This window comes from Leuciscus leuciscus (assembly GCF_965113295.1).
Source record: "Leuciscus leuciscus genome assembly, chromosome: 17".
In the NCBI taxonomy this organism is placed as follows: Eukaryota; Metazoa; Chordata; class Actinopteri; order Cypriniformes; family Leuciscidae; genus Leuciscus; species Leuciscus leuciscus.
This window is the reverse complement of record NC_138741.1, coordinates 24,169,334-24,313,512: the sequence shown is the minus strand read 5'-3', so window position 1 is coordinate 24,313,512 and position 144,179 is coordinate 24,169,334. Positions and strand designations below refer to the sequence as shown.

The 144,179-nt window shown below is 37.4% G+C and overlaps 5 protein-coding genes across 6 annotated transcripts in view; 2 read left to right on the top strand and 3 right to left on the bottom strand.

The window, feature by feature from the left end:
* Positions 1–52,528: 52,528 nt before the first annotated feature.
* On the top strand, positions 52,529–66,043 carry ccdc175 (coiled-coil domain containing 175). The gene is made up of 19 exons (XM_082142328.1): positions 52,529–52,686; positions 52,864–52,949; positions 53,439–53,550; positions 53,670–53,805; positions 55,979–56,207; positions 56,287–56,409; positions 56,510–56,619; positions 56,704–56,785; positions 60,303–60,439; positions 60,529–60,639; positions 60,728–60,799; positions 61,698–61,833; positions 61,912–62,040; positions 62,169–62,307; positions 62,686–62,765; positions 63,343–63,495; positions 63,586–63,688; positions 63,780–63,823; positions 65,105–66,043. The coding sequence occupies exons 1-19, from the start codon at positions 52,620–52,622 to the stop codon at positions 65,252–65,254; spliced, it is 2,199 nt and encodes a 732-aa protein (XP_081998454.1). The 5' UTR covers positions 52,529–52,619; the 3' UTR covers positions 65,255–66,043.
* On the bottom strand, positions 65,724–70,533 carry jkamp (jnk1/mapk8 associated membrane protein). Its single transcript, XM_082142363.1, has 7 exons — positions 70,400–70,533; positions 70,149–70,228; positions 69,213–69,367; positions 68,856–69,062; positions 67,095–67,276; positions 66,929–67,005; positions 65,724–66,824 (listed from the first exon to the last, which is right to left on the bottom strand). Exons 1-7 carry the CDS (start codon positions 70,401–70,403, stop codon positions 66,606–66,608), a joined length of 924 nt encoding a protein of 307 aa, XP_081998489.1. The 5' UTR covers positions 70,404–70,533; the 3' UTR covers positions 65,724–66,605.
* Positions 70,534–71,580: 1,047 nt separating this feature from the next.
* On the top strand, positions 71,581–76,525 carry gpr135 (G protein-coupled receptor 135). Its single transcript, XM_082142347.1, has one exon. It carries the CDS (start codon positions 72,073–72,075, stop codon positions 73,402–73,404), a length of 1,332 nt encoding a protein of 443 aa, XP_081998473.1. The 5' UTR covers positions 71,581–72,072; the 3' UTR covers positions 73,405–76,525.
* Positions 76,526–77,825: 1,300 nt separating this feature from the next.
* On the bottom strand, positions 77,826–133,410 carry daam1a (dishevelled associated activator of morphogenesis 1a). 2 transcript variants are annotated; one of them, XM_082142311.1, is made up of 25 exons: positions 133,298–133,410; positions 103,715–103,948; positions 100,533–100,622; positions 98,247–98,318; positions 97,818–97,912; positions 95,585–95,918; positions 95,234–95,344; positions 95,044–95,147; positions 94,887–94,953; positions 94,680–94,797; positions 94,185–94,323; positions 93,220–93,278; positions 92,859–93,046; positions 91,824–92,102; positions 91,539–91,646; positions 89,417–89,514; positions 87,321–87,405; positions 86,370–86,476; positions 85,078–85,166; positions 84,566–84,734; positions 84,370–84,477; positions 82,806–82,866; positions 82,349–82,480; positions 80,704–80,874; positions 77,826–79,198 (listed from the first exon to the last, which is right to left on the bottom strand). In XM_082142311.1, the coding sequence occupies exons 2-25, from the start codon at positions 103,898–103,900 to the stop codon at positions 78,989–78,991; spliced, it is 3,180 nt and encodes a 1,059-aa protein (XP_081998437.1). In that variant the 5' UTR covers positions 103,901–103,948; positions 133,298–133,410; the 3' UTR covers positions 77,826–78,988. The 2 variants fall into 2 exon arrangements, with proteins under 2 accessions (XP_081998437.1, XP_081998438.1); XM_082142312.1 differs by lacking the exon at positions 133,298–133,410 and adding an exon at positions 120,808–121,455.
* Positions 133,411–142,075: 8,665 nt separating this feature from the next.
* sdsl (serine dehydratase-like) overlaps positions 142,076–144,179 on the bottom strand; it is a 2,289-nt gene continuing 185 nt past the window's right edge. The window contains exons 2-8 of the mRNA XM_082142355.1: positions 143,826–143,993; positions 143,535–143,577; positions 143,281–143,420; positions 143,072–143,160; positions 142,723–142,950; positions 142,511–142,635; positions 142,076–142,423 (exon numbers count right to left, since the gene is read on the bottom strand). Coding sequence (XP_081998481.1) covers positions 142,233–142,423; positions 142,511–142,635; positions 142,723–142,950; positions 143,072–143,160; positions 143,281–143,420; positions 143,535–143,577; positions 143,826–143,987 — 978 coding nt within the window. The 5' untranslated portion in view covers positions 143,988–143,993 and the 3' untranslated portion in view covers positions 142,076–142,232. The remainder of the gene's footprint in view (positions 142,424–142,510; positions 142,636–142,722; positions 142,951–143,071; positions 143,161–143,280; positions 143,421–143,534; positions 143,578–143,825; positions 143,994–144,179) is intronic.

Genomic DNA, 144,179 nt, shown 5'->3' with positions numbered 1-144,179 from the left:
ACTAATGCAATGTGATGAAAAGGTAAGTTTGATTTCTAACATTATTCTCTCAACGGACATATACATCGATAGTCTAGTGTTATAATTGATTTGCGTTTGGTGCACTGTGGAGTGGGTAAAACGGTTTTTAATGGCTGGCTAACATATACCATTGACTCGCGCTAGCCTAGCATCGGCTAACTATCCAAATATAAGGACTGGATAATTTTTTTATTTTTTTTTATGTCTCCACTGATGAATAACAACCAGGCTGACTTAAAAATGAGGTCCGATGTCAAAAATCCCGAACCACCCCTTTAAGCCAGTAGGTGGCGACAAGTGACTGTCTTTAGGAGTGAACAATTGAACTTTAAACTGATTAGTTTTAAAAAGATTGCACTGGTTTTTGATTGAAATGTAACATCTATGCAAAATAATCCTTGAAAGATTTCTCATTTAAGGCCATTCCCGTTTGGAATATGTGTATTGTCAACAATAAGCAGAAACATTCTGCATTTCCATTTTGTAGTGTGGATCATTCATTGCAACATTTATCCTCATTCTCATTTTTAAGAATCTGTTATCTTGACAAATAATTTATGCTACTGCCCACTGACATGCTTTTAAAGCTATTGTTATCCCAAAAAAATGTGGCCTTTAAACACCTTAAAATGCACATATGTAGGTCAGAGAAATCCAATTTTTATCAGGGGAGCATGCCCCCGAACCCCCCTAACTACCTCACATTTGAATACGCATGACTGTGTGGTAATGTGTGCTGGTGTGGCTAGTACAGTGCCAGGGCTGAATTTTGAGCCAGTTTGCCCCTGCATATATACAATAATACAATATTATCTGTATCAAATCATTATTACCCAGCTCCTGATGTTTCGGGCTCATAACCTGATGTTTTTAAAACCTAGAAACACCCCTGCAAATGCATATACAATATTTGTAACTTAAATAAGTAATAATCAAATAAAGAGACAATATATTAACATTTTAAAAGTCTTACAGTTACAACCGGCCCTTTGAGGGCAGCCATAATGCTCAAGTGGCCCTCAGTGAAAATGAGTTTGACACCCCTGCCCTAAGGGGTGCTTGACCAGCTTACCAAAGGGACCATGCAAGGTGCTAAAAACATCAATGATCAGCACTTCAGGCTACAACCTTCAGTGTTGCCACTCTTCCAAGGGGGAGCCAACATCCTTGCTATTACTCATGAAAGGGAGGAAAACATGAGCAGGACATAGTGCAGTGTGTCCAGAAATGCTCACATTCCAGGTTCTAAATACCCAAAGGCACCACAGGGGTGCTTATGCCCTACTTAAAGACCCCACATGGGGGAGAGTAGCTCAATACTGCCTTGAGAAAAGGGTTCCTGAACAAACATGAAAGCAATAGAGCAAAGAGGAACAAGCCCAAAAAACACTCCAGACTACTCATGATGCTTTATTAACAAAGTTCAGGAAGATCACACTCAGATAATCAAACAAATTAGCACGGGACGAGCACTTTCAGCTCAATTAGCACAACAGGGGGTATATATTTAGGTGACTTACCTCTGTCCCACAACAGTTTTCCAGCATCCCTCCAACACCCCATCTCCTCACTCCTAACTATTCCTATCCCAGTTTGGCATGGGGGAGTATTCTCGGTTTGGGCCAAATTCCGAGCACGGAGCCCTCCCCACGGACAGCACGCCAAATACGCATAACCTTTATTCTATCTGGTTATATGCAAGTGTGAACTTGTGAACCTAAGCTCCGCCTACAATCCCTGCAATCGATCTCGCTCTGCTGCCTCGGCAGATGCAGGACCCAAATCATGAGGTGCAGAGAGATCTTCAAGAGAGAGTCAAGCATGGGTGGAGCTTCCCAAAGAGAATGCATCATAATGAAAACATTCAGCTCCCTTTGAGAGCTGAACGCACTACGTGCAAACGTTATATTCTTATCACTTGAGAGAATCAAGCAATAAAAGAGCCTCCTAACATAAATGCATTCCCATGAGTGCCTCCTATTTCCTCAAGAGTCAAACGTGCTCCGTGCAATGACAGCTTACCGCGAATGCAACACAATGAACACATCCAGCTTTCATATTACATGCGCATACAAACAAGCGGCTCCTGAAGACAAAAAGCTGATGATGTGTATTACAGACACCCTTTAATACTCATGGGCGCTCCGCTTGTGACGTCATGGACTGTTGTCGGCCAGTGAAATCGGCCTGTTTGGTACTCATGCTTCAGACACCGGTCACACTGATGGCGTTCCTTATTCCCTCAACTCAACAAAGTTCCACTTTAAAATGGAAATAAGTATTCTGCTTATCTGAATAAAAATCTTCAGAATGCTAAAGTATTTTTATATACAGCCACTGTATTTAAATGTGTGTACTTTCTGTTCCTGTAATGTCACCAAATGGCATTGCAAAAATAATGACCTGTAACAAGAAAAAATGAAAACACTCCTTAGGTTGAGCCAATGTTGCCATATCAGGCTGATTGGGATGTTTAAATAAACATTTTGGGGGAAATGTATAGTTGTCTCTGCACATTAAATATTTTTGCATAAAAAATACACGCTTTACCTTTGCATCTGAATAAATGCAACAGATCAGAAAATTGCCAGAGATGAGATTCTTACTTAACTGTTAAATAACAAATAGGCTTATCATACAGGCATCTACTGTAACAAATTATTTACTGATATTATAATGTACAACATGACATAGGTAAAAACATTTTGACATTTCTGAAGGAAATACCTCTATTAGTAACACACTCTGTCAGGTAGGACCATAATACACATTTGTGATTCCATTCACGCCCAGTCAAGGTAATATATTCATAGGCAGACAAAGAAAGAATCCCTGACTACACATGAATATGCATCAAGTGAATATCTGAAGGAGGGGCAGAATAATGTTGTACAGTCATGGCAGATATATGGAATATGACATTCCACACATGGCTAACACTTCAGTGCCATTTCTTAGCTCATAAGGGTCTCTTGCTTGCCTTCTTTCATTTTTCAGACATACTTACATGTATGTGTATGCATAATTAGAGCATGCAAGTTCTTAAGGAAAGACACAAAATGGTTAGGTCATACAGAAGAATTTGCTTTGCTTGCATCATACACAATATTTGCCAGTGTTGTTATTTTGGTTGTTAGGTGACTAATGCTTACGATAAATGTGTTAAAGGTTATTAAAAAAATTAATAAAATTGCAATTAAGCAAAAGAAAATAAGTATCGTGTCTTCTGGTCTTGAAAGTGTCGTTATATAAATATACACTGTAAAAAAAATGTTTTGTAGAAAAATCTGTTCATTGATTTACCTTTACAATTTTTATGGTAAAATTACATATAATGCAATGTTTTGCCAATAAAACTGTAAATTATACTGTAATTAATAGTGAAACAGTATAAGGACATTTCCAGAAGACCCTACATAACAAATCCCTGATTACATTTTATATAAATAATTTAGTTTCTTCAAATTTTTGTTACCAGTAATTTACAGATTATTTCAGTGTAATATAATTATTTTACCCTGATGGTCTTTGTGTGACCCTGTGCTCCGTATTGGCCACCTGTATTGGTTATCAGTAGATTCTAAGGTAATAAGCAGGTTTTGGTAGTTCAAGTACATGTCATGTCACCTAATGAAATACTTATTTATAAGTTGTAGAATATACAGGTACCAATATGCCATCCTACAATACCTGAAACATTGTCATTGTACTTTTACAGTGAATTTGTAGCTGCCAGTTTTTTTTTTTAAATGTAATATAACTTTTTTTTTTACAGTGATGTCTTTTGGTGTCAAAATGTTCCTATATTAAAAATCGGGGTGGGTACACATAAGTCGCTTTTCCACCATCAGTCCAAACTGTTCTTGTTGCTGAACCTTTCCATTCCATACCGATCCGGCCCAGCTGGCACCGATATGGTTTCATTTTCCAAAGTGGGGCTGATAACAGAGATCTTTGGAATTTAATACAAATGTGTCGATCATTGCCTTGGTAATGCAAGAGTGTACAGATGTATAAGATGTTATAGCAAACATGTTATGAAGGATGATCAGATAACTCCATCATTAACATGTGTTTACTACAGAGAACTGGCAGCCAGGCAAAAGACAAGTGACCAATCCTGAGTGGCGACATCACTACATGCATTCTACCAGAACAGTTGAATTACAGGCCAAACCAAGCTCAAGTGGAAATTTTACTGTAAACGTTCCTTACCGTTCTTAGAATCGTTTGGCCTAACGTTAGAAAAGCATCTATAAATACAAAGTGATTTATAAACCCCATATTAAAGTAATAAGCCACAAGAGGTTTTACATTACAGTGATTTTACCATGGATAATGTGTTCTCAAGCAGGACACAAAGTGGATACCTCACTTATACATTGTAAAATCACAGTAATGCCTGGCCTCAAGTGACTTTATGCTTTTATAAAGTGCTACCAAAAGCAATACAATAAAAATACAGTTGTAAGACATTTAAAGTTACGTTTGATGATGATTGTGATGATGATTGTGGTTTGCTATTGCTGAGATCTCATGATGTGAGTGACAGGTTGTCTTGTCCTTGCGCCAGTAAACACGTCATCAAAAATGCAAACATTTTACCTTTAGAGATACAACAGCCTCAAAAGGAAAACCTAAAGGGTAGATAAAGTAGAAAGGTTTACATTTAAGAGTAGCTGAAGGTACAACTTTTGCACTTTTTTTTTCTGACAGTGTAAACAAGCCAAGACTTCCAGCAAACGAAGTGAACAGAATCAAGAACCGTTAACGCCCACCATCAAAGCTCAGATGGTTGGTGCGCTGCCTGGATGCATAAAGACATATCTGATCATTTCGAACGTGGGCTTGAGATCGAATGTTCATTTATCACTGCACGGCAGAGACTTCCACTCACAGTGACACTGAATTCTGCCAGTCAGAGTCATCTCTCTCTATTCTGGCTGTTCTCTGAATAACATACGGCTGTAACACTGCTGTTTGATCGCATGGAAACTTTTGACTGAGGAGCATCAAGATGCCAGGTGCTTCTAAGTGATAGATTTTGGAAACTGCAGCAAAACTTCCATGCAGTAGGAAGTTTACTTGTTCTTGCTTTAATGTAAATATAGTCGACATGGCGCTCGGCTAGTTATGTCTTAGCTCACAATATCTTTAGCCTTAACTTGCTGTTGTCAAAGATTCTTGACTTGAACATAGTTATACAACATTATAAACATTTTGAATTCCGAGAGGAATATGCTAATTCGTTGGGTGAAAGCTCTGTGAAGTGCTTTTCAGTAAACATAAAATATTGATGCTGGTCCATAAGAAAGTCATGCAGTGAGGCTTTCACCGTCTGTTTGAAATTCCACACCTTCCTTCACAAAGAGAAATACACATGCATAACCTGCCCTAAAGAAATCCTTAGGGAGGCAATTCATTTTTCTACTTATTTTTGGCCAAACATGCATGGTGAACTGCCAGGGACAACTGTAGAGCTCTTTATTTCCCTGCTTAAAATTGTATGTTTGGTTTAGTCCTGCAGAAAGAAGAAAAGACACAGAAAAAAAACAAAATAGTTCTGTGCCCAGAGGGCTGACATCCTGATGGAAACGAGTTGTCAGTAGCTATGTTTCCATCCATAGTTGCGAATTTAACGTATGTGCAAAATTGCAATGTTGCATAAAACATTTGCAAACAAATCACTTCATGGGATATTATAAATATCTTTAATCTTTAATAAAAATGGAAGTTGTTGTAATCGGGGAAGCCACTGTAGCACTTTTATCCCACATCATTTCTATGTGGGAGTTTAACCAAATAATTTGGCTCAAACATTTCAGAATGATCAAACCAATATTTGATATGCTGTGCAATGAAATTGGTCCACTGGTTATTATCCAATCACTGTTGAGGCAAAGTCGCGTGAGTTTTTTGATGCGCATCGAGGGATTCGTTCGGTAAATGTGTTTCCATCGAAGTTTATGCACATGTCCTCTTATCGGATAAAACTATGCAAATCAATTGTAGGAGACCTGCAAAACAAAATTAGCATAATATGGGCACTTTAAATGAAAATATCGCTGTCAGGAGAACAAATTTAAATGTTATGGTTTACATCTACCTGCATTACATGTTTGGCTTAATGTATTATAGTGTTTTGAATTTCACCTGATAAAATCCTATAAAATTATTCTAATTTAGACTGGACGTTTGAAACTTTTGACTGATAATTATTATTTTAACATAATTATAAAAAAATCTTTGTATTAACAATAAAACCACCTTGTGAAATCTATACTGGCCTCCCATAAGCATATGGTTCTAAAAGCACTTCATAAAATGTTTGGCCCTTTTTAATAAAGTATTTTAAAGGTTGTTGCAACCTATCAAGATGGGTTAACCTAATTGTATGAAATCTTCTAAAAGCTGTGCAATTTAGTCAGGTCTGCAGAGACTGCATAGCCCTATTATTAGGAAACTACACATTCCATTGAGATTTATCCACATCAGTGCCATAGATTTAGAGTAAATAGCACTTCACAGTACTTCAAAAGGTTTGGAAACGGCATACCATATACAAAACGTTTTACAGCTACTGAAAAAAGCTTTCACATGGCCAAGCAGATGCTCCATAAAAGCATGCTTGTTTTACAGCATCTGTTTGTTTTAATGCAACATTTCTAGGACATTATTTTGAGGTCTACTGAGTTGGCACCACTCTCTTATATCTGGCTTGGATAGCAGGCTCACTATAAAAACTCATTTGAATACTGCAGTGTTCTCCCATTCAGAGCTTAATTTATCACCGTGTGCCTGGCCTGCTCAGCATCAAATATTTGCGATCTGACAGTTTTTAAATAACCAAGCGACTTCTATCAAAACAAAACTCTTAGTGTGATGTGTAAATAAGAGACTAAAATCTGCTTATGTGAACCACACATGAATATGTGCAACAATTCCTATTGCTTGTAAAAAAAAATTCTTAGATTTAGTTTTTCATTATTATTATGAGATTTCCTCTAAAGCCTTTTTAACATATTTTTAGCATCCTAAGGGACCCAAAATCATTAAACCTTAATTTGTTAAAACAGGGGTTTTCAAATGCCAAAATTATGTGAGGAAGCTATGTTATTTTCATGCATAAGACCAATTTGCACTCTGTGTGAAAAATAATTGAGCATGTATAAAGAAAACATTCAAACCAAAATTAAATAATTCATTTTGGTTTGTCATTGTACACATTACAAAAGGCAAAACAAATTAAAATATGTCCTGCAAAATACTTATTTTGTATCAGGTAAACAGATAACTTTTTTTCTTCTGCCTGAGATTATGCTAACATTTTAAATAGACCACTGTTAAAACACATTCTGCCATTTTTAAAACTTTGTCTCTCTATTTTTCTGTTCGGTCCCCAGTTTGAAAATCCCTGTGCAAAACAAAACATGATTTACAATCCATATGTATTGCTGAATTCACACACGGTAAAAGAATTAGGCTAATCTTGAATAGCTCATTAATGTTATCCAGAACAGTCATATTCACACTAGTCTGATTTTGCAGTCCACAGTCCCAAAAGATCTTAGGCTACTGATGAGAAGACATACAAAGGAAACCCTTGAGGGAACAAAAGAGAGTTCAAAGTATCTTGAGGTAATTCAAATGTTTTCTTCTGTATCCCCGCTGCCAATTACTGGCTCTCCATTGCTGTGTGTAATTTCTTCAAAGGCATTGTTGGAAAAATCAGAATGAGACCTTTTGAAATTTGCCTTTGTTTATTCGCAGTAGACTCATTTAAAATCCATTATTCCTCCCAGTTTCTCTGCCCTCTACTCTCTGTGTCTTCAATGTCACCAGCAAGTGTGACCAACCGAGAGACAAACATCATTAAAAGACCCAATATCACTGTATATGATAAATATTTCAAACCAAAGCCTTCAGATCAGGGCCAAATACATCAGAGCTTTGACATCAAAAACTGGCACTGAATACTGTGGACAGAAACCTCATGCTGGAGAGCAAATAGTTCTAGATCACAAATACACATTAGCCGCATGCAGAGACTGCTGGCTGTTCCTAATTTTACTAATGGCCAGGGGGTCTTTCTAAAAAGCAAGCAAAACTAATCAGGGCAATATGTTGTCATGTTAATGCAGTCAATTAAAATAAATATATCATTTTGTGAAAAAGAATTTGGCTGTGAAAAAAAGAAGAAAAAAAGAAGCCATTCACTAGGAATTTTCCTTCATATGGAGCAAATAATTCCCTTGTGGTCAATTGACAAAGTTTTTTAATTATTATATATTTTAATTATTTTATATATTATACTTTATAATAATAATTATAATTATAATTTTGTATTTTATTTTTATATTTCATATTTATAATAATTATTTTATATTTTATAATAGGGTTGTCAGTTTGTTTTCATTAGTCGCATGTTTACCTTTGTTCAGTTTTCCCGCCACTCCTTTGTTACCATGGTCACCATCATTATAAGTTTATTTGGTTCAGCTGTGTTTGATTAATCGTCCTCATTTGTGTTTTCTATATAAGTTGGTCCCTCACATCCATCCTCTGTCTGATCACTGTTGTGTTAAGTGTGTGTGGATCAACCTGTTTGCCTGTCTTCTAGATTGTAATTAAAACTTTGTATTTGAAATTATCTTCCTTGTCTGCCTTCCTGCAACCCACCGTGACAGATGATCGGACCGCCCAATATGGACAAATGGACAAATTTATCGTCCTGGCTCAGGAGAGCCATAATTTCTCTTCTTTTTTCAGAGATTTTGTTTGTTTGGCCGTTTGTTTGTTGGATCCCTCCGAGACCCTAAAGAAACTGTTCTGGGGTGAACTTCCACAACACCATCAACCTTCCAGACACCACTGGACTCAGTTGGAGGGAAGCTGTCGTGAGGTGTCTGGAGAGCGTTGCGCCCCGATCCAGAGCACTGCCAGACCCAGAGCCCGTTTCACCACCATCGACTGTGGAGAAGTCACGTGAGCCCCCCGCAGACCGAGCGGCACCACCCGCCGCGACGAGTGAGCCAGAGCCTGAGGATAAGGCTGAGCCTGAGGACAGAGCTTGCCATCGCCCCAGAAGCAGTGCCCCAGCGTGGATCTGACCGGGGTGTGAGCCCGAGACACCAGTGGCTGAGGGAACTGATACGGAGGACTGGTTGATAGACTTTGATTGGGGTGTTGTCAACTCCCACCCGCTATCTGAAACATCTATATTACTCAGTGTTTTTTTTGTTTTTTTTTATCCTGTGTAAACCATGTCATGATTACCTTTGTCATCTCAAGTCTCGTTTCATCACCACCACTACAAAGCTCAGCCAGTTCTCCAGTCCCATTGCTGCTGGATGCTTGCAGCCCTGCGACGTCTCTTGGGAGTCCCTGCATTGACGTTGAGCAACCACCAGCAGCGCCTATTCCGGCCTCGGATCTCTTCGCTCTATCTCGGCCCGTCGACCTGTCTGCTCTGTCTTGGGTGCTCCCACCTTCAGCTCCACCAGAGACCCTCAGTCTAGTGGCTCCTCCGGATTCCCTCATCCCAGCGGCTCCCCCTTGGTCAGTCATCTCACCACTTCCGCCACGGACTTTCGGGCCATCCACTGCGATCCATCCCTTCAGCTGCAGCAGGTTCCTCCTTCCCGTCAGCATTGCCTCTGTCCTCGCTCACACCATCACCGCCCCAGCCCTCAGGTACTCTGGCTCCAAGTACGACGCTCATCGCCGAGACATCGCCTGGGTCTCCTGCACCAGCGACGTCGCTCAGCTCCCTCAACCCTCGGTCTGTGGATCCACCGGCTGTTGGTCATCAGCCTCGTCACCATCTGGACTCCTCCCTCTGTCGACTCCACCGTGGTCTGTCGGCACTGGGGAGCTCTGGGTCTGTGCTTGCAGACCATCTCCACCGTCACCGCCAGGGGATCGTCGTCCTGCCCTTCTCCAGCTCCTTGCCCGCCTCCAAAACCTCCCTCTGTTTGTTCTTACGGCGTGAGGTCGCGCCTACTAGGGGCATTGTCAGTTTGTTTTCATTAGTCACATGTTTTCCTTTGTTCAGTTTTCCCGCCACTCCTGTTACCATGGTCACATCATTAGGAGTTAATTTGGTTTAGCTGTGTTTAATCATCCTCATTTGGTCCCTCATTTTGATCAACCTGTTTGCCTGTCTTCTAGATTGTAATTAAAACTTTGTATTTGATCGTCTTGTCTGCCTTCCTGCAACCCACCGTGACAAGGGTGGCAAATGGCTGATTTAATGCTAATATATAAATAATGCAACTTCAATTGTACCACATAAAAGTACATTAAATTGTATATATAAAACTGCTTGCTTGGACTGGGACAATAAGAAAGCATTTTAATGCCAAAAAGAAAATAGTTACACATCACTTTCAATTAGATGTTCAAGCTTGTCTTCAGCCATCTGAATTATTTTGAGCCATTGGAATAATTACCTGGTTGTGAACAAGAAAGGGAGATTACAGAAACGTATGTATACTACGTACAGCTTGAAATTGTGCAAATGCATCAAAACAGCTCAAAAAAGCACTATTTTTGCTGTGGTTCTTTTTCATTGCATCAATTTCAGTTTTCGTAATGCTCATGGATAATGCAAAGAAGCTAACAAAGATGCAGTGTAAATATTGTTTCATTGCATTTAGAAGAGATAACGTTCTTTAATCTTAATTAGATGTGAAGTGATCTATATCTGATTCATGAATAACCTTTTGCCTTATTTTAGCATATTAGCTCAGACCTGCAGTGAGGAGCAGCAGAAGAATGACCTTAATTTATAAGAAATATCATCCTTGTGAAAAGCACAGCTTGAGGTGTCGTCATGTAGTCTAGTATACAGACACCTCATAATAAATTGTCTGTTCGTCTGCAACATAACTGGATAGTTAATTAGAGAATGTCCTTGCCTGAGTAAGTACGTAGTGTGCTGCTATAAATTGTCCATGGTGCACTTTTCTCATATTAGACTGCAGGAAATGGTGACATTTGAGTCTAACTAAAAGTGCTGGCCTCTAAACCCCGTACTTCCTCCACTGGAGTTTTCAAAATTTGAAAAGAAAAGAAAAAACATGTACACTACCATTCAAAATATATATATATATAAAGAAATCTCTAATGCTCACCAAGGCTGCATTTATTTGATCAAAATACAGTCAAATAATGTAAAACATTAAGACTTTTTAAATAACTTTTCCATATTATTATACTTTAAAATATAAATTATTCCTGTTATGGCAAAGCTGAATTGTCAGCATCATTACTTCAGTCTTCAGTGTCACATGATCTTTCAGAAATCATTCTAATATACTGTTTTGCTGCTCAAGAAAGATTTCTTATTATTATCAATGTTGAAAACTGTTGTGCTGCTTAATGCTTTTGAGGAAACCATTATGTATTCCCATCCCCTCACTCCTGACTTGGGTCATTGTCCACATAAGCCTTATTATTTTAATGACACCATACTCCCCATGCAGATAAATATAATAACCCTGTCTTTGATTTCTAGCTTATGCTGCTGAGCAGCTCTTGCATTGCAGCGGTACAAAGAAAACTCATATCTCAGCCGTTCTGCTCGCAATCGATACACAGTGTTGAGAGGAGACACAGACAGATCAATGCAGCAACTGCGGCTGTCCGTTTTTTTTAAGAGAATCCAGCAGAGCCCGTTCTGATGGATGAAAACTGCAGTTTGGGGGTGTGCCTTCTTCCACTTCAAGAACTCTGTCATTCGTCATGTCGAACCTCCAGGGGTAACGAGGATGGAGATATTTTGCAGTTCATTTAAAAAGCCATCAGAACCCATCTCGGCCAATTAAACTGTAAAGCAATCAAAGAGGATGAAGGACGCCGTGTGTTGCTACCGACAGACCTGCAATGCACATAAATGCGTTATCGCCATGTCGATATTACACTGGCCTTTCTGCTTCTTCGATCGCCGACCTCGATTTTTTTAGCAGTGTGATCCATACGTGCACGAGAATGAAGATGCACTGTCCAAGATGCTGCCCGTGGGTTCTCCAGGGTGCAGTGGCATCTGTGCAGTGCTGGCCGTAGAGGTGAGGCAGCCGGGCTTGGGTTTGTGCTGGCTGAGCAACTTTACGTTACAACATAGAGGCCCCAAAGGAACACAGGAAGCTCATACAAAACAGCACAATGTCCAGTTTTGGCACAGACATCATTACTCATTTGGAAGAACTAGACCTAAAATAGAGCCAGGCTAGTTAAGGGCACTTGCATTTCTCAACAGAGGACATAATCACCTCAGTAACTTTTTACTAATTACACATGTTTTAAATTCTGCGGTATTATAGCCTCATGATGGCTGCATACAGCCAAATTTCATTTTATTGCAACTCAAATCTGTTTTAGATCTGTTTAGTTCCTCTGTAGCCTCAAAGAGTGTGAAAACCCATTTTTACAAACAGTAAAATCTGATTTCTGAAAATGCAAAAGGAAGCATTTAAAGTCATAAACAATGATGCCAATACAGTAAAGCTTATGTCGCTTACCTTATTTCATGCACCTCAGCGTCACAGCTATGTTCAGAACACCATACTACCCTACTATATCTATTCAAGAGTGAGGTATAATTGACTATACAAAAGCAAACATTGAGTAACATATACCCAGAGGTGGAAAGAGTACTGAAAATTTGTACTCAAGTACAAGTACCGTTACATTGCTGAAATAATACTCAATTACAAGTAAAAGTACTGGTGTCAAAAAAGTAATTAAGTAAAAGTACAAATTACTCTTCTCAAAAACTACTCGGAGTACTAGTTACTAATTACTTTTTAGCTGGCGATAGTTAATGCATTACCAATAAAAATATACAACCAAATCATAGATTTATGTAGAAAATAGCTACTTTTAACACATTTTTACCTTATTGTCGAAGGACATTAATTAGTGGATACTGGAATTTCTAACTTCAATATGACACCTTGAAATATGTCAATATTCAGTAGGCCTATAATTTTTAATACCATCGGGAAAACTACTACATACTAAATATTTTAATATCTACATTTTTGTCCATCCATTTTGTCAAGGCAATCATTATTTTCAAGCATTGAAAAGCACAACACTCATTGTAACAGTAATCTATTTGAATGGAAAAGTTTAATTCAAGTCTTCTGAAGAGACACGTCCACTTTATAAGGAGAGATTTTAATTCAGGCTTTTGTTTACATATTTAAACATTGATCAATAACCATTACAATAATCTAATATTTACTCACTCAGTGTATTTGTCTTTACAATAGGGTAACGTGAACTGTTGCAATAGCTCACACACAGCACGAGGAAGCTTGATTTCAATTCAAACTGAATTTAATTTGCAAAAAGACTAGATTTTTCATAACTTTTGACAGCGTTTAATTCAAGAGCATGGAGAGATTGGAGCTGGACGTCATTTGAGTCTGCAGTGAGAACCACTTGGAGAGATTCGCGATTACACATGATATGACACAGTCCGAGAGCGCACACTCAATATCCGAGTCCAGTTCATTCGTAGCCTACATTTGAGAGCTCGCGTCCAGTTTTCTGCGATTACATGAATGTGCCCTCGCGTTATAATATTGTTCGTGACATTTGCCATTAAAATATGCCATAGAAACTTGCAGGTATTAATAAAATTATGCGTAATAGGCCTACCTGCAATCCCGCGCTGAGGGGAGGCGGGTGTGTCAAACTCGCTGTCATTGAGATGAGAGAATGAGAACACGCAGCTGGTATCGTATTGGTGTATAGGCCAAAATGAGTATTGACAGATATTTCAGTATTGATATGTATCAAAATATAGATATTTTGACAGTACTACTATGTAGTTTGTTGTTCCAAACTTTCAGTCCAGCCATTAATCACTCTGAGCTCCTCGCCTCCTTCATGATCAGCTCTTCAAAACCTGCTGCGACTGAATCCAAATATCAGGGGTTTTATTGGTCCGTTTACGATCGAATATTTTTATTGGCTACCGAAATGCCATTCAAAGATTTGAATATCAATTCAAATTGTACTCAGTAACGAAATGTGATTTTACAAGTAGCGAAGTAGATTACTTAGCTTAATATGTACTTGAGTACAAGTAAAATTACAGATTTAAAAATATACTCAAAAAAGTACAAGTACCCAAAAAAACGACTTAATTACAGTAACGTGAGTAGTTGTAATTCGTTACTTCCACCTCTGCATATACCACAATGCAATGCACTCAACTTTACCTTCCATTCAGTCATCAAGCTCAGTAAACTGGTCACAGACCCTATGTCTAACTTTAGTTTCAACAAGCTAAAAAAAAAAACAGTCAACATTTGCCGTTTTAAGTTTGATTTTGGCATGATAAAGCAGTCATATCTAAGTGGGTGAGTTGTTTGTTTACTTTTTAATAGTCTTCCCATTAAAGGAATAGTTCATTTAAAAATGAAAGAAATACTATGGAAGTCAATGGGGTCCATCAACTGTTTGGTTACCGACACTCTTCAAAACTATTCCTTTAACGCCATATGTGGTTCATTCAGAGTGATTCGCAAACGCGTACGATTTTTTTTTTTAGGAGGCACTAAAAAATCCTCGGAGGAAACGATTCCATTGCATCCACGAAAAACGCTATAATGCCATGGCTTTTAGAACTTGCCTGTCCCCAAATTGAGCGTAAGCGTCAGTTCTGGCAGGCCAGGTAGTCAAGACGCTGCTAACGCTATTGGCCAATAACACGGTCTCATCAGCTGAGATGTATCAGCTGTTTTGCATCAGCGCATAAGCTGTTCAACTCCCCTCGCTGCTATTGGCTACGCTAAAACCAGGGCGCCCTTTTTAAGCAGATTCAGTTCGCTCCTAACTGCTTGATGCTAGCTTCTCTGCAGCCCACCACCTCCCCAGCTCCTCCTTGTTGTGTATAACGTGGCATTTGCTTTTCTGTCATCGTTGCTGCTCTGTTCATATGGGGAATAGTTCAGCTCTCCCAGTCCTAAACTGTGTGAGCGTTCCCTAATGCTGCTGCTGTCCTCTGACTCTCTGCTATTTCATGGTGCTCATGAAAGGTCAGAGGGCTCCCTGAACAGAGCCATACCGCCAAATTTAATTCAGAATTATCAAACTTGAATTGCAATTTATTCAATAAAAATTTCCTAAATCATTTTTATTGTCATGTATGTTCTTGACTTAATGGACCTGACAGAAATACAGTTGTCTAGACATCAAACTCACCGCTCACACTATTAAAACCATTAAATCTAGTTCTACAGCTTAAATGTCAAGTATGTCTTTGTGTTCGCCTGCTGTAGTAGTACTGACTACGATGATACTGACTCACAGCAATAACGTCTCACATCACACAATTATCAATCTGAGTGGGACACATTTTACTCTTGACCTAATGGGCCTTAAAAGGTCATTGACATCAGTTTTGGAAACTCGCACCTCTACAGCTTTTCATACCAAAAGATATCCATCAAAAGCCAGGTTGGCTTATCTCTTCCCAACACCATTCATTCCAGAGTGATCCATCTCTTTAGAGTGAGGAAAATCCTCACCATCAGAGGCTTTAAAAGATCCTCCTTCGTTCGCTTTCTTTAAGAAGAGAGAGAGTTTTATCACAGCAATTCATCTTAGTGCTCCCTCTCTGACGGGGACACTGGTACCCTCCAACATATGCAGTAAACACAAGCCATCCAACCCATCAGACTTTCCGCCCTTAAGTCTTTTTATAGAAACACAAAAGCCATTCTTTCAGAATCAGCCTTTGTTTTGTTGCTTTTTACCTTCAACAGAAAGATGCACTTTTCCGCAGCAATAAAGGCATGCATTTTTCAAACCTGTAAACCACTTTCATGAAGAAAAATGGGCCAAGTGCAGTAATGGAGTTGTTTCTCAAAGCATCGCAGTTCCTTTTTCCCCTGCTAAGGGTCCAGGTACTGAATTAATAAGCAATCGAGAGTACTTGTAATTAGAGGTGAGTGAGTGGAAGGCCAATATCAAATGGCACTTTGTCTGTCTATACCTCAAATATTTCAGTAGATTTTGAACTCACAGCCATTCTGTGAGTAAAACACAACTCATCTGTCAGCATGACCAGTATCTACATTTCCACACGCCACAGGGGAGGACCTGAACAAACAGGAATGTGATCAAAAAAAAAAATGGTTGCTGATGGTTGTTTCAAAACACTAGAATTTCTGAATGCAAAGCCTTCAATTCTGTGATATCAATATTCATAATAAAAAATTCCATGAAAAAGAAATTAATAAGTATACTTGCAAACATCTCCTTTAGTTGTTGAGGGGACTGGGGCTAGTTGTCACAAAATTGTGTGTTTACTTTAGCAGTGAATGTATATGTTGGTTTCAATACCTAGCTAGGTAAAACTTTAAAAATATTTAAATATAATTTATCAATTTTGTCCTCCAAACCAGTGTTTTTATTGTTAATTAAAACTATTAAATCTCATTTTCAGTGATTGACATAAAATAAAAAATGAAATAAAATAGAATATTAGATGAAAAACGTAAAAATGTTGTTCAAACAAATCAGAAATTATTATATAAATTTACATTGAAGTACTAAAATTGCTAAAATAAAAATAAAAATAAATTAAAGCTAAATGCAAACATAAAAAATCTAATACAAATGAAAAAAAAAACTACAATTAAAATGGAAATGGAAAATAGAAAAAGGCCATTCTAAATATTAATAAATAGTATAATAGTATATACTATAATAATAATAAAAACATAAATAATAATAATAATAATAAAACACTACTTCAAACTAAAATTTCAATATCATATTGTGTTAACACTTTAGATAGAATAAGGTTACATTTATTCAGTGAACAATGTATTTATAACAACAGGCATTTATAGCTGGACAGAAAAGGTCAGCTTTTATTTTACAAATTACACAGCATTTACAAATTACTTTTTATCTTGAGCAAAAAATGTCACCACGAAAATAAGACTGGAGTTACAGAATATAGGCTTTGGCTTTACAATAACACTTTTGCAGCTTAACAGAAAAATACAACTAGCTTGACTTCTTTGTGCCATATGATTCATCCATGAATGACTGTTCTCTGAATCAAGTCTAAATAAGAGATTTTTATCATGCCCGAGAGCACTTCTGAGAGACATGGCCTTTAGCACTTACATGTCCTCAAACATGGCAGTCTGGACATCAAACTCACCTATCACACTTTAGAGAAGCTATTAAACCTACAACTACAGCTTAAATGTCAAGTATCTTTGTGTTTGCCTGCTAAAGTACAGACCACATCATCTTGACTTACAGCAATGAAGTGATGTCTACCTGACGTCTAGCACTTATTGGATTGGGCACCTAAGTGGACCCCCTACCTCATATGCTTTAGAAAGAAATCTTTGCTAACAAAGTTATATTTACACATTCATTTGCTATAATGCAATATTAATCATTGGGAAATGGTTATCTACACTGAAAGTGATGCATCGACACGCTCCCACCATTAAAAAGAAAACAATCTACACCGTAAGAGCCCAATGTTCGTCATGTACACAGCTTCATTGGCTTTAATGGGAGCAGTTTAGTTTTGTTGCATCATGTCATGCTGCTTACTTGCACTGTCGAGTGGGTGCTCTTGTTCTGGGACCTCATACATTTACAAATTAAACACTGAAACATTGTCTGCTTTGAGCACTAATAAATGTTTGATTTTAGTTCCTGCATAAACGCCAGAGTAACAATCTCTGAAATAGATATAATCAGGAATTGTGGTAAAGATTAAACAGAGACTGTAAAGGCCCTGATAAACTGATAAACTCAAAGAATGAATGTCATGTTGGACAAAATCAGCCCAAAAATGTTCATTTGGAGTACATTTCTGGAGTTCTATATGAACTTATAAATCATCATACGCTTAATAGTAATAACCACAAATAAGTATTATTACTGATGCTACAATTATTCATGAAGATGATACAACAGATTATAAGGTTGTTTATAAGGCATAATGCAGAATACACTTATGATGCATTATAAATGCAGGCTTTGTACTCTCAAAAGTTCTAACCACAAATAGCTAAGTATTATAATTTACTTTACTTTTTACTTTATACTTTATTCGTCCCATTGCTGGGAAATTTGTCTTGGACAACGTGCAAAGTCCATACATACAACAACATACATTAAAAACTAATAAAAATAAGTAAAATTAAATATGTAAAACATAATGACAATCAATACATACAATACAACATACATTAAGATAAATAGCAGGTAAGTGAAGTTAGATACATAGAAGACACAATGGCAATTCATAATATTTTATCTGTTTAACACTTTGATTGCAGTAGGAACAAAAGAATTTTTCAGTCGATTAGACCTGCACATCAAGACCCTATACCTCCTTCCTGATGGTAATCATTTAAAGTTGGCATTCAGGATATGAGTATCGTCTCCAACAATGTTCCTGGCATGGTTTAAAATTGAAGCATCGAACAACTCTTGTGGTGATCGTCTCTCCTCACCCCCTATAATTTTAAAGGCGGTGTGCACCAAACGTCCTAATCTTGATTTTAATTGGACAGAGAGATTACCATACCATGCAGTAATACCATATCTAATCAAGCTCTCGAAAATAGACTGATAAAACAAATACATGATTCTCTGGTTCACTCCAAACACTTTTAACCTGCGTAGAAAGTATAGTCTCTGCTGTAGCCTGGAACAAAGATTATTGACATGAAAAGACCAGCATAGTGAATTATCTATAAAAACTCCCAAGTACTTATATGAAGGGACCTGTGCGATGATATTGCCGTGTATAATGTATTTTACCTGTTGTTATGATTATTTATAAGATGATACAACATATTATAAGGTTGTTAAAGTTAGGTTATAAGTCATTATGCATGTATTATAATGCATTAAAGGCACATTATGCAGTTTTCCGTTTTTGTCAAACAGCGACCCCTAGAGTCGCTGTGGAGTATTTGTATTTAACGTTACTGTCGTAAATACCACTTGCACAGAGCAGTCTCTGCACTCACGGCCTGATCCCCTCCCCCTGTATACCGCTACCTGTTCAGTAGGATGGAAGCTGTAACGAGTGGAAATAACACCCCATGTATGCAGGTTATTTCTGTTTGATGCTCATTCTTATCCTATTTTTGTTTATCAAGTAACGCTGTGGACGGTAAAACGTGTGACAGACAGTTACACGAGTTCGATTGGGGAATAAAGTGCAAGTTGTGAGATGCCAATCGCCTCTGTGAGTCTGACTGGCCTCTGTAATAACTTCATCTGTGAGCTATCCATATTTTTCCTCCTGACCCAACGCGTTGCAAAGCGTCGGACATCGAACAAGCACAGATACATCCATTGCTGCTTTTTAGCTCTCGCACGAGTGAAAGCCTGACCGAGTGAGACTCTTGTCCGGTTCCACATGCGGTCAGTTTCTCGTTTTCTTTTCCTTGACTCTTCCGACTGCGTTTTCTTCATCGACTCTGCCATGGTTCATGTCTGAAATGCGTGCTAGGTGTCTTCCATAGAGGCTGCTTCATATGTTGTTGACATATGTGACGTCGTGCCGTAAAGCAAGTCGTGATTCTCGTAAGATTTGTCGGGCCGCCACCTCTCAAACTTGCATTGCTGGTTTTGCCAGCGGCAAATTACATAATTAGGTGGGTGTGGCTCTGAGGCTCCGCCTTCCTTGATGTGGAAATCTTCTCTGGTTCATTTCTTCTGTTCAGTTCGTCAAGGTCAGATGTCCATGAGTAAACACATGAACACACTGGAGAGCTGCTGTATAGTAGAAACTGACCTCTGACATATTTGTCTTGCATTTATTTAATTATTAAGAAAGTGCGCGACTTCCGGTTATGACGTGTAGCCGATAAGCCGTGCTGTTTTGAGCTGTCGCTAACTTTCTCTCAAAAAGTACCCTGTAAAAGACCAAGGCCTATCCATAGGTATTTAAAGTAAAGGAATGTGATCTACGAGAGACTATGCCACCAAATAATATAAAACCGGTGCTGAAATCGCAATCTCAAAACGACTCTGAACCCACGGATCAAGCTTGCAAACAAGCGGCTAGCGAGCATGGTGAAGCTCATGTGAATATGGCCACAGCTACTATTCTCTTGGCCATTCAATCGCTAAATGGTGATTTGACTAAACAATCCACTGATATGCTGGAAGCCATTAACAGTTTCAAAACGGAGCTGCCATCTCACTCCAAGAGAATTGGAGAAGCAGAGGACAGAATTACTCAAGCGGAAGAAGACATCGCAACACTCCAACAGAAAACTAAGAGGCTAGAGGAGACGGTCGAGACATTAAGGAACAAGATCCAAGACCTGGAAGATCGAGGGTGTCGCTCAAATCTGAGGTTAGTCGGCCTACCTGAAAAAGTAGAAGGCGCAGATATGTGTGCTTTTCTGGAAGACAGGCTCCCCAAAAGTTTTAGCCAACACCTTTTCTGTGGCTGCAATCATTGAGCAGGTGGGCCAAATCAATCTGAACCACCCTTCTGGTCCCAGAACAATTGTTATGAAGTTTCTCATCTGTAAAAGGATGACACAAACCGAGTGTCAAAGAGGTGGCCGGGGCAGGTTTTTTCTTTCCCCTACACCTCTTATGCTAGGGGTGGTATGATTTTCAGTCCAATTTCAGCTGCATAGACAGCATATAGATCCACAGGGTAGATTTATAATCCTTAATGGTTTGATTGCGAATACTCAAATTAATCTAATAAGTTTATTCGCTCCTAATGAAGATGATCACTCTTTCTATCAACATTTATTTTATACATTTCCATCATATCCTGGACAATATAAAATTGGACGTGACTTTAATTGTGTATTAGACATTCAGCTTGATCGCTCCACAGGTATAGATAATACTCACCACCAGTCAAGGAAAGTAATTTAAAAAGATATAAACAATCTAAATTTAACAGAGATTTGGCGACATCTCAATCCTAATAAAATTTAGTACTCATGTTTATCAAATATACCCATAAAACTCATTCAAGGATTGACTACTTCCTAAACTCGAGTAGTCTGATATCCAAAATCGGAAGATGTTGGTATGATAGCATCCTGCTGTCCGATCATGCTCCAATAATGCTTATAGTACAGATAAGTAGTTTAAACCCCGCTCCATTTAGATTTCGATTTCAAGCAAGTTGGCTTCCAAATTCTGATTTGGTAGAATTTTTAGTTAAGAAAATTGATGAGTATATTCATTTTATTACAGGTCAGACAAGTGCTTCAGTGAGGTGGGAAACCTTTAAGGCCTATATAAGAGGTGAGATAATGAGCACAAGATTTAAATCCAAAGAATACTATAAACAGTTGGGAAAACTTGATCAGCAAATTAAAGAAATAGAACAACAACTCTTTACTAGAGATGATCCTGGGAAACAAAGACCACTTATTTTATTAAAAGCTCAGTATAACGAACTGACTATAGTAATAAAATAGCTAAAATTATACAATGATCAAGGTTAAAACCTGGGAAATTATTGGCATGAGGAATAAAAAAGATATGAAAAGAGCAACATACTTTATAACGTTAGATAATGGACAAACTTTGACTGACCAAGTGGAAATTAATAATGCTTTAAAATTAGCCTATACTATGAAAACTTATATAGTTCGGAATGTTTGGATACTTCAGAAGAGCAAAACAATTTTCTAGATGAACTTGAATTCCCCCAATTGACAGAAGATGCTAAATTAAATTTGGTAAATAGTTTAAGTGTTGAGGAATTATTGGACGCTGTACAATGTATGAATAGTGGAAAGGCTCCTGGCCCAGATGGGATACCCGTGGGCTGTGTCAGAATATTCGCCAAAGTATATGAATGCAAAGGGGTAAAACTTTTTACCCCTAAGCAAAGAACAAAAAATACTTTGTTGTAAGTATATGGGGTTTAAGAGTGAGCAACAAAAAAATTTATGTGAATTGATTTGAAATGGTGGAAAAATTCTGAGAGCGAAAAAATCATGCAAAATGAATCAGTATTCTACAGTTTTCTAGACACATATCAAGCATAATAGCATGGCTCTTGTCTTTATTCACATTCAAATCATTCATGTTTTATTTATTCATATTTTACACATCAATGCAGTGAAGTGTTGCAAAAATTTGAGCTCTCTTTTGGTGCACTTGACATTTGGTTGCTACATAACTTTTATAAAGCATTGTCTCAAGAACAAATTTGGTTAAGGTACACATTAGAAAACATTTGAGCTCAAATTAGATTGCCATATGGTTCTAGGGGCTGCTAGTTGGAAGAAGCAGAAAAAAGAAACGCTGGGTGCTTGGGCCCTAATTATCCAATCTCAAATGACTGATATGCTCATAAAGTCTTCACCAATACCCACTCTTACGCTCAGGCAGTTCCTCGTGGCAAGCCAAACATGAACTAGTGCATCAGTTAAACATCAATCTTCTTTTGGAAGCCACCACCTATTTGTTTCTTTCTTTCTCATCTGTCCACGGGAGATTTTTTTTAAAACCTATTCTCCAAAAATACACCACAGAATTTGACACATTTGCCACAACACTTATCTTTCATTACATCCTGCTGCTGGCTGGGTGTAAACACTGGTGTTAAGTGTCAGAAGGCTGATTGTTATTGGAGTTGGCTTTTCTGTTCCATCCTGTTAACAGCTGGGTGATTTAATGATTCTTTCTGTTCTCGCACGGTATTGGTGATCTCAGAGAACCCTCTCTCTCCACTGAAGTTACCTTGATCCCTTCAGCCTTGTGCTCTTCCAGGGGTATGGCTTTCAGATCAAAGATCATGGACCTGTCATTAAAACTTCTATTGCACTAAAACTGAGCTCTTTCCCAACTTCAATGGGAATGCCCATCTGTCCATTGCCAATTTCCGCTTACAACATGAAAAGCATGAAATGTATTTTCTCTTTGCTGATCAAATCCGCGAAACCCTTTTATCTTATAAATGGATATTTCCAATGTAAACCTCTTTTTTTGCAAACTATTGCCCAGGGCCAAAAAATGCTAGAGGCCTTTAACTTGGCCTAGATTTTCTACCACAGTGTTTCCTTGTAGTGCTAAATTTAATAAACATAACACAATTTTGCCTTCGTAAAATAATCACCAGTCAATTCAGTGGCCGTCTAGACTCACTCGGTGCCCTAGGGGAAGATGTGTGATGTTCTGGAATAAGTTTCATTTCTCTCAAGGAGACCCTGGTTCAAATCACAATTTATGCATAACTTCTAAATAAAAAATAAATAAAAAAGGAATTAAAAAAATTGCTCCTAACTCAGTTAATGTTTCTGTGTCAGGATGGTCTGGATACTCAATCAAACAGAACAATGCATGTATTTATACAAGATTTTTTTTCAGGAATCAACCAAGTAATTTGTTACTTTTGTGTATTAAGTTAGGATTTAAGATAGTAGTATAAAAATAAAAATAAATCATTTTTTAAAGTGTCTTTAGGGCCACTGTGCAGCAGAGTTCAGCTCCAACCCCAACTAAACACACCTGAACCAGCTAATTTGCTCCGTGCACAATATGGCGACCGTTGACGTTCGACCTTGAGTGTGTGGGCCAGTACTTCCGGTGAAAACTTCCGGTGATCTGACAACGAGAGCGAGAGACAACAGCGACCGAGTTCCATTGCCAGAGATAATTTTTCACAATGAGTGTTTTTAGGATTCAAGAGAGGCGACTTGCCTTTCAGAGGGTGACAGCCTCAGCACTTCATTGTTGAGTGCCGTTATGTACCGTTTCGTCACGTTACAAACAGAGAAGTCAGCTTTCATGCATTCCCTGTTGACGCTGCGGTACGGGCTGAGTGGATGCAGAAGATCCGGAGGGATGACTTCAACCCGACCAAATTTTTAAATGCATATAATTTTCAGTGTATTTCACCTGTGCGTTTATATGCTTTCTATTACTGCATTTATTTTGTGCAAGTGAGATGAGTAAAGAGCATCTGTTTCATAAATCATTATCTGTCTGGTGTTTATAAGCAGCACATACAGTATTTTACTACGTGTAAAATATACACAAACAGCAGAATTGAGAAAATAGTATTTATGGAGATAAATTGTAGCCTATCACAGGGCAAACTTGTGAATGTGCACGGTGCATTTTATGCAAACAACTCTAATAGTAGTTGTAACTCTATATTTACAGTAGGCATAATTGTCATTGCGTATGCGTATGCAGCATGAGTCAAATACAATCTTCTGTTCGTGAACAGTTGTATTTCATTCATTAATCTGACTATGCATCCGTGCATTTAATTGCCATTGGCTAGTGTGATAGTAATATGGATCTTAGTAGTATTTTAAGTGATATAATTGATTCTATAAACAACTATAAGATATCTTTTTCAGCTTTCTCCGGCTCCCTGCACCGGGCGTAATGCAAAACCGGAAGTGTCTACCCCCACACTCGCTGATCGGAAATGGCGGCCACGTGCAACTAGCCTGTTAAGCTCTTACTGGGTATACTAGAAACTTCCAGGCAGATGTGATGAGGCAAGACGGAGCTAAACTCTGCAGGACAGTGGCCTTCGAGGACTAAACTGTATACTTCAATGTTATAACACTTGTCACTTGCCTGACAAACTGTTTAAAAAAATTTTTTTAAAAATCTGCTAACCATCCTGTGCCAGCACTTATGGGCAGCTCTCCATTAATACATCCCATAATTGTAATAATAAATTTGATTTGTGATTTTGTGAATGCGATTTTTTTTTATCGCTTTTTAGTATCCTCTATTAAATCAAAGGTTGCTAATCTAATTATGAGTCTGTAGCAAGATTTAAGACAATATACATACAGAAGAATTACATTCATACATCTATCTAGTCTAGTGCATAAAAAATACAATTGTGTGGTCCTTTCTCAATAAGAGTAAAATTACCATTTTTGTAGAGTAGATTTTAAAGAAATAGAAAAACTTCTGCAATCGTTTACTAGCAATCATGTCGTTCCAAACCAGTATCACTTTCTTACTTTCGAGAGACACAAAAGGACGTATTCTAAAAGTGTGCTGGTCTCTTTTTTTCCTTTTTCTTTTTTCATGCAATTACAATGAATGGAGACTTCAAGCATCATAACAAAAACAAAATACCATAAAATTATCATAAAATTGTCTGTGCTATATTTCAGTCTTCTGAAGTCTAATACAATAGTATTGTATGAGAAACAGACTGAAATTCACTGAAAATCTTCCCCTCTAGTGAACTGTCAACTGCTTAACAGAGTCATTGAGTCAGTGAGTTCAACTTGAAATTGAAAACAATTTTGTGAACTGGATCAACTGATTAGTTTGAAAGATCTGACTCAAAAGATCAAATTGTTCATTGCGACCAAGGATGTCAAGCTACGTCAGCATTTTGATAACATCTATTTCAATGTCCATCACACAAAGCTATCAAATGACTCAAATTAACTACTTTTTGAAACTTTTGCAACCTTTTTGAGCCTTCCAAAAATATGCAACACAATTAAAATTGGAGGTTTGGGGGGAGCAACAAGCAGGATTTCTTTAAATTTCTCTTTCTGTGATCCAAGGAAGAAGGCTATACAAATCAACATGAGGGTGAATGAATAATGAGAGAATGTACAGTATTTGGATGAATTAGCTATTCCGATGACTAAGCACAAATTGGAGTGTGTATAGAAATGTTACATCTCTATCGGTCATTGTCTTATCATTGCATTCTATATGCAGAGTGCTCAGTTTAGAGGACACCTTGGGCACCAGAGACAGTCCTCTTGATCATATCATAAGTCTGGGTGACATTTCCAAACTCGGACTGGTGATTTCTCTGTCTCAAGGCCCTTCTTTCATTATGTCTTCCTGGCTCCCGGAGTCGAGCTGGTTTTATGAGTTTCATAATTCCCAGGACTAACAGTGGCCTGGGGGTCCATAAATGTCTGTCTCTCCATCAGCTATGCTACGGGACAAGTGCACACCCTTTCAATGAGCCTATCTCGCCATGGCAAAGCTGAAAGAAACCTGATAGGGAGCAAAAATATCAATATAGATGCAACTTTGACATTTTCCTCCCACACTTGCAATCCACACTAGGTGTTCTATCCAACCTGCCAAAATTTGTAGTAATAATGTGCTGGTCCCCCCTGAGAATAGTGTTGAAAGGCAAAGTCGAGAGAGGTCAGTCCATCAGCAATAACCTGAAACAGCTACTTTGGATAAATGACCGATATCTCTAAACACGTTCTGGATTACTCTGAAAACCGGCCTTGTCAGAGCACATTTGCTCGTACATTTTTTTCCTTTTCGCTGTTTCACTCAGCAGGATAAATTGGCATCCACTAAACTAAAGGTCATCCGCAAAATTGTCTCGGTAATATAGGCGCTTTCCATTCCTCCATACCTCCCATAAAAAGCGAAGACAGGTTGTTTATGCCGACACAAATCCTAAATGATGGCTTTACGACAAGCTTCATAAAGAGAACCACGGCCCAAGTTCATCGATTTACGCATTTGCTTATTCATCTTCGACATTATGCGTCCGACCCTCGGCTTCTCACCACCACACACGTCATGCCACTAAAAGCAACCTCTTCTCGAACACAGAGTAAAATAATGCCTTTCTCTGGTATACACAAACAAATGAGTGGCCCTGGCTGTGGTTCCAAAAGACTGGTGACTCTCATATACATTTACAAAGAAAAGAGGCCTGCTCAATGGAAAGAAAAGACTGAGTAAATTTGAAAATATACATTATAAATTGAGTAAATGTAAGTAAAAATAAATAAATAAGTAGGCCTAAATCTAAATATCTCCGTTTGGTACCATGACAAATTAAATTGAATAGAACAAGTTAAAGGGGTCATATAATGCCATTTTTGTACAAGCTAATATGATTCTTTAGGGTCTAAATTAAAAGTTTGTAATATACTTTAATTAAAAATTCTCATTAGTATTGTAAGAAAACACTAATTTTACCTGGTCAAAAACAGCTCTGTTTTCAGCACGCCGTTTAAGTGCATGTGTCTTTAAATGATAATGAGCTTTGCTCACCCCGCCCCTCTGTTCTGTGCATACACTGTTTGTAACACAATAACACAATAACCATAACGCGTCGTTCATTATAAACGTGGGATTATGAATTATATCGAGAACGTCGTACATAGAAAACATGCCGTAATGTACCCTGAGTGTAAACAGCCACATTCATCGTGAAGCGTGCAATGCAAAGATTAATATAAATATGAATATAAAGGTTAATAAAATGTTACACTCACTTCTTTTTCTGGAGGTGCAGCAGGAACACGAATAGTTGGTACCGATCCTTTTTTCAGGAGCAGCTTCTTTAGAAAAAACAGCTTTACTGACCCTCGAGCAGTCTGGTGTGTGAAATGATTCGAGCAAACATGAAAGCATTGACGATCGTTGGGAATATTCCCTTCGAAAACAAACTCAGCCACTGCGTCTTCAGCGGTTCGTCAGAATGACTGCTGTGTTCCTTATTACACCCAAGAACAGGACACCACAATCGCTTAGACGCCATTCTGCTCATAGACAGTGCCAGTATCAACAATGACGCGTGGAGTATGATGACAGACAGGCAGCTCGCTCACGAGCGAGGGCGGGTCTGTGTTGAAACGCTCCTGTCAATCAACAATCGTGGGAGGGGCGTCCGACCGTGTGACGTCACTAGGTCAAACGGCTTGATTTGAGAGGGGGGGGGGACATATAAGGAGATTAAAAAAAACCCACTGAATGGATTTTTATAATTTTATGATGGTTGTGAACAGGCACTGCCAACACACATTTCAGTACAATCAACTTGTAAAAGTGCATGTACCATTATATGACCCCTTTAAGGTAACTCAAATAATTGAGTAAGCAAATAAACAAAGAACTATATTTATGACTAAAGAACATTTGTCATTTGAAAACATTAAAATTAGTAACTAGCTAACAGAGCACATACATGTGTTAATTAACATAAACAGATAATCACTGCAATGGCACACACACACACACAGTTATTTTAATGCAATTTATATAGCATGCAATTTAAGTCATGAAATCAAATTTTCCCTGAACTTTTGACGTATAAGAGGTTTTTGTACCATTAAAACATCCTGCAAGTTTCATAGCTTGCAAAGTCCTCCTCATTATAAACAAAGCTTTTAACCAAAATTGTTTTGTTTGGATATTGTGGGATCTGTGACGTCACACAGCTGCCAACTATTGGATCTGACAGCAGGTACATCGCGAACTGTAAGCAAACAATTTCATAATACTTTGTCTGTAAATTACAATTACAGTTTTTTTTCGATTGCTAAAAGACAGTGAGCACAACTGGAGCTACATGTGCAAATCTCTAACTACAGTCTGCACTACCAACAGTCACCTGAGCTAAACAGTTCACATCACCTGCAAAACTCATTCCAAGCAACACAACTCTTAACACACGGCTCAAAACAGGCTCAGTGCAGCCAAACATGCACAACCCTCACTGAGATAACACACACTGTCACTCAGAACACACTGAGAGGAAAAACACTAGCATCAAACACCAATACAGAAAATACAAACTTTTCATCTTTACAGTTTGAACAATTTCAGTGACTTCATGCAAAGTAATATTTTCTTCAAAGAAAAGAGTGACATTCTTTCACATGATTTATTTAAATTTTTAGAACATAACAATTCTTTAAGGTAAATGAAAATTAGCAGTTTGCTTCAATAGTCTGTAGTAATTTACGGAATTACAGTAATGAGAAAAAAAAGGTAGAAACTACTTTTTCTCGATTGTTTACACACATTTTCTGAAAGCATGCCTCATATTCTCAGAACTCTACACACAAATCCAAAAAAACACACACAATGGGCAAAACCCCTCAATTCTCCTACAAAATGAAACTTTACATTCAAAACAATGTTATTTCTTCTCAAAATGATATTTTGTTTTCAAATGACACACACACTGTAAAAAAAGAAAAGTTGACTTAACTTAAAATTATAAGGCAACTTGCTGCACAGATTTTTTGAGTTGACTCAACCAAAACATATCTATAGCTGAGTTGACTCAACTATAACATCTCCAGTTGAGTAAACTCTATTAGTTGAGTCAACTCAAAAAATCTGTGCAGCAAGTTGCCTTAAGGTTAAGTCAACTTTTCTTTTTTTACAGTGCACAAACCATGATATGAATAGACATTTATAAGAACCAGTTGAACACTGATGTGCTCAATGGAAAACACTATGATGAATGGAAAACACTTCTTCTCCATTCATCATAATGACTTAGGTCTTTTTTTGTTCAGTGTTACACTTACTACAGACAGTACATAAATAAGTGTGTTGTAAAATATTTGAGAATATTGTTTTTATACTCAGAACACACAAATACATGGTAAAAAAATAACATCCCAACCAACACAAAGTTGCACATACAGTGGTCTACATACAAAAAAACAGAAGAATTGACTGTATACAGTTACAGTAAAAAAAAAAAAAATCCAATGTTGGTATCCATTGCACCATTGAAGAGCTGACCTGTTGCCCTTTTATGCAAAAGCTCTGATTGCTAATTGTATCAATCAATCAATCAAAAATGTATTTCTACAGCACATTTACTGTAAAAACAACACGAGTTGACCAAAGTGCTTTGCAGAGTCCACATTACAGTAGCAGTACAGTAATTACAGTAATTACAGTACATTACAGTAATTGTAAAACTGTGTGATGGGTGTTTGCCCATGTGATGAGTCAGTGTGCATATTTGAATGGCAGTGTGTTCCTTGTGAAAACAAGAGATTTTCTGCATGAAAATTGTGCCAAAAGCAGAGAATTGTGTGTAGTGTTTTGAAAAAGGTGTGTTTTAGAACTGCAATTTGAGTGTAAAGCAGGAATTGTGCTTGTAGTTTAGCGGAATTGGTTCAGGGGGTTGGTGAATGAGTTACATGTTGTGGTCATTGTGTCTCAAGTACCAGAATTTGTGTGTAAACAATTGAGAAAAACTGTAAAAGGACATACTGTAATTCGAACAAATAATTGAGGGGCTAATCCTGCCTCTCTCTAGCATCAGGCCACAATCAGCAGTGTTTGAAAGGCACAAGGCTGAAATCTATTCTGTTTTGAATGTGTGGTTCACAGTTTTGACAGCAGTGTGTTAGCATTTGAACAAAGTGCTGTAAATCCACAGTGTTGTGCAGGTTGTGGTTAAAGTCATGGGATAAGTGTGTAGAGTTTTGAAAACTGTGTTCAAGCAATGAAAAACGAACTAGAGTTTGGTCCACATGAACTGCTGCTGCGCAGACTGTAGTTCGAGTTTTGCACATGTGACTCCAGTTGTGCCCACTGTCGTTTAGCAATCGAAAAAAACTGTAATAACTCGTTCAATAAATCTCAGTTGAGTGCTCAAGACCAAAGATGACAATCACATTGTTCACTTATGGAGAATCTATGAAAGCATGAAGTTATGACAGACCTCCTTGGTTCTCCCAGATCTTTTATAGGCCTAGTTACAAACAAAGACTTTTAGCAGTTCCCTGTAAGGGACAATGGTAGCTTCTGTTCTCATCTCAAAATGTGTCTTAGTCATTGTTTACTACAGCCACTTCAGACACTGTTTGGGCAAAGCCTGTGAAAAAACGAGCCGTTTCTTATACTGTCTCCAGCAGCAGTTCCTGCCAGCCAGCACAATTAGATTAGCACCATCGTCATTATAATGTTTGTCCCTCCTACTCATCCTCTATTGTTTGGAGGCTCATGGGAAAATACACCGAGGTGTAAAGCTGCTTTTGCCAACTAGTGCATTGACAGTCTCATAGTAACAGTATAATGTAATCACATTCATAAAGTATATTTTGTGGGGACTGTAGCAGAGGAACATGATCAAATCAATACAGTCACAAACTGAAGTCATGATACATTCTCTATGATGCAGTGTCACATGCCTGTCCTGTCTTGTGCTGCACATGGGTGTTTTGTTATTTTGGGCCATGTGCTCCTGTCTATTGTCAAGCCCCTCCCATCTTGTTATCTGATTATTGGTTTATTTGTCCCACCTGTCTGTCTCGTTACCCTCCTTGTTTGTTCCCCTATTTAGCCTCCCTGTGTTTGTAGTCCTGTGCTGGTTCGTTTGTCTGAGTTTTGAGTTTTGAGTTTTGAGTTTTGTACCTTGTCTGCATGTCACTAATAAATTTCCTCTGCATTTGTATCCTCGTCTCATGTTAACTATTTCGTGACATGCAGAAAGGTAAGACCATAATTAGCAGTGCTGAGCAAAAACAATAATATATATACAGTATTTATTGGATATATCATTGGATTGTCCTAAAATAGGTTATATTACTATATGATTGTTATAAATAAATGAAAATGTTTTAGCTGAATTTCCAATAGTAAACACAAGTATTGTGATACCATTATCATGATATAAAATTACTCATATTTCAATATAATATTTTCACCAGTACACTTAGTCCTTCTACAGAGCATTGTCTTCTTATCTAAACTAAACGAGCAAAACAGCATCAGATTTGTTATCTTCGTGTGTGTGTGCGTGCGTGCGTCCGTGTGTCTTTGCAAACTTTAGGTATGAATGCAGCATGTGGGCGGATCCCAACTGGTGTTAAAACAGTGTGAATCATGAAATGAATCACTCAAAGGATACTATCTTTAACAAGCACACATCTGTGAGTGGCAATGTTAGTCATTCATTTTAAAGAGACAAAAACACATTTAACCTTAATTACACACAATTCTTGATTCACTTTATTAATTAATCCTTGTGCCTTTCATAATCACCAAATGAACATTTAATATTTGATAAAACAAATGGACTTAAGAATTAAAGTGATAGCGCACCCAAAAATTAAATCTCTCTTGTTTTCATTGTAATGAAAGCGAAGGCAACATAAAGATAAAAAAACACTGTAAATATAACATTTAAGGCAGATCTTTTCAAGTATTCAATTGATTCAGTTCGATGAACCAATTCATTCATAAATGAACCATTCAGACTCACCTGATTCTCGAGTTCAACTCACTCACTGATCCCCATTCACTGTAATTGGATGGAAAAAAAACCCAGAGCAACATCATTCAAAATTTCTCCATTTAAGTCCAGCATCAATGAACTACAGAGCTACAGTGTAATACAATGGACTATCCAGGGCCTATGTCATATTCTCAACTCTCCTGAGGATTTTGATGGAGAAAGTCATCCATCAAGAGGCAATAGATAGGGTTCTCAATGGCTGTATGGCAAAGAACTGCTCTGCATTGTTCCTTAGACACAAAGCCAAGGAGTAGGGCTGAGACTCCTGGATCTCTGGAGAGCTCATTATTTTATTATTCCAAGAGGAGGACGCAGTTCATGTCACTCAACACTACTGTGGGCAATTTTTCATTAATAGTTTTACAAATACAAAGGAGTCGGTTATCCTTTGGAGACTATTGTGAGGAGTTTAAGCATTTTGCACTTTAGCAATCAATATGTTGGAATAAATGCACAGGGGTTTCATGTCATATTTGGGAACGGTCACTTCACATGCACATGGTACAGGTTCTACTATAGCCGTGAGACCTTAATGTGTCTTTCTGATGGAGACCTCACTTCTATAAGCATGAAACATCCACATTGTGCACTGCAAAAAAAATAAATTTGCTGTTTAATAACACAAGTGAAAAATTACAGCAATACAAATTATTCACAACCATTAAAAATATTGCTATTTATTCCTGTGATGACAAAGCTGAATATTCAGCATCATTACTCCAGTCTTCAGTGTCACATGATCCTTCAGAAATCATTCTGATATGCTGATTTGGTGCTGATTTGGTGCTCAAGAAACATTTCTTATTATTATCAATGTTGAAAACATTTGCTTTTTGCTCTGCTTAATATTTCCGTGGAAACCATGATGCATCTTTTTCAGGATTCTTTGATGAATACAAAGTTCCAAAGAACAGCATTTATTTAAAATAGAAATCTTTTGTAAAATGATTCATGTCTTTACTGTCATGTTTGATCTATTCATATGTGTTAATTTATTAAAGTAAAGAAAACAAAATCTTACTGACCCCAACCCTTTAAATGGAAGAGAGAGAGAGTGAGAGAGTGTGTGTGTGTGTGTGTGTGTGTGTGTGTGTGTGTGTGTGTGTGTGTGTGTGTGTGTGTGTGTGTGTGTGTGTGTGTGTGTGTGTGTGTGTGTGTGTGTGTGTGTGTGTGTGTGTGTGTGTGTGTGTGTGTGTGTGTGTGTGTGTGTGTGTGTGTGTGTGTGTGTGCGCGCGCGTGCCGGCTCAGTATTACCGGTTACTTTTTGTCCCATGACCCAGATGGGGTGAGCGTAACAGAGGCCAGCTAGAAATAGCAGTGCGAGTAAACCTCACTTTCCTGGCTTTAAGAGGCACGCCAGCAACCAACGCTATAGAGGCTGTGGACTTAAGCATCCTTTTTTGTGATTCTTTATTTATTAAACATGTTATATGTATAACTATTTACAACAAAGCCCAAGATCCACCCACAATAATAAGACTAAATAAAAAATAATAATAAAAAAATAATAATATAAAAAATAAAAAAAATAAAACTGTGACCAAAACAATATATAGAAGGATTTCAAAGTCTCAAAATCTCGAGATTTCAAACTTTTTGATAAAATCTCAATAAGGTCCAACCAAAATTGCATTGTCCTTCTGGTGGCGCCATGCACTTTAGCTGTGGTACACTCCAAAAGCTGTGGTCCATTCCAAAAGGGCAATGTCCAGCAAATAGGACATCCAAATAGACATAGCTGGGGTAATTGGTTCCAACCACAGTTTTAGGATAACCTTTTTAGCAGCAGTAAGTGCAGCGGATGGGATCCTCCTTTGATTGACAGACAGTGACAGCGAGGGATCATCCAGCAAAAGAAAAATCGGAGTCCTCAGAAGATCTGTCAGTAAGTCCTGGACTGAAGACCAGAACGGCTCAGATCGAGAACAGTCCCAGAACATATGCATATACTGTATGTACCTAAACTTGCGCTGCTACTCAGGTGGCAAAAGGATCAGACTTTCTTTTCATTTTATATAGTAAACAGGCAGTGGCATATGCCTTAAAAATTAACGTATAATGAATCCGGTGAGCCGGATTTTTTGAGGTAGCACAACAATTGCCCCAGACAGTTTCCCAATCAGTCATGGTGTTAAGTTGTCTCTCCCAGAAGTCCTAAGTCAGAATGTTTGAGTAGTGTCGTACCACAAGTGATTTAGAAATTATACTCACAATACCTCTAGAAGCCATACTGGAATCTATCCAGTTCATCATAGGATGAGGAGATATTTTAGTCGACCAGGGTACTCCATAAGCTTTAGACTTCAGTATTCTTGTTAGCGCGCCCGCCTCCCATGCTGAGACACTGCTGGTTTGAATCCCGCTCAGAGCGGTGAAAGTAGAACCGGAGGGGTCTCATTTAGTGTCGTGACCCGGATGGGAGTGAGGTTTAGGGGGGTGAGTGTAATGGGGGCAAGCTAGTAAGAGTAAACCTCACTCCCCTGGCCTCAAGAAGCACACTAGAGACTGCAGTATTTAGCGTCCTTGTTAGCGTGCTTGTCTCCCATGCTGGAGAGGCCGGTTCGAATCCCGCTTGAAGCGGGTCGAGTAGAACCGGTTACAAATATATTTATTGATTTAATAAGGTAAAAAAAATTCACATACTATGACCTAATAGGTTTAATAAAATCTCTAAATCTCTTTGTACAAATTTCTTGAATTCACATTTTTTCATCTAGATGTTGAGTCATCCAGAATTATGCCACCCCTCACAGTTATGACACCTGTCAGTTACGTAGTTTTTTAAACTGCAATTACACTCCTCACCACTAGAGGTATTAGTGAGACCTCTATGCCTAGATAAAGAGACAGGTGAGCAGTAGGAGAAATTAGCATGGCTGACCTGCTTGGTCACCTGTCAAACAAAGTCCTGGTTGAGAAACGCTCTGTTTCATGCTCAACTGTAAGTAAAATGTATATGTTCATGTTCATGTTGATGTTTTATTTACTGATGAAAGATTATCTTTGTACTCATTGAATATAGTGAATGGATTGCACATAATTAACAGGAGGCATTTTGTGTCTTGTAGAAGGACTTTTCTGTTTGTACTGAACGAATATTTGTGCCAGTTTTGTGGTCCTGGCTGAGATTTTGCTACACTGAGTCCAACAACAAGGTTTCTGGTTGGATGTAGCTAGATTGGACAGTTGGATTACTGCTATGGACTGACTTTGGTGGGAAATCTGTATGTTTGATGACGGTCAGCAACCGTCGTTCGTTTACCATCAAACGTCCATTTGACTTCCTAAATTAAGACTTGTATCTGACTCTCATAAATCACCTTAACCGTTTACACCAGTGAACGTTATAAAGACTGATTCATATATTGCTGGAAACTTCAACTCTTATACTGCACTATTTATATCTCTTTGTGTACTGGGTGTTTTGGCAATACTATTTGAATGTAGTTTCTTTGTTTTGAATATATTTTGGTGTCTATATATAAAATCACATATTTCATTGCTGTTTTTGTTTGCTCTTTGGTTTAAACATATGTTGATGCTTATGACCCTCCCTATTAACAGACTATTAATTAGCATTTACCCAAAGTAGTAACTGTTGGTTATAATATTTCTCACATGCCAAAAATTATTTTTTTGCAATTATCCAAACAAGTTATTCAAGACACATTCTCTGAAAACAAGTCTAAATTCCTTTGTTGGTAGATGTATCTAGTTTTAAAGATATGTACTATCTTTGTCTTGTTTTTCAGTTTAAATATATGACAATTTGCAGCGTCCACCCACAGACACACCATTCCAACATGAAGTGCTCAAGCAAGCAGTGCAATACTGCACATGAAATACATTTAATACAATCCAAGATGAGTCATTTGTGTATAGCAGTCAGATCTTTTTTATATTAATAGATATTGTGAACCTACATTAAAATTCTTATTCTTATGTTCTAATGTGTGTGCTTCTTTAAAAGAATAATAATTGAGGGCTATTGTTTGCAAGGGATTGTTACTCCAGTACTACTAATGGCTTCCCAACTGTCACATTTACAGATACACTTTTTGAAGTCCGTCCAAAATTTGAGTCATCGACTTAAATGAGAGAACGGAATTAGAACATCCAGCAGCGTAGGATTTAATGAGTCTACCTCTCACTTCCCCCAGACAGATAAATAGATGACTACAGATCATGTGGGCTGCTTTTCCTCATGGGAGGCTTGGCAAATCAAATGGAAGTCACAAACTTTTGCTTTGGATGTGCCAGGCTTTCTGTCTTTTTCTCTAATGCGTCGTACTGCCTGTGGATTTCGATTTTACTGTTTCTGAACCCCGAGAGCTTCAAAGTGATGCTCTTCTTGCATGAGGTATGATTGAAAGGCCACAAACAGGTTTGAATAAACAATTTATGTCCTGACGGATATACATGTCCTCTCACACGAGACCAGTGGCTTCATTTGGCAAACATTTCCACTACTGGTTGTGTATTTACCCTCATTTGTGGCCAAATAACTTCTCGACACCTTTATGCTGTTTCACAAGCTAAGACGTGCACAAGCAAACATCAACAGGAATCCAAATGCAAGAGGGTTGCTATGAGTCAACACAACACTGGATTTACTGATCAAAACAGAGAACAGAAAAGCTCAACTATTAAAAGGAATATGGTATCATAGGCAATAAAACTAGTGTTGAAAAGTCTATAGCTTTAGAAATATGGTTATTGCAGAATCAAACAGACATAATGATACACAAACTTATTGCACTTTAAAACTTTTTTGGACAATGGGATCCAAAAGTTTAAAATTGCTAATTGTAATACAAATTTTATTTCATAAAAAAGCAAAATAGAACAAATAAATTTTTACGTTAAAAATAAGTAAATAAATAAAAACATATAAATAAATAATAAAAAATATACATAAATAAATAAATACAAATTAATTTATTTTAAACAAATATAAACTACGAACCCTATAGGGGGACATGGTGGGTGGATATGAGATAGGAGGGAAAATAATAAGTCAATACGTTTGCGTTCTCTTGCAAATGTTTTGCATTCTCTTTCACAAAACATTGTGTTCGCTCGCAAACATTTATAAGTTCCCTCCCAAAACTTTTGTGTTCATTCTGAACATTTACCTCCCATCTCTTTTTCTTTCTTTTTTCTTCACATGTCCCTTTAGGGACATTAATTAATTAAAAACAAACACATAACATCATTAAAGGGACAATGTGTAGCTTTTTAGGTATTTTATTATCTAAAATCTATATTTTTATTCATAAATATGCCCTCAATGGTGTACAAATACCTATGCCAATGTTCAGACTAATCCTCGTAAACGAAGAATTTATTATCTTTATATACATGGGACGGGTAAGTCCACGGAGGCTTCCATGTAGTTCCGCCATCTTGAAAAACTATAATAGCAGAGAGGGACAAAAAGTACTAGGCCAACGCGTTTCCACAACGCGTTTCGTTCAGAGCCAGCGTCACGTGACTGAAGCCAGCAGAAGCGGAGGAGCAGAGCAGTGAGAGGCGCTTGTCACTGCCGCGGCAAGTTTAAAAGGCTGCACTGCACGGTTATTTATACACCGTTCATTCATACATACATATGAGTCACAGGATAAGGAGTCCTCGTCGTCGAAAAAGTCCAAAATAGATCGTAAAAGGAAACGTGACCGGAGATTACAAAAACAAGGGTTACTGTCAGGATAGCTAATGCAGGAGAAAGCTTTCAAAAGAGACCCTGAAGTTGCCTGCTTTCTTCTCGACAGGTAAGTCAATGTTACGGTCTTAATTACAAGCTTTTTTTTCATTGCTTGGTTGTGTACTTTATTATATAGACAGTAGAACATTTATAGTTAAAAGTTAAACAGGCTCTTTGATGAATAGCAGCTATTGAGTAAAGTAACGTTAGAGAAGGCTCTGATGATGATGATATCTAACAATGCACATACTTCAAAAAATATAACGAGTAAAGAAGGCATTACTACTAATTACCATAGTTAATGTTTTTGACAGTCAGTAGTTCATACTGTAACATTCTTTTTTTCGTTGTTTCAAGTTTCAGTTTGTTTTAAATAACAAACATGTTCACCCGAAGAAAAACTCGAAGTGCTATTATAAGACATTCTGTCATAGCTTTTTGGTACATAACGGCTACCGTAGATGCAACGCGCATTTGAAAAAGTGAGGCGCTGGAGAGCATTATTCGTTTGAATGCAAAATACAATTTCACCACTAGATGGGAGTAATTCCTACACAATGTCCCTTTAAAAAAAACATTCAATAATTTTCATTTTTAGTCATTTCAAACATGAGAAATTAAATTTGAATGTGATGTGAATAAATAAAAACAAATACATACAAGCAAATAATTACAAAACAAATAAATAAAATATTTACAAATTAATTAAGTTCTGTCATTAGTTTTATGTTTTACATTTTTTAAACCAAAAACTGGATTTATTTTTAGGTTTAAATGGGTTACTTAATGTGGTCAGAGACTTTCGGACCCCACTCTATATTATATTATGCTATTTCTTCTATTGGATGATTACAAGCAATGAAAAATTAAGCATTAAGTCAAAAGCAACACTGGAAGGAAACTAAACTTACTATATAGACATGTGACGAGATGGTAAACCATTTGCCACATGTTCAGCCAGCATGAGGTTGGCAGTTATTGTCAAAAGTTTGTGTCCTCCTCACACACAAACACAAATACCCGCTTCTATCCTACAGCCATGGCAGAATAAATCAGAACGGCCATCAGACATCTTTCTCAGAGTGACAAGGTGGCATCACCCAGGCTCAACACAGGTGTTCGGTGACACCGTATTATCTATTCATTATTCAGCACTGGCGGGCCTAGGCTTTTAACCACAGGCCACCGTCAGCACAGCTGGAGGCCGAGATGAAGCTCAGGGACTCAGATGACATGAAAAGTCAGCTACTGGAGTCACCTCAGCATCGGTACAGCAAGAACATCAGCACAGAGCTGCATCAAAGCCATTTAACACAAACCGAAAGACAAAAACTTTCATGAAGATGTAAGATCAGCTAATGCTGGTTATCAGATCATTCAAGCACACTGACAACCTTTACATCCCCGACTCGCACTCTGTAATAGACCCTGACACCTTTCTGCTACCATCATGTCATTCAACCTGATGGATTTCCCTGTCAGCAATTCTTAATGGTACCTCATCATTTTACATACGTGTAAAATGCACACTGTTCGTGACAACAGGGCGCACAGAGGCAAACATCTTCATAGCAGATGCTAACACCGCCTGTCAGATGTTTTGTTCATCTGTACAAAATGCCCTCGGCAAAAATCTCAACTCTTAAGACTGTTATATTATACCTCCTAATGCACCACAGCAGATATTGCCAGATTTATTTTGCACACATTGTTATTTGTTCTCAGGCAGTTTAAAGAATGACTAGTCAGACACATAAAAAGGGTCTTTGCTCTATTGCCATGTACCGTCCAAACAAAGTTAAATATGATTACATTTTCTGGAATTAATTATGGTTATTGTACAAGATCCCGTAATGATGTGCTGAAGCAAAACAGAGTTTCCCTTCATTAGAAAACCGTAATGGATCTCCAGAAAGAAAGATTTCTTCTCTAAAGCTTTCCACCATTATCACACACACTCACACACTATTAATTAATGTTCTTCTGCCCCCATGTGGTAGAATTACCCCAAACCTGAGTCAGCTCACATTCCATAAATAACAGTAAATCATTGTAGGAACCTATACGGAGGAGGGATGTCGCAGACTGCACATGGCGGTGATGAATATGCTTTCATAAGTAAACATCAACAAATATTTAACTTGAATAATAGCTCATTTTATCTCTGCATGTGCCTTACCAAAATAAAAAAGTGGTGGTATCAGAAGACAGTACAAAGGGTATTTTGAAATATGCATGCTAATGAACGATTGCCACATTATTTAAATCATTCTTCAAAGGTTTTTCATGGAATTACCAAGGTACCAAAAATCCACATCATTATTCATTGCCATATATTTATGAGAACAAAGTCCAATCTAGTTTCAGTCTTGGTAAAACAGCCGACATGTTGTAAATCCAACACCGGCTCACCATTACCCTGGGAACCTTTGTTAACAGAATTGTTACTGTTGGGTAAACAAAGAGGCCCTTGTTTCTCCAGGTTAAGCAGATCTCCATGGAGTGCATGACATGTTCTTACTGGGAGAAGGATGATTTGGGCAAGCTTAGACAGAAGAAAAGTAAAAATGTGCTAGTGCTACACAGATAGAAGTTTCTGTTCATTACTTATGGGATATAAAGCCCAGCTCATAGTCAATATCCCACTGAGGTCAGTATGTTTATGGTATTGATTTACTTATAAAGAAAATATCATTGAATAAAAAAGGACACTGAGAACAAATGTGTGAAAAACAAATTGTTATTGAATGTACTGAATGTACAAGCCATCAAAAACAATCTGTTTCGCAACATGATTTGAGCTCTCAAGAAGCTAAACTACTTTTTATTGAAACAATCTTGACGAGCTGTTTTCTAGACTTCCATCTTTATCCGTTCAAGTACATAGGAGCTGTACTTGTACAACCACACCTACACAGAAAATAGTTGCCCGGAGGTGTTCCCAATCTACCCGTTGAGTGAACTGCACAGACTGAATACACTGCCAAAAAGATTGTAACTGCACATCTTTTATTTCATGTGCAGCTGCAGCACTGAGCTTTTTCATCTACATTCTCCACAGGTTGTGTCTTCGGAGACACTCAGAGTAAGGTTTTAAATCTAACGCTGCACTGGTGAGGACCTTATGAGGGAAAAATCTAATAAAAACCTGGTCCATAACCAAGAGAGGAAACAGAAGCCAACACAAACTCAGTTAAGCAGGTTTGAGAAATGTTTCAGGAAGAACTATCTGAAAATGTATAGGCCCAGTTATAACAAGCATTACTTTCTGCAATATCTGGTGACTCCACTGACAACTCTACCAGATTATCATTATGTAAATCGTAAAATGCAATTGGAAACAGCAAAGCAGAGGTCTACAAAAACTGTTCATGGTATAATCATGCGGCACTCTCTGCATTTGTACTGATGCGCACCTGCAGTTCTGATTTTATTTTTAATTTTTTCACATTGGATCAGCTGTTAAATAGAAAGATGGATAATTAATCTTAGGAGAGGGACATTTATCTCCATTTACTCAGGCAATTTTAGCTGATGGGCAACTGTAGATATTTTACAAGCAACCATCTGATTAAACAGCTGGATTGTGTAACAGACTGCGTGTTGAATATGCTGATTTGGTGCTTAGTAAAATTTCCTACTATGATCAATGTTGAACGCTGTTGTGCTTAATATTTTTGTGGAAGCCATGATACATCTTTAAAGGATTCTTTGATGAGTATAGAACAACATTTATTTGGAATAGAAATCTTGGTAACACTTTAGGGTCCAATTTTCACTATTAACATGCTTATTAGCATGCATATTACTATTAGCTGTTTATTACTACTTATAAAGCACCTTTTAATGCCTCATTCTGCATGACCATATTCTATATCCCTAATTCTACCCTATACCTAAATGTAATAACCTTACTAACAATTAATAAACAGTAATTAGGAGTTTATTGAGGCAAAAGTCGTAGTTAGTTAATAGTGAGAATTGGACCCTAATCTAAAGTATGACTGAAATGTTTTATATGTCTTATACTGTCACTTGCTGAATAAAAGTAAATATTTTACTGACCCCAGACTTTTGAATGATAGTATATAAGTGCGATAAAATATTATATTATACATCATGTGATGGCTGAAATACATATTTTCACAAACAATGATTAAGATGATATATAAAAAGTCTTACAAGCACGACACATTTTAGACTCCTCAACAAAATACAGTGAAAATGGTTCAAGCCAACACAATATCTTCTCACCTAACCAACCACGCCACGCCACGTGAGGGTAAATAATGTGCTTGTTCCTTTGAAAATGGTTCCATACAGTTACTTTTCATGTACTGTGGCGCCAAACATAATTAAACGATGGGGAGGCATATGGAGGTCATTAGTTTCTAATAAACCTTCGGTTTCACGCACATCACGGTCAAAACTCCCACATGAAACCCCTTTATGTGAACAATTATTTTCTTCATCTCCTTTCAACACAAAATGGCAACTCTGAGAATGACAAAAGGAATTCGTTTTAGGTGGATTTGTAGGGCTGGAATCAGGTAGAGGATCGATTTTTAACAGCACACGGTGGACCGAAGGTAAGAACGTGTACAGAGGCTTTAAACGTATAGGATTTGATCTGCTTTCTCTGCCACCCTTTAAAACCTCTCCCTCTCTCTCGAACACAATCGCTCTCTCATTCTCTTTCCGTCTCTCAGGCTGTGCAGTTGTTCTGTGAGACTATTAGCGCAATCAGACAGCAGCTGCACACTTGGCTGTATAACAGGTAAACACAAACAGGATTAGACTTGGCAGAACTGTTATGGCTACGCTCCTGAGGACAACTAGCTTGACAGTTCACTTTTGACGGCCCAAGCTTTTCCCTCACAGCGCCATTGTTTGCTTGTAACAGGCTTTCAGTTGCGCAGACACAGAAGTGTAAGACATCGATTATGGCCTATGTGCTGTCTCTCCAGTCATTCGACCAGCTCTGACAACCAGGTGTATTCAAGGTCTGCTCTCAGAAGGACGGAAAATCAATTGGTGCTGATTTTGCGTTACCCACAAGATGACATTAACATGCCGCTTGGAGTTTGGTGTACTTTCCTGTCCATCAAAATGCTAAAAAAAACAAAACAAAAAACAGATGAACACAAGTCCAAGGTAAAGACTCCCTTGATTTGAAGAGTTCTCTAGCACGGAAATTCTAAGGACAACAGAACAGTTGGTTTTTCGATCTGGCAAGGGAGACCATCTGCAACGTGATAAATGTGTTTTTTGGGCCACCGAAGAGCAAGCATCAGCAAATAAGACCGGCGCAGAATGTGGTCAAGGTAAGGTGAGCGCACAAAGTGTGTTCAAAGAGGAAGACAACTTTGTTCTTTCCTTCCCAGACCGGGTCATTTATTGTGCCTCTGGGTGACAGGGTTTCCTGACAGAAAAAGTCCTAAAACATGTCTGATTTAGCTGCTGTACTAACACGAGTAGGCAAAACCTCACTGTCAGCAAGTACTTCCTCACTTATACAAGACGTTTCATAAATCTCGACCATGCACCGTGAAGAAAAGCGTGTCAAACAAACTCGTTAAGGACTAAATTGAGTTGTGATTTTGTGGTATATGTCAAAGTCCAGTGATCTTCTCCGCGAAGGTGAAGTAGGACTTGGCCGAAGGGACGAATCCAGCTCTGATCAGACGGGACATCGGACGAAAGGCTTTTACACGCTTAAGCTCTGCTACCCGAGCGAGAGACATGATGATGTATTACCTCTGGTGCTTGGGTTAGACTGGCAACAGGCACACAGAGACTTCCAACACCCCCTCCAGCAACAATTACAATTCGGGAGCGTCTCTTGCCAACAGGGTTTTTTTCCTTTCAAGCTTCTGCCATTTCGAAACGCACACAAAGCTTTGTGTCAATCCCTCACTCCCCAATCTGTCCACTCATTCACGTGTCGTCTCACTCCATCGTTCGCAATCACTCTTTGCCCGGTCGTCGCCTCTCGTTCCCTTTCACCAAACAGATCACAAAATGACTCGCCATTCCCCATGGACTAGAGTGTCTCTTCAGCAAGGAATCTGCAGTTTATGTGAAGTGTGGTATTTATTACTACATCATGCATTATGCAGGCCCCATTTTTAGAAAGAGCCTCAATAATGTATCAAGTGAACAGCATATCTGGTAGCAAAAGGCAAAGCCCACATAGCCATTCCCGGTGACTGCGGAAAGCGGTTAGTGATTATTGTAGTGTCTGATGTCATAAAGACAGCCTTGTGTATGTCTAACTTTCCCAGAACCACATTTGCACATGGCATGCATCTGAAACAGAAGCAGATAAACAAGTCTACAAGGGTTACTTCTCTCTCCTGATAGAAGCCTCAAGCAAACTGTGCAATGGTTTCACATGAAGTAGTTCATTCATGAAAAACAAATTAGAAATTTGACATGCTAACTGATGCATGCCACACACTGGATTGTGAGACTCTTTTTCTTTACAATGGCTGCAAGTGACATTATTACTATTGCTCATACTTAATCACAATGAAACAAAATATCATTTATTCCCTATTGTGACGTACAACCTAATGAAACGTATTATCAGAAAAGAAAAAATGTAGGAGGGGGACTGTTATTTGTCTTTGTGGACGAAATGATTGGAGAAGTACGTCATACATAACCAAAAGAAGTCGTTTCATATCAATAGAATATTGACTTTGGACTAGTAAGCAACTACCCGTATCCAAAACATTCTAACACCCCTTAGCTATGCCATTGCAACAACCACTGATCTATATATTTGACTGGATTGCTCACAACGTCATAAAAAGTAAAGCCGCCGTACCGCCATGTTGGTATTCCCTTGTATTCCCTCAAATTCTATTGGATTAATAGGAAATCGTCAGATTTTTGAGTCTTTTAAGTAATGTGTTTTTATATCTGAAGTCTCCCTGTATATTCTTGCAATGCAAACGTCCTAAACATTTAAATAATCATTTGTTTAAAGTCGAGAATTTCCCCTGCTTATTAAAACGTTCATCTTCATTACAATGGCGGATATCAGATCAGCTGACGGACAAGAAACCTCAGCATTTGTATTACAAATGTCACAATGAATCTTCTGAAATCTGAATTTATGCTGTATAAGGCATGCACATACAAATTAATTCATCACATACAGTTATTCACTGTGGTTATGTATTTATGTTGGGTAAATATAATACTTTTTTAATTACAGTAACTGTAAATGATTCAACAGTGTTTTCGTTAACAGCATTTTAAGCAAAGATAATGACTTAAATGTTGGTTACATGAATTATTAGCTCAACAATATATAAAAAATAACACTTAATTCATATGCAAACTGTCATGCTAGTAAAAAGCCATAGAATTTAAGCTGACCTGTGGCTTTTTAACGATTAATTGCCAAGATCATACACGCTTGACAACTTATTCAGAGAAATGATGCTGACTGCGTGTGGATTTAAAGGAATGAAGCTTTATTTTCAAGCATTTATACTGTCGCTCCGAGCAAAATGGTGCCTTTTTAATTTAGCCTAAGATAGTGCAATTTAGTAATAGGGGATTGTAAGTAGCCTATTGTAATATTTAATGTATATTCAAATACATTTCTTTTAATAATCCCAGATATTTGTTCATGCTTAATATTTCCTGCATAATTACGTATATAAAGAAATCTATTTTGTGTTAGTTCAGCTATCTGTATCGGCAGTGTGCAGTAGACACACTCATCAATGATTTCTATACATCGCTTATCCTGCCCAAAAAGACCATAAACATTACAGATAGCATTCGAAGTATCAATTAACGTACATACATGTATCTTAAAAACTATTCATGTGCGACTAATACACAGCAAATCTGGTGGTTCTACCTCACTGTTTTGGCTGTAAGTCAATACCTTCTCTCGGTGGGAGCCGCCTGCTGGCAAGTTAGAACACAATGAGAAATCCAGTCATTTATATAGATCAGTGTCAACAACCCTAAAAACCTTAGCATCCATTTAGCTACACCCTGGTGATTGCCCAAAACACCCTAGCAACCACAATGCAACGGACTGACAACATCCTCATAACTGCCTAGAGAAGGAAATTACCACTCACATGTTTTAAGAAAGTGGGGGAAAAAAGCTATATTACCAAACCTTTTAAGGTTTGTTGATAAAATACTAATTGATAAAGCTGGATTAATTAAGGAACTTGACATTTCTATAAAAAGTTCAGTAGGCCTATACAAAAGGCAGGTCCACATGCATGCTGCTTCAATCTGCATCAATGTGTTCTGTGTGTTCTTGATACAGGAAGCCTTTAAAGTGCCTATAATGTGAAAACAACAACACACACTGAGAGCTGTAGAGAACAAACAGCAGTGACGAAAGCACCAGTTCACCCGCTGCACTGACATTTATGCTAATTGTTTGATCCCATCTGTGGAGCAATAGAAATTACTAAAGCAAAAAGGTTACTGGCAAACACTTCTGTGTTCCCAAAACATCTTCGTGTGCCATGTGTGTTAAACATCCTATAGTTCTGTGTAATTATTCCTATCGTAATGATTTCATAATTAGTATACATAACCTCTCCACACATCCTTTCACCCAGAATCTGATTTCAACCAACCCTTCCCTACAATCTCATTAAGTCTCTCATTTGTATAGCTGTATTGAAAGTCAATACGGAGAAGGAAGGGTTTTCTAATTTGCCTGCAGCACCGTGGCACAGCAGATGGGAGACGATGACAGTTCAAGATCCCTGTACAGTCTCAGCTCTCTATACTGTCTGCATCAGAGACGTTGTCTTGTTGTAATATTTTATTCACATCAGTCACAAATAATAGAGTGTCAGCTACAATGCAATGCACATTGAGCATGATAGGACTGGACGAATTTAAGAAATTTCTTTGTTTCGAACCATGAGTATACATTTGAATTGAATGGCCCACTGGATGTTGAATTGGAATGACAGGAATCAATCAAAAATGACAGTAAAGCCATTTATAATGTTACAAAAGATCTACATTTCAAATAAAGGCTGGTCATTTGAACTTTGGATTTATCAAAGATCCCCCCCCCCCCCCCCCCCCCCCCCCCCCAAAATGCATGACAGTTTCCACAAAGCTGTTTTTAAGCATTAATAATAAGAAATACCTGAGCACCTGACGAGCAAATTAATGATTTCTGAAGGATCATGTGACTGTTATAGGTAATCTGTGCCTGTTTCTGTTTTGGGTGGGTTTTGACACATGCTTGAGGGGCTGTCTGCACGACACCATTTTACAACTAAAAACGTAAAACTTTTTATGCATTTTGGTAGTATATTTACACAACAACGGCATTTTAGGGTCCTGAAAAAACTTTTGAAAACGGGATTCAAAGTGTTAGTTTTTGAAACCTATACCGTTATCGACTCAGTGTAAACTACCAAAATGTAAATTTGTGAAAACAGAGACGTCATGCACATGTGTATTACATGTTTAAGTCTAGGCACGTAGTGTTTCTTTACAAAATGACATCGCCAACTAATGGCCTGGCATGCATAATACAGCGTTTTAGTCGCTTTCACTGATCCTTGTGAAAGGGGATCATTTTGACAATGGTGTTGTCTGTACACAAAAAATGGAAAGGAAAAAACTTCTCAGTTTTTAGTACATCATTGTCATATAAACGTATTGTTCAGTTTCATGTGATTCAGTTGGTTTCTATGATTTCTCATTGATTGATTAAGTTTTGCACCTGTTCTCTATTTTGTTGATCGGTTTGCCTTGTGTATTTAAGCTCTATGTTTCTTTCAATTCATTGTCTTTTCTCTTCACAGTATAAGGTTGTTTTGTTTTGTTTGTTTTGTTACAACCGCTGCAAGTAGATCGTAGCCTAGAAATCTAGACGCACCCTAGCGGCAGCAAAATTATTTTGCAGCCAGGGTGGGTCTAGCAACTCTCAATAGACCTTTTTGCTGCAAAAACCTAAATTGGGTCAGGCCAATCACGTCGTGTATAGAGTAGGCGGGGGCGGGCTTAACATATGACGACAGAGTTGCGACGGTTCCTGCCACTTGAAAACAAAGAATGACGGCTTCTGCGGATGGAGAACAGCGGTCTTTCGAATCGGCTTTGGCCGCAACTCTGGAGGACTTGGAGTTAAGTTTTTCTTTGAGAAAAGAACAAAGAACGGCACTTAAGTCATTCTTAAAAAAAGGAAGATGTGTTCGTAGTTTTGTCGGCCAGATTTAAAAGTTGAATCTATCAACTAATGTTAGCTCCGCTGTTGGGAAAACGCTCTGGTTGGTTGAAGCGCTGTCCTATTGCGTGCAGAGGGAATTTGAAAGACAGCCGTTTATCCCACCCATCAGATTGACCGTGTCTATGGTGAGTTGCCAGACTAAACATCTTGATGTACGTCTGGCTTGCCAGGCTAAGTAGATCGTGCTGTTTTTTCATCTTTATTTCTACCATGAGTGACAGTGACACTAAAGACTGGAGTACTGATGCTGCTGAAAATTCAGCTTTCCAGCACAGAAATGAATTACATTATAAAATACATTAACATGGAAAACAGTTGTTCAAAATTGTAATAATATTTCACAATATAACAATTTCTACTGTCTTTTTGACCAAATAAATGCAGCCTGAGAGCCTTCCTTCAAATATCAACCAATAAAATGTTGTATTTAAAGAATGTTGATATTAATGCTGACAAAAACAATAAACTTGAAAATGTACTTTTGCATTCTGTTAACTCGGGAAATTCAAAAATCATTCTATTCAGAAATGAAAGAAACATTAAGCGTAGCGTCAGTTCTGGCAGGTCACGTTAGTCAACTCGCGTCAGCTGACTCTCAGCTGACACACGTCTACCAGTAGGAATACAACGCCTATCACGGTATACATATATAAGCTCGTCAGTATTATCAACAGCTATAGCATTTTTCAGGAGCGAATTACCCTCCTCCATCCCCAGCTCCTCTCGTCAGTCAGGATTTGTACATTAAAATTAATTAATGATTCTGCAATACATTTATGTTGGTTCTGTTCTGTTTACCCTAAGGGGGTTATTACTGCTATCCCTGCTCTTAGTTCTTGCCCAGAACTAAGTTCTTGCCCAGAACAGAACCTTACCGCCAATCCTTACTGTATGCTAATTGTCAATCATTTTTGACGATAGTGGTCCTGACAGAGCTCTAGTTCATACATTACTTTGTGTGACTGTTTGCATGCTGATTCAAGAAAATCTAAATGCTTTTATAAAAACAGAATGTGCAATACTGAATAAGTGGATTATGCAATATGAGTCATGTGTTTTAATACAGCCTACTGTACCATCGAGTTAATCCTCCTGCTACATTATCAGAGAATTAAGCCCCATTACATGCAACAATTACACTGTAATCTATTTTTCCCTATTTCCTCTTTTTCACAAAACAATATTAAGACCAGAAATTTTGGAAAAGTATCATCTGCGCTCATATCCGGAATGAGAAACATTAAACTCACTTCACGTATGGTATTTTAGATGTCATACCATTGAAGTGGCTTTTGACCTTGAATCGTAGATAAATTATGCACGTGAATCGTAACCCGACCCTGGTCTGAAGCAAAGCTAAGTTATTTTTAACAGTGTAACAGCACTATAGGCTACCTGTTCCATTATGCACAATCAAGCCTGGCCCTGTCTGCAAACAACAGACAGCCACGTGTGACACCGAACACTCTTTGTCCTGGATGTGACACCCCAGAGATGTATACAAGGACAAAAGGGAAGGACACACGATCCTAACAGCGTGGCAAAGGCCTACCTGAACAAGTATGTGGAGGGATGACTGTAATTTGAGAGATGTGCTTGAACCAACAAAAAAAAAGCAAGCTAGAAGCAGGCCTGGTCCATTTCGCCACTGCTGCAGCTGTCAGAAATTACAGGTTGGGGCCCTTTAGAGGCTTTTTGTGGCCCCTGGGGTCAGAATCTAAAAGGAAGATTTTATATGTTCCATCAGATAGGCTTTATTACGAGTCAGAGCTTTACTCAAGACCTCAGTGATCCCTTTTAAAGTCCTCCAAAAAGGCTACTATTGCTGTGAGGAGGCAGCAGACGGTTAGCAGGTCCCATCACAAGCTCAACTATGGGCCTCGCCTCTTCCCTTCACTCTGCTGCCCACATCAGCTAGTATGTTGGAACTCTGTCCAATTAAAATCACTCTGCTTGGACCGTTTCCCAGTTCAACTGCATTGGCAGGGAGCTCTAACTTTCAGACTGGGAAAGATGAAAACGAGTGCAATCTCATTCAGCCAGACTATAGCATTATTGATGTTTCTACTTTTTTTTTAGATTTGAAAGGTGAAGATCATTACAAAGCACTCGTCTTTCAGAAACAAATTATTTGCACGATTCGGAGTATGTTTTTGAATATCATCCTTTGTTGGTACACTGTAAAAAAAATTATATGATCAATAATTTATGACAACATTTGATTTTACATTGCTCATAAAAATAATTTAAGCAATTTTCAAGTTAAACAAGATTCGACTCATTTTTTGTTACAGTGTACAAAGACTGTGGTAGCAACTTGTGGATTGCCATCTCAGCACTAATACAAACATTATCTTGTGAAAATCAATTATAGGTGTATAATAGACTTTTGCTGATATATTTTGGCCTAAGCGTATGAACTCGTAGACTCAAATCTGCAGCCTTGCACCGAGACAGAAACTCCATACATTGTGAAAAGAAATAAAAAATACACACAATATTTTCTAGATGCTGTGGTAAAGAAATCAATAGCAACACTGCAGTTCCAGCCCATTCTAATTGCATTTCAAGTCAGGGACGTTGGGCTCACTGTCTACTGTTTTACAAGGACCAACAGTGCTCTCTAATGGACATTTTAAAAAGGACAGACTCTCAAAGAGTTGATGAACCACATCAAACTACCCCCTTTCCTTTCACTGTCTCAGAAGATTACAAAAGGGTATCAGGTTCAGACAGGCCCTCAAAAGAAGCACTGATTCAGCTACTTCTGTGATCCATCAAAGCACATCCTGTCTACAGTGCTGTAATACAAAGGATTAGCAATCATATCAATGACGATGCTTTGACTGATATCCTGACCAGCTTCCACATGAGAAATAATAATAATAATAATACAAAAATGTACCATAACCATAGTTTTATATAGTCTGTTTATTGTAGACATGTAGATGGATTTTACAATAGCAACAATAGTATTTTGGTGCCACAATACTTCTTTTTTTTTCAGTTCTGTGTGCCAGGTTCACACAGAATGTGTTTTTGCTGTTAAAAACGAGAGATGCAGGTCAGTGGAACGAAAAAAAGCATAAGGTCTAGAGACACGTTTTTTTAAAGGTCCACTGAAGTGCCTTTAAACCCACAGCCTTATTCAATGTGTTGAGGAAATTTCCGCTGAAATAGGAAGACAGGGTGGGATATTGACTCCATTATATGAGAACTAAACTAAGCTGGACGATGACATCACTGTTTTCTGCAGAGCGGCTATATAAATTAAGTAAATTAATAACCTTTTTACAACTAAAATTAGCCATCACTGAACTTTTCTTCTAGATCTGCTGTACAACAGAAACAAACTTTGTTGCATTATTTTTCTGTTATCACTGGAAAGCTACTTTGAAACAATCTGTATTGTAAAAAGCGCTATATAGCCTAAATAAAGGTGACTTGACTTGACATATTGATCAGCTCCTCCCCTTTTTTTAAAATAGCCAATAGAATTTTGTTTACATCACAGCTTGGCCAGAGCTGTTGAGCTTGATAAAGCTGCAGTTTCCTCCTAATCTCTAACCCTTTCTCCTCCTGATCTTCTCCATATCGCTTTAAAATACAGCATTCTGTGCAGAATTCAAATGGGTCTGATACGTTTTGTGGTCTGCGCCAACTCGAGCACATGATCCGCTCTGTGCTATCATGTCTCTGGACCGGAGCAGACTGTGTGTTCGCGTGACACTAACGTGAAACCAGACTTCATTCACCCCAATGGAAAGCATATTTACACTGTCTGAATCGTTCCCAATCCCCTATATAGAGCACTATGTGCCATATTTATAATGTGGGCGGTACGCTTTTTGTCATTGTTTTGAAACACTACCTCATAGATAACAGAAGGCTGTATTCATACTAAAAGCCAAAAAACTTCAATTTTAATTTCATGGTGACTTTAAAAGTTGATTTTTTTTTTTTTACTTGAGCGCCATGTTTTTAGAATGTCCTCTCATGTGCGAGACGTTGCAGAACAAGTGCAACGGTTAAAGATGTCTGTCTAGTGTGTGTTTACATTGAAAGACAATGGTAAAATAGCGGTAAAAAAACACGTTCTGTGTGAACTGTAACTGTACATTCTGTAAGACTTTAAATCCACACATTTTTCTTATTTAAATAAATAAATCATATTTATTTATTCTTTTTAAAGAAAATAAGAAAGAAATACTTATTAAAACAGGATACTTTAAAATAAATAACTAAATAAAAAAGTAACGTTAGCAATAGATAGGATGATCTTTCTTGAAATAGTATACAAACTGAACATATTCCTTCAAATAAATAAATAAGGAATAGTAAAGGGATTTCATGTAGAACACACCCCTCAGGGTAAGACTTTGAGATCTGCTTCATAATCTTTCTACATACTCCAAAGCTGCAATTTTATAAGGAAAATGCAGGTGACACAGGGGGTCTGTGCACTTGCTGTGAGTGGCGGTCGTCATGCCAACGTGTGCAGGACACACTACACACTACATAGATGAACTGCGTGCGAGTCAAACTGCTGTTTTCAACTCTTCTGCCAATCGCTTGTCGTCCTTTTCCCGTTTAAAAATCAAATAATATTTAATAATATGGCGGCTTGTTTGGTACCGGATTTCCCAGCTGTAAGAATTGCCTTAGAACATTTGGGCGAGTTAGGTAAGAAATTGTCTTTGTAAGGGGGAAAAAAACTCATACGCTAACTAACGTTAGTGGCAAATATTAGGATCGCTTCAATCACACCAATTTCAATATGTCCTGTCTTTATTTAATACATATTAAGAATCGAGTTTTAATTGTTCAGTGAAATAATGTAGATTAATGTACACCTTACAGATACACGACTGAGGGAAGAAGGGGTTTCTTTTAGTCAAGAAGCAAGTCACCACCTGAGAGAGACAGCTGAAGCCATTAAAGAGCTGGTAACGTTATTTACTAGTATTTACATATATTTAACTGAGTCCTCGTCCAAACTGGTCCATTCTTTACTGTGGTTTTCAAAAAAAGTGTCAATATCAATATTCGGCTCATATCCGATGTGTCATTTCTGTTTTGCGGTAACGTTACATTTTAATGCCCTGTAATCATTTTCTTAACATAGTATAAATGATCAAATTCACAATTTTTAGAGATGGAATTAATAACAGATGTTTTCTTTTGTCAAAATTTAGTCAACATAGGGGTGAATTCAAATAATTTCATGACTAGTTTGAGTGATGTCGCAATTTTAATTGCCATCATACCGTCGGTGTGTGTTTCTTCTTATTTTCCTTTCTCCAATCAAAATGCTTCAAACAAAAGTAATCAGTCGAACCTCAATTAAAGCATCCTGTTAAAGTTACACATTACCCAATTCAGATACTGCATTACAGGAATGATCAATGTAGTATCACTGTGGCAATCTTATGTAGGAATCATCTAGAAAAACAGCTCGTGAGAAACTTGAGGTTGAAACCATTGAGACAAGCAAGCTTCGACATCGAAATATTAACCTACAGGATGAAATCAAGAATGAAATGTCAGGTGAGTTCATCCACAAATCTTTGGAAACCTGTTGAATCCATGAAATAAAAGTCTAAATGCTGTGGCAACAACTCATGGTTACTGTAACTTCCTAAAGATGTTTGTTGTTGTTTTTGAAGCTTGTGTAGCTGCAGCTAGAGAAGACAATGCTGCATTGTTGAATCAACTTCAGTCTGAGCTGAAATCTGTAGTAGATGACATACAATCCATGGAGGAGAAGCAACAAATCTTTGAACTAGAAAATGCTGTTCTGCTGTGAGTCTTCAAACATGTTGACCCATGGGGATCATGGGAAATGTAGTTTCCATTATTATTTGTACCATTTTTTAAGCTGAAATGCATGTGCACATTTCTTTCAACATTAACTTTCTTGTAAAAGCAATAGGTGTGTTCGACGTCAGCTGTGGCTGCATGTAACCGATCGCTTGCAGTCGGGGAGGAGTTGAAAACGGAGACATAAAGTCGGACAGCCGGAAAGTGGTGCCTGCGCAGTGTTTGCGTACTGTATCATAGAGAAAGTGGATAAAATATAATATTTGTCAAATACACAGCCTTTTCGGGTGTTTTCATGAAGCACACACATACAGAACGGAGAGCGCGGCTCACACACGCAGCGGAAAAAACCCGCTCGAGAAACCTGATCGCAGAACACGGATGGGCGGCTTAAATTTTCGGCCTTTTTTCTCTTTCGGACAAAAACCGAAAATGCCATTTGACGGCCGAAAATTCGGTGAATCCAGCTCAAAGATTAACGCGTTAATTCCCCCAGCCCTAGAAAAAACACAAAACACACGTGATCGTTGTTAATCCGGCCAATCATGAAACAGCTGTGTCGTCTTCAGAGCTTGTGCAGCCGCTCTGGAGGATCTGCGCAGAATTGCTCTCGAATCGCTCTTGCGTTACTTTGATGAAATATATGTCATAGTCACATGGCGTCTGCACTATCTTAAAGGAATAGTTCACCAACATTTTTAAATGGCTATTCAATATGGGTAACCAAACTGTTTATGGGCCCCATTCTGGACCCATCAACTGTTTGGTTACGGACATTCTTCAAAATATCTTCTTTTGTGTCAGCAGAAGACAGAAATTCATACAGGTTTGAAACAACTTGAGTGTGAGTAAGGCCCTGTCCACACGGAGACGCGTTTCGCTGTATACGTATACATTTTTTATCGTATTGGTGTTTCGTCCACACGGATCCGGCGTTTTCGGAGACTGAAACCGCTATTTTTTTAAACCGGGTCCCAAGGTGGATAAATCTGAAAACGCCGCCCTTGCGTTTTCGTGTGTACGGCCAATTCCATATATTTTGCGAAACGATGATGTCATCACACCAAGTGTGAACTAGTCAGACACCGTTAAGTCGCAGCAACTACATTTATGGTTTTTCATATTGTTCAACAAAGTTCTTGATTAAAAAAGAAAAAAGAAAAAAAGAAGCTACTGTGCCTAATATTATTGTTGTATACAGCGCGCAAGGTTTATGCGCGAGCTCCAAGTCTTCTTCTCCGTTTTTAGTGTATGTCTGAGGCAGAATTACAGCGCCACATACTGGTCTGGCATGTATACTACATCGTTTTGAGTCGGTTTCAGTGGTTTCGTGTGTACGCAGATATTTCTTGAGACGACGCCGTGTTTACGGAATTTTTTTTTTTTAACGAAAAAAAAAAATATCGGATAGGGAAAGCTCTGGCTTCGTGTGGATGTGGCCTAAATGATGACAGACATTTTTGGGTGAACTATCCCTTTAAGTCAGACAAAATTTCTAGAAAGTCGATTGGTCTGCGAAGTGACACTTCACGAGTTCACACTTACATATAATTAGTTCACGAGTTCACACGTACATGAAATCAGATGTAGTAATTTATGTGTATTTGGCGTGCTGTCCGGGAGAGGGCTCCAAGCTCGGAATATGGCCTGAACCCAGAGTACTCCCCCATCCCAGGTTTGGGATAGGACTAGTAAGTGAGGAGATGGGGTGGTGGAGGGGTGCTGGAAAACTGTCATAGAACAGCGGTAAAAAAAACTGCTGTATATATACCTCTCGATGTTAATTGAGATGACTGGATGAGCTCCTCCCAAAACGATTAGATTAATTATATGAACGTGCTTCTCCCGAACTTTGCTAATAAGAGCTAATAAGACATCATATCAAGTCGAACACACCTAAGGGCGTTCAAGTCGGGGCTGTCTTTTTTGTCTGACCAATGATGAGCATTTGAGGAAACTGTTTGAAAACAGTCATTATTTTTGCGATTCTGTTTGGTGCTATAGAAATGACACACTTTAGCATTAATAACTCACAAACAAATGATAAAATCCATGTTTACTAACTTGAATGGGTTAAATGCAGAGGACAAATTCTGAGTATGGGTTACCATACTTGGCCTTCACATGTCACTTTTTTCTTTTCATTATATTTCAGTCGGGAGAAAGAAAACATTAAAGGAAACTATGGAGATGCTGTTGATCAGATGAATCAGCAGCTGTCAAAAAAAGCTGGTACAAAAATACTGCTTACGGAAAAACAGAATGAGATCCAGTCACTGAAGGACAAAATTGTCCAGGTGGAAACAGCCCAACGGGACCTAAAAGAAAACATGATTCAGAAGAGGAAAACATTTGCTGAGAGCAAACGCACTGTAGGAAAGGAGGTAGACTGGGCATATTTTTTTCAAACAGGATAGATTTTCACTCAAAAGCTGGGATTTCATTCATATTTTCCCTGTTTAGATAGATGAAACTGTTCTTAAGATTAAAGGACAAAGAAAAATCAATGCAGAAACACACAGGGAATTGGATATCATTACATCAGAACTCCAAGACAAGGAGGAGACAGTCACGCAGTGCGAAAACGTAAGAATCTACACATGTTGTAAAATGCCAAAACAATAATACAATAATGTTGGTATGGGATGATTTGTATGGCAGGCTTTATTCATTTATCTGGTTTCAGCAAATCGCCCACTTGGAGAAGAGCATTGCTGGACTGAATGCATCTAAAATAAAGTGCAAAGAATGGCTTCATGAGGAGAGCAGTAAGACAGAAGAACTTGATCGACAAAAGTAACTTACTGCTAAACAGTTGTCTTTTTCTGTTTTCTTCACCTCTGGTCAACAGAAATCAGCTTTGTTATTAATAATCAACAGGGAGTTTCATGAGCGAGAACTGCTTGAATTGGCAGAAGCATTTGAACAGAAAGTTCAGGCCATTCAGGAGCAGATGTTAGAGGTAAGTAGAGGCAGAAATCTTTGTAAAACTCCTGACAATAAACGAATGTCTGCCCCGTGTTTAATGCACTCTTTTCGTAAAGGGATCAAAACCCTCAAATCTCAGTCTTTAGATGTCAGATCTGAAGCATCGATTTCCTGCCTCTGGCAGGTCCCGCTGAGCTGCCATCACATTGAGCTTTTTATAATGCTTTTCTTCAAAGACACAATGTGCATAGATGACCTTTAATACAGCTGAGTGCTGGACTGCCCTTAGATGTAATATAGTTCAAGCAGTCAATAGGTGTGCGCCTGGTCTGGATATTTGAACATCCATCTGTCTATCCATCTATCTTATCTACCTTCCTACCTTGCAACGGTATATGGTGACACTGGTTATGCAAGAGGCTGTCAGTGTACTGTTTTTAACTAAAATGAAAACTTTTGCTAATTGAAATAAAGCTTGAATAAAATATAAATATTATGTGAAAAAACGTATTAAAACATATTAAAATTTGAAATGTATTAAAATAAAAAAAAATAAAAGAGAGCTAAATAGAAATTAAGAAAACCCTAAAAAAGCATTTAAAGGAGAACTTGGTAACTTTTTTAACTTAATAAAACTGTCTAGAATTCATTTGGATGGTTAAACAACCTGTTCTGGTGATATTGGTGACTTTCCCCGCTCCCCCCAGCGTTCCCAGGCGGAAAACCAACCTTGCAACTTGGGGACTACCGTCCCGGCAAGATAGAAATTGGAAGTCTCGTGAGAAGCGAGAACGAGAACGAGAACAAGCGCGAAACACGAATTGCTTTACGGCAATTCGACATGAACACACACGCATGTATGATGTACCAGATGACCCACCTCGGTAGACATAGCTCCACACGATACAGTTGGCTTGCTCCGATCAAAACAAACGCACATGAGCAGCGGTAGAGAGGGGGAGGAGGCCGCCGCAAGTGAGTTTTTTACGACCGTGTTGTGAAATATACGCCCCCCCCCCCACAGCTGTAGGGGGAGCTCGTGGGGAGAACATGCGACAACAAAAGGAAAAATCAGCGAAGAAGTGACTAGAGTTCGCTAGAGTTGCCGAGTTCTCCTTTAACAAAATTACTAAAACTTGAAAATTAAACTTGAAAACAAAGAAAGCAAGCAAATAAAATGGTATATACACAACACTAAGGGCCAGATTTACTAAACAGGGCAAATTACCGTGTGAGCATAAAAGCGCCGATGGGAGTGGAAAGTTCTGCGCGTGATCTACTGACGACGTGCAAATTAAAGAACAAAGACGCAACCGGATAATTTCCATAATGACAAACGCAATCTACCAAGAACGCTGCGAATTAGCGTCTGGTTTAAGACATGCTTTGTTTTGCCGGTAAATAATGGTGCAAATACCAGTAAATTGACTAGCGCAAACCTTATTAAATCGAGTTGTGTGATTCATTTAAATACTGTCCTCAAATGAATGTGGCGTCTGAAAGGGAAACTCCTACAAATGCATATGCAATAAGGACAGCCGTTCACGCCTTTTCAGCGCTTATTTTTCACTCCGCGTCTTTAGTAAATCCTGACAGTAGTTTTTAACGCCAAAAGAGGGTTTGCGCTGGCGCAAGCTGTTAGTAAATCCGGCCCTAAAACAAAACTTACCTGTGCGAAAAAGGTCAAATTTGGTAAAAGGTCCAAACATTATAAATGAAACATGCTTAATAATGCTTTCCTGTAGCTCAGTGGTAAGAGCATTGCGTTAACAACGCAAGGTTGTGGGTTCGATCCCAGGGGATTGCACATATCTATGTATAAATGTATAGGATAATGCAATGTAAGTCGCTTTGGATAAAAGCATCTGCCAAATGCATAAATGTAAATGTAATAAAAACAGTTCCTTTAATAACCTTATTTAATAAAGAAACAGGATTAATAACAAATATTTTTTCTCATATATCAGTAGGCCCATAAAGTGTAGCTAATTTTAGAGCTGTGCAAACTTTATTTAAAAATCTGAACTTAAAATAAAACTGCACATTGTAATATCTCTACGTTAAGTCTATTTATTATTAAATAATTTGTCAGTATTACAGTTATTTTGGGAGAAATTTGAATAATTGCATTGCAAGCTGATTTAAGGTGTGCCCCTAAATTTTCTGCTTGCGCTCCTAAAAATTTCAGTCAGGGGCTACAGCGCTCCTAGTAAAAAAAGTTAGTCTGGAGCCCTGTAAACGTATTCCTAGTTTTCACATGACATCACCCTTTATAGGAACACCCACCTGGAGGGCAAATAAAAGCTTTCCTTCATTGCCTGCCAGTCATTTTTAATGTAGTATAATGTAGTAAGACAGTGATAAAAGACCAATTTCAATATACACCTTATTGATGAAGCATATATACTGTAGGCAAGCAGATAACTGCAACACAGTTTCTCGTTAAGCATTTTTCCATGGATAACCATTATAAAGAAAACGCTTAGCCATTTAACCGTTGCGTTCATTTTATGGGCTCATCTGCTCGTCTATTTATTGTATACATCAGGGTTCCTCAAACTCGGTCCTGGAGGGCCGCTGTCCTGCAGAGTTTACATTTACATTTACATTTAGTCATTTAGCAGACGCCTTTATCCAAAGCGACTTACAAATTAGGACTAAATTCAGCGAGTCATCATAAAGAGGCAAAAGCAACAACAACGCAGGAAGTGCTCAAAATACGAAGTTCAGGTATTATTCAGAGTAGCATAAGCCTGATAAGTGATGTTTCAAAGGGAAAGGAATTTTTTTTATTTTTTTTTATTTTTTTTTATATAAGGTTAAGTGCTCACGGAAGAGATTGGTTTTCAGCTGTTTTTTGAATGTTGTCAGGGATTCTGCATTCCGGATGAGGGTGGGGAGAGCGTTCCACCAGCATGGAACTGTGAATGAGAATGTTCTGGAAAGTGATTTTGTGGCTTTCTGTGATGGAACCACGAGACGTCGCTCGTTGACCGATCGTAGGTGTCTGGTAGGGATGTAGACTCGTAGGAGTGAGTGAAAGTAGGAGGGAGCTGAGCCTGTGATAGTTCTGTAAGCAAGCGTCAGTGCCTTGAACTTGATGCTCCAAGTTTAGCTCCAACACTGATCAAACACACCTGAGCAAGCTAATCAATGTCTTCAGGATCACTAGAAACTCACAGCTAGGTGTGTTTGATCAGGGTTGGAGCTAAACTGTGCAGGACAGTGGCCCTCCAGGACCGAGTTTGAGGAACCCTGGTATACATCATCAATAAGGTGTATACTGAATTTTACAGTAATAAAACGTATATTTTTTATTTTATGCAAAAATATTATATATAAATATTGTTTTGTTTTTTATGATGTATTATTTTAATACATAATGTTTTTCATGTATATAATATTACTTAATATTTTATTTTTATATAATATTTAATATAATAGATCTTCAAATGGTTTGATTTTGGGGTGACTTGGATTGCCCATCTAAGCCATCTGTAAAGAGCAGGGTGAAGTCTGAGACAGAGTAAGGAGCTGTGATTTCTCCTCAGATTGAAAATGAGATCAAGGAGGAACAAGAAGTGGAAATTGCTCTATCAGAGCGGCACGCTAAACTGTCAGACATCTTCAGCACTCAGAGGAAAAAGGAAGATGAAATGATTGCTGAAAAACACAGTCTGTCCAAACGGTACATTTGTCTCTTTAGTCCTCTTTCTTCTTTGCTTCATCCTGATGACTAACTTGAAATGTATATTTAAAATGATTGTTTTGTTCCAGGTTAGAGGAGAATAAACTGAGACATGATGAAGACATTATATCCATTGCCAAATGTAGATTTGAAATGAAAAACATGAAAGAAGAGACGAGACAGCTTCATGACGCTAACATGTATGGCCCTGTCTTTTGTTTTATGGTTTTGTCTTACTACATTACAACTAAATTGTTTCATACCTTTATTTGAATGGTTGTCTCTCAGAATCAGTGCAGATATGTTCAGAAAAACTCATGAGGAACAGGAAGGTCAATTGGCCAAACAGAAAATGATCAGGTCTGTCTAACATGTTATTTTAATATTACTTATGATGATATATACTTCTTATATACTTATATCTATCTTCTATGGAAGACTAACCTGAAAAACATACTTGAGAAACCCCAGGTAAATTTGTTAATTGGATAATAAAGAGAAACTTTATATACTCTCTAAATAAAAGAAGCAGTTTATCTTGAGTAAAGCTTCTCTTTATTATACAATTGGCAGTGGTTTTTTTCTCCATTTATCTGGGGTTTATAAATTAATTTCTGCATTCTTATTCTGCTTTTCACGTCAGGTGATCTTAAAGATATTTAGGTATTTTATCTGGGACGAATAAAAGACAACAATACTGCAATACTGCAATACTATTTGCAATATAGGAGAAAATTTTATTAACAAGATATTAAAAATACCATTTCAAATGGTTTAATTCATGTTTAATATGTGGTTAAATAAACTTTTTTTTTTTAAACATGTTTAATATGATCTGCAAATTTTGTTAAATATCATTAGACAGCTGACCATGAGAAATCAATAAATTATGTTATCTCCTCAAATCATTAACGTTTTTGATAATTTTCACAAAACTTTCATGGCCCCCAGAAAATTGTGTTTTATGAATAAAAAGAAAGAACTGAGTCTCTGCTTCTAAACAAAACAAAAAAAGTTCCATAATTTCCATAAAAATGCAACATAAAAAAAAAAGAGAATATCACATTTTTGTCAAAGACTACAACACATGCTTCTTCTTCGTCTGTGTTTTGATCCGGAGCTTCTGTACTCTTTCAGAAGATGTCTAATAGCGCCCCCTACCATATAACAGTGAAAGCATGTATTTTCGGAAATTCCATCAATGGCGTGTAAAGGCTTAACATGGTCATTATTATGACATTAACATATTTGTACCCAGGGCAGTAATTGAAGCTGAAAGAGAGAAAATGAGTCAGTCTCTCAAAACTCTAAAAGAGGAACACAAGGAGTATGTAAGGAAGATGAATGCATCCATCGAACAAACAGAGAAGAGATATGGAGAGCTTCTCGAGGAGGTCTGACAGAATCACTTATCAGTAGTGGTGGCAATACAAACAGACATAGTTGTATCTAAACATGCTGTTGTTTTGCAGGAAAAGAAACTCCAAGACCATATATTATTGAATTCAGTGATAGAGGATCTTACTAAAGAGCTGTCCAACACTGAGGAGGAGGGAAAACAACTGGAAATGAACAACCAGCATGAAATTCTACAGCTCACTGTACAAGAGAAAATCCATATTTGCATACTTATTATAAGCTCAATAAAACATTTCAAGATTGATGTGGTTTAGCTAAGCATGCATAACTGCATCTGTAAACTAAAAATGTATGTCTTGTGATTCAAAAGAGGGATGCAGAAACGATCGCTCAAGCTCATATGGAGAAAGAGCAGGAGCTCAAGGTCAAGGAGTCGGTTTTAGAGGCAGTGGAGTCTCAGTTAGACATTGACCATCTCAAACATCAGACTTTAAAGAACCTCATAACAGGTACAGGCTTCATTTCTATTCTTCTCATGTAGCTCAACACTTCACTTCACCTGTTGTTTCTCAGCTAGTGTTGTGTTTCAAATGTCAGTTTCTTTATGAGATATTATTTACAATACTGGGTCATTCCCCAAACAGCAACATAGTGTCGGCCCAGATCCGTCCCATATCTGGTAGGCGTTGAATCCACATGTACCAGATGTGGCCCGGATCTTGGCCAGCAGTATGTTGCTGTCTGGGTCTATAATTGCAAATTATTGAAATGAGAAAGAATAGAGATTAGCATAGCACAGTAAATTGATGTTTGGTCAAATTGAATGGCACTTGTAGGTTAACTCAGATGTTTTTGAAAGGATTTTGTGTTTTTTCCCTTTTTACCAGAGTTGGAAAACCAAAAGAAAAATCTTGAGCTCTCTATTCAGAAGCTCACAAAGCAGACTGCGGCTCTCCTACAACCCAAAGTTAATATTTACTCAGAATTCACATTTCCAAATGGTGTGCTAAATTGATGGTTTAAGGCTACGTCTACATTAATCCGGAAAGATTTGAAAATGCCGTTTTTGTTTAAAAAACTCTCTTCAACGACTCTAGCATTTTCATGTGTTTTTCAAAATGTTGTCGTCCACACTGACGAATATGTTCGAATATGCCTACCACGCCTTCCATATTATATACTAGGCGAAAAACAGTATGTTTGGTGGATTCCACATGTACCAGATGTGGGACAGATCTGGCCCGATACTATGTTGCTGTCTGGGATAGCAGGCACATACTGGTATAAACAGAGATCTCAGTGTGCATCACATGACTAAACACGTAATTGTTTTCAAATACATCTGTTTTCACACTACAATGCCGTTTTCAAATTTATCCACTTGGGAAAGCATTTTCTAAAAAGTTTTTGCAGGACAAAAACAACATCTTAGGCTTAGGCAAGCCTAAAATGTAGAGAAAAATATGCGTTTTCAAATGTATCCGGATTAGTGTATGTAGAGTCTATTTGCCTTAGAGTCTATTTGTATGTTTGCTGCCATGTAGGATGATCTGAAGAAAAAATTGATGACTTTGAGGGCCAAGCATATGGAGATGTTAACTTCTAACGCTGCAGTGATCAGTGCAGTGGAAAAAAGCATCTATGAGAACAGGGTCATGCTTGAGCAAGTTCAGATGGAAAACAGTCGTCTGCATATGGTGAAAACTTGAGCTAATCAGCACAGACACATCAGCACATCGCTTGAGATGTTTTTGCAGCAGTGCTTTCTAACAGCTCTGTACTTGCAGTGCATTGAACAATTGAAGGAGGAAATATTGGGTGCAGAGAAAGACAAGGAAAAGTATATGCAGGAGGCCAAGTGGATGACGGAGGGAAAGCAGTCCCTCTTTAGTGAGTCTTTTGACAATCACTTAGCCATTTTAAACTATTGTGCTCTTAGTATAATGATCCAGGACCAATCATGTGTCTTTTCCATCCCTAGAGAGTCTAATAGACACCTGGACTACAGATGTGCTGCTTACTGAGGTACAAGAAAACAAGCAAAATATGCAAATTAAGCTCAATCAACATCACTGTTGGTATGCTGTCTATGGGGTGCCGTTTGTAAAGCGGCTCACGCTGAAAATAACAGCAACATTTTGTCACATTTAGCTTCAAACAATGTTTAAAAAACTGGTATGAATTTTTGACGGTCACTTTTTAGCACATTTACAACAATATTTGTCAACTTAGAGATATTTTAAATAGTTAAATCAAAATATTAAATGTTATACCTAAATGTTAAATCTAAATGCTAAATCTAAATACTAAATCTAAATCTAAATGTTAAATCTAAATGTTAAATCTAAATCTCAATAATAAATCTTAATGTTAAATCTAAATATTAAATCTAAATCTAAATGTTAAATCTAAATCTAAATGTTAAATCTAAATCTAAATGTTAAATCTAAATCTAAATCTAAATGTTGCATCTAAATGTTTCGGGTGAAACTAAATATTTAACTAATATGCAAATTCAAAATGCCGGTAACCGGATTTAGATTCAACATTTAGATTTAGATTTAACATTTAGATTTAGATTTAACATTTAGATTTAGATTTAACATTTAGATTTAACATTTAGATTTAGATTTAACATTTAGATTTAGATTTAACATTTAGATTTAACATTTAGATTTAGATTTAACATTTAGATTTAGATTTAACATTTAGATTTAACATTTAGATTTAACATTTAGATTTAATATTTAGATTTAGATTTAACATTTAGATTTAGATTTAACATTTAGATTTAGATTTAACATTTAGATTTAGCATTTAGATTTAACATTTAACATTTAGGTGTAACATTTAATATTTAGATTGAACTATTTAAAGTATCTCTAAGTTGACAAATATTGTTGTAAATGTGCTAAAAATGTGACCGTCAAAAATTCATACCAGTTTTTTAAATGATGTTTGAAGCTAAATGTGACAAAATGTTGCTGTTATTTTCAGCGTGAGCCGCTTTACAAACGGCGCCCCATAGCTGTCGATTATTACTTGACTTCTCCCTCCATTTGTTATAAAAATACAAAATTGTGTTTAAAGTAATGTACTTACAGTGAAAGTCTAATGGAAGAGCTGCACGTTCCTGCATTTAAGCTCTCCTTTAAACTGAAGGACGGCGACAGATGCTGGAATGTTCCTTTAACAGATGAACTTCCATGTTTTATGTTATGGCTATTGAAAAGTCTTTTCTGACCTTGATGTTTTGATGAACTTTACTTTACAATAAATGAACTAATCACAAGTCTTTTATATTAGGAATCTGCAGATCAAGACCAGAAGATTGTGGAGAGCATATACAATCTCATAATAAGGATTCAAGAAAGAAAACATCACATCAGTGACGTCAACAACAGGCTGGAGAAAGAGTTAGTGGGGATGAGTTCCATGTTAGAGAAGCCAAACTAGAAAAGCCAGGAAATAAACATTTACACTTTATATTAATATGGAACAGCATTTCCACTATTTCCAACCGAGATTTCAATCTTTACAAGCAACTTCTAGCTGATTTGAAATGTCTTAGAGACACATTGAAATGTCTTACTAGAAACATTTATATTGATTATTAGTAAAAATGGTACAAATAGTTTGTACAGTTTGTATTAATCCTTGATAATGATAGTTAATAAAATACCATCGTTCATCGTGTTCATTTTAGCTCACAATGCGTTTACTTATGTTAATAAATACAACTTTTGATTTAAAAAATTTACTGTTAAATGCATGACATCAACTAAGATGAAAAAAAAACTGTATTGTTTATTGTTAGTTCGTTAACTAGTGTAACATGTTATTAATTTCCATGACTCTGAAAGCTGAAAAAAATTAACACTTGCTTTGTTAGTACCGTTAAAAAAAACACCACATCTATGCAAAAATCTGTCACAATAATTTATTCAACAAGTCAAACACGGTTGACAAATGTTCATTTTCATAGATCTGATGGCCATGAACGTAACTCACCACCAACATGTAAAACATCATTACATATTAAATTACATGTTCAATAAAACTGTTTAAAACAATAATGTCTCTAATCAGTTTGTTATATTCCACACATACCTGTAGAACTTATAAATATACGTTTAAAAAATCTTTAGTCAAGTGGTGAGGATGAGTGTCTGAGAACATTGAAAACTACATAGAATTATTCTCACAATACAATGTGTGTGCAGATTTACATATTCAGCAGCAAAACATTCATAACATGCAAATATGATTTGTCAAGATATTCCTTTTATAGTGTTAAGCTATGATTTAACCGCACATGAAAAGAAACCGGAAATACATACAATTATATTTGGCACAAGAAAGTTTGTCATACGAAAATGGTTAACATTACTTCAGGGCACTCAAGAAATTCACAGACCAGCTGTTTCATATATATAATCACACAAAAAATACATTGCCGAATATTGTTGATTTGTAACTATTCTTGACAATAGATACAAATTACAAATTATAATGAATAATATATACTTAGGTTACAATCAATTTACAAAAACATTGACTACTTTCCAAAACTCGCTTTCAGGATTCAAATCTCCGTTTCTCCCAAATCTCCCAAAAAAAAAAAAGCATATTCACAGACGTAACAGAAAACTTTATGGCAAGATATCATGAGTAATAACTAAATGTTTTGTTTATGGCTTTTCGGTGTCCATGCCAAAGGTGTTATTAAATTAAAAGTTGCTCCACGGCATGCAGCTCTAACATGCAGGTTTGTGGGGAAGGTGATTCTCCTACAAAGGAAGTGACATCAGTGTCCATTCCCACCCTCTGACAGAATTCTGTTCGGCTCTGTGAACCTGGCCGTTAGCAGGTAGAAGAGAGCGGGTCCGGGCACCAGAGCCAACAAAGGCAAATCCTGCCCCAGTTTATCCAGTCGGGATATGGAAATGATACCGTATGCATGGAGGAGCCAATGGCTGAAGAGAACCACGAGGCGTTTCTTCTTAGCCACAAGGTTTTTGAAAGACTGCAGGAGAGAAGCCACAAATATTTTAACATATTTGTCAAAGAACATGAACAAAAAAGCACTGCGACACAAATAAAAAACATATAGTGCATAAATATATTTACCTGTATCTCTGAAGCTGACATGTAAACTGCCAACGTGACCAACGATAACACCAAAATAATATATGGAAATGCATAGTCTGATAACATATGAGGGAGATATAAAAACACAAATGTCAACTAGGTACATTTTCAAATGTTCATTAAAAAAGAACAAAAACACACTCACAAAGAAGTCCTCCTCCAACCGCCTGCAGGACAGTGAGGATGGGGAAGAAGTACAGCGCTGCGTAGATGCTCTTGAAACGATCCGTCTTGCCTAAGCCACATGCAATCTTCTTAACCAAAAGTGGCCGCAGAAGCATCATGAAAACCAGACAGAAGGCGTAGTAGATCAACACAATGGTGTACCTGAAAAAACAAACAAACAAAAAAACAGGGAATCAGAAAGAAATAGGGTTGTAATAATGTATTGGGTCACAATGTATCGCAAATTCGCAATAAAAAAAGCTCTCCCGGGAGTTCCGGGAGTCTCCCGCATATTTATAGCTTCTGCCTGATGCCCTCAAATTACATACAATATCCCGGAAATCGAAGAAGCCGTTTCCACCTGGTATTAAAGCTACACTGTGTAGAATTTTCTCCCATCTAGAGGTGAAATTGTATATGACTACCAACCGAATATTACTTTCTAGCTCCTCCCATTCCGAGGGCGTTTTAACTACAGTGGCCGTATTATTTCAAATCTGCCGGCAGTCGCGAGTAATCTCCCCCTCGCATTCGTCACGTGGCGACTGAGTGTAAAAACGTGAAGGGCGAAGCTTGAATTTCCAAGTATGTCCCTCTTTGGCTAATATATTTTCAAGATGGAGGTGCAACATGGCTGCCGCCATTCGAGCGACTCGCTCATATGTATTCTAAATGGCAGATTCTATGCTCACGAGAATACTTGATTAGTTGGAAGAAGTAATTAGACATTAATGAGCACATATAATTTTGAAAGAACAATATAAATTATTATTCATAAATAAAAAATTAAATACATTACTTAATATACAATATTTACAACTTTTTAAATATATGCAGTCAGGGACATGTAAGAATATGTGTCTAAAATAATGAACTATACATTTTCTTAACCGTTTATCATGTCTTTGAAAAAAGCAAACATTTTAACTCTATTTTGGCTCTGTTTAAAGTATCATGAGAGTATCGTGAGATCAGTATTGTATCAAACCGAATCTTGACATGAGTGTACTGTTACACCTAGAGCTGCACGATTAATCGTTAAAAGATCGCAATCTCAATTCAAACACCCACACAATCTTATTCCTAAATGACAACAATTTGTCCATGTCTACTGAACCGTTCACAAGTACGGCGATGCCTCGGAGTCAGAGACTGCACTAGTGGTCATGTATAGGAATGAAACAGCTTCACAAACAGCCATACAGTATCATTATTTCTGTGTGACAATAATTCACATTAACAAAGAAGTACTGGGATAAAAGTTGATATTTCGGAAATAAACACTGATGTCTACGGTAGCGTATCAAAAGAGTAAATCACCCTTAAAAGTAACTTGAGGTTTCGAATAAAGATTGTATCAATTACACCGTTACACCAGTAGGTGGCGTATTTAATTGAATCATTGAATCACTCATTCAAGAGATTTGTTCAAAAACACTGATTCATCCAGTAATGAAGCAAATTAAGTCTGCAAATGGATCATTCATTCAGACTGATTTAAAAATAATAATAATTCAAATTAATTTAAAAAATGTAAATAGACTGCAGCAATTTCATCAGAACCTCTAGTAAATTATGTTATTGTTTAGTTGTCTATTCAGAATCGTGATTTGTCTTAAACAAACAAACAAAAAAACTGTGATTCTCAATCTATCCAGAATCACGCAGCTCTAGTTACACCCCTGGAAACCAACAGAAATAACTGGAGCCTCAAATCAAATCAAATGTAAAGGGCACTCACAGAGGGAACACAGCCTCCTGCGTGCAGTGCAGCGTGGTGACGTAGTCGGGACTGGGGTTATACAACATGGTGTACCAGTCAGAAAGCATCTTAACCTCACAGGAACGAATAGACAGCTGGCCGACGGGGTCGTTGAGCAGCAGAGTCACTACGGCAGCTGCCGTGCACTCGAACAGGGCCGTGATATGCTGGAAAAGGGCACTAGAACTGGAGATGACATTAGGAGAGCATTAGTTACTTTGGAAAGATGCATTATCAAAGTTTAAGGCATAGCTTTGCAAAACAAAATCAGATCCACACAATAATATTGCCTCATATATCTTACTATTGTTTAGCACAATAAATTTTGCCAACTACCTTTTCTTCCCAGAATACCACTCAATGAAGAACCAGTGCAGGACCAGAGGCAGCATCGCCATGAAGCCCAGGTACAGCCAGTCATACAGCTCAGGATAGCCAGTGCATCTCATGCAGATCTTCTCTAGGTTTGTCCTTTGGCCACGAGGACAGACCTTTATAAATGAGAACGGTAAAGGTTATGAACACAATATATACAGTCCGCAAAACACCACTAACTGTGCAATCATAGACCTGTACATATCAGTACAAGCAGCAGAACTGTTCCCGAATGACCAGGTGACAGCTGTTGCAGTTAGGAATCACTAATGGACTTATAAAGAAATAAAGGTAAAGGTCTCATTTGTTAACAGTAGCTAATGCATTATCTAACACAGGTTTTCAATATTTTAGATCCCATGAACCCCTAAATATGATCATCCTTGTGTAAAAAAGGCAAATATCTTTTATAAACACCCAATTTATATACTAGAAAATGTATATTATAAATCTAAAAATAGTTTTTATTAAGTTACATTATCATACATTTTTTCTACTCACTATTAAGAACGTACTGTTAATGTATTTATTTTTAATCTAATAGTCATTTATTGTTATTTTATTATTCATTTAGAACAGTTTTTCTCTAGACTTTTCATTGGACCCCCTAAAACAAAGCTGTAGAAGTATTGTCCATTGTTAGTGCATGTTAACTAAAAAAGCTTGATTTTTAACCAAAGGGAGTCTTTAAGTAATGTTAATAAATGAAACCTTAATGCAGTGTGTTACAGAAATACACAAGTGTGAACCAGTAAAATGCACAGCAGGGTGCATATATACACTACACAACTGTGGTGTCAATATGACCTCTTGCATGAGTAACGTTACCCATTGTAATCAGGCAGTTACGCAATCTGTGTTTTATTCAGACCGATTTCATGAATATGATGCACTTACCCCACATTCTCCTTCAATGGATTCATTTATGATGGTCCTTCCACAGTACAGCCCAGGACAAGTGGAGCTCATTGATACAGCTGCATTAACATCCAGAGAAACATCATTAAAAAACATCCTTTAATTCAAAATATAGATAGTAATTTGCAGTGTGTTGTTATGGCAGTAAACTAGCGATTCTATCAACAGCAGAAAACCAATAAGATATTGTCATTAGTTGTTTGCAAGAAATATTTTTCGTTTTAACATACCCATGTCATATGCAGCATTACAAAGCTATCGATAGGCCCAGTTTGTTGGTTAGTGATTTTAAACCGCAACAATCTAAACGACGCAACAGAAACCGGAAGAATAAACACACTCTTCTTCTTCAAGTGAATGTGGGACGTGTTGCTAAAAGGTGAATTGTTTGACAGCGCCACTCGCTGGTCAGATGTACTCTAGAATCTAGATAGTATGTGTGTAAATGCATTTGACAGTCATTCAAATCCATGATATACAGTCAAATCAAAAATTATCCAGACACCAGATGTATGTTTGGTATTTGTTTACAAGTGTGTGCAGGACACTATAGTTCATTTATGTAAGTGAGGATAGCAAAATAAAGTAAACTGTGACATTTAACCAAAAATTCTTCATGGACCAGTAAAATGTATACAAATTTAAGACCAAAAATTATTCAGACACTGACCTAACCATGTTTTGCGTAAGTGTTTTTTTCTTTAATTGCTATTGCTATTGGTATTATTTATGAGACAGTCTAACAGAAGGATGGCCAAAACCAGTGAAATATCAACTGATTTGATAACTCTAAATTATTGACATATTTTATTACCATTTTCTAAACTGTAGTGAATAAACTGTGATAATGTTTGAAGTGTTTGACTGTATATGCATCATCACCATTATTTAATCAACAGTATTTTTTAAATGGAATGATTGTGTCTTTCACTTATTGAATTACAGAATTTTAATATTGAAAGGGTTCAACCATCTTCAAGACAGACAGACAGACGGACAGACAGACAGGCAGAAAGTGCGTAATTCAGCTGGAAAAAAAAGTCTGGTCCGGTGTCATAGCAACGGCTTCAAACGTCACGGGGAGGTGCAGGGCCCTGCATCTGTATACTAGAAATAAAACAAGTATGTAGAGCGGCGATTACAATGAAACGGTGTCTGAAAATGGGCTGGCGTTTGTCAGGTACAACGGGACAGAAAAAAATAAAACACCTTTTTAATTTGCTGGTTATTCAAGTTTCACCGTGTCACAATTTATTGAAGTGTAAAATATGTTCTAGGACGCTACTGCTGTTTTTGTTTATAAGGCAGAATCAGTAGTCCTAATTAGTCTGACTCTTGATTCAATTGAGAATTTCGATCAGGTTGACATGTAGAGCAAACGATGCTTTATCAGCGGGGTCTATTACTTTTCTCAGCGCTTGTCAGAATTGACCAATCACAGATGCCGGTGGACATTCGGTTAAGTATTTTAAAATGTATTTAATAGACATTGATACAACCGATATCCGTGTCCATTTCCGATAGCAATCCATTGAATCAAATTGCTTAAAAAATATGATGAACTTTAGAGCAAACATGTGTCCAGTGAAAAACAAACTGTCGTAAAATCTGAATGCGTCTCAATGGTGAATTGGCTTTCTGGGCCTCCCAGCGCCCCCTAGCGGGATAACAGCGTTTCGTCTCGCATTAACAGCAAAAGAGCGGTATTGTCAGCTCAGTCTGTAACAGGGGAGGGCACGGGGTAGCATTATTTACTCCAAGCACAGTGTATGGCATCAAAGAACTACATTGGGACCATCTGTGACATCGTAACGCATACTCATTTTACTGTGATACGGACACGGGAGATACTGACAAGGGATGAATTCTCTCCCACCCTGTGGATGCGCCCTTACCGTGTCCAATGGATCTCCCCGGCATCAGCAACACGACCGTGGACAACATGTCAGGTTCGGGCTTCATTTTAGAGATTGTGAGCATCAAACCCGTTGTAAACAGCAACTATACAGCCGGGGGCGAGATGACCCGCAACCCCCCAGTGTGGAGTTCGGAGGGGAACTCGGTTCTCCAGGGCATCGCGGTGGCCGCGCAGGCGCTGCTCCTCCTGGCCATCTTCTTGCTGTCCAGTCTGGGTAATTCAGCGGTCGTGGTGGTTATAATCAAACACAGGCAGTTGAGAACGGTCACTAACGCTTTCATCATGTCCCTCTCCCTCTCTGATTTTCTCACGGCCGTTCTTTGTTTACCCTTCTCCTTCATGATGCTCTTCAGCAAGGATGGCAGTTGGATGTTTGGGGAGCCCTTCTGCATCGCCAACGGGTTCTTTAACACCTGCTTCGGCATTATCTCCACCTTGACCATGACTCTCATCTCATTCGACAGGTATTACGCTATTGTCAGGCAGCCGCAAGCCAAAATCGGCCGGAGGAGAGCGATCCAGCTCCTGGTGGCCGTTTGGTTCTCCGCTGTGCTCTTCTCGTTTCCTTGGTACCTGCTTATGGAGACTTCCGGGCGCTTGGTGGTGCACAAACAGGGCTTTTACCATTGCATGTATGTGTTCCACTCGGGCACCTCCAGGATGGGCACCACCTACAGTATCGCTTTAATAGTAGTGTGTTACCTGCTTCCCTTCGCCCTCATGTGCTTCTGCCACTATAACATCTGTAAAACCGTCCGGCTGTCGGAGATCAGGGTGCGGCCGGTGACCACTTACGCGCACCTGTTGCGCTTCTACAGCGAGATGCGCACCGCCACCACCGTGCTCATCATGATCGTGTTCAGCATCTTCTGCTGGGGCCCTTACTGTCTGATGGGCATCATCACCGCGCTCGGGAGATACTCTTTTAACCCCGCTATGGATACTTTGGCCATTTGGATGGCGTGGGCTAACGGTGCCATCAACCCATTGATTTATGCCATAAGGAACCCGAATATATCCATGCTGTTGGGCCGGAGCAGAGAGGAGGGATACAGGACTAGAAACATCGCTGCGTACCTGTCCACGCAGACGCAGCGCAGGGACACGGTCCGGACTCGGGCCGACCGGATTCGGGACCGGTACGTGAGCCGGCACGGGGCAAACAGCCGCCTGTCTTCCTCCAGCCCGGCCAATGGGGGAGATGTGGCCATGTGGGCCTGTAAAAACCCGGCGGTGTTCTTCTGCAGAGACGCGCATCCGGATACAATCACTGAACCCGCGGTGCCCAAAGTTGAGACTGCTGACACCAGTTTGTAATGCGCTCACACTTTATGACGACTTTGTAATTTTATATAGATAAAAGTAACTTTGTCACTTTAACGAAGGGAGGTGCTACAGGTGGGCCCAAAAATTAGCTTGGGTCACATTTAAAAATCTAAAATTATATTTATTGCATTGGATAACAAAATCAAGTCAGGTGGAATTTATTTTAACCAAACATATAGCTCAAACAAAGAGGAGTTTGTTATAGGTTTTAGATTTTAACAAACAAGTTTGGATTTGGACATTAGTGGAGTCTCAGATTCCACTTGGTTTGATTTTCTTTTCTAATGCAATGACATTATTACCTACATTTTTATGCTGTAATAAATGGATTTTGGAAGGATTCAACAAATAAATTTTTGCAATACCTTTACTTTAACTAGTGGAAACATGCAACATTATAAACAACTTTTTTTATTTATTTTTATTTTTTATGATTGCATATCACATTCACATTGTTTGCATATACCAGAGGCCGTTTCTTGATATTTTAGCTAGAAACCCGATTGTATCCTTAAATTATATTTATGCTGTCAATGTCTTTCTTTCCTATGGGTCATTCTATCTTAAAAGAGCTTAAAAACATGTTTATTACATAAATAGGCTATTTTGTTAAACAATTAAGATTTTGACAAAAAGAGCTGACAATCACTATTCAAATCACTTTAAATAAAACATTAATTTGTGATATTTTCTGTAGGGTGTATATCATTTTGCAATTGGCTATGCAAATGTGTAGCTACATATTTATTTTAATGTGTACAACATTTCATTTTGCTGCAAGGAAAAAATTCACCTGTAGCCTACCTCCCTTCAGATTTCAGAAAATCATGTGCATTCAAATAAGTTTCATGGCAGTTACAGCTATTTGAATGTACATTAACTAACATTATTGCATTATATAATGTTTAAAAGAGCATTATTTTGCCTGTTTTTTTTTTGTTTTTTTTTTAAAGCTGAAGTATGTCGTTTCTACGTCACTAGCGCCACCTAGTGGAAATGTAAAAGTATAGCTTACCCCGCCCCCAACTCACGCCATTGGTCGAGTCAGTGGCTGCGTCTGAAATCGCATACTCTCTTGAGTAGGTACTTGTTTTAAATTATTTCACAACCACTAAAAAGTATGTTCTATATAGAATGAATGTGTGTAGTGTGAATGTAATCTGGACACATACATTTACCATGTTGTCATTATCATGTGACCTACCAGTGTCAGTTACGTCCATATAGGGTTACGTCGCTTCACTGCCATTCATAAATCCTCTCCCGTGGCCTCATGGGATAGTAAAGTGTCCATCGTATGCACACTTCAGAGTCTCACCGGAAGTAGTAGGTCAACCGAGTGTTTTTTGCCTACTCTTTTATGAGTACCGCAAATTCAGACATACTTCTTTTGTCACATACTGTTTTTCGCCTACTATATAATAGGAAAGTATGCGATTTCAGATGCAGCCCCTGTATAGACTGGGTCGCTCAAAATAAACAGGACAATTTTTATAGCGACACATTGGTAAAAAAGTTACATCCTTCAGCTTTAAATATAAATAGGCCTATAAGTAAAAATAAATTTCATGACTATTTCAATGTACATGAATTTAAGATCTGTTATGCATTATATAATCTAATAATGTTTATGATTTACTTATAAGTCATTATAAAGTGTCGCTGTGTTTTTTAACACTTTTGCTACCACCAACCTATATTTGAAACCAAACTCTCCAAGTATAACAGAATTATTGTAATGAATCAGCAGATATAGTGTGTAGACTAGTGTATGTGTGTGTGAAGTGCCAAGATGAAAGTCCCTCTTGAGCCTAATGCAAATGCTTTACAACACTGTGAAAGAACCGAATGCCGAATGGTCACATCTTCATCATCTGCTCTGAGGTGTTAATGCTGACCTGGAATATTAAAGGGGCTATATGTAGAATTCAGAAACTCTTGTTATTAGCGACACCGGTGGCCATTAAGTGAACTGCAGCCAGAAACTTACTGCTCGTCCTCGCTCTCGTGCACACGTATCGTACAAGAGACATGAAGCCCCGATATACGTTTCGATGAATATGTAAATATGTGCAGCAAAAGTAATGACAGTTAAGAAAGCATCCGATAGCGATGTGGATATGTTTGCACAAGCTCTGCAATTCACCGACATCATGTCGACAGATGAGGTAATTCAAATGACACTGTTATGGACGGTAGGCTACTTTTATTATAAATTATGGAGACAATTCAGATCTGGCGATGTGAGACCATAGTCTGAATTTTCCATTTTCTTTGTATGACACACACGCTTTTTCTGCATTTTTAACGTCATCACGCCGAACAGTTAAACTCAGTCCGATTTTACAGCCTCATTATGCATATAATTGTGCTCTTATAAACCATTGTCTCAAACTTTCTGGGAAATAGTTTTTTAGATAAGCTTAATGAAGGTGACGTTGAATTTGTGGGACCGTGGTGTAGTCCGTTTATAGCATACCTTTAGCTTTTTACTTCTGGCGACTGCATTTCGGCTTCAAAATTCATATAAGTTGTGTTCATCTGTGATAATTATCTTGATGGACAAAACGTGCAAGTATCATAAACTTTTGTTGATCACAGAGCTTGTTTTTAGCGATAATCCAAAAACCTATGGGAAAATCCTATTGGGTTTTTGTGGAGGGAACCAGCTAACGGCCGTTTGGCCCACAATGCGACGTCATATCTGAACGAACATGTGAAACGTCACATTCTTTTGATTTGCCGGCAAAAACGTCCCGAGTCATTCACGTAAAAATCAGTCCACACAGGCTTTTCATAGACAATCTAGAAAGTAGGAGAAAGTCTCGTTTTTTACATTTCGTTATAAGCCGTTCACACATTGGCAATAATAAGCGATTAACCAACGCTATCTCACGACCAATTCGTACGAATTCGTACGAATGTTAAAAAGTTGGCTAATTCGTACTAATTCGTACGACCTCACTCGTACGAATTTGTACGATTTGTCTAAACCCACGTGATGGGTAGGTTTAGGGGCGGGGTCAGGGGTAGGTCATTCGTATGAATTCATACGAATTGGCAAATTCGTAAAATATGTACGATTTTGCAAAAATCGTACTAATTCGTACGAGTCAGGTCGTATGAATTCGTACGAATAAGCCACCTCGTAGAATTTTTAGTACGTTTTTTAACGTAGTACGTTTTCCCGTGAGATCGGGTTGGATTAACACGTGAAAATTCTTATATATAGCCCCTTCAACAGCCAAACTTAAAAGAGTTGAGAGTTTTGTATCTAACGAACCGATCAGTCATATTGACATGGTCTTTAAGAAATAGGGCTATAACATTTTCATTTCATCATTGTGAAATTTTTATTATTTGCTTGTTTATACGTGTACACCATTTACTCATACATTTCCAAAACATGCTGTGACATCCAGAACCATGACTGTACCTTATATAATGTAGTAAAAAGATCTCCAAATCACACTGCATTTATAGACAAATAAAATAAAATGGGATGGGACATAATTTCCTTCTGTAAAAAAAACGAACAAAAAAACATTACTGTCAAAAATTCAGCATTTTTGGACAGAAAAAGTAGATTAAATCTTTTCTGAAGTATGCCATTTTGGAAGATCAACATCAAACCTGTATAAACAACAAACTGCCTTAAATGTTGAATGTAGCATGGTTTACAGAACACAGAATGCATTAATATCAGTTTTTAAATATTTGAAACAATTTCCATTGTTTCAGTCTGTCACGTTGGAGCATGAGTTTATCAAATTATGAATTTTATAAATGTATTATATATGACGATAGCATCAGCCTGCCATTTATTAGTTTGATGTGAGGGGTTAAACCAGCATTCATGTTTCTATATATCAGTGCTTCTAAATCTTTTTTTATTTTATGAAAATCTGACTTTTTCTTCTAATATTTATCAGGATTTATGTCAATGTAAGACCCGTCTTAGAGATTTAGAGAGGTATATTGTGTTCAGAATCCAATCTTACAAAAGCAATGCAGGGTATTTTATATGTGAAACCTTCCCTGAAATGGATGTATTTTTGAGATGGTATTAGCAATCATATAAATGTTTTTTTTTGTTTTTTTTACCAATTAAACAAGCTTACCTTGTTGTTTTCAATAACAGCGAAGAGATGCATTATCATTTTAAATACTCATTATTCATTTTTTAAATATCAAAGACACTTTAGCTATTAAACATTGCCATATATCTTTGAAAGCATTCTGCCTGAAATAAAGATTGAATTAGTTTTATCCATTTTTGCTTCCTTTAAGTAATGACTGTGTTTGATTACTCTTCATAGATCACTCTTTGACACTTATTTCATTCATTTTCACTTAAATCTTGTTGCAGTTCAAGAATGAATTCAGATTGCAAATCAACAGTCATACACCGATGGAATGACCCTCAGGGTTTTGTTTATTGATTACATATCTTACATCCAAATGGATTCTATAAATAAAGAAAATGAAACAATCCTGCCAACAAAGGAAACTATTACAAAGTATTACAAAGAAATATTAGTGAAAAAGATTTAATGGCATCTGATCAACAGGAAAAATTATTAGCACAAAATTGTGTCAAGGACTAAGAAAAAGCCTTGGTCAGAGGAGTTAACAATGAGTATATGTACATATATACAACCTTAAACACAAACAAGAAATTACAAGAATATACATGCACGGCAGACAGTTTGGTTTGCTTAAGATGCCGGTTTTGCATCCACAGCTCTTTTAAATGAATGTTCTTTTTGGTAACCGCAAAAAAAAAAAAGTATATTGTGCATGTCGTTTTCTCTATACAATATATTTGCAATCAAAGTTTGACCTCAGCATATTTCCACTATAATTCCTGTCAGTACATGTAATACATGGCATCGGTAGATTATAATAAACACTTTAATTTCAATGAAATTTTATACAAGAGGTCGTTTTCTCTAAAGTTGTGCATTGTGCTTTAACAGGTCTGGAAGGGACAGTTTTTAGTTTTTTACCAAACAATCACTTGTGCTTGAGTTACAAGTGTAACAAAATGAAAATACTTCTTACAAACAGGCCAATCACATCATACAAGTATCACTGGTTTTATCATTCAAATCCCTTGATTTGGCAAAAATCATATTTGCTTCTGAAACACTGACTTTAGTGTTTACCACACCACGTATTGCAAAACAAGGCCTGTTTTTTGATAGTCCTGGTTGCACACTACCAAAACATTCAACAAAAACATATGCAGTATCTGAGCTGACAGAAATAAACAGGGTTTCTGGTTGTCAGGGAATCAAAACTATGAAAATGGGTGTACATTTTGTTTTTGTGATGGTTTATAAAGCATGTAGCCCTTTCTGTTCGTTCTTTCCCTGGGGAGAACTATGGTGCACAACTCCAGTCATCTTCAACACAAACACTGTCAACTCATTTACATGTTTAAAAAAGCCTCTATAAATCTTCCAGAAGTATTTTGGCAGTCGGCACGAATGGGGCCTGGATAATAAACAGTGGTAGAGCATTGTGCACACGGCTGTAATGTCTCAGCTCTACCAGCAGGAGGCAGCGCTCCTCAGAAGTTGAGTTTGGTGATGGGCCTCTCTCTGCTGCTCTCTGCGCTCTGTTTGACGGGACGTTTACGGTTGTGCTTCATCTTCGATAGATCTTTGTCGAACACCTCCCCGGATCGGAGTGCAGACACCAGGTCGTCGAATTCTCCATCCTCCTCACAGTTCTCTTTGGCCTTTCTGGATTTTCTTTCCTTCTCACGCTGTTCCTTGAGCTGTTCACAGACATATTTCCATTAATCACAACTGCAAGTTTTCCTTTTGTCTTAATGTCTGTCATTGTGGAGGTGTTAAGTTTGCTTAATGGAATAGTGCTTAATAGAATAGTATACTACACAGGGTATACTATAGGCAGCATACTATTCTTTTGTTAATTAGGGACATATTCTTCATAACCCCCTTCCCTCTGTCTGTCCCATGTCTTTATTTTGATTAATTCTCAGTTTGCTGAATGATGAGGATTTTTACAGAAAAAATAAATAAATGTACAGCTGCATTTTGTCTAGCAATTTCTAAAATATTTTAGGATTTACATTACATATGACATGTTCTTGCGCTTTTTGATAAATAAAAAAAAGCTCTTGAGATGCATTTTATTTTTGGAGATAAACTCTATTTCGAACCTGACACAATGACTAAAAATGACCGTCTGACACAGACAAGTAGTGATTGTGGCTACAAGTGAAATCATTAGTTCCCCAAAAATCAAGTAAGCTGGTGCATCTTGACTAAAGTAAACTTCTGTTAATTTTTTTTTTATACTTTTGCACTGAAGTGACAGTGAAGACATTTATAATGCATTGATAATACAAAATGTTTCTTGAGCAGCAAATCATCATATTATTATGATTTCTGAAGGATCATGTGACACTGAAGACTGGAGTAATGATGCTGAAAATGACAGGAAACAGTTGTGCTGCTTAATATTTTTTTGGAACCTGTGATACTTTTATCAGGATTCATTAATGAATAAAAAGTTAAAAAGAACAGCATTTATTCAAAATAGAAATCTTTTCTAACAGTATTAATCTTTACTATCACTTTTTATTAATTTAACACATCCTTGCTGAATAAAAGCATTCATTTTTTTTTACGTTTTTTAAAAAAAGTTTTTAAAAAAATTACTCACCCCAAACCTTTGAATGGTATTGTATATATTGTTACAAAAGATTTCTATTGTAAATAAATGCTGTTCTTTTTAAACTTTTTATTCATCAAAGAATAAATAAATAAAAAAGTATCACAGGTTATAAAAAAAATAAAAAATTAAGCAGCACAACTGTTTCCAACATTAATAATAAATCATCATATTAGAATGATTTCTGAAGGATCATGTGACACTGAAGACTGGAGTAATGATGCTGAAAATTCAGCTTTGCATCACAGAAATCAATTGTATTTTAAAGTATATTCAAATAGAAAACCATTATTTTAAATTGCAATCATATTTCACAATATTACTGTATTTTATGTATTTTTGATCAAATAAATGCAGGCTTGCTGAGCATAAGAGACTTTTTTCAAAAGCATTAAAAATAGTAATGTTTCCGAACTTTTGTAATGGTAGTATGCCTTTCTGAACATACTCATAATTGTTTTGCTTTTTTTACTTAGAAAGGGGAAACAATTTGTTTATTTGTGTATAAAATGATGCAAGTGCACTTTTAAGAGGGCCTTGCAAAGGGGATGCGTGTACATGTGTTTGAGAGGGACACGTTACCTGCGCCTCCATGCGGGCTCTGCGCTCCTCTTCCTCCTTGCGTCGTTGCATGTTCTCATTGTCCTGTTTAGCTTCACTGAAGGCCTGTAAGAACTGATCGAAGATGCCAAAGAACTCATCGGGCTGCATGCGTGTGACGTCCTCCCCAAAGTGCTTCACGGCCTTCTCAAACTGTGTAGAATGAAAGACAAGGACATTTAGGAGGGTGATTCTTCCTGTCATATATTATTTTATGCGAGATTCTTTGGCACTTGAACTTAGCGAGTAATAAAAAACTGACGTACAGTAATAAATCGATCAGGTCCAGGCCGCTAGAATGAACTAGCGATCTCCTTGATCTCCTTCCCATATACACTACTGTTTAAAAGTTTGGGGTCGGTAAGATTTTTTCCATTTTTGAACAGTCTTTTATGTTCATGTTGCATTTATTTGATCAAATATACACTAAAAACTGTAATATTGTAAAATATCATTACAATTTAAAATAACTTTTTGCTAATTTTTGCTATTTTTTTATGATTTCTGAAGGATCATGTGACACTGAAGACTGGAGTAATGATGCTGAAAATACAGCTTTGCATCACAGAAATAAATGTAATTTTAAAGTATATTAAAATAGAAAACTATTATTTTAAATTGTAATAATATTGTACAATATTACAGTTTTTTTTTCTGTTTTTTGATCAAAGCTTGAGTAGCCTTCTTTCAAAAACAGTTTGGGGTCGAATATGTTTTTAAACAAAAGATGTATCTTATGTTCATGTTGCATTTATTTGATTAAAAACAGTAATATTGTGAAATATCATTACAATTTGAAATATGTATTTTCTATTTTAATATATTTTAAAATGTTGTTTATTCCTGTGATGGCAAAGATGAATTTCAGCATCATTACTCCAGTCTTACATAAATCATTCTGATTTGATGCTCAAGAAACATTTATTATTATAAATGTTGAAAACAGCTGTACTGCTTTATATTCTTGTGGGAACTGTGATAAAAAAAATATGTAATTCTTTGATGATAGAAAGAAAAAGTGTCTTTACTGTAATTTTTTATCAATTTAATGCATCCTAGTTGAATAAAAGTATTACTTAAATAAAAAAATAAAAAGTGTTGAATAGTAGTGTATGAATGTAATGAAATTTGAGACGGTATCCAGATATGGCGGAAGTAGATCCTCAACTTCTCACAGAGTTCAAACCTTCATGTGTCAACCCTTTAGAAAAGCAGCTAGAGAAGTGGACAGCTGCAATAGCATCAAATCCATGTGCAGCTTCATGAGCACGATCAGACTGATCCAGCCTGCCTTTGAAACTGATCTTCAGCCTATAGCAGTTAAAGATTACGGCCCATGTTTCCAGCGGTTCCAATGTCCACACAGACGGTCAGAAGCCCGATAAACTCCAACGAAAACAGTGATTTAACTTCTGCAAGTCTGAGTTCTGAGTTATGTGTGCCAGAAAAATCTGTCATTTCAGACGTTTAACGGCGACTTCAAAGCTGCAGCGGAGCGACTTTATGTGAGCTTTCACATTTAAGCGGCCGGATAGAGTGACAGGCCTTGCTATGTTTAAACCTCATAAACCTTTAACATCTATTATCTCCTAAGGTTCAGTGAACTGTGGTGTGCTTTCGATCTTACCAATTCCTTGGCATCCTGAAGAGAGTCTTCCACTTCAGAGAAACTGAAACCAGCAACAGTGATGAACTGACTCACGACAGACACAAACTTGTCGCCGTGGATCTGAGGCTGACCCCTCTGGTACTCCAGCTCCTGTTGAGAAAGAGAGAGAGACTGCTATCAAGATGAAGGAATGGACACAAGTGACTTAAAGAATAGAAAAAGTGCATTAAATTTAGAGCAAAATGCCAATTCATCCCAAATGCACAGCCATTAGTGATCACTCAAAACACCTTAGCAATCTAGCAAGGGCCTTCAAACCTCCAAAGTTCTAGATTCAAGTGTTTAAACCATAAATAATGTTTTAGCCAATTATATCGTACGGCTGTGTATAAATAGATACATTTGCTACACTGGATGACCTCATAGGCTCTAGAGCTTATTGTAATTGTAGACAAAACGAGAGAATGTCGCTCACCGTCTCCACGCTTTTTAAGCCAGTGCGCATATTGTTAATGTCTTTCTCCAGTTCAGTCATGCTGGGAAAAAAGGAAGAAAAATAAGTTGGAGAGGGAGATGATGAGAGATAATGTTTCACTGGACAATTTGCAGACCCTTTAATCTCATTTCGAACGGCTGAGGAATGAATCACATCAAACATTATTTTCACACAGTGACTATGGTTTTGCCAAATAGGAAATGTTCCTGGATCAACAACTTTTGTTGGTCTAACAAAGTGCTAACCCTATCCCGAACTATAATCTACCCCAAAATCAGAGAGAAATGATAGGGCTGATACTGTTCATGCCTTATCCCTAACATCTGATTGGTTGTTAAAGCAATATTTGGGGTTTAATACACACTACTATTCAGTAAGTAGAACTAAATCGTTTCAAGGGTTGGTAGGATTTTTTTTATGTTTTCAAAGAAGTCTTTTGTGTTTAGCAAGGCCACGTTTATTTGAACAAAAATACAGTAAAAACAGCAATATTGTGAAATACTGTTATAATTAAAAATAACTAATTATAATATTTTAAAATGGAATTTATTCCTGTGATGGCAAAGCTGAATTTTCAGCATCATTACTCCAGTCTTCAGATCACACGATCCTTCAGAAATTCTGATATGCTGCTCAAGAAATATGAATTATTATTATTATCAATGTTGAAATCAATTGTGATGTTGTTGTTTTTCATGATTTTCATTATGAATAGAAAGTTCAAAAGAACAGCATTTCTTTGAAATAGAAATATTTTGTAACAGAAATATTTTGTAACATTATACATGTCTTAACTGTCACTTTTGATCAATTTAATGCATTCTGGCTGAAGGAATTTTCAGGAAAAAAACTAAAATTTTAATATCTTACTGACCCCAGACAGTTAAAAGCATTTGTGGCATAATATTGATTACCTTAAAAATAATTTCAACCCATTCCTCATTTTCTTTCAAATAAATTAAATCGATGTAACAGAGAGGCAATTATTTTTTAGAGGATTTAAAAGCACTTACATTAATTCTTCTTTTAAAAAACTTATTATTTGAACTTTGAAGCTGCTTAAATCATTTTAGGGTTTATGGCATTGCATTGTCACAGTAATAAATTTGATATAACTTTTCACATAAAAGGTCAGTAATTTAATTTTTCAAACTAAAATCATTGTTAATATGCATATTGATTATGACTTATTGCTGTACTATTGAGGCATAGAGTATTTTAACATTTACAGATTGGACTCCATTCACTTCCATTTTAAGTGTCTCACTGTAAGCCAGAATTTTTCTTTGTTTAATGAAAATAAAGGACAAGTGGAAAATATTTTTTTGTGGTAACCAGCGTTGTGCCACAAAGTGCTGGCGATTAAGCTTAACTTGTAATAAACCCGGAATATCTTTTTAAAATGTTGTTCCTGGACTAACAATGGCATTGATCCTACTTAGCCGTATCCTAAGCATCTTCCTACATTCCCATTTCATTACATACACTCTTTAAAACCTCTTAAGTGAGTGCAATAGTGAGACTTGATTGTTTTAGTGCTTACTGGACTTTGGCCGCTTCTGGAACGCTGTGCAGATCCTCATGAATCAGGCTGACTTTAGGGTACTTCTGCTCAAGAATGGTAATCAGGTAGTGCAGAAGACTGATGTTTCTATTGAGAAACACACACAGCTTGTGTAAGTGCATGGCTGGTTGGAGTTTAATATGCAGTACTTGCACAAACCGAAGCGCTGTCTTACTTGTCGATGCTGGACTTGGTGTCAGCGATCTTGTTGAGAGAGGACACTTTGAAGCCATAGGCATTGCCCCTCTGGCCTTTGTTCATGTAGTTCCCGAAAGCCAGCACCACCTCCAGAAGCTGTCGAAGATTCCTGCTCTGAAGAACCTCCTTAGATGCTTTATTGAGAGCTGTGGGAGGCAAATAGCATTTTTAACATTACACCTTACATAACCTACAATGTATTTGTATGCTTTATTTCACACAAGTCTAGTATAGAACATAACCATAGAACACATATGATTGATAAGTCTAGTATAGAACATAACCATAGAACACATATGATTGATAAGTCTAGTATAGAACATAACCATAGAACACATATGATTGATAAGTCTAGTATAGAACATAACCATAGAACACATATGATTGATAAGTCTAGTATAGAACATAACCATAGAACACATATGATAGATAAGTCTAGTATAGAACATAACCATAGAACACATGATTGATAGAGGTATAAGAATTTACCTTCCACTTTCGGCTTGATTTCTGCTATTCTTTCTGTAAACTTCTTTTTGAAGTAAAGAGACTGCAGTCTTTGCTGGTAGTGGTTGATTCTGCAGTTTAAAAGGAGAATTGAAACAAACAACATAAATATTTGATATCTCATTTACACTACCAAATTTTATGCTCTTAAAAAAATGAAGGCTTTAATGCTTGAAATTAGTTTTGGTGACAATTATAAATTGTCTACTTTTAAATGTAGACAATTGTTTAAATCTAAATTCATCAAATATAAGTTTTGATTCATTGATTTAACATTAACATTATTTCCCATTTTTTATTATACATTTTTATATAATTTGTTACATTTATATAGCGCTTTTTCTGAGACCTCAAAGCGCTTTACATAGAAGTGGGGAATCTTCTATTACTAATTTTAAAGAGCACGTGTCCAACGAAAACCTCTTGATCTAAAGGCTTCTGCTTATGTCAACATTAGTTAGTCTATGTTTGAATTTCTACTGCTAAACGGATAAAATATAAGTTTTGATTTGTTTAACATTTGTGTGTCACATTTGTTTAACAGTTTGGATGACTTTAATGTTATTCTAAATGTGGAAAATAGTCAAAATAAAGAATAAATGTGTACAAACTTTTTGATTGGTAGTGTATATGACATATAAAACTAAATGCATACTAGAATAGAATAATAGATCTTAAAAACTGACTGTAAAACATTTTTTTACAAGAGGTGTACCCATAATGCATTGCTACAAAACGTCTGTAACATTAACAGCCAAATATTCTTCTGTGGTTTTTCATTGTTCTGTTGAAGCACGCCTGTTCGTGAGACACGGGTTCTGTTTCCCATATTAAAATAATAATAAAAAAAATGTCCAAAAAGTAACACCTGCAACTTATTTATATTTTATTAATTGATGGAGCCGCCCATTCTTCATTGCTTTTATATTTATGTCTTTGTTGGCTGACATTCCACAGAAATTAATGACATTAAGAACCGCACAATGAAGAGGTCATAAAAATGACGACATGTTTCCAGACAATTTCGGACTGCCAAATTGAGGGAAACTGCATTTGGTAACTGAAGTCAAAGATTATTATAGCGAGAGACTAGACAGACCAAGATAAGAACGTCATCCTGTAAAAGAGTTTATTTTCCACATACTGACCTCTACATCACCTGTAGCTGTTGTGCGGCAGCACCATTTAAGAGATATTGTGTTTTGACAGCTCTGTCCAGTCTGATGAACATTATTTATCATATCCTAAACTAAGTGACCTAAATTGACCGTTACCTGCTCATCTCATAGAGGAAGCGGTCTGCCTTCGCCATCCGCTCCAACTCATGTTTGTGTTCCTCCAGAAGGTCCACGTCACTTTTTTCTGGCACAAACTTCAACAGCTGCAGGGAAGGAGGGAAAGAATTATAATGACTAAATTGGGCCAACCAATCAGAGGTCGTTTTGAAAGAGAAGTCTTAAAGATACAGTAGCAAAAAAGCCTGTTTATTCATGAAATAAAATGTAAAGATAAAGCATTAAAAACAATTACAATTCAGTATATTATAGTCTTTGTAAGTGCTTTAATGCAATGTGGCCCTATCAAACACATATACATTATGTGAACATGCATTCCCGTCACACTACAATAACTGTTTGATTACTGTTCAGATTAAAACAACAGCAATCAGAGGACCTATAAAACCTGATTGCCATTATATTGCTTTTCGAGTCCATTTGGAAAATGTTACAACTATTTACTTGCTGCTCTTATTTGGTGATTTGATTTAAAGGTTAAACAGGGTTAGGTACTGTATACAAAGCTGCATTTTATTACCAAAATGGCTACATGGCTTGAACGGGTTTTAATTGAACTATAAATGTGCTTGATTTGAGTCTCCACTAGCAGGATATACACAACAGATTGAATTGGAAAGGCTTCAGTATGGTTTATATTTTTACCAACTACAACAAATTTCCCCGTCATTCAGAATGACAAAAATGCAAGGACGATATGGTGTCTTGCCAAAAAAAATGATGCAAAACAATAATTACATGCTGGCTTGGACTGCCGGGGTTATGTAATTAAACTCCCCGCCTGTGCAGACGCTGTATCAGCTAATCACAGTTCTGAAATGTTTGACGTCAATCCACTGCAGTAAAACAGGTTTGTTTTGGACAGAGGCCATGTGGAATTACGAGGTAAAGTGTGAGCTAATTGATGGGGTATGTGGTGATGCATCTCACCTGCTCCAACATATCCTTAGGTAGGTCTTCCTGCTCATCCATGGTCAGTATGGCTCTCTTGATCTCCTCGTTGGAGAGTTTTAACCTGCAAGAAAAAGATTGAATTAAATCACTGGTGTGGCCTTCTTGATTGAAGTAATATCAGAGTCATATTTCTATATCACACAAAAAAAAAAATCTCTGAGGCCCTGTTTACACCTGCATTAAAGGCCCCCTGAAATCAAAATGTTAGTTTTTTAGCTTTTAGTATGAATATGTTAGCCCTACGGTAATGAATAAGCTGGTGTGTTCCAAAACAATGACAAAATTTACATTTAGGAGATATAAGTATTCAAAACTTAGTCGATCACTTCCGCTAAAATGGATCACGGATTTTTATGACATCACCGCGGACTTCAGCTTCTCATCACATCTTCTGTCCAATCAAATGCTCTCTAGAATCTAAAGTGTCCCGCCTCCCTATGCTATAAATAACACCTGTCCAAAGCAGCCATTGACACGTCACGGAGCAATATGGGTGGAGATGTGTGTTCGGTTGCTCAAACGCTCGAGTTTTATTTCGTTTTCCAACAGTACGTTGGTTAAGAATGAAATGGCTAGAATTTATTCAAACCTCTACTATTGAATCCAACGTATCATTAGCACTCAGATTTGCTTCCATGGTGCCGTCAAGTGCGACTTGCAGTCTGTGAGGTAAACTAAACGCTATTGGCTATTTGAAAAGGGGGAGGAGCCATTTAATATGTCCCGCCTTAGCTTCCTGTTTCAGTGGAAATTACGTCAACGCATCATACAAAGCTGTGCGTTCCAAGGCACTTCAGTGAGCCTTTAATATGCTTTTTGGTCGATCGGATTGCAAGTGGATGATGCTAAATACAGGTGTAAACGGGGTCTAAAACGTTTCGAGCTAGTCCACTTTTGACCACTTCAAGAGGTAGTCGAAACCGCGTTCAACCAGATTGCTTTCTTATTGTAGATGCTCATGTGGTCGAATGTGTTCGACAGCCACAAAAGACCGCCTACTCTCTGCCTACTGACCGTAGTAACATTAGGGGTGGGGGAAAAAATCGATTCTTGGATGCATCGCGATGCGGATGTGGACGATTCTGAATCGATTAAAAAATGTCAAAAACTTTTTTCTTTTTTTTTTTCACATCAATATGCTGTAAACCGATCTGTTATACGTACGTTATACTGCCCTCCACAGTCACAGTAGCCTATGAATCAGTGCAATGCCAGTCACAAAAAGTTACATTTTGACTGTGTTCTCTGCAGATGTTCATTCACTTTTTTTGTATAAGCTGTTTTTGATTGTGGTATACAGCAAACATTTCAAGTCATAACTCTTTATTATTTAGTTGTGTATAAGAGCGGCTTTGTATGTTACTAATTATTCAGAATATGCGTAAGTCCACAAGCATTATGTTTGTATGAGAACTGCTGGCACATAATTCTATATTTTTGAACGAAAACTGTTTGTGATTTTGCTACAGCAAAATGTTTTGGAAATTGCTCATTGGAAATAACAAGAGGATGTTGGTTAGAAGTCTATTATTAAATGCTAGAGATTCAGAATATGCTGAAGTTTGTATTCATTTACTACAAGTATGCTGCTAGTACAGGCACACATTTATTTTCCTGTTGGTTCTTTGCAATTTTGGGACATATGCTGGCAAATGTAACCTTACAGTTGACTTGCCAAATCACTTCCATTTGTTTTATTAATAAAATGAATATAGGAAGTAAATTATTTATGGGTCATCATAAATACTTTGCTTTAAAAGTACCAAGTAGTCACACACACACAAAAAAAAGATGCATCGATAATCGTTACCCTCTGAATCGTAATCGAATCGAATCGTGAGGTGCCTAGAGATTCGTTCACAGCTATATAATTAAATCAAACACATGAAGTGAGCTTATGGGAGATATGTTTATCACCACTGCTATGGTGACTTGTGATGCTAGGATCATTCAAAATGGCTTAAGTAAACAGAGAATTGTTCGACAGTGAGTCATGCAGGAATGTTTATTACTGTGAACGAATCTTAAATGGTCAAAGATGGTGTCTATGGGTTTCTAAACTACAGACTCACTTGGTGAGAAGGATGTTGCAGTTTTGCGCACGCCGACCATCGATGACAGACAATTCTCTGACCTTTTTAGAAGTGACCGCGTCATCCTCTGTCTCTTTCTGCAGAAAGACAAATGGAGTTAAGGTCAGCATCAATATCACATTAAAATGAAGGGGGAAAAAAACTATGAGAGAGCAGGTTAAAGTTGATTTTACACTTGAGGTTTTGATGCAAATCAGTGTTTGATTGTACTCTAAGTTGGTGTAAAAAAAAAAGAAGAGACTAAAGCATTTTGCAGTGTGGTTCTGAACATCATAACATAGTTTAAAAGCAAAACCACAGTCATTAGAAACAATCAAATGCAGATTTGGACTCAAGCAAATACACCCGAATGTGAAACCGACAAGACACCTGTTGTCTTAAATTGTCTCTAAAGTAAAATCCAAACAAAGTCATTTTTCAAGATAATGACATATCCATGACCGAACACACCAGACATCCACAACAACAGAGGCTGAAAACAGTCATCTCCTCCACTTTAGTGTCAGCTGGGGAGCAGACAGCAAGAAATTGCGTGTTTAGATGATGGCACGCCAGGTTTTATTTGAGGGAGTGAGAGGGTGAAAGGAGTGGAAGGGAATCTGTCTAAAAACAAGGGGGGGGGGGGGGGGGGGGGATATTTGTTTTTTAGTTGGTGGAAATCTGTCTCCTTCACTGTTGCATAAACTCCAGATGCATGCAAAACCAACTGCATGCCTCATATCCAACTTGGCTAATTACGAACAGAGACATCTTGAAATGCTCACTAATAAACTGAAGTAGGTCATTTGGTTCATCACGTTTTTTAAGAAATGCTACAAAAGACAACAATTTGATGATTATCTGCATAAAGAATGTGGTGAAAATTACATAAAAAGTACTATGGTGGTACTGTGGTACTGTGATAGTATCAGACGGTACTTTGATATACACCAATGTACTTATTAATTAAAAAATGTATACAGTATATGGTATTTGGGTGAATCTCGTGAAAACCTTTTAAGAAAATGTCATATTTAATTTCAAAATCAAAATAAGCCATTTATAAAATAGATTTTCTGTTCTGTTCTTACAAAATAAAATGTATTTTAGGACAATTAAGATTAATAAATGTTTTTACATTAATGCTTTTTACGTTTACATTTTACATAAAACATTTTAATGCAAAAACACTCTCATTTTTCATTTATTTCATATATTATTTGAATTTCAGGGTGTAGACCTTGGTCAGGGAAGCGCCATATTTAATTTTTGACAGGAATGAAAATGAGGCTTTGAGTAATAGAATACAGTCCTTTCAATGGACTGCACTTTTGTTTAACAACATTGTTCAGCTGACAAAAAAAGCTGACAGTCTTTCTGTAAAAAAACAATTCAGTAGACAAAAACTCCATTAAGCAGTTTTGAAAGTTGTGAGTTGTGAAAATTACTTGATCTAAAACTTTTATACAGTAAAGACTGTACTGAAAACCTGACCAAGATCTATTTATGCATCATTGTATTATTTGTTGTTCTGTTATATGATTATTTTAATTTTAAATTTTTTTAATAAAGAGTACTGTATAATAATTCTAAACTGCAAAGTGTGCTTAATTGCTCTGAAAATAATGTCACAATGCAACAAAACATTATCTTTATGCCAAATATAATTACTTTTCTGTTGATTTTGGGGGTGGAATGTAACCAGGACATTTATTTGTGAGATTTAACCATTCATATGGTACTCCAAAGTACTTCAGAGAGTACCATCAAACTATAACATGTAGTTCAATTAAAATTATAATTGTCAGTACCATGGTATTATCACCAAACTCAAGAGACAGGACCAGAGACCACTTACCTGTCTAAAGTTATTGAACAGAAAGTCCTTTATGGCAAGCAGGGAGCAGGAAAGTGTTAGTTAGATCAGAAAATATATAAAAGGGCAGGTGTAAACATCAGGCAGAAAATTAGAGAATACAGAGGGAGGTACAGAAATTCAAGGAGTGGGTTTTTAATTTTAGTTTGACACTGCAGTATTATTCATAAAATGCAGTTGGAACAATGTGCACGATATTTACAATACAGGAGAAGACGGGTACAAATTCTCAAAGAATTCTTATACCTGCTGTCTCTGGTAAGCGGAGAATGTTTTTTCAATATCCTCCAAGTCCAATTGTTTGTAAACTCTGATTTCATCCAATTCCAGCCACAATGTCCCTTCCAGTTTATTCTGTGAGACAGAGATGAATAATGAATAAACTATGAATACACATCAAAGGACTTCGTTAAACAATAAATAAAAATGAAATAGATTAAAAATAAATAAATGAATTATTAAAAAAAATGTAAAAAGAGGAACATTTCTAAAGACTAACAGTTATATAATTGCAAACGTTTATTAACTCACTTCACCGAGTTTGGTCCAGTTGAAAGACTTAAGCGGATTGGACGGCTGAGGGATGTTCTTCTTCGTCAGCGTGGAGCCCAGAAGACCTCCCAGGGGAGGAGGACCAAAGCCGGGCAGGCCTGGTGGAGGTGGTGGTCCGCCAGGAGGAGGGGGAGGGGGAGGGGGTGCTCCACCTGGAGGTGGTGGTGGAGGAGGAAGACCAGCTGGACCTGGTGGTGGAGGTGGGTTGCTACCAGAGGCCAACGTGACGAGAGGGGGGCCACCTGGGATATTTGTCCTCTAAAAAAACAAGATACAGTAGGAACATGAAGCAAAAGTGTTGTGAGGCTTTGAATCGGTTATAATTATGAATCAAAACATTATGGTCTGTTCCAAACCCCAGTGAGCTCTTGACACTGCATTTTTAGGCAACAACGGCTCCAGGCTGTTTCAGTTATGCTGGCTTATACACAAACAAACAAGCACCACTGGAACTGCCATGATTATTTTAGACATAACATTACCATAGTATTCTCTGAAGTAACTATTTTGGAAATACCAAAGTACATGAATATGGTAATCATTCAATACCATTCTACAACTACAGTACTTTTAGTAAGGGGAACCTCATTCTGGACAAAAGTGACAAACTCAGGGATTTTTTTCCTTCCAAGAAGAGAGCCAAGGGTTAGAATATTTGTATATTTGTATTTTATTTTCATATATATATATATATATATTTATATATATATATTTATATATATACATATACATTCTAAGGTGGTTTTCTGGTCTTAAGTTTGTTTAAGATGGTCTAGCTGGATTATCTGGTCTCTTTTGACACCAGATCAGTCCAACTCACAGCCAAAACAGGCAAGCAAACCATCATACTTTTTTTTCTTTTTCTTTTTTGGCAAGGAACTTAGAGCTTGTTCCAATTCAGTCACATATAATGTTTCGTTTCAGTTAGGTTGTTGCCTTAAAATGTAGCTGCCAACAGAGAGAAAACTAGGTTTTGGAAGAGGTACTTTGTGCTTATGTGCGTATGTAACATACATTACTCATCTCATGTAGCCGGGCAGAAAGGTCAGCCACTTGCTGCTTAACAAGCTTATGTTCACTGCTTTCCTTCTCCAGCTTCTCTTTCATCTTATTGAGCGTTTGCATCATTTCATCCTTCTCTTGGGCTTTTGCATCACACTCTCTTTCTTTCTTTTCCAGCTTCTGCTGAAGTTCATTATGCTCTGTGATTCAAGCCAAAAAACAAAACAAAATAAAACCTGAAATCAAAATGCTTCATTATTTGACAACATCAGCAATGTCATCGCTGATTCCCATGCAGACGAAGGTACATGTAAACACATTCAAGGCCTCCTAAGGCTAAACACTCCCTTAGCCTCATAGAGAGGTCATGTACCTTTTCTCATTTTTTCTGCTTGTTCTTTCCATTGTTTCACCTCGTTCTCGTTGACCAGCCTGTAAATTTGAACAAGAGAGCAGTGTTGGGCACTTATGAATGGCTAAATGGAAAGTTCACACAAAATCCTCATTATTTTCTCACCTTCATATCATTATAAACCCATATCATTTTGTTTCTACTACAGAACATAAAAGGAATGGAGAATGTTGTGTTCCACTCAAGAAAAAAAGTCATATAGTTTTGGAAAGACATGAGGGAGAGTAAACGATCACAACTTTCATTTTTGGGTGAACTATAGTTTTAAGTATCACCATGTGACCCTAAACCACAAAACTTGGCATTCATAATTCTTTAAAAAGCACAACGATGGCTTCCTATTAGTCGGGTAGGACCAGCAGGAAACCAAGGAACATCGGTGCGAAATGTTAAGAAATCAGAGAAGCCCCTGTTGCCTTAAAACGAGAGTCAAATTTCAGCTCTGTAACATTTGATCAAACCACCAAATGTTTTCCATATGCATTCTGCATATTTGTTTTTATTTGACTGAAACTGTCCCAGACCGTCTCTCAGCCTCCGACTTGTTTGAACTAGAGTGAAGTTAAGTTGTGTCTCACTTCTAATTAATCCCATGCAGAAAGATGACACAAAGATGTGTTTATTTGAACAGTTCTAAGATTATCACGTTCAGTCATATCTTGAAAAATCTATGGCCTGGCGCTTTCCTAAAATGTGATGAGATACAGGTGGATGGCTGGCTTGAAACAAATTGACTTTGAGACTGGATTACGTATTTGGGATTATAATTTTCAGAGCTAAATAATTGAAATTGCTAAATGTACCAAATTGCTGGCAGTTTTAGAGGGCATTAAAAGCTCAGGACATTAATAAATGAGAGGAATTGAGGACACAAAGGTACAACTACTTCTTTGGATACACAAATTCTTGGACTGTCCCTCACTTACATTCGCACCACGTTCTTCACGTCGAAGTTCTCAAGGGGAGCCACATCGGGGTCATGACCCTTGTCGTTCTGTAGGACAATCTGCTGGACAATTCGATCAAGAAGGAGCCAGTACTGCACAGTGTTCCCAGTTCTTTTGTCTGTGAGAAAAGAGCAAAGATGATGTCAACACTTCCAAGCAACTACACAACGTTCACTACAGTGATCAACTGATATGTTTTTAAGGGCTGATGCCGATATGCAAAGAGCAAAGATGTCAGTGGCCAATACAATTTTATATATATATATATTTTTTTTTTTTTTTACCCCAAACTTTCAAAGGGAGTGTACATGATGAAAAAACATTGTTCATGTCCATAAAACATGGTATTACCGTAGTGGCATGTCCAAAACTATATTCCATGGTATTCTTTTGTAAGTGCCATTATTTATGATGAGGTAATATTATGAGGTTTATTTGTTCACACTGTTATGGAAGGGAAGTGACATCACTCACAAGGCATATGAAGACAGTGCTGTAAGACAGACATAAAGTGCGGGAAGGCGTCCGTGTGGTTTATCCTCTTCCGGATGAGATCAAACACCTGAGTGGCACTTTTAGTATCTATATGAACCTGGACCAAACAAAGAGACAAGCTTGAAATTACTACTGAAACAACGTGGCTATACTGTATTCAAAAACAAATTAAGACAGGGAACGTACATTCTCAAACCGCTTAGCGAGGGCTAATTCATCATCATTTCGTAGCATCTCAAAGAAGTCCAAATGCCTGAAGAGTAATAAAAGACGACTGCACGTTAAGCTCAACAGAACTCGGCCAAGTACTTGAGGACAGCGCGTCTCAAAATACAGCACTTACCGATCTAACGTGGAGTTTTCATGGGACCGTAATTTATCAATCACTGGTTGGATTCCCAGCATTAGAAATTCATACCGCAAATGAATTCTGAACTCCAAACTGGTCTGTAAATGAAACGTTGGAAGTCAGGGAGAAACTCTTGGATGATTTGAATCTAATGAGATGCAGATGTGGAGAAAGTAGCGCTTACCTCCCCTGCTCCTTGACTGAGGACCGCGTTGATGAAGGACATGATTGCCGTCTTGAGGTTCACCTCGTCTCTGTAGCGGCCCGTACTCTTGTCCAAGTCATTTAGAAGGGTCTATGTGTAAACCGAGAAGATGGGGAGAAAGAATGAGAACAACAAAGGAGAAAGACCTCTTAATATTTCATTCATAAGTCTCAACAGTCATGAAACACAAGCAGAACGAATCTCTCTGTGTTAATTGTTGCATTTGATTCAAAGGGACAATTTATGTACAACTGTTTTTTATGAATGATTTGTGTTTGAATAATGAGCCCCAATGTGGCTGAGAGAAAAGCCTTGAATTTTCCTGCCCACCTGAAATCGCGTCCGTTCACAGGCGAACTTCTGATAGTGCAACATGGCTTCCAGGATTTTCTTGTGTCCTCCGGGCACCAAGCAAACAGCACCCATGATCTCCAGAACGGCCACTTTGGTCTTGATGTTCTCGGTGGCCAAGCTCTGCGCGATGATGTTGATGCTTTCTGAATGTGCGAGCACATGGGCACGTCCCTGAGAGTTGTTCATCAGGGCTTTAATGCAGCCAATCAGTGAGGTGTGGATCTGAGATTCGGTGGTCTCGTAGTCCATCGTTTTCAGGAAGTTCAAGACGCACGTCAGTCCATCGAGGTCTATGAAGCGCGTCACAAACCTTGAGGAGCAAGACAAAGGTCAGGCCAAGCGCATGAAAAGACATTTCATCTCATAGGTAGGAGAACACATGGAAAACTTAATGTCCTGAATTTTAAGTGCATTTCCTGTTGTAGCTTAGAGACTGTTGCTTGGCCCTGTTTCTGGGGGACAGCAATACAAATTCCCAATAATTTTTGCATTTTCATTTAAATACACGTGTTTTTTTTATAAAACTGGGCTGTTTCTGTTTTATTGCCGTCTTTTTGCGGATGAAACACTGAGCAATCACATGGGAGACATGATACGGACTTCTGTAAGTTGGACTGTATCTTTCAACATATTTTCTGATGTTCATTCATGTTTATTTATTTCTGTAACGTAGTAAAAAGGAAGGAATTATCGCCTTCACTCGCGCTCTGCTTGAACTGAGGCGCTACAGTGATCTCTCGCGCCACATTAAAGAGTCAAAACGGTATTTATTGTTTGAATTTTGAGATAAAATGGACAGAATTTGAAAGCTGAGACTTTGTTTCATATCAAAAGTAACAAAGCACAAAGCTAATTGCAATTTATTGGACAAACATTAAAGATGAAGCCTGAAAAGTGACCCACAGTCTCTGTTCAACTTTCTCTTCATAAATAAATAAATGCATAATCTAGCCTTTGATTGTCCTGTAAGTTTAAGAATAAAAATGAAAATGTGAACAAAAACAGTGCCTATTAAATGGCTTATTATCATTAAAATATGAAAATTTAAATCATAATAGATTATGACAGAATTTTTACGACCCTGTCCGTCAAAATGACGATGCGGAATTCTGACACGACCTCCGATCGGCAAATATCATTCAGAATAATCGGTATCAGTGAAGAAATGTATCAGTGTATATATAGATAGATAGAGAGAGAGAGAGAGAGAGAGAGAGAGAGAGAGAGAGAGAGAGAGAGAGAGAGAGAGAGAGAGAGAGAGAGAGAGAGAGAGAGAGAGATAGAGATGGAGATTAATTAATGGGGAAGAAAATGCTTTCCACATATTTGTTAGACCTTGAGAATGAATGTAAACATGCAAGCTTGCTTTTTCACAATTAAACTCCACAGAGTAGCTTCCTTTAAATGTAGGGCCCCATGAAATCCATTTTATTTGGGGGTCTGTATTTTATGATTTAATACAAATTTCTATAAACTTTTTAAAACATTGCATTTTTATTTTTTGTCAAATAAGATGCTGCACAACAGAACTGTATACATTTAAAACATGGATGAAAAAAATCTTGGTTGTATGATGTTTCTTAGAAATAAAAACATTATTATTACTTTGAGAAGTACACTTTAGTATTCAGTAGTGAAGTGATCTATTTCTGTTTGCTGTGAAGATCTTTCTGTTTTAGTTTCAGTTTCAGTGTGTATTTGATGGTAGTTTTTCTCCAATGAAAGCTTGTGAAGTGACTCAAAGGAGTTCATGTGTTCATGTCCTCGTATATTAGACGGCAGATGCTGAAAACACAGTGTGTGCGAGTTTGTGTATCAGACGAAACGGTGCCGTTCATTCACACAGAAATCACTTATTAGCGACATGCACTGACTGTTTATTTCCGCAGTGAGATAGACTATTAGATTAATCCATATTGAGTAAAAATGTCCAGAGCTTATCAGCGGTATCGACGTAAATTTTTAGAGCTATCTCGATATGATATCGTTTATCATCCAGCCCTATATATATATATCTTCATGTATGTGTATACACATACATGAAGATTTCAGGAGTAGATATAATACTCTGCAAGACAAACTACTGTTGAAGCACTTAGTAAAGGGGGAGGGAGACTCAATTGTAAGGTAATGTGCTTAATCAAAAGAAATGAAAAAGAATGATACAGTCATGAAATTACCCATAATGAGTGTGTGCTAAAGGCAGTACCTCATGGGCTGTGTGCGGAGTGCTGTTTTCAAGCTCTCTATGGTCTTATTCCTCTCCTCCTCATCCTCCTTGTCCAGGGCCAGCAGGGACTTCCTCTGGTAGTGATATTGAACGTAAAGGCAAATAATTAATGGACTAACCCAAGTTTGTCAGGTCAAAGTTTTGTTAAAGTACTTGTGTGAAATGTGTGAAGGAATTTATAGCTTCACCAATTATCTCAGTTTTGATGAGTATGAGCGCTCATTGCCCTATGAAATATTTACAGTTGTTTACCACTCTTACATCCCCAACAACTTCCTCAAGGGCAGCATATGTGAGTTTAATGACTCCCTCTTGACTAAAACTCTTATGTCCTCAGGGAAAAGATGGAAATTAGCATGGTCAGGGAAATGTTCAGTGTTTGCTGTCTAGCTTGCAAGTCATACTTACAGCAGCCATTGAATTTATCTGATCAATGTAGAATTCAGGCCAGCTGGTCGCCCCCTTATTCTCTTCCTGTTCCTATGGAAAAACTAAAGATTAGCCTGCATACTGGAATCAAATAAACACACATTCGACCGACAGACAGACAGATAGAATTAGACAGTCAGACAGATAGAAAGACAGATAGAAAGTCAGATAGAATTAGACAGACAGACAGACAGATAGAATTAGACAGACAGACAGACAGACAGATAGATAGAAAGTCAGATAGCATTAGACAGACAGACAGAAAAAAGTTCATTATGATTTTAAACTGCAAACATCTGACACAAAAATGTCAACGTACTGTCCTCCACACCAACAGAGATCTTTTTGTACTGCCACATTCTCATGTACTTCAACAGCTACGATGTGTGAGAACATGGCTTATCTAACCATTGCAATTCCCAGAAAATCGCATCCAACAATCCAAAAGTGCTTGTGAACGGATATGTTATGTGTGTGTGTGAGTGTCCACAGCTGACACCTTGTTTGAGATGCTTCTTGTTACCTGAAAACAGACACAGACTCTGCACTTCAGCACTACTCCACTCCCAATTTTGAGTTAAACGCTCTGGCAGAGTGCTAAAAGGCGACGATTCAGTCCAAAACATGCCTTTTCCCATAGTAACTTATTCTTTAAAGCTTTCAATACAAAGCCTGGGGTTTGGAAACAATACCACAGTGTTTTGTGCTATGCTCAAGTGTCTATAATATAGCAGCTGCTTGCTCTTTCAGTCTGAGATTGACTTTTGCTGGCCAGGGTAAGTTTGGAATTGGGAATTGGGGTTGTTTTGGGGGGTTTCGCGCACCACATGAGCCGATAAGCTTCCAGGAATCTTATTTAACAAGTCCACCCATTGTTTTATTACCACATTCTGCAATTATACAATTTAACTAAACTATTTTGGACCATAGGGGCTTAGAGATTAATAAAAAGATAGCTTGAAACCAAAAAGAAGGGTGAGAAAGTTCTCATTATAGTTATTATGAACACAAACACTTCATACCAGACATTCACAAGTTCCTTTGCCTCAACATCTTGACAGTAGTTTTAGCACTCATTATATTGCACGGCGTTGGTTCCACATGTTGCTCAGACCCCAAAACTCCACTGGGAGGAGATTTGATCCAGGCCTTGCAGGTGTAGTTGGCTGAAACACTGCATTCAGTGTTTTATTGAGCTGGGATTACACAGCATACACATTTTTCTAAGACAGTTTTGGTTGAAGCATTTCTGCAAATTTCTTCAAATCTGTAGTTCTAAAATAAAATTAAATATATTGTTTACTGAATAAAAAAATGGAGTACATAAAAAAAAAAATCTATTTATTTTCTGCCTGTATTTCCTCTGGGGAAAACAAAAGAAAATATGGGGAGGAAGACAACATTTGTGGGACCCTACTGACTTTTTCTGTATGGCCAAAAAAGATAATACTAAAAATACTGAAAACATCTTCTTTTTTGTTTTATATAAGACAAAGTCAAACGAGTTTGGAACGACATGACGGTGAGTAATTGGCAGAATTTTCATTTTTGGATAAACTATCCCTTCAAGTTGAGAGCTGACAGGCATAAGCTATAAAAATGTCCAACTGAAATTCCATCTCTACTCATGTATAAGCTTGCAAAGCTTTGATCCGTCATAGAGAACACCAACATAAATGTTTGCTTTAATATATGCATGAGAATAAACTTCATTCCTAACACCATAATGATTGACAGTATTCTTTTTTTAAGTGTTTTTGGAGGACAATAGGTCAGCAGCTGAAGATCGATCCCCTGGTGGGTCGTGACCAGGTAACCGGTCATGAACTCCAGCAGCCGTAGACAATCCCCAGGCCACCGCTGTGTGGTTTGCTCTTTAGTTCCACCGGTGTAAATGCCTCTTATAAATGAGGGTTTACAGAGTGTGTCAGGGCAGCCTGGGTTCTGTTACCTCTCACTCCTCAGACCCAAATCACACATACTGTGAAAATAAACCCTTGCACTCAACACCACTTCTCTGTCCCGAAGCCAAGCCTGTGCTAGAGAAGCACCGTTTACATTACGTCCTTTTTTGGATGTACAGTAAGACTGCGATGTGTTCACACATTCAGCTGCTTAGTTTCAAACTCTACGGTCAAGTCAGATTAAATTGGTTTTAGGAAACTGCTATGGATGTTCAAAGCCAGACAAAACACTTTGGCATGGGTCTTTCTAAAAAAAATGGAAAAGGTCCTTGCCCAGTCCCATCAAGTGGCAATGTCTTACCTTCTTCTTGCTACAGTAGATTTGCCATTTCTTCTCAGCAGGAAGGCCAAACATGGCCTCTCTATGTTTCTCCGAGAGATCCAGCTCATCCTGTAGGAGAAGGAGACATGATGAGAGGTTTCAAGTGTATTCTCTTAAATTTCAAGCCCAATAAATTATGTTGAATTGGTCACATTCTCATAAGGTTAAATACTTAAAATTGAGACTTTAGTTCCCTTTGATTTCAATATAATATAATATAATATAATATAATATAATATAATATAATATAATATAATATAATATAATATAATATAATATAATATAATATAATGGTACTGAATATTTATAATATTTATGCAAATAAGTAAATAAATATCTTACAAGCAATGGCTGCACAATTTTTTTTAATATATTTTGGTAAATATATTTAAAGTTGACAATAAATAAATAAATAAATACCTTACAAATTACAAGGACTGCACAAAAATATATATTACATTTAGGATATTTATATTCATGAATATTTATTGAAACTATGAAATGTAAAATGTAAACAAACTAAAATGATTGGGAAAAAGCGGAAAAAACTTTTTGAGTACATAATGAATGTCAAATGTACTTGGCAGTGACACACACAGGCATCCTATCAAGTCGGCCACGAGACCTGAAAAAACCAACATGACTTAAAGTCTGACGTCAGTATCTGGATATCAATGACCCTGAAGCGGGAGTTAATTTCCCACAATTCTGTGTGAGAGAGAGACTTCTTGTTTCCTCACAGCAAAGAAATTATTTAGTCATGTAAACCATCAATTAATGCCTGCACGCTCCTGTGACCTCTGTGCATTCCCATGATGCAGTTCTCGACTAAGTTGATCATATTCAGTCCAGATGTTCGGGCACAAGTTAATTAACATCATGTGAGAGACACATACAACAAGCAGGTCCAGAGACCACTTTAACAGGCTGCATAAGGAAATAATGAGGATAAAAAGGATGAAAAATACAGGGAAATCGTATAATCCAACTCGTAAGTACTCATGTATATTTGAGCAGAGATTCCAGAGAGAGAACATCACATCCAGACACCACATCTATTGTAGAGGCAGGCAGGTCAAAATCTGATCTTCTCCAGATCGTTCTCTCATACTATTCCCTCTTTATTTCTCTACGGAAAAAAAATGAACCAGAGACTTTGTTCACTGAAAGCCATTTAGATAGAAGCAGCAACAAGTGATAACTGACAGCAGTGTACTTGCGACATCTAAAAAAATTCTAGCATTGCGTCTGGTTGTGACAGTGTTAAATTATGAGACCAGTTTTCTGTTTGAGTTGCAGTGAAAGCAGACTCGACTAAAATAAAATGTTCAAAGATAAAGTTCAGTATGAGGAGGACAGCTTTCTCACCTCAAATCGATGCAGAATCAAAAGTCTGCGAGAAGTATTTTCCTGTTAAATCAACTTAACATGACACTGATTGACATCTCAGTTGTGTCTCTCTGTGAGAGCTCAAAGGCTCAGCAGGGGACAGGCTGCGTAAGAGATGGGAGTCTGGCGCATGCAAGTCATCCATGAGCCCATCTGTGCCAAATGCCTGCTGGTCATGCGCTGGTGGGTATGAGACATACAGACGTAACTCTACTCAATGGAGTCTGCAGAGCTAATGAGGGGACGTGCATTGTCTAACATACTCTTTACTGGACCATTAGCAGGGAATGCTTGGATTCCCCATATTATGGAATCCAAGACAAGCACTGATTCACTCCACAAATGGAGGAATGGTAGAGCAAAGAATAAAGAATAAGCTTTTTCTAACTATTCTGATGGGATTCTTTAGAATGAACCCAGTTAACAGGCTCTGTTTGTGATTTTTGGCCATGTGGGCATGCAAGCTTACAAACTTTGCATGTTCTGTCTTAGCAAAAAATGTAATGGTGAAAATTCATCATGGGATGCAAAGACAAGTTCCTTCTGTTTTAATAAGTTATCCTTTACATGGCTGTCAGAATAATATTTGACAAATCCAAAGACCAGATTTGACTTTCAAAGTGGCCTGTGTCCAAAAGTTTAATAAAACATATAACAAACTAAAAAAAAACTAAAAAAACATGAGTGTTCCATCTATCGATCCGTCCGTCTACCCACCCATCGATCCATCAAGCATCTATTCACTCATCCTTCAATCCATCTGAAAATTCATCATGGGATACAAAGAAACGTTCCTCTCTGCTTTAATAGGTTATCCTTTACATGCCTGCCAATAAATGTTTGACAAAACCAAAAACCAGATTTGACTTTCAAAGTGGTCTGTTTCCAAAGATCTAAAATATGAGGCCCTAAAAAGAAAGTTGAATAAAACATAGCAAACTAAAAGAAAATTTGACTACAGTGAGTGCTCCATCTAGCCATCCATCCATCTAGCATATATCCTTACATCCACCCATCTACCCACCCACCCATCCATCCATCCATCCATCAACCCACTCGTCTACCCACCCATCCATCCATTCATCCATCCATCTACCCACTCGTCTACCCACCCATCCATCAACCCACTCGTCTACAAACCCATCCATCCATTCATCCATCCATCAACCCACTCGTCTACCCACCCATCCATCCATCCATCCATCTACCCACTCGTCTACCCACCCATCCATCAACCCACTCGTCTACAAACCCATCCATCCATTCATCCATCCATCAACCCACTCGTCTACCCACCCATCCATCCATCCATTCATCCATCCATCTACCCACTCGTCTACCCACCCACCCATCAACCCACTCGTCTACAAACCCATCCATCCATTCATCCATCCATCAACCCACTCGTCTACCCACCCATCCATCCATTCATCCATCCATCTACCCACTCGTCTACCCACCCATCCATCCATTCATCCATCCATCTACCCACTCGTCTACCCACCCATCCATCCATCAAAAAATTCATCATGGAATACAAAGACAAGTTCCTCTCTGTTTTAATAAGTTATCCTTTACATGCATGCCAATATAATGTTTGACAAAACCAAAGATCAGATTTGACTTTCAAAGTGGTCTGTTTCCAAAGATCCTACCTATCCATCTATCCATCCATCTATCCATCAATCTAATTGAGAGTATGGGAATTAAAGAAAAGAAAAGAAAGGAAAGGAAAAAAAATAAAGAGTATGTGGTCATGGTACAGCACATACCACCAGTTCAGTGAACATAGCATCCAGTTCCTCAGTGGGGGGCATGGGCAGGGTGGGCTCCATGGTTTGCAGTGTGAAGTTGCTGTCATGGCGGAGGCGATAGGTGATCTCAGGCTGGTCCCGTCCCTTTAGACAGCAGCAGAGGAATGACAGGCCCCGTCCTCCTCGCTTACGTGAGGCCATCATGGCCAGAGGCCCAGCCAGTCAAATGTGTCTCGCTTCAGCTACGACACCCTGTCCAAGAGAAAACAAAGAGAGAAAATGAGGAGGGGGTGATATCAAAGCTGCAAAAAAAGGATACTGGGAATAATTTTTTAGTTCACTGAAAATGTGCATGGCTGTGCTAGGATGCAGCTAAATGCAAAACAGAACAAGAAGGTTGAAAATCATACCCTCACCCAGGGCTATTTGCAGCCATATGTTACATGAGAAGTGTGATATACTGAAACTAAAATGTATTGAGTATACACTCTTGACTAACAGGTTACACTGGACCTCCCACTGTAGACCAGTAGCAATACGGAAAATATCAGTATTGGTGGATAAAATCTTACTGCCCTGAAACAAAATCAAGGCTTTGATTATACTTCATCATATTTTGCAAAGGTACACAGTTTGGAGCCAATAAGACTTTTTTTTAAAAGAAATTAATACTTTATATGCAGCACTCATTGATTACTCATTGATCATTACATTGTTTAAAAGTGATGAATTTCTATGAAAAATGTCATAAAACTTCTGTTCTTTTAAACTGTCTATTCATCAAAGAACTGTTTTCAACATTGATAATAATAATAAGAAATGTTTCTTGAGCAGCAAATCGGCCTATTAGAATGATTTCTGAAGGATCATGTGACACTGAAGACTGAAGAGTAATGATGCAGAAATTACAGATTTGCCATCACAGGAATAAAATTATATTTTAAAATAACCGTTTTTTAAATATATTTAAATTGTAATAATATTTTTGCAATATTGTTGAGCGCGCAAATTAATGCAGCCCAAGTGATGATCACAGACTTACCGAAAGGTAGTTATGTACAAAAAATGAGAAATGGGATTGACTGTTTGTGTCTCTGTGCAGTGATACTCATAATATGCAGCACTGTATGATCTTACTTCCCATTACAACAATCACATAAGCCTCATAAACTCCAGAAACACACAGTGACATGATTTGACATGCAGATTGTCATGTAGACAGATAAAATATAGCCATAAAAGCAATAAGCTCTCACATTACACTATTTGGTGTTTTTCTTCTGCAGGTCTTCTGAAGCCATATGATAGCTTTGTGTAAGGAACAAACCATAGTGTAAAATTTGATCTTCAGCACATCAAGCTAAGATTTTGGTCTGTTCTTTACACAAAGCTGTCGTATGACGTCAGAAGACTTGAAATATAGTGCATAAACCAACTTTAGGGTGCTTTTTATATCCTTTTTTGGGCTGAATGAACTTTCTTCAAAACGTATTCTTTTTAAACAGATTTGAAACATCATGAGGGCGAGTAAATGATGACTGAAATAAAAAAATTGGCTAAACTTTCTTTGAATACCTTTAACAGCCGGGGCCTGATGTATAAACGTTGCATATGCACAAAATGGGCATTGTATATGTGACCCTGGACCACAAAATCAGTCACATGTCGCACAGGTATATTTGTGACAATAGCAAAAACTATATTGCAGGGGTCAACATTTTTGATTTTTCTTTTATGCCAAAAATTATTTCGATATTAAGTAAAGATCAAGTTCCATGAAGATATTTTGTAAATTTCCTACCGTAAATATCTAAAAAATATATATTTTTGTGAGTGGATGCAGAAAAATCGCGAACATAAACGGACAACTTTAAAGGCGATTTTCTCAATGTTTCTATCCTAACAAACCATACATCAATGGAAAGCTTATTTATTCAACTCTCAGATGATGTATAAATCTCAGTTTCAGAAAATTGACCCTTGTGACTGGTTTTGTGATCCAGGGTCACATATGCTATATAAACATCATAAAATATATGTTTACCTTATAGGAAAAAAATTGCATCGATTTGTTTAAAGCAATTAAAATTACTTTTTGGCCAGTGGAAAATATTGAGAATAACTCTTCTCTGAAAACTTTATCTGAAATGTATACAATTCTGATTTATTTATTCTAAAACAAGGCAAGGATACTGAATGATTCTTAGAATGTAATGCACATAGTCCGCATCTTATATTTTCCTATTGCCTTGCATCGTTAAACATGATATCAAGTGAATGGGAATATGCATGATATGAGGATATGAATAGCAAAACTAGGCATTGTAAGCTCCATTTATGGTTATTTCATGGAGGAGACGGGTTGGAGATGCATATGCACAATCATCCGCAGACTGGGTATTATAAAGAGAATTTTGCACAGGTTCTGGCGTAACTTTTGTGTGTATGCAAAATATAGCTTTTGTGTGTACGCACAATTTTAGGATGAAATCTGCAGAAAGTTTTATACATGAGGCCCCTGGTTACTTTGCGTCTCTTCATGATAAAAGTGTGTGCCAAATTACTACTTGCTACTTAACCACATCACAACATCACCTTGTTTGGTCTAGATGTCCCCTTGTTTGATGTCCCAGATTTCATAAAACACAAAAGATACACATACACAAAGATTTGCCTGTCTGTAGTCTATATCCCCAGACCTCACACAATATAATTAGCCCTCACCTCTCAATAGACTAAACTGTGTTCATCTTCCCTTTCTCCATATAAGGAATTACAGAGAAAGTTACCATGCCCAACTTTATCTTCAACCAGTCCTGCTTTAATGAGTACACCGGCCTGAGCTCCAGCGCTAAAGCCATCATGACCCAGAAGCCGTCAAACATAAACTTCACCCTGAATTTATGATCAGACCCAGAAGCTCAAAGTGGCCAGATGTTTCCCTATAGAAGAACAGGGACATAAATGCTTAAATGGCTTCAGGATTAGACTGGAGTTTATAGTACGTGTGTTTGTGTAAAATCTGCTCAGTGTACTTGATCCTGCAGAACAGGTTTATAGTGCCATCATACCCAAACACAGACTTAAATGGTGATGCCAAACATTATCCGCTATCCAGTTTGACCTCTGAATGTTTGTCTGCAGCTTATCTGAGAAAAGATACTGCTGAAAATCGCAGTTTTTTAAATTATCAGACCCATCAACCATCAGAATCAGAATATAAAAGCAATTTTTGGAGGCTTTTGTCATTTTTATTTAGAAGATGGTAGAGAATTGACAGGAAAAAGAAGGGATGAACCAAGAAATGACCCAAGCCAGACTCAAACTCTGGGTGAACAAAAAGCTAAATTATATTAAAAGACAACTACTACAACTAAAAAACATAATTTATCGAACTGAATTGAAAACAGTATTTAGCCTAACAGAATGCTTATTCACAAAAAAAAGGTATTTCATGTAGGGACATCTGTGTAACCCCATTGAGATGATTAAAATGAATCTGTGAATCATTTCTTTCAACTGGTTCTTTTACATGACTCTTCAGAATGATTCGCTAAAATCAATTGGACTTCCAAATGCTTCTTGAAATCGAGAACAGCTATTGTGTTTGATTATTGCCTATGCTTATTTGGTTATTAGGCTACATGCACAGTACAACATGGCATTAAAATGTATGTGTCATTTGTGAGCATTTTGTTATGCTAGACACAACTTCTGAAAACAGAATGATGCTGAAAAAGCTAAATTAGAAAATATCTAAAAGACTGGCATGCTACTGAAAAATGTAGTTAAATTACTACGGATGCAACCTTTAGTTTAGTTAATCCTCAACTATTATATCAAAGGAAGGAAACCCCATGTTTGAATACTTATTGTTTCAGTGAAGATCAGGATTTCAAACCATGAATTCAAGTAATCAGCATCTCTCATAGAATTAGGTTCAAGATACATACAGTATAGCCTAGACATAGAAATGTAGAACTACAGTAGGCTTTTGTCTGTAAACTCATAATAGGCCTATGCACCGCAGGACCTAAAGAGTCCCATCCAGATGAGAAAGATGAAAAAGGAAGCAGAGAGGCAAAGGAAACTCTCCTGTGTTTTCTGAGCCTTGAAACGAATGATTCAGTCTGCCATGTCAACAACCTGGATGTTCACACTAACACGGCCTTGAGTAATTTCCCAACAAGGAAGACTATCTCGATTCTCACACTGTAACCATTTAGCAGCGATAACCCAGAAGAGCAGACACAGCTGTTTCGCTGAGCGAGTCTGGGAATTTTCTCACCGCTGGGTTTACTTCATGGTGTGAAAATAGCTCCGGCCTGGCTAGCAGGTCAAATGATCAGCGGGCAGAGACCACACACTTCACACTATAAAAATGGATTCCACTTTTTCAGAGCAGCTTATTCAATTTCTTAGCAACACTTCTTAGCAACATTACATTTATTCATTTAGAAGATGGGTAAATCTCACGGAACCATCAAGAACACATTTTGTATAATGAAGCCTATTTATAGGGCCATTTGTTTTGCATGATGGCATTAAAAAAAAATATCACATATAAGCACATTTCCCCCCCAAACTCTCATTACTGTAATGCGTTTAGTGAATTTGATTTTGAGATTTATTTTGTAATTCCCATTGTACTGATAATTCTCATTTCTCATTACTGTCACTGTGTGGATTGCAGCGAGGGAGAGATGCAGGATCTAGTTGCAGCAGTTACATTTATTTACAAAAGAACCAAAATACATAACACGCAAGAAAAACAGGTGAACAACAATGATAAAGCAAACCACTGTGATATCAATGAGAACAGACAAAGAACTACTAAAACTAAAGGCTACATAAACTAAGCAGACTAGAAACAGGTGTGCAACTAAATCAGTAACCATGGAAACAAATGAAGACCAGGGGCGAATTCCAAATGGCATTTTTGTACCCTAGAAGGGCACTTCGGGAAGGGGACGCCATTTATAGGGGTGTTCCAAACGAAAGTGAAAAACTGAATCCCTTCTCGAAGGACCCTTCCACAAGGGTTCCAATAGTGGCATTTACAGAGTTATGCCACTGTAAATCATTCACAAGCGACAGATTTTACTCCCACGTGCCACTGCTGGATGTCCTTGTTAGCAAGGTCTGATCCAAACTATGACCCACAAGCAAACACCGCAAAGCAAATATTCTCTTCTTTTGTAATTCAAACACGATACAATGCATGAGCTTATCTGACAAAAGTCAAAATAAAAACGGCTAATCCAAATCTCCACATCTTGTCCAAACAAAGCATTGGGATCGCCTGGGAGCAAAATAACCTTTACATCCCGGGAAACCCCTAAAATGTAAACATCTTAAAAAGACTATGCTGGAACAGGAAAGTTATTATTACAAAACCTACAAATGTGTGACTCAAAAAAAAAAAAGAAAAAAAAAAAGATCGTCTGCTCCTCATCTTTCAGCTCACAGGCTTATGGGATACCGCAGTCTGTACAGAGACAGGTGACTAAAATATTTACAACTAAAATAGTAAAAGAATCAGCAGCTAGCCTAAATGAAAGCAAACATGTGCTATGATGAACGGAGCATAACATTTTATCCCTAATAAAAAATGACATCTTTCCCAAAGCCCAAATGAAATGAGAGTCTCGCTGTGCTTGTAAAACACATAAAACAACCAGTTTATATATAAGCTTGTCTTTTCTGAATGGACGACTGTTAACTGAAAAAAAGAAGCATGTTCTAAAAATGTTGGTCACAAGTCTATTTCAATTTGACATGCATCATTGAAAGTCTTGTTATTGTTTACTAAACTTGTTTTGTTTTTTTATGTGATTTAAAATAAAGTTTAAATAAAATATAAATATTAGATGAAAAAAAAAAATGTTGCCCTGGCAAATAACTGAAATAAGTTAAATAAAAAAAATGAATGCTACTACAAATCACAAAACCACATAACAAAAAATTGCAACGTTTGTTGTATTCCTGGTATATAGACCTTATTCACAGCCGCATCATCTTTGTTTTTTAACTGGAATGAAAGCTAGGCTGTGAGGGATAGACATACATCTCTTCAGTGGGTTGTACTGTTATCTCATGTATTTTTGGATTGTTCTGCTGACGGAACACTGCAAAAGATTCAGTAGACAAAAAACTCCAGACAACATGAGTTTATTTGGTATCTATTAAAGGTCAGGGGGAAAAAACCCAAATCAAGGGCTATCCAAGACAAGACTGATATTTCACTACAAAAACATGCACACAACAGTTATAAAAGTGTATGAGTATAAAAGGGAATACTGAAAACAAGCACATAAAAGAATTGGGAGGGAACAAGAAAGGTAAATCACAAGTGATGTGCATGTCTGTTCAGCAACTGCCATGAAAATGCCACCATAACACGCTTGTCTTATGAAATCTCTCTCTCTCTCTCTCTGTCATACACCAGTGGAGTTAATCCATGACAGCCCAGCCCGTGTATCTCCATGCCCCACCCTGGTGACCGCACTTCAGCAGGGTGTGTGTTAACGTTCACTCCACACGTTAACACCACCTCTCTGATCTGATTCACCCGGCCTCATTTATAAGCAAAGTTCTATCTTTATGAACGGCTGTATTGATCCTTCTTCCGGAAGCAATTCACATTAACGCTGGATCAGGAGTCAATGTATTATGGGAATACACCAAAATCATGAAGCATGTTTACACTACTGCACATCATGAAGAACTGTAAATGCAGTCCTGCTCAGATTAATGCTTTCAGAATGAAAGTCAAGAGCAAATATGATATAGCTAGGCCTACAGATAGCAGCTAATAGCAGCTTCAAAGTAATAAACAAAACTTAATCAATGATGCAAACTTCATCAAAAATGAGACAAATTTCAAATTCTGCTGCAGTCAGTTCAATGTTAATTCAATTCAGTTCACTTTATTAACTGTCGATGTTGCAAAAATCGTCAATTATGAAATAAAGTCGAATTGGCTATAAAGCAGCTCTGCAGAAAACAGTAGTGCCATTATTCAGCTCAATTCAGTTCTCATCAAATAAATGTAAATGTATGCATTATATAGCATTTATTTAAAGAGAAATTATATTTTCAAGCAAAACATTTAGCAAGAAGATTTTTGTGAAGTTGTGTTAAAAAACAAAAAAAAGATAAACTATTAAAAAATAAGATAATTTGGACACATTCTGCTTGTCAAATGTGTCCATATTTATATTCGGCTTGTCAAATGTCCATATTTATATTGATGACTTCATGCAACCACTATAATCAACGTGAGAGCATTTGGTTAAAGTTATTAGAAAAAAATGGCTCAGGAAAGTGATTTGTTTGTAAATGCCATTTGGTTTTCTGATGCAATGACATTCAGACATTTTCACGTGACTTCAGTGTACAGTGATCTGTACGTTTAATCTTTTCTCTGAAAAGGATTTTGACGTGTTGAGAGCATCTGTAGAGCTGCATGCTGCACACAAACAGTCATTCAATTGAGGACATCTGGTGACTAGAACTTGAACAAATGCAGTAGGGGTGGGCGTTGAGAGCAAAATCTTATATCACGATATGAGTCATTTTATTTCACGATAACTATATAATCACCACCTAGATATTTTTGCTTTAAATAAGGTTATGATAGCAACATTTTTTAGACCATTGAAATTTCATAATTCTTGTCACCAAAAACTAATTCTAGCCTAAGTAAAAAAAAACTCTCAAACTTACTGAAGGCAAGTAAACAGTGATAAAATAAGAACAACAAAACTAATTACAAGCATATAGGAAAACATTATTACAAAAGAACAAAGACAAATGAAGTAGACCCACCTAAAAAAGCTTCAAGCTCCAGAAATAAAGTGTATAAAAGTAATCAAATGTCTAAAAAACACTGCTTAGTCTTCACTGTGTAAATTTAATCTACATTTATTCTTAATAAAGTTAGAAAAGTGATTCAGTCAAGAGCAATGGGAGACTTTCTCTCTTCTGTTGTTTGATTATCATTATACTACGGGGCTGTTCAATGCTTGTTCTAAGGTGTGCAAGTATTTTCAGGAAACGCACGGCTAAAGTAGTTCCAGGCAGGTCTTGACCGCATTACATGTCCATATCACTTCGCCAAATGATTTCAGTTATTTCAAAAGGTCCACAAGGACTACAACAACAAAAGAATGAAAACCCACAACGACACTGACCAAGCAAATTAATATAGTACACAATAGGATAAAAATAACAAGTTATTTCCACGTTTTTGCAACAAAATTAAATGTATTTCTGCAGGAAAAGCACATTCTCTTTCTCCTTCTCTCTCTTCCACTCAAACGCACACACATACAGTATAGACTCACACTCGCACAGAAACGTGTTGTCAGCGCTACTCTGATGATTGTATTCGTAAAAAATTGTTTAGCAACTTACAAAGTTGCATGACATTTCTCACTAGAGGGGTAATAACGGCAAAGCAGATAAACAGTTTCACTATTATGCACAAATTCGCACACGCTTAATCTCTCTCTCTAATATCTGCATAGAACGGTGAGGGTATGACATCACTTTGTAGGCCAAAACGCGAAGAGAGTTAGCATTTCAGCACTTCCGGTTCCATCGTCCCAATGGTTTCTAACAGAACTACAGAGGCTGTCGAGGAGAGTAAACATCATCACACCAAAAAGGTAAACTCAGTCCGCCTTTACAGCATCGTTATTGTATAACCTAAAATTATGTTTTGGAATTAGCAACAGATGCGTGGGATGAGATGTGCAAGAAATTAGTCGTACACACAAGAGCTTCATGTTGTGGCCACATTACCATCTCGGTTGTGCATTATTTTCTAATAGTTCAACATTCTATGTTGTCAATCATTCCTTACTTTCTGACACAGATGACAACAGGCGTATTAGGCTGCTGTAACTTTAAGACCAAATGCACGGATCCAATATATTGATTCACATGCGTTTTCTTACTCAACTTTTGCATTCACTTAAGACATAGGGCCTAACTGACTGTTTACGAGGATACTTGCAAAGATGGGCACTTTGACACATAAGTAGGCCTGTGTATTTAACCGAATCAGTTCATTACTCGAGCGCTCTGTGAGCAGAGGCTTCATGTGTGCGCGTCTCTCAGACAGCGCTCAGAAACCATCTCACAACGCACGCATATAATGATTTCTCTTTCACTGCTTATTGCGCTTCAACGGTTTAAAATCACTTGTTTTTAAACCTCAATGCTTAAAAAATGCATGCAAATGATAAGCTTTCGTGATGCTGCAGCACAACGTCACGCAATCGCATAACCACGATAAAGACTAGGCCTATACTCCAAAATTTCTATCTGTTGACATTTCCACCAGTTAATTGTGTCTACCGCCTACCCCTAAATGGCAGGATGTTAATAATTGTTTTATATGATCTGACAGAAGGGTCTGATTTGCCTTAAAGAGTTGTAAAATGAAAGAACAAAAAAAAAAACATTCTTATTATCCTCATTCCACAGATCTTAAGAGATATAAAGTGAAAGAAGCTATTATAATCCCTACCAGTATTGCACAAAATACTGGTAATTACTTATGGTCATAAACACTTGCTTAGCTTCACATCACAGAGCGCTTTGTTTTCAGTTGTCAACAAAATGTCTGGAACCTATAGAAAATTGTATCTGTCCTGGTTGTTGGTTTTTACAGCAAATGGCTGAATGTGGAGGAGCTTGAGGGCAAGGATAAGCATTCTAAAGATGAATAAAATATGTGCATTCTTCAAATCCATGGGAAGACAAGTGTGCCTGTTTCAGCTTTGTGTATTTAAACTAAACAGTTGTAATCAGTTTCATTAAAAGTCTGACCACATTTAGGCACAGTCTAAAGAGTTTGGGCAGTTTCATTTATAAAGGAGAGAGTTCTCAAAGAGGCACACAACTCAAGTGATGTCATGGGAAATGTACTGTTTATGTGCTATTTGCATTTTCTTTCTTTGCTGTTGCAACGGTTGTGACAGGAACAAGATATTTGGATAAGTAATCTTAATTTTAAATCATTTAAATTATCACATTAAAAAATAATTCTGTGGTTTAGTAAATATCACAGTAATATTTCACTTTATTAACTTAATAAAATCTCTGAATATCATTTACTTGATTGTTTGAGTTAAACATACCAAAATATTTGACTAAAAATCCAACAGTTAATCTAAAATTTACAGTTATATTTAAGTTTTTTTTTCACTAAAAGAATTTAGTATTTGATTAACCAATTATTTATTTATAATACACTTATATTTGTGAAATTTCTATCAAAATATTTGAGAATGAAGAATCTGTTTCAAGAACCATAAATATTACTTAATTCAAATCAATATTATTAATATATTTAACATACTCTTAAGAAATTGAGTAAGTTTACTCAATTAAAACAATGCACCCCTCCCCCACCCTCTGACGTGACGACAACTCGACGGTTGAGTGAGCGCGGGCTGTTTGAATTGTCTCCAGTGCAGAACAGTTCTCTCCTCTCAGCGTCGCAGAATTGGTGCATATCCTCCGTGAAATTCAGGTGTGTGTGTGTGTTTTATTTTATCTTTTATTTTATAAAATCATTACTGTGCTTTAAATCATTTTATTTAATGCAAAACAACATACAGGGACGTAATGTGAGTCACCTAAACGAGCGTCACGTCTGTCTTTTCGCTGATTGAAATTCCTGATGGCTTGCATAAAACACACAACTTTATTCCTTAAGATAATGAATATAACTGATTTGGATGATAAAATGTTCTCAGAAGAACTATGCACTGTTTGTTTTTTGGCAGGTTATGGAGTCGCAGCATCTTTCGGATATGAGTGAAATGCAGGACGGCGGTCTGAAGTTCGAAGTTCAACCGCAGAGCACGAGAAACAGCGCTGATCCGATGGAAATTGGATAACAGACCGGTTGATTACACCTGAATTAGGCTGCCTGAATGTTTAAATGTTTCATTTTTACTTATAAAATGTTTGTTACATGAGTTTAAATGTAGGCAATATTGTATACATGTTAAAAGTGTAAAATATGCTGTATTGATGTAGCCTAACGTTACTCATCGACAATAAAGGCCAATGTATACCGGTGGTTGTATGGAATAATTTTTTTTTTACTATTGTATTAAACAACAGTACCAGTTATAGTAATGCATTTTAAAATGGCAACTTTAAATATACATAAATACATACATACATACAACACACCATCTGTCCAAGAGGCGGCTTTCTGTGTGTGCAAGTACCACATTGAGTTTTTTTATGCTGCTTTTTTTGTTGCAAAACTGTTTTAAACATTATGCATGTCACGTGTATATAACAGTCATGTGTCCAGACTATTCTGCTATCTGAGGCTACCTAAAAATTTGACTTTTCGTAACATTTTAAAGGACAAGTTCGGTATTTTACACTTAAAGCCCTGTTTACAGATCGTATCTGATGAAATAGAACGGTTAAGATTAAAATTTGGACACATGCTCCTGTCCCGAGAATTTTAGGTTTATTTCGCTTTTGTGGACCTATTTTGCCAAACGTGTCACACCCGTGATTCTTCCGTTGAGAGCTTGAATAATAGACACTCCAGCCCAGTTGGTGGCGATAATGCACCTTTGCCAATTGCAAGCAAACCACGGGCATTTCATTGAATACACAGAAGAAGCAGAAGAAGCGGCGGAGTAATACCGTAAAGGTGCTGCGGTCTCACAGCACGTCCTATTAAGTCAATGGAGTTGGACAAAAACTACGATAAAACCTGTTGGAATGCATCTTTTTCAGCGATTTTTGATGGAACATATCAGTGAACACCCCTGACCACTCGGTGAGTTTCACGTCTTTGTAAACGAAAGTTTAATGTGTTTTTAGGACGGAATCTTCCAGTGCATATAGACAACCATTGTGGGGGTGGTGGGGGGAAGCGAAATAAACCTAAAATTCTCGGGACAGCAGCATGTGTCCAAATTTTAATCTTAACCGTTCTATTTCATCAGATACGATCTGTAAACAGGGCTTTAAGTGTAAAATACCGAACTTGTCCTTTAACAATTTTCATACAAATTCGATAATTTCGATATATTGAAATATTATCACTGTCTCCACAAAAATATCAAGCAGCACAACTGTTTACAACATTTTCAATAGTTTCTTGAGAATCAAATCAGCATACAAATTTCTGAAGGATCATGTGACACTGAAGACTGGAGGAATGATGCTGACAATTCAGCTTTGCATCACAGGAATAAATAACATTTTAAAATAGAATAGAAAAAGAAATTAATCGAAATAATACTTCATAAATACATTTTGAACAGTAGTGTTATAATGCAGGTTGATTACAAAGAGCACAGCAAAGACCTCCATATATAGTCTTAAGATACTGTGCCTTTAAACCAAACCAACACTAATGCATACATCCCAGAGCAAACATCACTCAAGCCCTGGCACTTCATAACAGCATAATTGCACAGCAATTGTATGAACAGATGAGGCAGGATTTTGAGGTCCCATGATGTAGTCAGCAGTCATATCTCTTCCAGGATATGACCTAAAAAGCTTTTACCCTGGGAAAGACAACAGCACATCAACACCAGACCTCACTGAATAATCTAATGAATGTGTGGCTGTTAGTCTGTCTTTTCTTATTTGCTCTGTGACATTTTCTATCCCTGCACCATTTATTTAGTGCCCATGTCATCTGCATGGAAAAAAATCCATCATCATCAGTGCTCTGATATCAAATGCAGTCATGAAACTAACACTAAACCAACAGCTCCGCAGGCTTGCGACATTGTCTGTAATTTTTCTGCCTCTCTCATTAAAAGCTAATCCATTACTCTAGAAGCCTTGATCAGTGGGACTGCAGAAGAGCGGATGGGTTTCCATTTTAGAGTTTACATAATGGAGGTCAACCAGTGCAGCTCTCGGGCCAGTCTATGATCGACTAGAAAACAAACCTTGGCCTTTGGTCTCTCATCCAGCAGTCACAAGCCAATTTTCCTAATGGCAAGTTACAGTATTGATCCCTACTGAACTAATCAAAGCAATGTTAAGTCTGTTATTGGCATATGCAACCATGAGATTTATCCACTGTTGTCGTGCGAGAAAACAAGGTGGGAAACAAACAAACAAATGAAAGGTTTTTGTTCAAATTATATGTAACAATGAAATGAATCATATTAAACATAAATGAAATAAAACACGGGAAGCAAGAAAGCAAACAGAAAATTAAGATACAAATACACAAATGTAAAAAGCAATGTGGATATAGGCCTACACATTTTTACATTTAGTTTTTTACATTTGTGTATTTGTATCTTAATTTTCTGTTTGCTTTCTTGCTTCCCATGTTGCGTGTTATATTTTTATCTATATTATAATATAATATAATATAATATATATATATATATATATATATATATATATATTCAATATAGGCTTAAATAAACTTAATTTACTTACATTTTTTGTAAATTAATTAAAATTAATTAAATAAAACTATTTTTGTAAATTAATTTAAATTAATTAAATTAATTAAATAAAACTTATGTCATTGTTTGTTGTGTAGTTATTTATTTAGATTTAGATACAGTAGTTATTTAGATATTTATTTTAGATAACCATATTGCATGGACTTTGAAACAAATAGCCTAAAAAAGATATTAAATCAATGCTAGAACTTCAAATATATAAATTTTGTACATTATGTTTTACATTTTCTAGATTTTATTCAAGTTTTAAGAGAAAAATATTAAGACCTTATCTTATCTCTTTATGTATACATTCATGTAAGATAAATGTCCAAAAACAAGTCATGTCAAGCACGCACACATGAACATTATCTAAGTCCCTGTTAAGTCAGAGATAGTAAGGTTGTTGAGTGTACCGGACACCTTATGGCCACATTTAATCTCAATGGGACTATGTGTAATCAATAACATCAGGACAGTAGCAGAGGCGTCCCACAGGGGTCATAGGCACCACCCCTCAGGGACCTGAGCACTTAGACAAAACAAGAAAGGCAACTAGAGAGGAAAGATGCAAAAATGCTGTCCATCAGGCAGATGACGAGCCAAATAGTTTACAAAATACAGACCCCTGACCCACATTAACTTCATTCCACAGCCACATTTAAGCCTGATTCCCCAGGGTCAGACTCCTCAGAGTCCAGAGAGCCAGTATTATCCGGCACACGCACACTGTCTGTTTTTGCCAGGCGTGTTTGTGATTCGACAGGCCGTATTATATGTGCTAATCCCGTGGCTTCAATACTGGGGATTGCGGTCAAACTGAGTATATAATGAGTTTCCTCAAGCTCAACTGTGATTGGACAAGCAAATACCAAATAGCACATGCTCCTGATACTGGTTATTCATTAAAATTAGAGGGTCATCAACAAAAGCACAGTCCAAATGTCACCATGGTGAAAATCACAATGTAAAATGCTACAAGTCTTAAAAATATAGGTTCCATTTGTTTTCACATTGATGCCATATAAGGACCATTTCAGTGAATGGTTCTAATAAGAACTATTTCTTTCTTAGCCATTTTTATAATTCTTTAAAAAAAATAATCCTCTTCCACTATAAATAACCTTTTTGTGCCAATAATGAACTTTTATTTTTAAGAGTGTAGTGTAGTGAACATGTACATACACAAACACACAGATGTCCAAATTCGGACCCTCCTCCAACAAAAACAGATCAGTACACAATGGACAAACATAAATCAAAAAGGACAGTAACATTTTAGATAAATAAATCATCAATAGGTAGGCTGTTTACGTATAGCCGATTAAGCATTATGTCACTTGGCACACCCACAGGAAAAATGCACACCAGTCTCATTCCATTCAAAATAGTTCCTCAGGTGAGGTCAAAACTATACGCCTGCTTCACCTGAGTCACTTATCTATGAGCACGGGACAAACACGACACACACCAATTCATCTGGGGCAGGTTGCACTGTGTGTAAGTTACAACTTAGCCTAATTTTGTCGTAAAAGGAATCCAAGTTACAACTTACGAACTACTAAGTATTTTTGCATTAATACCATCAATACAAACCCGTCCTAAACGGTGTGTGCATCGGTCTGTGTTGTGCATGTTAAATAAAATCATGATAAATGTCATTTCTTTTTTTGTATCAGTATTTATTTACTGATACTTAATCATTTCAAATACAGTTTCTGAATGTTATTTATGTTACATATAAAAATACTAGGGCTGGGTAAAAAATATTGATTTCTCGATTTTAATCGATTCTTAAATCCCAAGAATCGATTAGTCATCCTGTTTTCAGTTGACGAATGAATAGAACATTATAGCGCGCATCCCATCCAATAAATCTCAATAATCTTTGAGCTTGGTTACGATTGATATGAAACAAAGTCTCAGATTTTAAATTACGGCCATTTTCTTACAAAATTCAAAAACATAAATACCGTTTTGGCGCTGTGGCGTGAGATCGCTCTGGTGCAGCTCAGCTCAAGAGAAGCAGAAGCTCGGAGCGCACATGATCTTCTCTTCCGCCTTAATAATACCAGTTACGACGCGAAATAAACATGAATGAGCATCTGAAAGTATGTTAAAATGTAGAGTAACTTACAACTTATCGAAATCCGTATCATGTGATATGGAATCGCTCAGTGTTTCAACCGTGGAAAGACGTCAGTAAATCAGCTTGTCAACAATGTCATGTAATGTCACATTTACCTCAGAAAAACCATATCCAGTGGCCATAAACTCGTTAGTCAGCTAGAAAAATGAACTCTAGAGAGGAGCATTTTGCTAAATATATGCACCATATTACATATTCATTATCATTTTTAATGTTCTTCAATTTTTAATGCATGTTTGAATAAATCTGGCAGGTTTTTATGACAGCCACCATTTAAATGTTTATATTTCATATAACTTTATTATAAAAATAAAAAAAAAAGTGTAATTTAAGCGTTTGCATACAAATCAGTTCAATATTATACCTTAAATGTTAGTAGGCTAATGAAGCCTAGTAGGCTACAACTGACTCCCATAGTTTACAGCATTAGTTAAGAGATTTGTTTTCCTTGAGAAAATTTGCCATGTATTGTACCTGATAATACCTGAAAATAATCAATATTGAATCGAATCGGAATCGAAATCGAATCGAATTGTGAAATTTGTGTCAATACCCAGCCCTAAAAAATACAGATTATTATCATGATTAAGTAGTATCATATTTAACACCAAGTTCTGGCATGAAACTCTAGAAGGTGCAGGCTGATAGGTCGTTATCTACATAGCGCAGCTGATTGGCTGCTGTTGCATCAGCAGCCAATGAGCTGCAGCTCAACATTCAAGTACTGGTAGTGTTGCTGTTAGGAGTCCGCAGCATGCTTTCAGAAACCCTCCATCTTCCCCAGCTCCACCTGTATAGATCTGCTACCGGGTTAATTCATGTATGTTACTAATGCAGCAGCAGCCAGTCTTACAAGCTCACAGCAATGTCTGTGAATGTACTGGCAGTAGCAAGTCTCAGTACTTGCTCTGCAGCAGCAGCGTAGCAAATCTATTCCGCCAAGACCAAATACATTAACATTGCCACATCCATTACCATGCCAATCTCTCCGAGAGCTGTCATGACAGAAACTTATTTTTACTGTTAGTAACGTGAGGCAAAAGAAGTTAGAATGAAGGATAAACTGCAGCATTTAAACAACTTCTGCTCACATATTTGAAGGCTGCTACTGGATCATTGAAGGTAAATCTACGCATTACTTTACAAAGAGCTTACGACCTACTAGCAACGTTATGCTTTTGGTGCAACTGAATAAAGTACGGAGTAAGTTACAATCTAGCTAGTAGTTACTAAGCCTATAGTGTGGACTTTTTTGTTCCAATTTAAGTAAGAAATTACAAATGGATGGTGCAACCCTAGCCTGGGGCCAAAGGGTAAGTATGCATAAAGCTTATCTATCTACAGTGATCCATGTATCGTCACATGGCAACCCACACAACAAACTCTAACTGAGCTACACTAGCTAAGAAATACAGAAATAAACACCCTAAAACGTAAATGTTAAAGTGACTTCACAAGTGATTTCTCTAAATCAAAGGCAGCATGCTCACCTCACAGAAAGGCACATCAAGAGAACATTGTCGCGTGAAATCCAGGCAGCGAGAGCTGTGTTGATCTCAGCCCTGAATGCTGCGGTGTGGGAAGCATGCAGACCGCAGCAGCTCATACATCTCTCACCATTAAATCAGAGAACTGGTCCTGAAATAGCTGATGAAACTCCCTCTACTCCACAAGATCAACACAAAAAAGCACTCTTCGAAACAGCACAGCCTCCACTGGATTTACAGTATAAGCAGTCTGAATATTATAATATCTGACTACAACTGTAAGCTTGAGGTCAGAGTCTGAATAAGTGCTCCGTCCACACAGTCAGACAGATGTTCCCGGTCTAACTGGGACCGCCCTCTTCCTGTAGGCTATATTCCACACCTCCTTTCTGCACTGCCCAGTGGGAGAGCTGACAAGTGTAAAGTGAAAAAGAGTGAGATCTGAGATGTTACAGTGAATACAAACAAGGAGAAAAAACATGAATTATAGAGAACCAATTACTCCATTGTGTGTGCTAGGCACTAGGCAGTGTTCATTATTATTACCTAAAACGGTTTAAAAATTTGAAATAAAGCTGAAATTAAATACAATATAAATACTAGATGATTTTTTTAACTTAAAATAAACAAACGAAAAAGTTTATGTTGAAGTACTAAATTTACTAAAACTAAAATAAAAAAAATGACAGATAATAAAAAAAAAAAAGACAAAAGCACATAAATTAAAATATAAAAAAATAAAAGCTAATTCAAAATATAAATAAAAAAATACTATATATAATACTAAAATTACACTGTAGCTAAGGCAACTGTCACGATTACTGAACTGTTCATGTGACGGACATGAATAAGACCTCAAATCATGAGGTTTACTGGGGAGTTGTGCTATTATTTTTCTAAGCAAGACTTAGGATTTTCAATTAGCGCCCATAAAATTAGCAAAACAATACCATCAACATGAATATCTTAAAGACTAGAAGGCTCTTTAAGACTCGGGCTAATAGACAACCACCTTAGAAACTACACAGAAACACACTAACATTGTGTCGGCAAGTTTTAGCGTGAACAAGCATTGCACGTTTTCTTTGGAAAACAAAAAAAATCGAGAACGGTTTAAACCCTTTATGAACATATTAAACTGGTTTACACTGCCAGTGCCAACAATGTACTCATCCTCACAAATAAAGATGTTTTCGTTACCAGCTTTCCCTTCATGCCTACAAATAAAGCCTGCTTTTGTTAAAGTGGGTTCAGTGAAGATAGTAAACAAGTTAAAGCAGATTATGCACAGAATTGTGAATGCCTTCTGTCTATTAACTCCAGTTTACAAACCTTTAGCTTAGAAACACAGCTGGAGAGGACGATTAAAAAGCCGAACATCTGTCACAGAACATCTTTAGTCCAATGTTAGTGATTATTTCCATTTTTTGTTTCTGTAGCAAAGCACTACCCAGCTTTCAGGCACTTCATGCAAATCCTACCTGGTGGAATACATACTTCTGGAAATACTGTTTGCATAGTTACATAGTCTATGAATAAATCTTAAAACTTAGTTTCAAAAACATGTTCAATTCAACATTGCAAGGCATCTGCAACTACATGATTACATTTCGGAAAGTAAGCGTTCAATACCAATGGAGCCAGACCTGGATGAGAATTTGCTGTCGATATTGGTTGTTGACATTGTCTAACACTGACCAGTTGGTTAACATTGACCAGCTGAAAAGGAAAGTTGTTTCAAAGACCGAACAAGTTACAACATATTTTTGTTGACTTAAAGAGTTGTCTGACACTCAGACAGCAGACATCTGATCACATTATAAACACTGATTGATCATTCAGTTTGCATCAGACCATATCACTCCAGCGACTGATTAATCACTAATTCACGTCACTCCATTGATCTCCGACAACCAATCAGCTCTGCTCTTGTACACAGACACAAAAACACGTACACAGTGTCTGGTTGCCTTACTTGAGCAATCTGCTTCAGATATGAAATGCCATTATTTTCCCAGAATACCACTTGGAAGCAATAATGAAAGCCTTGGTTTCCAAGCGCAGATCAAATTTCCTCTGTTTAAAGGACACGAACCAGAGTGCATCTGGCTCTTTCCTCTCCTGTGCTGAGCACGGGTCACAGAGGTCAGGTTAGGGTCATCGTCAGGAAGTGTGGGTACTGCTAATGGGGATGTATGTCTGTCAACAGCAATTATTGATCATGAACTTTGCTCCTTTGCATCAGTGGAGTGAACAAATACATTCACTTCACTGCATCAGCACAACAACAGCTACCATCTGAGGTCCGAGATATGCCAATTTTGTTAACATGATGAACTTTTTAGAATAGAATAGAATATCTAACTGCCATATCTTGGTTATACTTCTCCCAACTACAATTACATTTCCTGATGGAAACAGCTTGCTTGCAAGGCAGCAAAAAATAATTGCTGTTCAAGTTTTTTGGGTAAGTTCAGATTTTAGCTTTGGTTGAAATTTGTGAATCAGTTGTGAATCAACACATTATTGTTTTGTGCCTTTGCAGTTTAAATGACATTTAGTATACAAATAAATGTAAGAGACGCATTGCAATACAGAAAGCAATATTACAATGACATCATTGTTGTGTGTAGCCTAACATTTAGATAAAAAAAACAAAAACAATACAGGATTTCAAGTTTAAATAAATCAGGTGGGAAAAAAATAAGTATTCATTTTTTTAGTTATTAAAAAAACACAAGTTTAAAATAATAATTTTGTGTGTTTACATGTACGAAAAAAGAAAATGATAAAAAAATCATTATCTGATTGGTTGTTGGAGATCAATGGAGTGACGCGACTTATTGATTAATCAGTCGCTTGAGTGATCTGGTCTGATGCAAACTGAATGATGAATCAGTGTTTATAATGTGATCAGATGTCATTTTGGCCGTTCATTTATGCCCTGTTTACACGAGAACACTCGTGGGTGAAAACGTAAAAATATTTTATCAGATGTGCCTTTCGTTTAGACGGCGACGGCGTTTTTGGGGCTTAAAAACGCCAAAAAAGTGAAACCACCCTCCAGAGTGAAAATCTTAAAAACGCTCCACCGTCGCGTTTCCGTCTAAACGGTAAAAACGTAAAAGTCTGTTAGACAGTGAAGGCACCGATCAGTGCTTCACATTGCCACCTAGCCGCCTGGAGTGCATACTACATCGAATTTCACACACTTTTGCGTCACCGTATGCACGCAGATTTCCCCCCCATAACACTCGTCTAAACGCAGAATAAAAAGTTATCACTTTTGCGTTTTCTCTTCAGATCGTTTCTGTGTAAACGTAGCCTTACACGACAACGGCGTTTTGGGTGTCTGAAAACGGGAACTTTTGAAAACGGATTTCTAAAGTGCAAGTTTTTAAAAACAGTCTCTGTGTAAACAACAAAAACGCAAATCTCTGAAGACCACGACGTCACGCACATACCTATTATGTGTTCAGTCTATAGTGTTTCTTCGCCATCTAATGGCCCGGCACCAGAATACAGGATTTTCAGTCGTTTTTTGCGGATCCGTGTGAAAGGAGATCGTTTTGACAATGATGTCGTCTGTACACGGAAAACTCAATGGAAAAACTTCTCCGTTTTAAGCATATCGTTGTCGTGTGAATGTACCCTGAGTGTCAGACAACTCTTTAAAGTCCCCGTGAACCGGAAGTTGCAAACGACTTTTCTCCAGTGTAGTGACGCATTTCCGAGAGAAACGGAATAATAAATGAGGAAAATAGTGGGCGTGGCTTATTTTCCAACTAGCACCTGATTGGATCTAGATAAGTAGGTGTTTAATTCAAAAAATGGAGGCAGATCTAAACGCAAGTTTACAATCGGTTGTTGAGGATTACTCGCCACCTGAATCACCGCAATTTAGTTTGCAGCAGGAGGAGGAGGAAGATGAAGAAGAACAGGAACACACGGAGGATCATTTCGTCACGGGAATCAGACCTTACATGTTTGAGCCGTTACATGCGGAGAGTTCAAATGGTCACCTGGACGTGGCGGCTCAGGAGCAAGTTCACACTCGCGAGCATCTCGATGTGTCCCAATGGTAATACTAATTGTAATTATAAAACTATTTTTATTTGCTATTACTGCTGCAACCAATGATAGTAACGTGCGTTTTATGTTTTTGAATCTTGTACCTTGTCTAGAATAGTTGCCTTCATCTATAATTGACAGATAATTTAGCTTACCACGATTAAACCACAACTTTAATTTGTCAACTTAACTCTTAACTTAACTTAACAAGATAACTCTGTTATCCCTCCTTCCTCGAAATGTAAAAAATCGAGCCATCTGGACCGTAACGAGGGAATTTTAGGGAAAGGGAAAAGTGTTCCGTGAGTTCCACAACCAAAAATGCACCTCCTCGCCATCTCTCCTTTCACGCGCTGTCAAACACACAGGCAGCCTGTCTACTGTCAGTTGGAGGGGCGTGGTTACGGATTAAGGAGACGCCAAATTCCTCACGCCTACGTCATCAGTGAAGGTCCTCCAATGCAGAGGGGAGGGGCATTTTCAGATTTTGATTAAAGATTATGAAGCCAAAACATTTTTTTGTGTGGATTGACTCGCATGGATGAATTGTTCAGCACAAAACGATCAATTTAGGCGAACAAAGTGAATATAGTCAATTTTGATTTCACGGGGACTTTAAGTCAAAAATGTTGATTTGCTGCCTATGTTGTTACTTGTTCGGTCTTTGAAACAACTTTCCTTTTCAGCTGGTCAATGTTAACCAACTGGTCAGTGTTAGACAATGTCAACAACCAATATCGACAGCAAATTCTCATCCAGGTCTGGCTCCATTCTGGTATTGAACACTTACTTTCCACAATTTAATCAATCCAGTTTAACACAAAAATGTCATTACAGATGTAAAATTTGTTGGTTTTTGCAATGCAACTAATCCAAAAAAACACATGAGATTTTTAGATTGCTAGGTTTTATAAGGATGTTTACATGCTCGCCTTGCAAGTGCTGTAATTTTACTATATTTGTATTGCCATATCTGCATCAAATCTTTATGCATGGCTAAATAATAAAATTAAATAAAATGCAATACATTTAAATAAAACAAAACGTTGACTGCTCCCATAAAGTGTAGAAATGCATTCTTGTTTAATGATGCTAATTCCACAGAAAATACATTACTTTTGCACTTTCAGTTACTGATGACTAAATTAAAATCACTGATGAACAGTTAGATCTCACATTGGAAGAAAGATGTCAACCAAGTCTTTTTTATCAAAGGCAAACATCCGGGAACTTCCGTCGCTTACAGCCTAGTCCATTACAGCACCAGCTTTTAATTACGCCTCAACATATCTGAACAACACCCGTCTGTGAAACAAGGAAACGATTTCAAATTTTTCACTTTGTTTCTTCAATCAGTACAGCACAAAATGCTAATCATTTAATCAGATACAAACGCAAGTATGAGAGTAAGAACGTGATCTGATTCTTCAGGTTGTAAGGTGTGTCTCGAGTAAACAGATTCAGAACATACAGCCGAATCCTCTCTGAGGGATTTCTCACACCCTTAGACGGTCAGGTAAAGAGACGGGTGTGGGAAGTGGGTGTAACTGATGACAGGATGTGCATCACGTAGACCCATGGGCCTATGGGAAAGTGTTTATAGCATGACCACACACTATCTGCGGAGGGCTATTCCACCACCCAGCACTGACCTTCACCCGGATTATCCCAGAACAATCTGCTCTTTTCAAAATACCATAACAAAGTGAAGAAATTGAGACTTTCCCTTTGGCCAAAATCCTCTTATGATGGAAAGGACAAAAACCTGGCTCTAATAAATCAGAACTGGATGCATAGAAAAAGTATGGGGTTGCAAAAGGCCAGCAGAAATCACTCATTTCATTTACACAAGAGTCGTATCAACACAGCAACACACCCACTCGTTACACAGCAAAAAAAGCCTCTTTTGTGGCCATAAAAGAGGGGAAATCCTGTTTCTTCAAGTCACTGTCCAAACAAAGCAAAATTGTAATAGTAAAATGTGCCAGAAAGATCTTGAAAACACAGCAGTCAGTCCAAATCGGGGAACAGTGTCCTCCTTTCCTCTTTATTTGATAGGAACCAAATCTAATCCACAGCAGTTCAAAACAATCTGAGCTTTCTGTTCGAATAAATCCCGCCCTTCTTTAAATTAAAAGTCTATGTTTAATGTTTAACGGAAAAAACGGTCAATGTTTTGGGTCCATGAAAGAATTTTTTTCCCCCATTAAAGGCGTGTCATACACAGGCGGATGAATTCAAGGTGTGACGACTCAGAGACTCGCCCTTAAGAAACAACCTGTGATTGAACTGCACTTAAACATATAGCTGCATATGACAGCCAGTGTCGACAAGCACCAATTAACCATCAAGTCTGACAGCTAGTGGTGGCTAACATGGAAATAATTAAGTCCGAGACATGACCTAGCATTCCCTAACCCGACCGCAACTATTATCGGCCTCATTAAATATAGCAGAAAGTGAATAAATAGTTCGTTTTTTCAGAAATAGTTCTGGCAAGACTGGTGGCACAAACAGTCTTGCTTTTGCCCGTAGTCTAGGGGATGAAGCTGAGAGCTCTGTGGCCTTTCTTCCACGCCGCAGGATAAATGTAGTCAGTTTTCCCCACCATTATTGCTCTAATGTGCGCCCGAAGGGCTTCTAGTCGTTGCCAAACCAGAAGCATACTGGTTCACCCTGGTAACAAAAAGGGCAATAAAATTCCCCCCGAGAATCAAATTGCCACTGGCTACTGTTTGGAAACACCCTACCGCATGTGCCGGCAACAATTCAGAGCCAATTAGAGACCTTCAGACTTGATTGCATTTTCAGCCTCAGCGGTCTTGTTGGGAACTTGCATTTCCACTTAAGTTAAACCCACATTTGCACACATTTCATGGCCCACTGAAATGTTTAGTTAACGCTGGCAGGTCGCAGGCATTCCGTTCTGCAATGCTAGCTAGTGCCCTCAGCTCTTGAATACAATGACCTCCAAAACATCTTTGTTTCAATCCCCAAGCGTATTAATTGTCGGGCCTGTCTTCCTGGTGCAAGCAGAGTTCAAGGCTACGCCGTTTCTGCCGCCTCTGTAAATTATATGAGCCTCTGATGTGGATTCAATGGACAATGGCTGCTGGCCACCACCTTCTCCATCTGGTGAATCCATCATTTAAAACCCAATCCATGTAGAAGCACTGTCACGCCATGTGACACCATGTGTCACTGAGGATAGGGGGTTTCAAGCTGGAGAAAAAAAAAAAACATAAAATAAAAAAACTCTTACTTTCGGCTTATCAAAACGGTTTACAAAAAAGGGAGAGAAAAAAAATATCTCTCACTTTCAGCTGCTTCCACAGAAGATTAAAAATAAACAACAAATAATCTAAAATTAAATAAAATACAATAAATGACATCAATGGCCCTTTATACATAAAAATATAAAGCTGTAGGCTATATTTTAGGGGGTCCGTCTGAAGGGGATCATCATATTTGAGGGTTTGTGGCATCAACAAGTTTGAAAAACCACTGGCTTAGGATGAAAATCAACACTGTAAAAAATGTGGCTGCGATTAGTTATAACAACTTAAAATTTGTTGAGATAACTTAAATATCCAACTTAACTAAAGTTAACTAAACTTAATATTTTAAGTCAAGCATGAACACGTACTTTTTAAAGTTGAAACAATGTTGGATTTTAAGTTGTGATAAATAATCGCAGCAATTTTTTTTACAGTGAATGTTGAATGACTACTAATTGGTTGCAAAGGCTAAATGCTTTGAATGTTTTCAAGGCTTGGCTTGGATTGTATAAAATAATGAGATATTGCATGCCTTGAAAACACATACAGCATATGTTCCACACCTGTCCCGCGTAAACATTAGATCAACTCTTGCAATTTTTACCTCATTTGGAAATGGCTTTGGATTTTGTTTATCTAAACTGGCACGTTTCCACCCACTGTCAAGCGTAAAATCTAGAGACTGTATCTGGGAATATTTATACAGCAAGAAGTCTTCATGAATACCAGTCAAACACAATTGCACTGTCAAAGTAGAATGGTGTTAACTAAAGGTGATGATACACACTACACAGGGCAACTTTTTGAGCAATGCTGCTGGGCAATGTTGCCGTCAACGGGCAACCAGATGAGACACAGGGTCCACGACCGATCTAAATTATCCAGATAGAAATGTTTTGCCCATTTTCAATGGGAAAGTGCCCAAGCAACAATCGCTCGGCAACATTGCTCAAAAAGTTGCCCTGTGTATCATCACCTTAAGAGGAGTCAAAGAAGCAAAACTTAAGCTGATCTCCCTTAAGGAATGCCACTTGGGCTCTTGTGTCAGTTATGTGTTGCAACAGGATGCCATGGGCTGTGGCAATGATGGATACTACAGAAACCTGTAGAAGGACAGATCAGCTCAATGGTAGCTCAGATCAGCTCGGATCAGCTCAATGGTTTTTGTGTCCCCTGCCCATGCTAAGAGCCTCCTACATTTGGGTGGTTAGAGGTGCAGTGCTTTTTGGAGCACTGGGGTGCCAAGCAAGACCGTAATATGAATAACATGAGATCAGAGCATTGTCCGAGCTTTATCCAGGAGAGAATGGCAAATTTAAACAGCTACACTGGGCTTTTGTTCCACTACACTGGACAGAGCTGGGATAGGCCTCCCAGAACACCTCCTTTATCCGAGGCACACAAACCCTGAGGCACATCAACACACACACACACACACACTCACACGACTCCTTCTGCAGGCTTGTGCAGTGCAGTACAATTCAAATACAACCTGATGAAGAAGAGGCTGGCACCATCAAAGCATGCCACCATTAAAAAATTAAAAAAAAGATTAAAAGAGAAACTGAATGGTAGAACCTCTCGCTCCTTATAGAGTTTAATACAGTTCAAGGTTTTGCACTGTATGCACCTATAAGCAGAAAACGGACTGCTTCTTCTTTTAATCCTATTTTTGAAAAGACCTGTATAAGATGCCAGACTTACTGTTAACTGGTCAACCATATTCAATACACTTTCTAAAGTGTGTTAAGTACAACAGAAGCCATGTGTTGAATTTGCTATGTTTGGTACCCTGAGGTGATGAATCGAGTCTGACTCAAAGACAACTAAACATTATTGCCTCTACATCCTTATTGGCTCAATTTTTGGTTTTATTAGATTAGAAATCTAGAAACCTGCCTAAAGCATCGCATTGGCTTTAGGATTTGATGTTATACCTACACTTGGAAAAGATTAAATATTCAATTAGAGGTTCTCGCAAATTGTCTTATGTCTGGTAAACCGTATTTCTCTGCCATAAATACGTCCTGTGGAGTAATGGGATTTACACTGTCATTGTTACTTGTTCTTTTTCACACACCTCTCTATATGCTAATCTTGTTTTGTTTGATCCTTAGGTACCATTAAATATGTCAAAATGTGTTTATGTTGTTCATTACAGTGAAGTGACACTGTTTTATACCTTTTGACTGTGGTATCCAACTACTCTTTGCCTTATTATCATTTTTTTACATTGTCATTATTTAACTATTGCATAATATTTATTTTATTTTCTTGTATTATTATTACTATTATTATTTTCATTATCTTTTATACTATAACTAACTATAATAAATGATTTGTTGCATAAAGAAAATGATACCATTCATTGCATTTTTTCCATTGTGACATTGACAATTAAGCCCAATTTCTTTATTAATTTAATTAATAAATACAAATATTGTAATCATTGTATTGTAAAAAAAAATTGTAAATAGTAAATTGAACATCATGGATATATTCAATTATAATATACATATATATTATATTATATTTGTAAGAAAAAATTTTTTTGCCAGGTTTTGCAGGTCACAATGCAAACAGTGGTCCTAAAAATAAGATATATTTTCTTGAAATAAAATACCTTTTTCCTTTGAAATATGACCCGACAGCATGTTTTTCGACAGATTTATCATTATATCTTTTAAAGTTATCTACTGTAGATGTGAACTAAGAATGTCAAATGTCAAGAATGTCATCCCTCACAGTGCTTTAAAGACATCTCTGTGGCCATGGATACAGCAAAAGATCTTTAAACTTGAAACTAGATTACAATTTCTCTATCTTATCAAAGAAACACGAGAATGTGATTACGAGACATGAATATCCAAACCAACTTGTCCTTCCCTTACTTTCAATTCAGTATGCACACTTGCACAGCAAAAAGTAAACCAGCTCCAAATCCCACAAAAGCACACATATTACACATCTTTCTATTTGCAACATATTGCATCATACATTACGTATTCAAGAGACACAGAAACTACACATAACACTTAAAACCTAAAAAAAACTACTTAACCAGATTAGCTCAGAGGAAGAGCCCACAGGAGGGTGGAGTCTTTCGTCTGGTATCGGTTGCACTCTGAAAGAAGTCCCGGTATCATATCTTGGCACTATTTTGACATTCTCTAGCCCTGAGATAGTGAAGATGTCTCAATGTGACCCCACCTCTGTAATTAAAGACATCTCCCACACGTCTAATGTCAGCATCTCTACCAACCTCCCCAATTAGGCCAAAACAAACTCTCGTTGCTGTGCACGACCATGAACAAGCGCACACACACCCTTCACATAAACCATCAACCCTCTCCCAAAAAAAAAAAAAAAAGACAAAGTGCCGGGACTGCAGGCAGGAATTCTGGGCCCTGCTGGAGAGATTTGGCTTATCGCCCAGCATGTTAAGTACTAGAGATGTGACTAAACGAGAGACGCTGAACACTGCACGGTGCAACAAATTAATAAGGTCAGACGGCCCTGGATGAGCAGTCGCGGATGTAAAGGAATGTGGCAATGATTTTCGATGTGAACGAACCTGCATTACATCCATGAGCGAGCAGCAATTTCGGTCGCATCAGACTCTTTGCTTTAATGCTTACATTGTCACTGCAAGTCTGTGCTTGTGAGCTTGATCACAGAAGAACGCTATAACTGCTTGCTATTGCAATAATTCAAAATGCTGAGGTGGATCGCGTGCAGACATAATAATTCCACTTTGTGTCAAAGTAACGACAAAGGAAAAAAAATTTGTCCCAGGCGCATTATTTTATTCATCCAAACAATAAGAAAACAGACCACACACACAGCAGCCTATCAGTCCCAAGATCTTTTTGGTAAAGCTACTGCATGTAATGCGAAAGACCCTTGACAAGCAGTCTTTGCCAGTTTGTGAAGGACATATTGAAGGGATGTAGTTGCTACTGGCAGGTGGAATCAGGGAGAGGACAAAAAATTTGGATATGATCAATATTTTGGAAAAGACGTTTAGATGCATACATCTACTAAATGTACATTTTTTCTAGCACACAAACATATTACATGACCTCAAATCTAACAGACTAAAATGCCTCAAAAACTCAGTTTTCATAGATCAGATCTTATTAAAAAGAACAGCCTAATTTTTTTACATATACAAGTCACAACAACATATTAAAGCTTATACAGGAAAAACTACAACAAATGTGCTAAAAAACAATGCATAGCCTACTCTGTCCAGACCATAAGTTAGTGTAGTAACAGTTCTGCTGTGTTGTGAATTAACAATATCTTTCTCAAATATTATATGATCAATAAGTTATGACAACGTTTTTACATTGCTTTAACTCATCAAAATAAGTTAAGCAAGTTACACCTTTTTTATAAGTTATGCAAGATTCGTCTAATTTTTTATCAGTTTAAAGTAGCCTATAGCCTAAGCTGAAATGATGTAAACATCCAAGTTAACTGTACTTAAAAATTGAAGGCAGCAACATTTTTTTTACATTGTAAATATTTTATCTGTGGGGTTTTACTTCGTACTTCGTAAAACATTTCATTATCAAAACACAACTCGCATCAAAAGAAACTTTGTGATACCAACATTACCTCTACTGCAGTGTATGAAAAGTAGATTTCCATTTGATTAATCATTAACTTTCCTTTGTCCTTCAAGAAAAGTAGCAAAAAACAGCTGGCAAAACAGTGACTGAATTAAACTCTCAAGTAAATCTTGCGTGTAAAGGAGTTTTAAATGGCAACATATATCAAACTGTCATGAGTTAGTGAGATAAACACTGTATAAAGTGCAGTTTCTAAAGTGAAATAAGTAAAATAAGAAATAAAATAATCAAAGAAGTAAAATAACTACAAACAGGTAACGTTAACTGTTAGCGTTCGGCAAACAAATGTATTGAAACTGGAAACAAAAGCGTTTCATTTGTTTTATAAATCTGACGAGAATCACTCGTCCATTGAACCGCCGATTTCGCATGTATCTCTATGTCCCACCCTTTAAAGACAAATCACTTAAAAAGAAGTCAAAAGTCGGCTGCATTTACACTATTTGTTTTTCTGAACGTCTCATGTAGCTGTCAGTTTGACGTCTGAGATTGAGAACTTAACGTTACCTTGTAAACAGTCCCATCCTCCCCGCGAACGCTCTGAGCTCGTGCGCTGCGCTCTCATTCCCCTGTGCAACAATACAGAACGACCCGACAGCCGGGTGACGTCAGCCCTATTGGCTTTGTGATTGACAATTAGTGCGCATGCGCAACCGTTTGTTTATGCGGGAAATGTAGTAGGCATACTTCATTTTCGTAAGTAGGCTATGTCTTAAAGGGAAAGTTCACTCAAAAATGAAGAAAAAAAATGGTGACATCATTTACTCACCCTCAAGTTGTTACAAACCTGTATGAGTTTCTTTCTTCTGCTGAACACAAAATAAGATATTTTGAAAAATATCGGTAACCAGACAGTTGACACTAGCCATTGACTTCCATAGTATGGGAAAGAAATACTATGGAAGTCAGTGGTGAGCAGAAACTGTTTGGTCACCGACATTCTTCAAAATGTGTTCTTTTGTGTTCAGCAGAAGAAAGAAACTCATACAGGTTTGGAACAACTTCAGGGTGTGTAAATTATGACATTTTTAGGTGAAATATCCCTTTAAGAAACGAGTGCCATAGGGGAAGTGTCAAAACAGTGGGCATTTAAACCACACTTAAACATTTAAATTAATTAACGACATGCATTGCTCATAAACAGGTAAAAATAAATGGTTGTAAGTCTATCAATTATTACTGGCCTATTGATACATGTTAATATAATTAATTAAATATTACACTAAGACAAATGTTTTATTGTACATGAACTATCTATTTGTTAATTTTACTAATAAAAATGTAAAGCACTTCTCAAAGACAGTATTAGTATATCTTATTTTGCTATTTGAAATGTTAAATAAAAGATCAATGAAATAATAACATAATCCTTCTGTGCTTATTTTTAGAAATGTATAATACTATGTGGTCACAAAGCTTTCTTTTCCATTCTGTAACACTGAATCACTACAATCATTTCTGTTATAATAGATGAAAACCCTTCATTGGTGGAAGTCTTGCCAAATTTTAAGGATCGATTTGAGCAGATAAACACCAAATTAGCTTATAATTAACATAAAATGGGCACTAATTAGCAAAGCAAATCTGAAATTTTAGACAAATTTGCCAGGGCTGGACAAATATCCCACTCCAATTGCATTTTAGTAGTTATTTATTTATTCATTACAGTTGAGTTATTTTTTATTGTACAAGACTTATTATTAGACATAGCTATTAAAAGTATTTTTACAGTAAGATGTAAAGTCAAATGCAATTATCAGAAGCATGGCAGTGCAATGAGTCAATATGTAAAGTTCATAACACATAAAAGATGAAAAATACTTTTTTTTGTGTGTGTGTGTGTACTAGTATGAAATACCAATTGAACATTGATGTCCCATTAACAGCCTTTCCCAAAATACTTCTGTATACAGTAAGTCATGTGATGTTTAACGTAGCAACTCAAGGAAGAGATCCATACGATTTATTAAGGCAAAAGCAGGCCACAGACAGACTTACATGGGATTATGGGAATGATTGTACATGGTGGGCTGTCTGGTGGAATTACAGGCATGGCAGCAGCTGGTGATGGAGATTGGGCCATGGGGCTACACTAACCCATGATCGAATTTTAATTCCCAAAACTGCATACTGCCTGCTCTAATTTATTTCCAGAAATTAATGTTAGTCAAAAAATTAGGACTCACCAGAGTTCCTGACTCTCTGAACATGAGTCCGAATTTTGAATTGATCATTAATAGGCTATTATTATTATTTTTATTATTATTATTGACCTCTGTAACTGATATAACACACAGTGTGTGCATATGTTATTATATATTATTATGTTCTTTTTTTACATAATATATTTTTAGTAATATTTTAAGTTTTTTAGCTTTTAGTATGTAAATGTTAGCCTTATGGTTATGAATAAGCAGGTGTGTTCAAAAACAATGACAAAATTCGCATTTAGGAGATATAAGTATTCAAATCTTACAGTCCGCTAAAATAGATCACAGATTTTTATGACATCATCACGGACTTCAGCTTCTCATCACATCCTCTATCCAATCAAATGCTCTCTAGAATATAAAACGCTAAATATGTAAACTAAATGCTATTGGCTATTTGAAAAGGGGGAGGAGCCAAGCAATATGTCCCGCCTTAGCTTCCTGTTTAGTGGAAATTACGGCAACACACCATACAAAGCTGCGTATTTTGTTCCAAGGCACTTCAGTGGGCCGTTAACCCCAGATTATTGTGATTTTTAACCCCAGTTTTAAACCCAGTTGAGGAACTTTTCACACGTGTAATTTAAGTAGGGTTAGCACCGCTTTTTACCCAGGGTTATGAAACCTTTAAGAGGAACCGCTTTTGCGGTGTCATCACCGCTACTGCCATGACTATGACGACTTTGCCCTCTGTTATCACTCTCCTATGCACTTTCCACATCTTTTACTTATATATATATTTTTTTTTTTAAGTTCACTATTTCTGTCTCCACTCCCCGCTACAACTGTACATGATCACCATCTCTCCTTCGGCTATTTTGGCAACAGATCTTTAGTCCGAAAACTCACTAAGGACAACTTGGCTTTCAACATGCCTCATTGTCTTGGCAGTCTGTAAATGTCTTTTCAGAAGCCAAAGCTGTATCCTCAGAGTCAGTATGCCAGACTAGAGCGTCATGGTTGGAAGGAAAGTCTGTTTAATGTATAGAGGGCTTCTAAGGACTGGGGCCGAGAGTTTTAGAGGTGTGTAAATATTTAAACGGGTCTGCATATTGTTATACAGGAACTAATAGGAATGAGGCTGTGCTCTCTATAAGCGGCTAAAAAAACAGCTCTTTAAAACTGCTTAAGCCAGAAGGATTCTATCTGGATTACATGATTTATCCATAACGCCTGTTCGACCCTTAAAATAACACAGTAATTACTGATTCTGAGCATAATTCGTTAGGAAATCCCTGTATATTACAACAAATTACACTGAGACATAAGTCAATGCAAATACGAAATATGACATACACTATCGTTCAAAAATTTGGCATCAGTAATGTTTTTGGAAGATGTTCTCTTATGCTCACCAAGGCTACATTTTGAACAGAATACAAATGCAGTAAAACTCTGATATTGTCAAATTTGTTACAATTTAAAATAACTGTTTGATATATTAATATATTTTAAAATGTAATTTATTATTGTGATGTAAAGCTGATTTTTCAGCATTATTACTCCAGTCTTCAGTGTCACATGATCCTTCAGAAATCATGCTGATTTGCTGCTCAAGAAACCTTTCCTATTATTATCAGTGTTGAAAACTGCTTAATATTTTTTTAGGGTTCTTTAATGAATATAACATTTTAAATGCAGCATTAATTTTAAATGTAAATCTTTAGTAACATTTTAAAGGTTATTACTGCCACTTTTGCTTAATTTAATATGTCCTTGATAAATGAAAGTATTCATTTCTTCTTCTTTTTTTTATCTTTGCAGCCTCAATATTTTGGTATATGAAACATTTTCTAAAAGTACCTAAAACTTTTCTGTCAAGATACTAGATAGTTAAGGCAATAGTTCACTCTGACATTACTCACTTTTGAGTTGTTTCAAACCCTCCTAATATTTAGCAGAATGTTCAAGCTGTCAATTCCATAGAATAAAAGTGAAAGGGGACTGTTGAGCTCCAAAAATGACAATAAGCACAATAAAATATTTAAATAAAATATAAATGTATTGTTATATTTCATGACTTCTGAAGCCATTCAATAGGTTTGCGTAAAACAAAAACGCATTATTTGCTCAAAAACGTCCCCTCAGCTTGCCCTTCCACGTTGAACTAAGGTACATCAAGACAAGTTAAACCAGGTTTGACGTCATCAATGAGACATGATGACATCAAACCTGGGTTTCTGTCCCTGTTCACTTTCTTATGGAAATGAGCCGTCAGGACTTTCCACAGAAGAAATAAAGTAATGTGGTTTTGGAAGGACATTCAGTTTTGGGGTAGCTGTTCCTTTAACGCTATCAGATAGCACAAATATTCTTTACTAAGACATCAACTTCAAGCATTAACTTCCTGCATATCATTTCCTTGTGTATTTAACAACCTCCAGAGTACAGATAAAAGTGGCCAGAAGTAGAGTAGATTATCTGTGGGGCTCAAAATCAATCTCTCGGCTTTGATCTGCATTTAACCCTTAGGACTGAAAACTGTGAGAAGCTTAAATGCACTCTCATCGTAAAGCCATTTAGGTCTTTTCAATCTTGGCAGAAACTTTAATACCAACAAAGAGCTGGTTCCCTAAAAGTTCTCTTATTCAAGCTATTCAATAATGTATAACTAGATAAACATTCTCATGTATCAGTCATTTCAAACAATCATCAATCAATGCAAAAAGAATGTTGCTCATGTCAGAAGCAGGACAATATCTTAACCACAGTGAAGTATCTTGTATGCTGCCTGGCATTCAGTGCAGCATAAAGCCTGTAATGTACTACAACCACAGTCTCTGTTCTAACACAATTACCTGCCTTTTCCCAATGACAAAGAACTTGGTAATTTCATCGTTATTTACATGGATCATGAAGTCCACTTATAACAGCCTTAGGAAACAAATCAGCTCCTGAGTTACAGCCAAGTGGTTTACATTATACTCTCAATTTTTTTCTGTAGACCTAGTTCCAATACCAGAGGACTTTGTGTGTGCACAAGAAAATATATATAATGAGAAAATATACACTCACCAGCCACTTTATTACACCTATACAACTGCTTGTTAATGCAGATATCTCAGCCAATCACATGGCAGCAACTCAATGCATTTAGGCATGTGGACATGGTCCAGACAATATGCTGAAGTTCAAACTGAGCATCAGAATGGGGTAGAAAGGTGATTTAAGTGACTTTGAACGTGGCGTGGTTGTTAGTGCCAGATGGGCTGGTCTGAGTATTTCAGAAACTGCTGAACTACTGGGATTTTCACGCACAATCATCTCTGGGGTTTACAGAAAATATCCAGTGAGCTGCAGTTCTGTGAGTGAAAATGCCTTGTTGTTGCCAGGGGTCAGAAGGAAATGACCAGACTGGTTAGAGCTGATTGAAAGACAACAGTAACTCAAATAACACTTGTTACAACCAAGGTCTGCAGAAGAGCATCTCTGAACACACAACACGTCGAAACTTGAATCAGATACTGGCACAACTGGTGCCACTCAGCTAAAAACAGGAAACTGAGGCTACAATTCATACAAGCTCACCAAAATTAGACAACAGAAGATTGGAAAAACGTTGCCTGGTCTATGAATCTTGAACATGACGATGAGTTGACAATACTCAAATGTAGGGTGACCATATTCCAGGACATGTCCGGCCGGGATTTTGAGATCGCCCAAAATATCCGGGATACGGCTTTTGCTTTCTTGTCGCCATTCTTTTTGTTTACATGCACACCTTTTGATTCAGTAGGACTGAATTAATTCCGATTGGTGAATCTAAATGTAGTGTTTACATGAACGCTAAACAAGTGATCGGTTGATGTGCGTTCTAGCATTGCTAAGAAAATTCCTGTGTTTTCGTGTGATCGGGATCCGTGTGAAGCAGAATGCATGACCTGCAAAGCTGGCACGTACGTGTCAGTGTCAAATAATGTAAACATAATGAATGGTGACTGTAGAAAGCAAAAGCCGAATCCCGGGCATTTTGGGCGATCTCGAAATCCTGGCCAGATATGTCCTGGTTAAACAGGACGTATGGTCACCCTACTCAAATGGCCTCCAAAGTCACCAGACCTCAATCCAATAGAGCACCTCTGGGATGTGGTGTGTGGGATTATAAATTTAAGAATCTGTTTAAGATCTGCTAATCTAGTCCTTACATAACATAACATGAAAAACTAGAATACACTGAATTTAGCATTTTAAGGTAAAGATGATGACATCAGATGAATGATTCTGCAAAGCAAAGTTTCCTGCAAGTCCTGTTCTCTTTATTGTAAGTCAAATGAGCCAGATTACTGAGAGTCTCGTCTTTTGTCTTTATTAGCTCTTGGAGCCCCTGTCCCAATCTTTGAATTAGTTATGCTGATAGAATTAGGACTTGCAACACTCTAGAGTCTGGGGTAGGTTGCTATTACTGTATACTTCATTTGCATGATTTGTTAAGGTCTAAACGTCTAAACTTAAATCTAAACTTCAATGTACACTAGTGAGGCTTGATGACTGCAGCTACCAACAGATCGTGTTCTCAATAGAGAATCCTGCTGATGATTCAACCAAGTCTTGGTCTTCGCTTCTGAAGTTTCCAACAGGTGGAACTGGAGATTCTCGCGATAAACCAATCAAACAAAAATTATTAAAATAGCTCAACACAACTAATGTTTCAAGTGGTTTCCCCAAATTCAACTGAAAATGCAACTTTTAATGACTTCTGCAGTCTCAAAATTATTCAACCCCTTCATGGCAAGCATCTTTAGTACTTAGTAGAACACCCTTTAGCTGTTATGACTTGCTGTTTTCAGTTGAATTTGGGGAAACCACTTGAATCATTTGTTGTGTTGAGTTATTCAATTACTTCAGTTTGATTTGTTCATTGCAAACAGCTGAAAGTCTGTAAATTTGGCCAATAAACCTGATTTGCAATGGGGATTGAATAATTTCGATTACATCAGTAATAACTATTGTAATGGACTGTAATGCTCTCCTAGCAGGTCTTCCAGCTTGCACTGTCAAACCTCTGAAACTGATCCAACATGCTGCACCTCGAATGGTCTTTAACGAGCCGAAGAGAGCACACGTCACTCCTCTCCTCACAAAATTGCACTGGTTGCCAGTTGCCGCCATAGACAGTATATAAACTGGACACAGCGACCCCATAGGTTTCAACGGAGAAAAGTGAAGTCAATTAGAAGCTCTCACTTCCTGATGGCTGACCGTACTGTGCAGACTCAAACTGAGCTTGACGACGTAGACGTGAGCAACCCGTCTGTCTTCTTGTAGCTGTGCCAAGCGAAATCTGAATCATTCCTTTCCGAAACTTGCAGAGACGGAGAGTGTGAGTAGGAGGTGTCCATGAGCTAGGAGCAGAAGCAACTTTTGCTAAGTATTCTGATTAATTACTTTGTCATTTTGCCTCCACGTCCCCCCGATTGCCCGCAAGCTTCTCCTCCTGTCTATATGGTAATTTCTCTACTGTGCAACAGAGAGTCGCAATCGTTAGCCTATTTTTACAAAAACTGCATCTACAGGGCCATAACGTAAGATACAAGGTAGATACGAGCCTTTTATACATTTTCGTGTTTCTTTAGAAATAAATAATGGACAAATAGAGTCTTTAAACGCCTCAGATGTAAAGTTATTCGCTGTCAAAGTGACGCCAAAATGAATGGGAGTCAATGGAATGCTAACAGGGGGTCCGCTAATCAATGGCGGCGCCCGGGGAAGCTTCAATGTTTTCCGAAACACTGCCCCCCTGGTTGCCGCTCGCATTCAAGTCACTGACGTTTGCCTACAGAACAACACAGGCTCTGCTCCCTCCTACCTAAACTCATTACCTACTTCAGACTTACGTGACATCCAGAAACTTGTGCTCTGCAAGTGAACGCCATCTTGTGGTGCCATCTCAAAGAGGCACAAAATCTATTTCTGACCTTTTTCTGGTCTGTTCCATTCTGGTGGAATGATCTGCCTAACTCAACCCGAGCTGCTGAGTCCGTGGCCATTTTCAAGAAACGGCGGAAGACGCATATTTTTCGGCAACACTCGATCCATTAATAACATTTTATCTTCTATTCTATATTTATTAGCTTTATAAAAATAAAAAATTTATTTAAAAAAAAAAAAAGTACACGTAGCCTACTGCGTTGGATTAAACTGGGAAGGGTAATAGCACTTGGATATTGTTGTCCTAATGTTAGTTTAACTTCTTCTTTGTTCTCATTTGTAAGTCGCTTTGGATAAAAGCGTCTGCTAAATTAATAAATGTAAATGTAAAAATGTAATGAAGTGGCTGATGAGTGTGTATAAAACGATATTCGTCTTTTTTTTTCCTTTTAGTAGTGATTTTCATCTCTGAAATCACTAAGCTGAAAACAGACAGTGGCTATTTCAAAGAATTTACATTAAGAAAACTGTTAAAACTTTAACAAAGCTTCTCTTCTATTATTATCATTATTATATTTGTAGATTTGCATTTACACTGTCCAAAACAAACAAACAAACAAAAAAACACTGGTAACTGTCTGGTAAAAACAAAGGCAAGACAGGTTAATATGATTTAAAAACCACATATATCCCCAGTTGATTGATTAATTGCAATATATATATATATATATTGTATTACAACTTTTCTAAAATATTGTTTAAATATGCAAATGAGGCATTATATAATTAAATTTTCACTCATTTGCATACATTTGCAGAACAGAAATCTGATTACTGAATACTGAAATACTTATTTTGCTCACATTTTAGATTCAAAGATTTTACATGGGAGATTTTGGATATCTTTTTTTATCATTCCATAAATCAGAAAATACTGTCAACAGCCAGAAAAGAAAAAAAAATCCCAATTTTTGGAAAGTGCATGCAAATAGATAAAGTGCAATAAAATTAACACTAAAATGTTTATTTTTGATGTTTTCTTTCCACTGGTCTGAAACAACATTCCATCAATAGCACAATATCTCAAAATTGATCAGAGATTGAAAAAAAAAAGTTTTTGCCTGAAGTGTCTTGCCTTAAAGCAACACGTATATCAAAACAACAAACTTTAGCACCACTTGCTGGTTACAGGTAGTAAATGACAACATTCAAGTCCTTCAAAGGATTTTATCACACAAATAGCATTTCACTAAAGCAAGGTTACAGAAAATCCAAAGAATATTAGTTTGAAATACAGCAAATTATCCTTATCTTTTGATTTATGCAACACAACATGTCAGTGTGAGAATGTCAAGATGTGGTGGTCATTTCCGTATGACTGCCTGTAGATGCCGAAGCTGAGGGAGGTTCACACTGCCACCCCCACACACAATCATCACCAGCGGGCCGAGCAGTTTAGGAAGGCGTCCCTCCTCCTGTAGCCTCTGAATGAGTCCGCTGTATACAGCAGCCAATGACGCTCCGCAGGCTAACTCCACCAACACACGTTCCTCATCTGCATACAGTATACAGTAATCGATAGCAAAGCAAGCTTTGTTGTTATTGAGCTGTTTGATGGCCTTAATCATAGCAATGAACTTACCCAGGAACAGTTCCACTGCCTCCAGGGCCTGTAGATCTGTCACCACCTCTGAAATGACATTGGGACGTTTGCTGTACTCAAACGCCTGCTGGCATGCCATTTTTGCTCCCAAACACGTTGCCTCACTTGCAAGCAGTCAATATCAGAAAGATACAGTTATGCGAACAAAAAAAAATGTGTTCATGAATTCATGATGATTTGTTCATTTATACCTTGTAATGTCAGGCAGCATAACCAGATCTCTGGCTTTCAGAGCAACATTTAGACAATCGGCACCCACGGTCTCCATGCATAGGACAGGCACATTGCCCCAGCCTACCTCATCCAGCCCTTCCATCACCCCGCAAAAAAGACCACCACCCCCTACAGAAAGCACTATAGCTCCAGGTTTGGATGGCAGTGAGGCCTTGAGTTCATGCACAATGCTGGAATGACCTTTCCTAAGAGACAGGTTGTTTTTTACAACTTTTAATTTGTGTGAAAACTTAAACTATGACATAAATGAAGGGCTGTACATGATCAGATTCCTTAAGTTTATTTTATTTATACATATAAACTCACCAGACCAGAGGATGGTTGAACGGGTGTATTACAGTAAGACCTTCACTTTCCGCCAATCGTAGGGCCTCAGCATTTGCATCATCCCATACCTACAACGTCACATAAAAACATTGTCATGTAAATGATTTAAGATAGGATAAGACAACGTAACTGCATTATATCGGGAATAAAAGGGATTTAAGATAACTGTGATGGTATTTTGCTCTTGCCTTGCCCACAACTTTGACTGTAGCTCCCTGGTCCTTAAGTTTTTGAGCTACCAGTTGGGGTGTCGCTGAGGGCAAAACAATGGTGGCTGGCAGGTTGAGTTTTCTTGCTGCGTATGCTGTGGCCATACCAGCATTACCACCTACATATACGCACAGAGACAGAGAGATAGAATAGGCCTACGTGATTTAATATGTTAATGGTGCCCAGCCCATATGACTGGGAAATACAATTCAATGTTTACCATTACACTCACCAGAAGAACAAATGACACCTCTCGACTTGTTTGAACTTGCAACCTTATAAAGGAATAAAAAAGATGTTTATCAGAATAATAGGCTATTTGCAATCGTTCCTTTAATAAGCGCTAGAGGGCAGTGTGAACGCGCACTAGAGGCATAGCCTACTGCGTGTGCGGTAAGTAAACGTTTGATTCAGTTAATTATTTTGTAATTGCAACATCGTTAACATTTAACAGCTTTGTGTGTTTAGTCAAACAAATATTGTGGTGCTTGATTTTATGAAATGCACCGATATATTTCCTCACATTTTGACACATGTGTCCTATTCCACGGATTTTGAAGGAACCGGTGGGTTGTGAGCTCTCCATCTTCAGAAACACTGTAGTCCCCAAACGCTTAGACATGCCCGCGCTCTCGAGAAGTGGGGTGACGACATGAAATCCATTTTGTTTTGACATTTTGCTCATAATTTTCTGAAATACAGTTAATACGGGAGGAAGTGGACAACCGGTTACGGTGGGTAAGTTAAATGACCTCGGTGCACAACTGTGACGAACATTTTGAGAAATGTGAGATTTCTCGCGTTTTCAGTTGTAGGTTAACCTGGGTTTTCTTAAGTCATGCATTGCGTTATGTTAAGTTTTAAACATACAATATAC

Bases quoted from the DNA above. Each gene is read 5' to 3' on its own strand.
- gpr135 (XM_082142347.1), top strand. From the start codon at position 72,073: ATGGATCTCCCCGGCATCAGCAACACGACCGTGGACAACATGTCAGGT.
- jkamp (XM_082142363.1), bottom strand. The intron at 69,063-69,212 runs GTAGTTGGCAAA...TGTCATCTCCAG, and splicing joins TGGTATTCTGGGAAGAAAAG to TTCTAGTGCCCTTTTCCAGC. The intron at 66,825-66,928 runs GTAAATATATTT...TCTCTCCTGCAG, and splicing joins TGTCAGCTTCAGAGATACAG to TCTTTCAAAAACCTTGTGGC.
- ccdc175 (XM_082142328.1), top strand. From the start codon at position 52,620: ATGGCGGCTTGTTTGGTACCGGATTTCCCAGCTGTAAGAATTGCCTTA. The intron at 56,208-56,286 runs GTAGACTGGGCA...TTCCCTGTTTAG, and splicing joins AACGCACTGTAGGAAAGGAG to ATAGATGAAACTGTTCTTAA. The intron at 56,410-56,509 runs GTAAGAATCTAC...ATCTGGTTTCAG, and splicing joins CAGTCACGCAGTGCGAAAAC to CAAATCGCCCACTTGGAGAA.
- daam1a (XM_082142311.1), bottom strand. From the start codon at position 103,900: ATGATGGCCTCACGTAAGCGAGGAGGACGGGGCCTGTCATTCCTCTGC. The intron at 92,103-92,858 runs GTATGTTACATA...TTGTTTTTTTAG, and splicing joins GGCTACATGAGATGAGTAAT to AGGACAAATATCCCAGGTGG. The intron at 82,867-84,369 runs GTAAGCACTAAA...CTTTTTTCCCAG, and splicing joins CCAGAAGCGGCCAAAGTCCA to CATGACTGAACTGGAGAAAG.